At 36.6% G+C, this 144179-nt stretch overlaps 1 protein-coding gene across 1 annotated transcript; it reads left to right on the top strand.

Moving 5' to 3' along the window:
• The first annotated feature begins 24688 nt into the window (after positions 1-24688).
• On the top strand, positions 24689-139631 carry SLC9C1 (solute carrier family 9 member C1). The gene is given in 29 exon segments (XM_038002620.2): positions 24689-24721; positions 26365-26394; positions 26396-26459; positions 32473-32573; positions 34402-34530; positions 35439-35604; positions 38275-38403; positions 43226-43387; positions 46961-47060; positions 48943-49086; positions 50185-50359; positions 69730-69811; positions 74097-74263; positions 76673-76798; positions 85990-86087; positions 89661-89780; positions 93044-93239; positions 102205-102390; positions 104215-104364; positions 105860-105911; positions 107147-107295; positions 118264-118389; positions 119869-119967; positions 120824-120994; positions 127851-127982; positions 128116-128301; positions 129779-129905; positions 139189-139247; positions 139518-139631. Coding segments are annotated over 29 exon segments (3573 nt in total).
• The last annotated feature ends 4548 nt before the right edge of the window (positions 139632-144179 follow it).

The following is a 144179-nucleotide window of genomic DNA, read 5'->3' as shown; positions in this document are numbered from 1 at the left end:
GATGATGACTCCTCAAGCTTCGGCCATGCGTAGACTAGTCAACTTCCGGTTGCATGACTAGAGCAGGGCTTACAGTTTTCCTCCAGCTTCCGCCGTGTGTAGACTGGCCAGCTTCTAGAGTGGCCAGAGCAGGGCTGCTGTAATTTCTACTGGTTACATGGTCTTGTCGCAGGATCAGCCTGTTGGATGGTCTGGGTCTCATTGACTGATCCACTGATCCTAGGCCGCTGGTTTTAGCTGACTGTGGTGAATCCAAGGCATGATACCTGAAACTTTAACAGCAGTGGGAGTAGACAAGATTATTATAGAATGGGGCCTATCCTATATGAGTCCTAGAGTGGTTAGATTTTCTTTTTTAACTTAACTAAAGTTCCTAGGTTTGAAAGGGTGTATTGAGGGGGTCTGTCAGACTTATAGGCATTTTTTCTATATCTAGCCATGCACTTTTTGCATGGCCATACTTAAAGACTGCATTTGCCTTTTTAAAGTTAGTTTTCCTAGTTTACAGAGATCACTTTTAATCTGACTTATGATGGGGGTGGCTGGCGGAACAAAATCTCATAGGGCGAATACCTACTTTGTTTGGTGGGGGTGCACCTGACTCGGAGGAGGACCACAGGCAAGACCTGATCTTACCTTAGATGAGTTTCTTGGCAAAATTTCTTCAGCAGGGGCCGGGCGCGGTGGCTCATGCCTGTAATCCCAGCACTTTGGGAGGCCGAGACGGGCGGATCACGAGGTCAGGAGACTGAGACCATCCTGGCTAACACGGTGAAACCCCGTCTCTACTAAAAAATACAAAAAGTTAGCCGGGTGTGGTGGTGCGCGCCTGTAGTCCCAGCTACTCGGAGGCTGAGGCAGGAGAATGGCGTGAACCCGGGAGGCGGAGCTTGCACCGAGATCGCGCCACTGCACTCCAGCCTGGGCGACAAAAGCGAGACTCCGTCTCAAAAAACAAAACAAAACAAAACAAAAAAACATTTCTTCAGCAGCTGTTTGAGTGTCCGGTTCGTGTACTCCACTTTACCTGAGCTCCGCGGCCTGTAGGCTGTATATGATTTCCACTTTATTTTTAATAGTCGAGATAAGTTCTGAACTATTTCAGCCACAAATGTTGGTCCATTGTCTGATTCTAGAGTTAGAAGCAGTCCAAATCTGGGAATAATGGTTCTTAGCAACACATTGGTCACCTCTAGTGCCTTCTCTGTCTGGGTGGGGAAGGCCTTGACCTATCCTGAAAAGGTGCAAATGAACACCAACATGTATTGATAACACCCCTCTTCAGGGCAATTCGGTGAAGTCTGTAAGCAGTTTTCCACAGGGCATGGCTCCTGTTTCCTGAACTCCCAGGGACTGAGTAGGCCCTTGTCGTGGATTGTTCTGAACACAAGTTAAACACTGTTTGTTTATAAATGGCTTGAGTAATAGCAATGAGCCATGGCACATAGAAAATAATGCTCTAATAATGTCTTTAGTGTATTTTTTTTTTTATGTGAGTTCCTTGGTGCAATTATTTTACAAATCTGGGGGCCACCATTTCCAGTATGGTTAGCCTCACATTGGAGATTTTTTACCATTCTCCTTCAGTGTAGTTTCTATTTTCCTGGGCAAAACAAGTAGTGTATTTGTAGTGTAACTTGGGATCTCTGGGAGGGGAATCTCTAGGAAGAGAGGCATAGCCAAGGCTTCCTCTTTACAAGGTGGAGTTGTCACGGCAGACTGCTTTACCTCTTTGTCTGCCTTTCTGTTTTATTTAGCCTTCAGTGTTCTTGCTTTTTGGTGCCCTTTGCAGTGCATTACTGCCACCTTTTTGGGGGGCCTATACAGCATTTAAGAGCTGTAGAATTTCTTCCTTGTACTTTATTTCTTTACTTCCAGCAGTTAAAAGTCTTTTTTTTTTTTTTCTTTTTAAATAGCCTCACAAACATGCAAAGTGGCAGAAGCATATTTGGAATCTGTTTAAATATTTACCTTCTTGTCCTTTGCTAGCCAGAGAGCTCTTGTCAGAGCTATTAGCTCTGCTTTCTAAGCAGAAGTTCCTGTAGGCAAGGACTGCACCTCTACTACCGAGTTCAAAGTTACCACCGCATATCTAGCTCCACGGACTTCCTTTAGTATGAAACTGATTCGATTAGTAAAATATTCAATGTCCGGGTTCCTGAGGGGCTGATCTGTCAAATCTCTCCAGCTTGAGAACACCTCATCTACCACATCCATACAGCAATAAAGGGGGCCTCCTGGCACTGACTTGATGAGGAAGGAGCAAGGTAGTTGGGTTTAGGGTATTCACAGTCTCTAAAGTCAGTTTATTAGCTTCCTGCCCCAGTAGGGCAGCAGCAGCTAGTGCTTTAAAACAAGAAGGTCATCCAAGTGCCACAGAATCTAATTGCCTGGATAAGTACGTCACTGGGTGATGCCATGACCTTATGGCTTGAGTTAGAACCTTTATAGCCTGCCTTTTACTTGTGGACATACAAGAAGAAAAGTTTAGTTAGTTAGATCTGGTAGTCCTAAAACTGGGGCCTGAGTCAAGGCTTTTTTTGATTTCCCTAAAAGCCTTTTCCTGGTCGGCCTTCCAGAGGAGGGGCTCCTTCTTTCCTCCCCTTTGTGGCTTGGTATAATGGCTTAGCCATGAGCAAGAAATTTGGGATGGAAATGCGGCAGAACCTTGCTGCCCTTAGGAACTTTTAAATCTGACGCCTGGTGGTTGGGAGTAGGAAGTGCACAAACAGCCTGCTTTTGTTCACTACTAAGCCATCTTTCCTCTTGGCTTATATAAAAGCTTAAATACTGGACACCTTTAGAGCAGATTTGAGCCTTTTTTCCTGACACTTTATATCCTGCCTTTTACAGCAGGTACAGGAGGTCTTGGGTTCCTCCTCGGTGCAGTAGCCCTTGGCTGGTGATTTTCTTATACCACAGCCCTGACCATTTTCCTTATTCTTTTGACATTCATCTTTTCAGTGCCCTTTCCTTTTGCACCGTGCACATTAATCTCTCTTTAGCCTCTGCAGGCTTTCAAATTCTTCTCCAGAATAGCCTCTATTCTTGCGTTCATGCCCACGTCCAAGCCTCCTTGCAAAGTCAGCTTCTCTTCCGGTAACGGCTGCTGCTAGCAAATTAGCCTTTCTTAGGCCTCTGATCAGCCTCCTTTTTTGCCTGCTGATCTCGGTTAATGTACACCTTGGTAGCCACTTTAATAAGCTGTGTAGTATTCACGCCTGCGGAGCTTTTAACTTCTGCGATTTTTGCCTGATATCTCCTTGGGCTTGCCTTACAAACGCTGTATTCACCATGCGCTGATCTGCGGCAGCCTCAGGGTTAAATGGAGTGTACCACCAAATTGCGTCACAAAGTCTTTTATAAAACTGGCTGGTGCTTTTATCTGTACCCTGCAGCACCTCTGAGATTTTTTTCTATATTGATTGCCTTTTTCTTCTACCATCTTTCAGCCTTTGCAGAAGTGCTTCTCGGCATCTTTGCAGGCACTGAAGCTGGACTGCATCATCTGGGTCCTAGTGGGGGTCCACTTGTCTTCTTAAGAGGTGTAAACATAACTTGGGCACGGACAGACCTGAGACAGCCTGCTCGACTTTTCGAGCATTTCACTTTAACTTCCTGGAGTTCTGATTTCTCCTTCTCGGGTGAGACTGGGAGCGTGTATCCATTTGAACTTAACTACTTAGGGGCAGTTAGACTTGGTAAAGGGGGGTAGATTGTCCCGCGATTCTTGCAAAACCAGTTTTTTTTTTTTTTTTTTTTTTTTTTTTTTTGCCTTTCCTGAGACTTTTCTTTTGTCTCCATAGCTGCCAGGGCAGCTGATTTTTACTTTCACTTTTGACCTGGCAGTGCTACAAGCCCTTGTGACTTTCCTTTTAACTCTGTAGCTGCCGGCGCAGCTGATTTTTCTTGGCGTGAGCTGCGAGCATTCTGCAATTAATTGCTAGGCAGGGCTGCATCTATTTAGCCATTAGTCAATATGAAGCCTTTGTCTGAATGTCCTGGCTGTCCTCCGACCCTAGTCACCACCTTAAAACACACGATCAATTTCTTTATCTACAGTGCCTTCAGTCAGCCAACCACACTAAAAGAGGGCTATTTTAATTCACAGAGAGTTTTCAGCATCTGAGGGGTTAACCTGACTCCTTAATCTCCTGGAAAGCCTTTTGTAAAGTTCTTTAGCATGCATTCCAAGGCGGTGGGTTTAGAGGATTTTCCTCCTATTTCCTCCCAGTAACCATACAGCACATTCACCCTTCCTTTTCTCCCTTCAAGGCTCAGCACACTCCCTCCTCCTTTCCTTTTAGGCTGATTGGACCCAGTTGGTCCTATATGTTGCTCGGAGTATACAGCCTCTACTAAGAGACCTGCAGCTCCCTGCATGTCACTCCTCAAGTTGGTTTATCCTGGAACCGTCTCTTTCACACACTTTCACAAACTTCCCCTGCCCCAGGACTCCTCATCAGATGAAACTGGAGCAGGAGGAGCCACAGACAAAACCCCTCAGACACCAAATTAGAGAAGGAAGAGGTTTATTTGACTGGGGGCATCGGCAAGACTCCTGTCTCAAGAGCCGAGCTCCCGGAGTAAGCAATTCCTGTCCCTTTTAAAAGCTCACAACTCTAAGGGGGTGCATGTGAGAGGGTCGTGATTGATTGAGCAAGCAGGGAGTATATGACTGGGGGCTGCATGCACCGGTAATTAGATCGGGACAAAACAAGATAGGGATTTTCACAGTGCATGTCTATACAATGTCTGTAATCTATAGATAAGAGAACCAATTAGGTCAGGGGTCAATCTTTAACTACCAGGCCCAGGGTGCAGCACCAGGCTGTCTGCCTGTGGATTTCATTTCTGCCTTTTAGTCTTTACTTCTTCTTTCTTTGGAGGCAGAAATTGGGCATAAGATGATATGAGGGGTGGTCTCCTCCCTTATTCCCCCCTTTTGAGACTCTCACTCATTTTATTAGTGGGAGGTCTCACTTTCATTTTCACTACGCATGTCTTCTTGAAAGACAGATTGATAGTAATTCATATAGTACACTTGTGCTGAAGCATTTTGGTGAACTAAGGTAGCAATGAAGCTTTTTATCATTCGAAGAAGTACAGGTAGCAAACAAGGGAGCAGTAAGTAGGTTCTTATTACTATTATAACTCTTGTTGTAAGGATTTTAATCCTCCTAATGCTGGGAACCATTTTCTAAACATGGCCCCAGGATCAAATCCATGCCACACTTGCACAGTCACATGTGCCAGTTTTGTCATATCTCTAACTATGTCTTCAACTACTTGCCCTTGATTATCTATGTGTAGGCAGCAACTAGTAAGGTTAAATTTCCTACAGACCTCTCCTTCAGCTGCTAGCAAGTAGTCGAGAGTCAATCTATTTTGATAGATAGCATTTCTCATCTGAGTTTCTTGCCAGGCCAGAATAGTCAAGGCTATGCCAGTTTTATAGTGATTATTTTTAAGACAGCTTGTAATCATATGATTCGGTTGATCATGTAAATGGGGGTCCGGTATTCCCACGAGCCATCTTGCACCTAAGAAGCAGGCCTATAATATTGTATGATTCTCTCAGAGGGCCATTTATCATTTTTTCAATTTCTTATAGCTATACTTCTTTTTTCACGGGAAGCATAGACAAGGAAGCCCAGGAGTTCACCTGTTTTTATGGGCAGTAGGAAGAAAGATGGTTTAATGGTGCCAATAACACAACTACCTGCCCACTGGTCAGGTACTTTGGTGTAAGTTCTATGACCACATATCCAGTATAATCCAGTGGGGACTGTCTAGTCCCGGTGGGATTCCAGGTGGGTCCACATGGTTTGCAACTTTGGGAATTTACTAAACGGATTTCTCTCTGTGTGATTTGAACTCCACCACGTGACTGTTTTTGTGGTACGATTATACAGTTTTTGTGGTACCATTATACAGTTTTTGTCTCAGACAACTAAGTCATCCTACGGGGTGAGTGAATTCTTTTCCTTCTCTAGCTATGCAATGTTGTCCAATAATTGAGGCTTTTAGGACCCAGAAATTATCAGGGTGATTCTTTTGAGCTGGGAATTCATCAGGAACTGGGTCTGTAGGTACTAATTCTCGGGCTTCCTATGGCCATTGATCTCTTATTACAGTTCCTCCACATACATAACATGAAGTGACATTGAGAGACTGTGCTACATGCTCGGCTAATTGCAAAAACAAATTTCTTGTTTTTCCTGGAATTTCTGGTACTGGCACTTTTAGTTTATCATGGAAGATTTGAAATGCTGGCTCAGGAGAGCATTTATAAACTTTTTCTCAAACCACGATATTTACTTGAAGATTCAGTCTAGCTCCCTCAATTTTTAGGGTTACACGTTCCCTTTTTTTTCCAGCGAGGATCAAGGGGATTGGTTATTACTGGCTCTAAGGGGTTACATTGTCCCTTAGTACAGGAAGGGCCATTTTTTCCTTTCTGAAGGTGGACTGGATCCTTTTCATTTTTTATTTTTTTAATGTGCAGATGGAATATTTGATCCATTTTAACCAGGCATTTGCATCTTGGTATCCTGTCTTGATTGCTAAAGTTTGTTTTAAGTCTTTAACTTCTATGATCCCCTAGTAAAATGAATGTATGGTTTGAGGGAAATTACAAAAACTGGTTGGGGCAGTCCATCCTTGTTTTTCAATGGTCCACAGAACATTGGACCAACTACGGCATGAAAGCTTCATCATCAGGAGGCAAGTCTTTATCAAAATCTCCCTGGATTAAATGGTCCTAGTTTACTAATGCCTAGTCTGAGGACAGTCAGGAGGGACAGAAGTACTTTTCTGAAGTAGAAAGCTGTCTTTAACTTGGCAATTCCCCACAGTGTATAACAAGGCAGGCATTAGATGCAATAGTTTCAGGTGAAATTGACTTGGTTATATTAATAACTAGATGGTCAGCAATAGAATGAGGAAAGAAGAAAGAGTAATACAATAGATTAAAAGAGTTACATTTTTCTTAGCTTTAGTTTGGTAGGATTTTCCCCTGGGACTATGGCCCACCACTCTGGAGGGAGTGGCACTTTCTTAACTCGGGTGTGATGAGTCCATCCTTTTTTTTTTTTTTTTTTGCTGTACGAACAGCAGTCTCAGTGGTTAGCAGCACAAGGTAGGGTCCTTCCCAGACTGGCTCGAGTTTTTCTTCTTTCCACCCTTTGATGAGAACGTGATCTTCAGGCTGGTGCTGGTTTACCAGAAATTCTAGGGATGGTACATGTGCTAAAAGACTTTTAGCTGGTTTTTTGTTTTGTTTTGTTTTTTTCAAGAAAGGAAAGTGGAAGATAAACCAAGTATATAATTTTTAAGAAACTGACCTTTTGTTTTAAATGGGGGGACCTTGGCAGTGGACTTTATAGTCCTTAGTGCCTTTTTACTGAGAAATTTCCTTTAGCGCCTATTTTTATTAGTTTTTTAACCAAAGAAAGCCAAATACCATTTTACATTTAACAATGCTTCTCATATGATTTTTATACCAGATAAGCTAAATTTTATCTTTATATTAGTGTGTTATTAATGTTAAACCTAATTTTAATAAAACGTTATAGAAATATGTATCTAATTTTTAATGTTTGACCATAAGGTAAGATTTTATAGACTCTTTTTATAATTTTATAATTTTTGCTAAAGAGCAGGTTGGTGCTTTAAGAAAAACCTGTTATGCTTTTACTTTAATGTCCAGTTCACAGAAAAACTGGATGATACTTCTTTAATTTTAGCTAATATGTTTACACACAGAATTTTCTTTACAATTAACGTTTTAAAACTTGCTTAAACCTTCAAAACAATATATTTTTTTAACTTTTTAATGTAGGTAAAAATGTGCATTCTTATGCCTCCTTATAATCCTTTTACCAAAGGTATATTTTACTTTTCATATACACCTTGCATGTACACTTTTTTAAAAATTGTTTTACATTCAGGAGACCTAGTTACTTTTAAATTATACAACAGTTTTTTGCACAAATTCTTTTTTTAACACACATTTTTTTATAACCTTTTTTTTCTTTCACAACCTTTACAGGCCATTTTTTGACATGCCTTAACTTTCTGACTTATTACAAACATTTCTTTCTTTAAACAACCAGTTAATTTATTTCAGGACAAGAATTTACCATATAACACTCTTTTTATATCAGTTCGGCCCCTCCCTTTTTTTTCTTAACTACTGTATATCTCTCTCTTTCTTTCTCTCTTTGACATTCCGTCCCCCCACTTTTTTTTCTTAACTACTTGTCTTTCTGTCTCTCTTTGACTTTCCTTTTGCCTCTGTCTCTTCCTCTCTCTCTCTCTCTGCCTCTCTCTCTCTCTCTCTCCTTGATTACCTCTTTGTATCTTCCTCTCCATCTCTTCCTCTCTCTCTTTGCCTCTTTTCCTCTCTGTCTCCTTTCTCTCTCTCTGCTGGTCTTTCCTTGCCTCTGCCAGTCGCTTATGTTGCTGTTCTCTCAATCACTGTGTGTTGGAGGCAGGGGGTCTAAAACCAGCTGTAACCAAGTGTCTATGTACAAGAACTGGTCTGGGTTCCCTGGCTTACGTGTTACCTTGTGTCATACCTTTGAAACAAGGGACCTGTCCAGGCTTCCTTCTAATGGCCAACCTACTTCTAAAGCTGGACAGTCTATCTTACACACAGTTTTAAGTTTTCCTGGTGTCATGGTACGCCATAGACTCCCTTAAATTCTTTTTTGAAATTTTTCATTGCAGTGCCTAGTAGGGTGGACTTATTTGTGCCTGACCTACACTTCTTCAAGACAAAACACCACGCTCACACCACATGCACACCACAAAACAAAGAATGGGTAAAAAGGGCACACAAACGCTTTTGCAGTTTGCACCAAACCACAATCAAAACCAGAATCAGAGTATCCAGAAATCCAAGCCAGGTCAAATCCAAAACCAAAGTATCAAGCAACCAAGTCAAAAACAAAAACAAAAGTGCCGGTACAGGCACACCGTGGGTGATCAGGCCACGCTTCCACTCAAATGGAGTAGGCAAGTTCCCAAGACCCATCCTGTCAAGCAATTCAAACCAAGTCAAAACCAAAACCAAAACCAAAGTGCCAATAAAGGCATGCTGTGGGTGATCAGGCCACGCTTCCTCTCAAATGGAGTGGGCAAGTTTAAAACACTAGTTCTACCAAGTTTTAGATGTCCAGACTCCAAGTGCCTGTTCCTTCCCGGTGTTCAGCCACTGCGTTGATCCTCCATGGGGGCCTGCCACACGCTGCTGTGGCGAGGCGTCCCACTGGGGCAAATGCCTACCAGGGAGCGCTCTCAGGATCTGCATCGCTTGGGCTGGTCGGAGTCCCCAGCAGGGATGTTCCATAGGGCAGGCTTAAGCTGCCTAAGGAGTCGCCTCAACCATCCGCCATTCACCTCACTTCCCAGTCAGTGAACCAAGAAATGTTGACAAAACTCAGACACCAAGGTAAAGAAGGAAGGGGTTTATTCAGCTGGGGGCATCAGCAAGACTCCTGTCTCAAGAGCTGAGCTCCCCGAGTGAGCAATTCCTGTCCCTTTTAAGGGCTCACAACTCTAAGGGGGTACGTGTGAGAGGGTCGTGATCGATTGAGCAAGCAGGGGGTACGTGACTGGGGGCTGCATGCACTGGTAATTAAATCAGAACAAAACAAGGTAGGGATTTTCACAGTGCATTTCTATACAGTGTCTGTAATCTATAGATAACATAACGGATTAGGTCGGGGTCGATCTTTAACTACCAGGCCCAGGGTGCAGTGCCGGGCTGTCTGCCTGTGGATTTCATTTTTTCCTGTTAGTTTTTATTTCTTCTTTTTTTGGAGGCAGAAATTTGGCATAAAATGATATGAGGAGTGGTCTCCCTTATTACAAGCCTCTCTCGTGTCCTGGGTAGGTTCACACGCACCCACACACTCCCAGTTGCGGTGGCAAGCCACTCTTGCCACCCTGCCAGCTCTACCTTGCTGCACTTGCTGCTCTATTGGCCCATTTCCTCCCTTTTTCCAGTTCCTGTCTCCAGATCCAGTGAACCACTTTCACTTTGTTAGTGGGGACAAGAGGCTCATCCAAATCAGTAAACCTCTCCTGCCGCCCCCAGCCACTCTGGGTTGGATTAGTGGTCATTCCCCGGGAAGTGATCATGCTCCCCTTCGTCTTTAGGGGATGGACTTCCCTGCCTTGGGTCCCAAAACTTACCCCAGTTCAGATGTCTGCGTGCAGCTCTTGAGATTGTCCTGCAACCCTCCAGGTTCTGATGCACTGTCCGGGGAAGGGCGCTGGGAGGTGGAGAGCTGCTTTCATCTCTGGACTCCGGGCTTAAGTTCTCCCAGTGGTGCCTGAAGTTATAGGTCTCCCACTGCTGGGGCCCCAGATCACCTACAGGCAAAGGACACAGCCAACCTGTCCTCTCCATGGGCCTACTGGCTCGCTTGCCAGAAATGTTGCGAGATTCAGGAAGACGAAGAGAGATCTCTGGTTGAAACAGGAGAGTCTTTACTGAGTTCACTCAGGCCCAGCTGCCTCACGTCCAAAAGAGTGGGCCCAGAAAAAAGACAGCACCTGACTTTCATACACACTTCACGAAACGGGGCGGGCTAGCTTGAAGCAAGCTTACTGTGGCATGAAAGGAGGGATCCAGAGGCAGGACAAAGACAGGGTTGCATATAACGGTTGCCAAGCAACCCAGATGTTTGTTATTTAGGTTTGTCTGTGCACAGGCTTGTCCTATAACCTTCGCTATGGTGCCCAGGCAGCTGTAGTTCAGGCCTACTCAGGCTTCTCATGACTTTTGTTGTACTTCTTAGATAAAAGCATACTTGAAGTAACTAGTTAAGAGAACAAGGATCTATAAACTCATTCCATAAAACAAAAGAAAATTTGTTTTTCTTCTCACTGTGTTGAGGGAGTGCTGGGAGAGTCTTCAGAGCACATTAGATAATATTATCAAGACTTTTCCCGGGTCTGGGCTGTGCCTGTTGCTGCCTCTGGGACAAGTTAACCTAAAACAGGAAAACTTTTTTCTCTGTCTTTTAAATTTTATTTTTCTTTAATTTCCTGCCTAAAGACAAGATCATTTCAGAATAACCAGCAGTTTCCTTGACCTTTTGCTTGCTTTTCTGAACATTCTGAATATAGCATATTTCTTTCTATTTTATTCCAGAGTATGCAAATGTGAAAGACATGAAACATCACTGTACTGGAAGAATTAATATATTACTTTTAGTAATGTACCTGAGCTAAATGACTGAAGCCTTAGGGTTCATAGAAGTGACAACAATTTGTATGACATTTTGAAGTGAATTAAATATTTTCAAACATGCTTATTTGACAGCCAGTGTTATATTTTTTATATTTTTTAGATCAACACAAAGGACAACTCCAAACCCAATATTTTCAAATTCACATATTTAAAGTCAGGGAAGCTACAACTTCTTTGTCAAAATTACAGGCTGCCTTACTTATGCCTATTTCTTCATCTCTATTATTTTGATACTCAGAATTTTTAAATTTCTTTAATTTCTGATTTTGTAGACTGTAATGTGTTCATTGCATTTGTGAAGTGATATGTAATTGTACAGTTTCTGTGAGTAAATGGAATGCTTGGGCTTTCAATACAGTATTCATATAAAGCAATAAATATTAGTGTTATAAAAATGTTTAAAAGAAAGTATATGATGGAATGTGTGTAGGTCATAAACAAATACTACACCATTTTATATAAGCGGCTTGAGCACTCATCTCTACAGTAATGTAGAGTACTGGGGAGGAGGCAGCCAATCTCGCATGGACACCAAAGGATGACTGTATATGAAGACACAGACAAGTTTAAAGTAAAGGAGCCAAACAAACAAACAAACAAACAAAAAACCACGTGAACGCTAATCAAAAGAGAGTTGCAGTAGCTATATTAATTTTAGACAAAGCAGATTTCAGAACAAGAAAAATTTTCAGGGATAGAAGGGGGCATCATATAACAATGAAGGGGTTAATTCTCTAAAAAGACAATAATTTTCAATATGTATGTGCCTAACAATAGATGTTAAAATATGTGAGGCAAAAACTGATAGAACCACAAGGAAAAATAGACAAATCTATTATAGCCAGAGACTTCAACATCCCTTAATAGATCAAGCTGCCAAGAGATCAGGAAGGATATAATTGACCTGAAAACACTATCAATCAACTTTATAATATTAAGAGCGCTTTATCCAAAAACACCAGAATGTTTGTTTTTCTCAAATTCACATAGGACATTAATCAATCTAGAACCCATTCTGGGAGTTAAAACAACAGTTTAACATTCAAAATATGTTATCAGACCACAATGGGATTAACCTAGAAATAACAAAAAGATAAATGGAAAATCCCCAAATATTTGGATATTAAACAATATATTTCTTTTATTTATTTATTTATTTATTTATTTATTTTTGAGACGGAGTCTCGCTGTGTCTCCCAGACTGGAGTGCAGTGGCACGATCTCGGCTCACTGCAAGCTCCACCTCCCGGGTTCACGCCATTCTCCTGCCTCAGCCTCCCGAGTAGCTGGGATTACAGGCGCCCGCCACCATGCCCGGCTAATTTTTTGTATTTTTAGTAGAGACAGGGTTTCACCGTGTTAGCCAGGATGGTCTCGATCTCCTGACCTCGTGATCCACCTGCCTCGGCCTCCCAAAGTGCTGGGATTACAGGCATGAGCCACCATGCCCGGCCAAACAATATATTTCTAAATAACATATGGGTTAAATAGGAAATCTAAAAAAAATTTAAAAATACTTTAAATGAAAATAAAAATACTACTTATCAAAATTTGTAAGATGCAGTAAAAGCAGTGTTCAGAGGAAAAATCTATAGCACTAAATGCCTATATTAGAAAAGATGAAAGATTTAAATCAATAAGCTTCTACCTTAAGATACCAGAAAAAGAAATTTAGGAATTCCAAGGAGTGCAGACTGTAACCTGAAAATTAACTGTATTATAAGTGTATCTATGCAAACATAAGAATTGACAGTGCACACACTTGATAAGATGTGATGCAAATGGCACCTTACCTCTGGGAGCTTTCTGCCAATAACCCCAGTCTAATAATGAGAAAACCATCACACAGGCTCTGAGAGAGGGTAATTCTACAAAATGCTTGATGCCTCAAAGTAGTCTAAAAGTTATAAAAAACAAGGTAATTCTGATAAATTATCACAGCCAAGGGAAGCCTAAGTAGACATCACAAGTAAATGCAGTATGATATTCTGGTAGGCACCCTGGTATAGAAAAATACATTAGGTAAAAACTAAGGAAATCAAAATGAACTGTGAACTTTAGTTATGAAAAGTGTATTGAATTTGGTCTATTAATTTTAAGAAATGTATTATGTTAATGTATGATGTTAATAATAGAAAAAAAATAAAAACTAGAGAAGGAAGTACCTAAGAACTCTGTACTGTCCTTTCCATTTTTCTGTAAACCTAAAACTGTTCTAAAAAATAGTATCTTTAAAAAAAGTGGTTTTTCTATATATCTTCAATAAACTCATAAAAGAGAAACACTTGAATATAGCATTTACAACGGCTCATCTCCCCATTAAAAAGGAAGAAAAGTATATGTAGAAATAAATACATTAAAAGGTTTATAAGACCTCTCCACTAAAACCTGCAAATATTTCTGAGAAAATTAAAGACTTAAATAAAAGGAAAGATATAACATACTCATACACAGGGAAAGGCATAAAGATGTCAGTTCTCTCCAAGCTAATTTTTAGATTCAGCACAAACCTAGTCAAAATTCAACCAGTTTTAAAAGAATTTTTAATTGTGAAAATTGACAAGCTGATTCTGAAAAAAGTCAAGATAATGAACAGAAGACTTACCTAAGTTCCAGTTGTAAAGCTAAAGTAATACGATGTGATATCGATTTAAGGATAAGAATATACAATAAAATAGTGATTCAGAAAAAGACACAAATACAGTCATCTGATATATATATATATAAATATACAAATAAAACAGACAGTGCATAAGATTAGAGAAACATGATCTTTCCAACAAAAGATGCTGTGTCAATTGGATATCCATGTGGAAAAATTATATATTGTATGTTGACCCCTACCTAAGACTGGAGACAAAAACCTATTTCAAATGCATTGAAGATTTAAATGTGAAAGATAAAATACAGCAAAACACAGTTTTGTTTTTTTTGTTTTTGTTTTCTGAGACAGGCTCTCACTCTGTCACCCAGCCTGGAGTGCAGTGGTGCAAACTCAGCTCACTGCAACCTCTGCCTCCTGGGCTCATGTGATTCTCCCACCTCAGGTTCCTGAGTAGCTGAGACTATAGATATGTACCACTACGCTTGTCTAATTTTTTTTTTTCTTTTTTTGAGACGGAGTTTCGCTTTTGTTGCCCAGGCTGGAGTGCAATGGCGAGATCTTGGTTCACCGCAACTTCTGTCTCCCAGGTTCAAGCGATTCTCTTGCCTCAGCCTCCAGAGTAGTTGGGATTAGAGGCATGCACCACCACCCCGGCTAATTTTGTATTTTTAGTAGAGACGGGGTTTCTCCGTGTTGGTCAGGCTGGTCTTGAACTCCCCACCTCAAGGTGATCCATCTGCCTTGGCCTTCCAAAGTGCTGGGATTACAGGCGTGAGCCAACGTGCCCAGCCCATGCTTGTCTAATTTTTAAATTTTGTGTAGAAATGAAGTCTCACCATATTGCCACAGTTGGCCTCAAACTCCAGGACTCAAGCAATCCTCCCACCTTGGTCTCCCAAAGTGTAAAATACAGCTTTTAAAAGAAAATATTGTAGAACATCTAAATGACTTTAGTAACCATATAAAAAAGCTTTAAGAGTTCACCCACCACTACACCTGCCTTACATGTAATGATAAAGGGAATTATTCCAGTTAAAACAAAAGAATGCTAATAACATGAAAACATGAAAGTACAAAACTCACTATAAAGGTAAGAATATAGTTAAATTTAGGATATACTAAATACTATAAAGGTGGCACATAAATTAGACTTAATCCAGTGTAAAATTTTTTTTTAAGTATTAAAAATTAATATAACTTCAAAAATTTGGTCATGGAAATAATATGTAAAAGATGTAAACTGTTATATCAATAGCATTATATGTGGAGGGGGTAGAGAAATGAAAATGTAGAGATTAGAATGGTGCTTACTAGGAGATTGAGGATGGAGGAAAAAGGAAATATAGTGATGTTGGTCAAAGGGTACAAACTTTCAGCTGAAAGGGAGCAATAAGTTCTGTAGATCTATTGTGCAACATAGTGACTATAGTTAATAATATAGTGTATATTTGAAAATTCCTAGGAGAATAGATTTTTAAGTGTGTCACCACACAGACAAAAAATAATAAATGCGTGAAGGGATATATATGTTAATTAGCTTTATTTAATTATTCCACAATATATATACATATCAAAACACCACATTGCACACCATAAATATATATATATTTATGGTCAATAAAAAGAATCTCAAACCAATAACCTAATCTTCCACCTTATGAAACTAGAGAAAGAAAAACAAACTGAATTCAAAAAAGCAAAGGAAGGAAACAATAAAGATTACAGCAGATATGGAAGGAGAAATAGAAAATAGAAACAAGCAAGACTGACTAAAAATAGATAATGTGAATATAACTATAACAAGTAAAGAAATTGAGTTAGTAATAAAAAAATTTGTTACAAAAAAGAAGCCACCAGATGGTTTCACTGGTGAATTCTACCAAATGCTTAAAGAGGTAACACAAATTCTTCACAAATCCTAACAATAACAATAAGTAGAAGAGAAGGAAACACTTCTTAGCTCATTTTTTGAGGTCAGTATTAACCTGGATACTGAAGCCAGACAAAAAATTCACAAGAAAATACTATTGATCAATATCTCTTGTGACTATAGATGCAAAAATCCTCAGTAAAATACTAGTAAACTAAACCCAGCAGCATATAAAAAAGAAATTTATACGTCGATCAAGTGGGATTTATCTCAGGAATGTAGATTTGGTTCAACAAATGAAAGTCAAGGTAATGCACCATAAGGGAGAAAAGCTTTTGATAATCTCAACACATGCAGACAAAGCAACTGACAAAATCTAACACCTTTATATGAAACATATATTAAAAACACACACACACACACAAAAAAAAAACCACCCTAGTAATAGAAGGAAACTACTTTGAATTAACAAAGGACATATATGAAAAACCCATAGCTAACAGCATACTTAATGGTGAAAACGAAGTTTTTCCCTAAGATCAGGAACAAGACAAGAATGTCTGTTCTCCTACTTCTATTAGACAATGTATTCTAAATTCTAGCCAGGCCAATCAGGCAAGATTTTTTAAAAGGTGAGGGATGGAGTGGTATACTGTTTGGAAAACAAGAAGTGAAGTATATCTATTTGCAGATGACATGACCCTATATACAGAAACCCCTAAAAATCTACAAAAGGCCTATTAGAGCTAATATTAGGTTGGTGCAAGAGTAGTTGTGGTTTTTGCCATTACTTTTGCACTGACCTATAAATGAGTTCACCAAGGTTATAGGATACAAGATCAATACAGAAAAATCAGTTCTACTTCTTTCTATATACTAGCAACGAATAATGCAAACATAAAATTAAAAAACCAGTTCCATTGCCATTGCAAAAAAAAAAAAAAAAAAAAAAAAAAAGAATTACATGACCAGGATTAAGTTTAACAAGAGAAGTGCAAGGCAGTCCATTTGCTGTTTTTTTGTTTTGTTTTGTTTTGTTTTTGCATCTGTAATTGTCATTTGGCTTCTCTTTATATAACCTATTTTTTTCCCTGGAACTTTACTTCTTTGCCCAGAGTTTCTATTTTTTCATCTATTTTAATAGTGTTCGTAATTATTAGTATTTGCTGAAATATTTTTATGATGGCTATGTTAAAATCCTTTTTAGATAATTCTAACATCTGTGTAATTTTGAGGTTGGTGTCTTTTATTGTCCGTTCTTATTCAAGTTGGGATCACCTTGGTTCTTGGTATGATGAGTGATTTTCAATTTCTATGTGGGCATTGCAGATATTATAAGATACTGGATCTTATTTAAATGCCAGGTTTTACCAGGCATCCTCTGACACTGCTCTGGCAGGAGAAGTGGGGTCACCTCTTGTAGGCAAGGTGGAATAAAAGCTCAAGTTCTCTACTTAGTCTTCACTGACACACAGCCGAAGAAGGGGTGTCTTCTTAGTGCTTAGGTAGGAGTGGGGCTTCAGGTTCATCACTAGGTCTCTGATGATACCCCCTGGATAGGAAAGAGAAGGGTGTCCCATTAGTGCTCCCTGCATGGTCTCCACTGATACCATGGGAGGTGGCTTATGTCTATAATCTCAGGACTTTGGGAGGCTGAGGAGAGGATGGCTTGAGGCCAGGATTTTGAGACCAGCCTGGGCAACATAACAAGACTCCATCTCTACAAAAAGAATTTAAAAATTAGTCAGGTGTGGTGACATGCCTGTAGAAGTATTCACCCAAATATTTGGGAGGTTCAGGTGTGAGGATTGCTTGAGCCCAGAAGTTTAAGGTAGCAGTGAGCTATGATCACACCACTACATTCCAGCCTGAGTGACAGAGTGAGATCCCATCTGTTAGACAAAAAAAGGAGAATGATTTTGGATTACAAGGATGTCCAGTGTGTGGTCATTGGAGTGTACTGCTAAAGAGAAATATTAGACAACATTTAAATTTCCTGTTTGATATATATATATCTCAATAATATATATATCAAGTATATATATCAAGTATATATACACATATATACTTAAGACATATGTATATAAACAAATACATAATGTGGCAAATATTAAGTTTGCAACTTAATTAATTTTTAAATATATATCCACCTATGAACCATAACCCACACACAGATATGTGGTATTTCCAACAATGAGAATCTTTTTTTTTTTTTGAAACAGTATCTCATTCTGTCTCCCAGGATGGAGTGCAGTGGTGCAATCTCGGCTCACTGCAACCTCCACCTCCTGGGTTCAAGTGATTCTCCTTTCTTAGCCTCCCAGAGCTAGGACTATAGGGCCTGCCACCATACTCGGCTAATTTTTGTATTGTCAGTAGAGACGAGGTTTCACCTTGTTGGTCAGGCTGGTCTCAAACTCCCCACCTCAGGTGATCCACCCTCCTCAGCCTCCCAAAGTGCTGGGATTACAGGCATGAGCCACTGCAACTGGCTGAGAATAGATTTTTTAAAGACCCAAGAAAAGGGGCAGCCCAGCAAGACAGAAACTTTTTCCAATAACTGCTCTACTTTAACCAAGCACCACAGTAAAATGTTCACCCTCTCCCCTTACCCACATACCAGCCAAGACTGAGTAGGAAGTTTAAACTTCAACCGAACCATACAAGATGCCAAAACCCTGCCTGTTCCTCCAACCCAACCAGAGCAGTATCAGAAAAGGCCTAGTGGGAGCTGGAACTTTCATAACAACCAGGTCATAAAGAGGCACCCCATGCCTCAGTGGAGACCTTGTAGGGAGCCCGAACTTCTACTCCCATCCAGTCAAACAAATTACCTCATGCCTTCTTAGTCAGGGTAGTATCAGAGGAGACCAAATGAAGAGCTGGGAACTTTACCACCATTCACTTATAAACGTGTGGGTCGGGAGAAAGAGATGAAACACAGAGAACAGAACATTAAATACAATTTAAAATAACATTAAGATATTTTATGAGAGTAGGAATATGAAAAGTTGGCTTTATAGTAATAACTAAGTAATTTCAATTAAAATATTTTTACATATTATGTTTAGAAAAAAGGAATGAGTATATCATTATTCCTAAAAATTTCCTCACATATATCCCAGAGTGAAAGTTCACCTTGTCATCTTGATTTCATTCTCTTACATGCCCAGAATATCCATTTACGTTTTTCCTAACCCAGCAACCTGCGTCTTCATATCTCTACCACACTATCTTATCCAGGAAACTTCCTTCTAGAATTCTGAGAAAGCGGTGTCCAACAGCTCTTTGTCAGAAATCCACCGTCCCAAAGCCTTAAATTAACATAATGGTGCAATTTCTGTAGGTTCATTTTCACCCTCTATTTATTTTTTTTAAAAAAATAAACAAAACAAAACCTTAAGCCCTCAAATGCCTGAGGTATACGGGAGCAATGACGTTGTATTTCATCAGCCAATCAAGTCAGAGATTATGGGCCTGAAGCTAACGGGTGCAGACTAGGGGCGAGCTTGGAGCAAGTAACTGTCAGTGAGGTTGCAGTTGGTCTGGGCTGTTTGGCTGTGAGCGAAATAGCTGCCCCCCACTTCTCACTTGCACACCACGGGATACTCCTCCTGAGGCTCCGGATGGTGAGCTCTCCAGTCTCTAGTTTCCTTTTCTGGAAGTTGACCTTTCCTACTGGTACTTTCTGTCTCAGTCTCGCCTCCTAGAGGAACAAAGGCTCCCACAGTTTTCCAGCTGCAGATTCAGCCACTCCCTCTTGGAGCTTCCGCCTTTTTTGTGGCAGACTATGAAACGCTTTCCCAAAGTTCAGCTAGCCTCTCGGTTTGAACTTCTACCCCCTAGCCGCTTGCCCTCCTCCATTATGCTTTTTACATCAACTCTTTGTGAACTATCCAGTAGCATGTGTTCCCTTTGCGTTACTGAAACTGAAAAGTCCAGCCCCAGGGGAAAGCTCACTGGTTCAGGGAATCGCCTCAGGTGTGTGGAGCTGATCCTGAGCCGGATAAAGGGCTCATTCTGAGTGGAGGGGCATTAGGAGGGCAATAACCCACCCACCTTCAGAGTTAGTAAGATGTCTGCGTTGTGTGGTGCGAGAGTTTACTAAGGAGACAGTCCAGCCCCAGGTAATTTAATGCTAAATTAAACCAGTAAGCATGAGCTTTGTAGTTGTGAAGATTACTGAGACCTCACAGTGCCCTCTTCAGGATGCTTTCTTCAACGAATTCTTGCAAACCCTTCCATTGTGAAGGAAGAAAGACTGTTTCCATGTTCAGGAACACGGTAAATTAATATGACTTCCGGTTCATGAGACAACATTTCTCAATGCTGGCTGACTGACAAGGACAAATTCACGTCATTTTTGAGAGGGCAGTCATTAGTTTCCTCCACACACAAAGAGAATTAAGATTTTAGCTAACATATTTATATATATTTGTGTGTGTGTGTACATATATATGTAATTTTTTTACATATATATAATTTTTTTAATGGAGTCTCACTTTGTCACCCAGGCTGGAGTGCAGTGGCGCAATCTTGGCTCACTACAATCTCCGCCTCTTCAATCAATTCTCCTGCCTCAGCCTCCCACGTAGCTGGGATTACAGGCACGTGCCACCACATCTGGCTAATTTTTTTTTTTTTTTGTATTTTTAGTAGAGACAGTTTCACCATTTTGTCCAGACTCGTCTTGAACTCCTGATCTCAAGTGATCCATCCGCCTAGGCCTCCCAAAGTGCTGGAATTACAGGCATGAGCCACTGTGCCCAGTCAGCTAACTTACTGATAAATTAATGCAGAGGACCTTTGTGATAAACCAGTATTTTTTTTCCTTAATGAGATTTGGACTCACAGACTTTTACAAAGCTGTCAAAATCAGCTTAAGATGAAGAGTTTTAATTACATTGAAAACCTGTTTATTCTCATCGCTATTTCTTTACCCACACATTTAACATATTAAGCTACAGTAATGCTAGTATTTTAAAAACTATTTTAAAATGACATCTATTCTGAAATACAGATTTCTTATGAGATTTTGGAGTAGGGGTTGGGGAAGCCAAATGGTGTTTATCACATATGCATAGCCAGCGAGATAAATTGTGTTGAATTTGGTCATCTATATCTCTGAATTTAAGAGTAAACAGGATTTGTGGTAATTTTATTATTATTAATGTGATTATAATTTAATTTTTATGTTCTAGGGTACATGCGCAGGTTTGTTATGGAGATTTGTTGTGCAAATTATTTAATCACCCAGCTATTAAGCCTGGTACCCATTAGTTAATTTTCCTGATCCTTTCTCCTCCCACTATCCACCCTTAAGTAGGCCCCAGTGTGTTCCCCTCTATGTGTCCACGTGTTCTCAATATTTAGCTCCCACTTATAAGTGAGAACATGCAGTATTTGGTTTTCTGTTCCTGCATTAGTTTGCTAAGAATAATGGCTTCCAGCTCCATCCATGTTCCTACAAAGGACATGATCTTATTCTTTTTTATGGCTGCATAATATTTCATGGTGTATATGTGCCACATTTACTTTATCTAGTCTACCATTGATGGTCATTTGGGTTGATTTCATGACTTTGCTTTTGTGAATAGTGCTGCAATGAATGTACACGTGCATGTGTCTTTATGATAGAATAGTTTACATTTCTTTGTGTTTATACCCTGTAATGGGATTGCTGGGTCAAATGGTAGATCTGTTTTTAGGTCTTTGAGGAATCACCACACTGTTTTCCACAATGGTTGAACTGATTTATATTCCCACCAACAGTGTATAGGCGTTCCTTTTTCTCCACAACCTTACCAGCATCTGTTATTTTTTGACTTTTTAATAGTAGCCATTTTGACTGGTGTGAAATGCCACCTTCCTTGTGGTTTTGGTTTGCATTTCTCTAACGATCAGTGATGTTAAACTTTTTTTCATATGCTTGTTGGCAGCATTTATGTCTTCCTTTTAGAAGTGTCTTGTCCTTTGTCTACTTTTTAATGGGGTTGTTTGTTTTTTCTTGTAGATTATTTTAAGTTCCTTATAGATGCTGGATATTAGACCTTTGTCAGAAGCATAGTTTGCAAAAATTTTCTCCCATTCTGTAGGTTATCTGTTTACTCTGTTGATAGTTTGTTTTGCTGTGCAGTAACTCTTTAGTTTAATTAGATTCCCATTTGTTAATTTTTGCTTTTGTTGTGATTGCTTTTGATGTTTTTGTCATGAAACCTTAGCCCACTCCTATGTTGAGAATAATGTTACCATTACCAGTCCCTACAAAAACACACTTAAGTACACAGACCAGTGACACTATAAAGTAAGCACACAGTCAAGTCTGCATAATAACCAGCTAACATCATGCTGGCAAGTTCGAATCCACGTATATCAATACTAACCTTGAAAGTAAATGGGTTAACTACCCCAATTAAAAGGCACAGAGTAGCAGGATGAATAAAGAACCCAGACCCTATCGTAGGCTGTCTTCAAGACACTCATCTTACATGCAGGATCAAAAGAAATGGATAGAGGAAAATCTACCGAGCAAATGTAAAACAGAAAAAAGCAAGGGTTGCAATCCTAATTTCAGACAAAACAGACTTTAAACCAGTAAAGATTTAAAAACAAAAAAAAAAGAAAAGAAGGGAATAACATAATGGTAAAGAGTTCAATTCAACAATACCTAACTATTCTAAATATATATCCACTCAACATAGGAGCACCCAGATTCATAAAGCAAGTTCTTAGAGACTTTCAAAGAGACTGACACTCCCACACAACAATAGTGGGAGACTTCAACATTCTACTACAGTTTTAGACAGATCATCAAGGCAGAAAATTAACAAAAACATATTCAGGACCTAAACTCAGCACTGGCTCAAATGAACCTGATAGACATCTACAGAACTCTTCACTCAAAAACAAAAGAGAATACATTCTTCTGATCGCTGCATGACACATACTCTAAAATCAACCATATGGTCAAACAAAGAACACTCATCAGCAAATGCAAAAGAATTGAAATCACAATAACCACTCTATCAGACCACAGCACAATTTTATTATTTTCTGAAAAAAATTTATTATAATTGAATGCGTAAACACTTATTAAAATTTTTAAATAATTTTAGAAATGATAAAAATGCTCATGGGAACATGTATTCCTAATTTGGAAAACAATAGACTTCTTAACTATATTAAATTCAGAAAGCATGCAGGAATGTATAACTGTGGTACAGAAAACAGTTTTCCTTATTTCGTCTAGCCTGTATACTCGAGGATGGTTAGTCTTGGCATAAGAGTGGGCAAGTTAGGAGGTGACATTGCCAATATTTTTCTCAATAGTTTGATGTTAAGAGCAAATATTACCAATTGACCAAAATGTTCTTTCCTAAAGGCAGGGGCTTCCCCTGGAGCAGTGTTTCTAAACACTGTTTGCTCATTAGAATCACTGGAAAGCTTTTAGAGTTCCCAATACTTAGGCTGCACCCCAGATGAATTAAATTAACCTTGGAGGGTGGGCACCAAGGCATCAGTATTTTCTAAAACTTGCCACATGATTCCATGTGTGGCCAAGGTTGAGAATCTCTGTTAAGAGACATAGCTGAGCTCACTCTTCTCTGTCACTTATATTACATTCGAGATCTTCAGGTCTACCTACAGTTCTTGATATGTTTAGGTAATGTTAAAGAATTTAGAAATCCTTTGAGGAAAAGAACCAAACACAAAACCCAAAACAGCCCCCAAATCCAGGAAGTGATCTGATACTGAGACAGGACTCAGTATATTGCTCCAAGTTGGCCTTAGGCTCATAGCTGGGCCAATGTTGTTCTCTTCTTTGACATAAATGATCCCACAGAACATCAACATCAGACAAAGTCACTCCAAACCTTAGCAAAATAAGACACAAAGGTTGTTGTGCAATCTATACAACACCAACCACCTTCACTCTCAGCTAAAATGAGTGACTGCTGCCTCTGTGCCCATTACAGCTTTATCTTAGCTCTAGTCCACCCTCTTTATAGTAAAGTTTTATTGAAATACTCAATCACAGAATTGTCCTCACCCTCTGACAGCACCCTATCAAAACTGAACCATCACTTCCATAGACCTTTTCCAAAATTACCCAAAGTGCAGATGCTCTAATAGGTTATTTCTAACACTCTTTTGCTGATATACCCCATGGTTTCCCATGGTGAGTCATCTCCTTCACTGCAGCAAATAAATAATAAACAAAACTTGTTGACTACAGATGTATTTCTGGTAGCATTTGGCTGAAGGACATTGACAGCTTTTCTCACAAAACCTCACCAAGAATACTGAAAAGAAGCTGGCTTTGAGACTAAATATTGAGCAATGTTGTCTTTGAATTGAGTGAATCACAGTGGTTGCTAACCTTGGCTGGGTTAAATTAAAATTACCTAAAGAGCCCAGACTGCAAACCAGACTGAATTAAATCAGAATCTCTGAAGATAGGATGTAGGCACCAGTATCATTATAGCTCCTTAGGTAGTTCCAAAAAATAATAAATATAGGGAGAGAAATTACATAGACTAGAAAATTATACAGATTTGAAAACTGAGGCCAGTGGTGTTGAAGTAAGTTACCCTGAGTCTTTCAACCTACAAGCAGAAGCCCATCAGACCTATGAATGCAAGCAGTCTGACTGCAGATTCTGAAATTTCTTTTAGAGACAAAGTATTGCTGTGTCACCCAGGTTGGAATGCAGTGGCATGATCATAGTTCACTGCAGCCTTGAATGCCTGGGCTCAAAACAGTGTCCCCCACCCCCTCAGCCTCCTGAGTAGCTAGGACATAGGTGAACACCACACTGAGCAAAGTTTTTTATTTTTTGTGGTAATGGAGGCTTGCTGTGTTGCCCAGTCTGGTCTTGAATTCCTGGCCTCAAGGGATCCTCCCATCTTAGCCTCCCAAAATGTTGGGATTATAGGCATGGGCCACTATGCCAGCCAAAGAATGCACTTTTACCTTGGTGGTAATACGTTACCACCTTTGTGAATGTTACCTATAAGGCTTTTGATGCTGGTGATATAGTAATAAAAACAGCACAAAATATAATCATAAAAGGATGAGCCCAACAATCCTAATAAAACCTGTAAGAGCCACTAGATGATATGATTCTGGGTCATTTCTTTTCTGCTTTTGAAATACTTGTTTACATATTTATTTCAAGAAGTGTTCACAATAAAAGTGTATTTATTTATTTTCCCCTTCAAAATATTGTTTTATAATTAAAAACAACATATAAGGAAACGTATATATATCCCATATATATGTATATGATGTGTGTGTGTGCATGTGTGTATGAAACTGAAAAACAAATTGCCAGATTATGAGATGAATTATTATTTATTTATTTATTTATTTTTGAGATGGAGTCTTGCTCTGTCACCCAGGCTAGACTGCTGTGGCGTGATCTTGGCTCACTGCAAGCTCTGCCTCCCAGGTTCACGCCATTCTCCTGCCTCAGCCTCCCAGGTAGCTGGGACTACAGGCACCTGCCACCACACCCAGCTAATTTTTTGTATTTTTAGTAGAGACTGAGTTTCACTGTAGTCAGGATGGTCTCGATCTCCTGACCTCGTGATCTGCCTGTCTCGGCCTCCCAAAGTGTTGGGATTACAGACGTGAGCCACTGCGCCCGGCCAGGAATTATAATTTCTTATCAAGGCAGCCACATGATATGCTGATAGAAGGCACTAAAAAATGTCAAGCTACCATTATGAGAGATAGAATCATAATATCCTGTGTGAAATGTAAGACCTTGATGTAAAACTTTCCTTTCCCTGGGAAGCAGACGAGATTACCTGACTGTGGTTAACTGTCTATTGCTTCAAACTCTTATCAAGGCCCCTCTTGTTCCTCTTCCAAGAAGTAACAAAGAAATAGAACATACAACAATTTCCCTGATTTAAGAAAGTTTTTTTGGTTTTAATATTTTTCTTACATTCTTGGTTGCTATATACACATATAAATTTAGAGAACACCTGGCCTGTCAGTGTCCCAAATGAAATTAAAGGAGGCTGTGATTGGACATCATCATGATTTATTAATTTCTGTCTGGATAAAACAACAAAAGAGATCCAAATATTCTTCCTGGGTTTCCCTCCTACTTTGAAATAGCTGTCAGAACATGCTTCCAGGGGCTTAGATAATCTGAGGACAAAACCCTTTGTTGTCCCTCCACAGAACTAAGTAACCTGCACCAGCTTGTGGTTCCAACGACCACATTGGTGAGTGTGAATGGTTAGATGGAAAGTCCTTCTTTCAGACGGTTGGATGGATTCAGGGTGGGTAACAACTGAGTAGTGCTTGGCATTATAAGTAAACATAAGGTAACACTGGTAGTCTCTATCACTTGAGGTTCTGACTTTTTTATTACATTAACTTGAAAGCATCATATAAGGGAGAGGCATCTCTAAATTTGGCAGACCATGAGAAATCACTAGACATAATTAAAAGAGAATAGGGCTTTTTTTCTTTTTTAGAAAATTATTACAAGGCCACCAAGAAGGCAAATCTTATGTTTCTTAGATTCAGATGGACTGTGAAAAACGACAAGATGGATGATGATACAGACATTGTTTCTAACATCAATCTTCAGAAAAATGTTTCTAGCACGTGGCTGGAATATTTAAGGAGTTTACTTTTCAGTGCTCCTGAGGACCTCCCTGAAATCATTCTAACATTGTCTTTGATCAGCACCATTGGAGGTAAGTATCACTCTCTCTTTATCTGAGTTTATTCTTCAGGTACATCTTATAAATGCTACCATATAGAATTAAGGAAAGTAGAAGTAATAGGATATACTTTTGTCCTCAAACTTATATCTTTATATCAATATTTTCGATCAAATGAATCCAATAATAATTTGCTCCTATGGAGAGACATGTAGAATCTGATTTTCATAACATTCACCCTATTGGGTTCAAAGTGTTCATTCATACCTTCTTACTTGCTATGTCAGGGTTAGATTTCAGTGAAGGAGACAATTGAAGAAAACGGGTAGAAAATCACGGGTTCGGGCAGGGTGTTCCATAGGTTTTGTTCAAATTATAAATTATGCCTGCTATTTTGAGAAGAAAAGAACATGGTATAAACAAAAAGAAAACACTTTTTGCACTTTCTTTGACCTGGTTAGGGACTGTATTACAAAGAAACAGAAAAAAATTAAATGAAAGCAAATGTTATGATATTACTTATTGCACTTTTATAACAATAATACACAAAGTTAAATATTTGTTATGGGCTTTTTAATGTGTAATAAGAAACTAGTTTTTTTTCACAGTATTATAATATTTTATTTCAAAGCTTTTGATATAGCAACGCATAAAAGCAATATGAAAACTAAATGTCAGGCCAGGTGCAGTGGTTCACACCTGTAATACTAACGCTTTGGGAGGCTGAGATGGGCAGATCACTTGAGTCCAGTAGATCAAGACCAGTCCCACGAACATGGCAAAACTTGGTCTAAACAACAGCCAAAAATTGGCTGCATGTGTTAGCAGGCACCAGCAGTCCCACCTACTCAGGAGGCTGAGGTAGGAGGACTGCCTGAGCCAGGAGGTGGATATTGCAGGGAGCCAAGATCATGCCACTGCACTCCAGCCTGGGTGACAGAGCGAGATCCTATCTCAAAAAAAAAAAAAAAGTAAATGTTAAATTATAACTGAATGCCAGAAGGCTGTTTGTAGACTTGATGTGCATATTTACATCTGGTTAAATATGCAGGCTCCCTAGCTTGTTTTACACGCAAGGAGTCCTGGCTTTGAGCATGCAAGCTGAAATTATGCAATATAATCTTAATCTTTGCAAAAATTTATGGTTGTTCTGTGACTTTTAAGTTTGCTAGATTAAAAACTCTCCTGGCTGGGCACGGCGGCTGATGCCTGTAATCCCAGCACTGTAGGAGACGGAGGCGGGCAGATTGCTTGAGCTCAGGAGCTCAGGACTGCCCTGGGCAACATGGCAAAATCCTGTCTCTACTAAAAACACACAAAAAAATTAGCCTGGAGTGGTGGTGCACACCTATGGTCCCAGCTACTTGGGGGGCTGAGGTGGGAGGATGGGTCCAGCCCCGGAGGCAAAGGTTGCAGTGAGCAGAGGTCAGACCTCTGCTCTCCAGCCTTGGTGATATAGCAGCACACTCTCTCAAAACAAAAGAAACCTCTCCTGCTGTTGTCTATAAATATTTTTCAGGAGATCGACACCATCCTGGCTAACACGGTGAAACCCTGTCTATACTAAAAATACAAAAAATTAGCCGGACGTGGTGGCAGGCGCCTGTAGTCCCAGCTGCTCCGGAGGCTGAGGCAGGAGAATGGCGTGAACCTGGGAGGCGGAGCTTGCAGTGAGCCGAGATCGCGCCACTGCACTCCAGCCTGGGCGACAGAGCGAGACTTCATCTAAAATAAATAAATAAATAAATAAATAAATAAATAAATAAATAAATAAAAATTTAAAAATTGTATTTTTTTCTAATAATGTAAAACTAATATTTATATAGTATACTAAATTTTAGTAATTTAAAATATTAGAAACATTGAAACACTAAAACATTTCTTTATACTTTTATCAAGAGTAGTTTGAACAGTGATTGTCTTATATAACTTAACTGGTGAGCATCTTTTCTATGCCTTGGCAAATTGTCTCACTCCTTCTTAGTTTTGGGTCAGCTTCCAAAAGTTTATCCTTTGCATTTTCAATGTAATGAAGTATCCAAGAGCTCCTTTAATGTGAAGTTTTTTGCTGGCATCGCTTCCTGAGACATGGTCGTTCTTTAAGTCACAACCACTTTCTTAATTTATGTCTATGCATTTGACTTTGCTAAATTCTCCTGGCTACATATGGGGTAAAACTGCCTCTTGAACAGCAGCAGCGTTAACATTCCCGTAGTCAGCTATATCTTCTGTAACATTCCATCTGAAGCTTTGCAGCTTCACGAGATAGCTTAACGTCAATTCATGCCGACTTCTGAAATGATGAACCCAGCTTTTACTGGTAGTAACATATTCTCTTTCAGTCTTCTTGTCATTAGCATTTTCTTTCAATGCAGTAACTAAGGTTATCACTTTGACCTGAATGCTAGTCAAACTGATTGGGATTTGTTTTTGATTAATCTTCAATCAAAACAAGTAAATGTTCCATTTCAACCACAAGCAGCTTTCTGTTCCCAGTGCAATTAAAACTGAAAGACATTGAAGCAACTTAACCTTTTTACGTTTATCAGACTTTTAAAATAGGTTTGTATTACAGTTTCATGCAGGTCTGAGTCTCAACATATCTTTGCTTTGCTGTCACCACTTTCAAATCTAATCACATCCAATTTCACTTCCAGCATTATCACTTTTCTTTGCTGCCCTATTCTTTGCTAACCAATTACCTCTTCTGATTATCCATTTTTGTAAATGGTCACAAGTTTAATCTTTGGGGTCCAGGAGGCAACACTACTATCCACTTTGTGCTTTGTTATCTGTGCATGAACTGATGATCAGTAATGAATCACCAACAAACTTTGAAAGAAGTAATGTAATTGAAGACTGATCATGATGCACACCTTTTTTTTTTTTTTTTTTTTTTTTTTTTTTTTTTTTTTTGCACAATGGTTTATGGAATAAAGAGCTAGCAGCAAAATTTATGCAAGTTTTCCCAATACTGTGGTCATGGAAATATTAACCACATTGTTGGACTGGTTTTATTTAACTTAACTGTGGTAACTGATATTTATGCATATTGGAACTATGCAAAGCAAGGACTGCCTGTATCTAAAAAAAGAAAAACTCCTTATTAGTTCACAAAACAGTTAACTTTTAATCCAATTTAGTTAACTACTATCCAAGCCTAATCCTGAATCAAATAAAAACCGAACTGCTCATGGGAGTTAGAAAAATGTTTGGAGAGAATTTAATGCAGAATTCTTCAAATTATGATTTGCATAGCACAAAGACATTCTAGTTTCTTTTTAGAGATAGGGTTTTGCTCTGTTGCCCAGTGTGGTGGCAATAATCACAGATCACTGCAGCTTCAACACGTGGGATGCAAGTGATCCTCCCATCTCAGCCTTCCAAGCAGCTAGGACCACAGGTACACACCACCATGCCTTGTTAATTATTTTATTTTTTTGTAGAGACAGAGTCTCATTTTGTTGCCAAGACTCATCTGGAACTCCTGGCCTCAAGGTATCCTTCTGCTTTGGCCACCCAAAGTGCAAGGATCACAGGCATGAGCCTCCATGGCCAGTCGACATTCCTTTGGGGATTCAGATCCCCTCCCCTCATTTCAACAGTCTTGAGGTCTGCCAAGAGTAAAGCTGTAGACAAAACAATCATCACAAGGCACATGACTGTAACTTTTTCCATAGCATCCAGTACCATGCTTACGCCTCAGTAAAACAGTATCATCCATTCCATTAATGTTGTTTTAGTTTGTTTCTGAATGCATTTATTTCACAAATCTGTTTGTTAAGGGCTATAAACAAAATTTATATCAACTTTTATGTTTATGTATATTTACAAAATACAAAATTAAGTCAGCATTAATTTAAGTTAACATGAATGGTCACAAGAATTTTTCCCTTCTATAAGGGGTGGATATTCAAGGAGACTTCAAATAGTTTGTGGAAAAATTGAGTTAAAAGTATAAACTATATTTCTAAACATTAGCTTGAAAAGATAAAAGTATAAGCTATATTTCTAAACATTAGCTTGATCGAGTTCAAGATACTTTTGTAAGGGATGATACCAGCTATTTAGTCCATCGTAAAGAACAGAGAGTTCTGGGAATTTAACCACATCAATGCAGCTTTTTTTTTTTTTTTTTTTTTTTTTTTCATTATTAACTGAAGAAAAATGTACTGCCTTTAGAAAAAATATTAAGATTCGGAAACAAAAAGTCCAAAGGTGCCAAACCGGGACTATAGGGTGGATGCCTAGTGATTTCCATCAAAACGCTCACAAAATTGTCCTTGTTTGATGAGAGGGATGAGCAGGAGCTTTGTGGTGGTGAAGAACTCTCTGGTGAAGCTTTCTCCAGCATTTTTCTGCTAAAGCCTTGGCTAAATTTCTCAAAACACTCTCATAATAAGGAGTTGTTACCATTCTTGGGCACTACAGAAAGTCAACAAGCAAAATGCTTTGAGCATCCAAAAGCTGTTGCCATGACCTTTGCTCTCAACCAGTCCACTTGTAGTTTGAACTGCTTCTGCATCTTGGTAACCATTGCTTTACTTGCACTTTGTCTTCCAGATCACACTGGTAAAGCCATGTTTCCTCTCCTGTTACAAGTTTTCAATGAAATGCTTCAAGATCATGATCCCATTTATTTAAAATTTCCATTGAAAGGTCTGCTCTTGTCTGTAGCTGATCTGGGTGCAATGGTTTTTGTACCTCTCAGGTGTAAAGTTTGCTGAACTTTTCCAGTCAGAATTGTGTAAGGTGAACCAACTGAGATGTCTATGGTGTTGGCTATCATTTCCGCTGTTAATTGTTGGTTTTCTTCAATTAGGCCATCAACTAGATTAATTTTTTTCTCACAAACTGATGTGGATGATCTGCCACTGTGGGCTTCTTCTTCAACATTACCTTATCCCTTCTTAAAACTAATTATCCATTTGTAAACTGATCTCTTTGGAGCATTGTCTCCATAAACTTTTCATAAAGCATCAATTAAGTCACCTTTCTTCCACCCAAGTGTCAACATAAATTTGATGTTTGTTCTTGCTTCAATTTTAGCAGAATTCATATTCCTCTTTTCAAACCGATGTCTTATTCTTCTTAGTGCTTAAAACTGTATCCTTATGATAAAAATCTTCAACGTCTTGATCAAATAAATATGACAAATGATGTTCTGTAAGAAAAACGCTCTTCACTTGTATCCCTTCCCTGCATATTTTGAGTAATTATCTTCCAAGACCCATGCATCTTTTCCCAAAATCTCTGAGAGTATAGTTCCTTATTTCCTTCACTGTGGTAAAGTGTTTCAGAAAAGGGTTCCTTGAATTAAAAGTCGGCATATCCTATTTGACTCCTGCTGCTCCGGTATCACATACCTACAGCCAACCATGCCAAGAGCTTCCCCGTTATCTCCACATTGGAGAGCCCTTTCTCCGGATATCCTCCAGTTTCAGAGACTGCACCCAGAGACCCATTGGCAGGTTCCCGGATTCGCCTCAATTTTGGTCCTGTCTCTCTGCTTTGCATTTTCAGGCTTGGCCTTACAAGAAGGACGATGGTGCTGATTGTGCCAGAATGAGTGAAAAGAGGAGGAAAATGAACCAGTTACAGCAAAACCCACTATTTCACAACTAGTTTTTAAAATTGGGCTAGTTTCTCATTGTTCTGAACCAGAAGATTACGTGAAAGTTTACTTATTAACCTTTTATTGCAGGATTGCTGAAGAAATTAATCTCTGATTTATGATGTGTATAAAACTACTATAAATATTTCAGTAGTAACCCAAGAGACAATAATTGCTAATAATGTTTGTTAAGTTTCTAAGGAGATGAGAATGAGATACATCATAGGAGAGGTAAAACAGTAACCCAGTAGATTAACAGTTACACTATTTCTCTGTGCTGCTAAGTGTAAGGGATGATTTTAAACTCATGAAAAAAGAAAACAAGTAGTGAAACTGTAAGATACTGTTCACAATTTTAAGAAATCCTGTCACATTAAAGTTCTATAAATGAGATACCTCATTGCCTTTCACTAACAACATGTTTTTTTGCAGCGTTTTTGAACCTGCACTTGAAAGACTTTCCAATTCCTCTCCCTGTGATGTTATTTTTACTTGGATGCGGTTTTGAAGTATTAAGCTTTACATCTTTGCGGGTGTGTATTGTAAATGAGTTTTTTATGCTATTTATTTGAGAATCATATAAATGCTGAGATGCCATTTAAAAATGTTCAGAAATTATTCATCTGCTCACTGTTCTGCCAGTTGATAGATGATTGTGATGTGGATAGCATCAGATCAGGTGTGTAGAAAAAGGAGCCAGGCCTGCAAAAGCTGAGGTCTAGCTGAGATCTGCAAAAACTGAGTACATACAACTACTGAGTACATACAGCTACTGAGTACATACAGCTACTGAAAGTATTAGTGGCCAAGGAATGTTAAACAGATTTAGAAAACTTGGGGAAAAAAATGGCTAATGACTTAGGAGCTCAGGAAGACTTTGTATTGCTGGTGCAGGACTTGAGTAACAAAAATATTGTAATATTGAACTAATCTATTTCCTCAATGAAGACTGTTTTAAAGGGTTTCTGTTAGAAGAGAAACTAGTCTCTTAAGCATGCAGATTTGGCCAAGGGGCCATAATTTGCCAGTCTGCCCTAGTCAATCAGAATGGATGTGAGAACTTGTCTGAAATGATTTTTTCCCAAACAAATTTAGTGAATGATGTTAAAAATATTATACAAAACATGTATTCATGTAAGAACTAGAAGCAGTTTACTACTTTACATGTCATAAACAGGTTTTATAATCATATGATTTTGACACAGATGCAATTTGAAGTACTTCTATAAGCTTTATTATTTGTCAGCAACTCCTTCAAAGGAAGAGACCAATGTTAAGACCCATGAAGTGTCTAAGATTTTTCTCTACTTGCCAGCTAATAAGGTAGCTTGCCAGTTTCATGATCCCAGAAAAAGACATGGGACTCCTGGACCAGAGAAAAAGGGTTTTCTTATCCACAGCAATAGCAATAACCAGAGTTAACACTTTCTTGTGCCTGTTTCCTGAACCATAATCCCAAAGAAGAAAAGAGGGCCAGGTGAAATCTGTACCTACATTGGGTTATATATCTGGCCACAGAAGAAGAAATGTAAGCTTAGAGAACCTGAATCCTCTATAATGGGTAGTAAGCTCATTTGCTCCCTTGCCTAGTCTTCCACACACATCTTCTATATAAGCCATGGCCAGTTATTTGTAGTTTTTAGAATTTGATACAATCACTTACTCCTTTGTGAATTTTGTGCTTGATTATCCACCTACCTGAAACTTCTTTCTTCATCTTGATTGCCTGAAAATCTGCTGCATATTCTTTAGTACCCATGTCAATGTACTTCCTATACCTGTTCTTTAAATATAATAAATGTCTCTGAGGGAGATATTATCTTTATTACACTGGACACTAAAGTAAACCTGTCATTTGCTCTGGAGGAAGACACTTGCTCTGCCTTCTAAACCATACCAACATTCATGAAAAGATAGTCTGGAAGAAAAACAATCAATGCCTGTATTCATAAGCCATGGACAACACAAGAGATGCATGGAGAATTATCTCCCAAATGCAAGGATATTACCTAACAGAGTAGGTACTCAGAGTTTCCCTAATAAGTGAATGTTGAGTGGATACCTATAATAGGATTTACACATTTCAACTAAATATCTCATGTTAAACATTGTTAATTAGTTATTGCATGAATTGCATTAACGTTCCAGTCTCTATCCCTTCTATTCTTCCACACACATCTTCTACATAAGCCATGGCCAATTATTTGTAGTTTCTAGAATTTGATACGATCACTTACTCCTTTGTGTGATATGTCTTTTAAAAATTGTCTTTCTCTACTGTTAGATTTAGGAGTGCCTAGCATGTATTCTATTCTAATAGTGATGAATAAATGAGAAGATGATATATTTGTATAATATTAGGTCCAAAGATATGCAAACGCCATACAATGGATGAGTCCAGACTTACTTTTTTGTATATTTGCACCAGTAATTTTCTTTACTACTGCATTTGACATGGATACATACATGCTTCAAAAGTTGTTTTGGCAGGTAAGCTTTCTTTTTTGGTAATGTCATTCATTCATGAACCACATGTTATCTATGTTCAAATTTTTAGAATATTTTTTTCCAAAATAGGGAACAAAGAAGAAATAAAAGGGCATGGGAGTAATAAATTCAGCTTCATAATTTAGTGAATAAATCATATCTTGGCAATAGTCTGGCATATCAAAAACCCAGGGGAAAAATTATGAAAGAAAACAGTAATTCTGAGACTCAGACTCGCATAACTTCATACCAGATATAATATTAACTCTGAAATACTACAAGAGTGCTATAAGAAAGTGTATTAGCTCCAGTAAAAGGAAATTGTTAAGAAAAGTCATGTTTTAAATACCTATGTTCTAAAGCTTCCCACGTTCATATCTAAGAGAATAAAAGCAGAAAAGAAAACACAGAAGCAGCTAAACTCTAATTCAAAAACCATAAGAAATTTTTTAACATGCAAGATTTGAACTGTATCAGGGAAAGACCTCAAGAGAAAACACTCCAAATCATAAGTAAGGTGTACATTTCTTTCAAAGTAATCAAAACAGTTTTATAAATACAGGCCATTACCTAAATTGCATTAGAGGCAAATAATTTATTAGAATAATTTATACTTTTAAACCAAACGCAGACACATGGAGTTCAGACAAATGACAAAAAGATGAAATCAGAAAGAACAGACATAAAAGGGGTTTGGGTTGTCTCAGCTGAGCTCTGCCAAGCCATCTCCTGCATCTTTGGTCAAGTAGAAGTCAGCTGAAGCAGAGTGAGCTAGATGGCCCCACTCCTGTGTCTGCTGGTGGGTACTATTGGTGTTGGTTGATTTTGTATCTCCAATAATCCTGATTATCTTCTTCTTAAAATGGACTACAAAAGCAGTCTGATTTTTCTAATTGTAAATTTCTTTGCAGATACTTTTAATTACAATTCCCGGCTTTTTGGTTAATTATATCTTAGTTCTTTGGTATCTGGCAGCTGTAAATAAATTACATTTGAAGCCCACCCCATGGTTATTATTTTCAGCTATCCTTGTGAGTTCGGATCCCATGCTAACTGCAGCTGCTGTAAGAGACCTTGGTAGGTATATTGCTCTCTTTTTCTATATTCATAATATCATATTTCATAATGAACTTGCATTTGTTTTAAAATCTTTTGTTTTTGGTAGCTTTCCAGTATGAGAAGTCAGGTAGTGAGGGATTGGGGGTTGGGGATTAAGCAGAGATTTTGGAGGTCATGCTTAGGGCAGAAGAAATGCCAGTGACGGGCTTATTTAGTGTCAAAAAAAGTATTCTACCCAATTGTGCAATGAGGGAGGGAATTCATTTAGAATCCTTGACTTTATGCGTACTTCTACCTTGAGCCAACAGAATAATTCTGGGACATTACAATATTGCATATACACTGTCATGACATTTCTGTTGCCCAATATTTCTTTTCCTTTGTAAAGAATCATTAGGACAATTCCATTTAAAAAGTATTTTGCCTTTGGCATCATTGTCATCATCAAGACTGAAAGCCTAAAAAGTCAAAAACTGGTAAAAATCATCAGTCATACAGTGTTTTGAGTGTATACTATTTTAAGAAAAATCAGTCTATATTTAAAAGTAAAATATCAACTCAATTTAGCCCAGAAAAACAAAAACAAAAAAAGCCTCATGCAAGAAAAACAATAATTTTATTGTCTCTTTTCATCACTTTTTAATAATGAGAACTAGAAAAATTGCTTTAAAATAGAATATTAATATGGCACACACAGGCATACATTTGCACACACACAACACACACACTCTTTTCAATTTTAATTTCACTTTGCAACCAGTTAAAGGGGAAATAGCTATCTGAGGCAAGTAGAAATAGAGTAGGGGAGATACATCAAGTGTAAATATATGAATAAATGAGAACTGAGCCTTCAAGACAAAGGACATTAAGAGAGTGAGATGACACTTTAGAAGAAGATACCAACATCCACCACCCAACCCTGAATTCCTGTCTTCCTCCCCACACTCTCAGCCCACATCCCTGCCTCCTTGTGACTGTCAATGCCAACCCTTTTCTCCTCTATATTTGAGAGACTCTTATGATACCTGAGAGTTGATTTCATTCTTGTCTAACTTTCTTATCTTGTAATCTAGTATTCCACTGATTTTCTACCCTGCCACAATTGAATTTAATTTACTCAGAGTACCTTGCAAGGTTATTTTCATAAATTTTGTCCATCTTGCCATTACTTTCAGAATTTTGTTTCTCTCCCCCCTGTATCTTTCCAGAAGACATTTTTAAAAGTAATTTCTTCTTGGCAGCATTGTTCCTGAATTTACAAAACAAGATTTATAAGATTTAGAAAGACGTATATATGTGTATGTGTGTGTGCGTGTGTATGTGCACATATATATATATATTTTCATATATATATATATGAAAAATTTGCCCAAGACTATCAGAATACATAAGTACATTCACATTGGCTTGAGCTTCTCATGGTCCTTTGACTCCTCCTATGCCCTTATATTATCTACTATGTATTTCTGAATATTTACATTTTGCCATAGTTCCATTTATACAATAATATCAGTTAGGTTCTGCTGAGTAATAAACAACTCCAAATGTGGTGGCTTAAAACAACAATTATTTATTATTTCTCACGAATCCAGCAGTTCTGATGATATGGGCTGGGTCCTGCTGATCTTGCTAGGTTCACTAAGGAATCTATCATCAGCTGGTGGACACTGGGGGTGCTAAGTGATCCAGGATGGCCTCAGTTGGGAAGATCTACCTTTCCTTCATGTATCTCTTATATTCCTACAGAGGAATGCTGCCGTGGCGGTGGCAGGAGTCAGAGAGGAGGCAGAACTTTTCTGCTCTCATTGAGTCTCATAACAAAACAAACTAGATCTTTTTGGTGAGAAACACTAAAGTCTTACAGCGAAGGGCTTAGATACAGGCAGAGGTGAAGTATGGGATGGCCAAGGCAATCGAGCCACACAGGAACAGCCTGGGTGTTTCTTCTCTTCTATCAGTGATTGTAGTGTAATACTGATTGTAGTTAGGTTGTGATTGTGGTTATAGACTGGTTGATTCACAGAAAGGATTTTTACTGTATAATAACATTTCCTCCTATGAGTTTTAGAAAATCACTATAGATGCTCAAAGTTGTAGCTTTACCACTACATGCCCATTTAAGGGCAGAGGAAAAGGAGAACTGATAGACATTTAAACTTAGAATGCCATCATAAATAGAGGAAAATTTGGATGGAAGTGCATAATATCAGGAACTCTCCATTCATGGAGACTGATTTCTAAAACCATTGGGAAGAATGAATGAGAAAGTCAGATAATCTCTAAGCCTAGCTAGATTATGTGAACAATTGCCTTAATACTTACGTTATGTTCTAAAGCTTTGGTTTGTAACTTTATTTTATTCCTCAATCATCATTTTCTGTCTTGCCTTAAATATATCTGATTTGTCATGCATGTATTTATATAGAACAACTCACTGAATTAAAAATAATAAATTTCATGTTTTCCTCTGTACTTTGAAGCAAGGAATGAGAACTTTAATTATCTCACTTACATAAACATAATGGACCCTAATTAGTTTAGTGCCAATTATGATGGTCTAAACTTAACTTGCAGTAAATCCATAGCTAAGACCATCCTTATAGTTGCTAAGAAAATTTTATTCTTTAACATTTAATATTTAATGTTTTTCTCACGTTATAAAACATCTTTCCCCCTCAACATATGTAGGGCTTTCTAGAAGCCTCATCAGTTTAATTAATGGAGAAAGTCTGATGACCTCTGTTATATCGTTAATTATATTTACTAGTATTATGGATTTTGACAAAGAACAACAAAATAAAAGGAACCATACCATAGGTAAGGATCTTTTTTTTAAAATGTTTTTTTCTTAACATCAGACTCCTGTATTTTCTGAAAGCTGATGTGTATTTTGTAATATCCTACCATAAGTTATATTTGTAAGAATGTAATAGTGAGTATTGGTTTAGTGACTTACTCTTTACAAAGCACTATTACCCATTACTTATTTAATGTTAGTTACATATTTGTTGTGAGACTGGGTTGAGACTCTTCATGAAGATGCTTATGGGAGAGGCCTGGGATGAACCAGAATGCCAGACAACCAGAATGAGAGATGTTCTTTTTTATGTGCTAAAGATGAGCTTAGAAGATAAACCAAATAGTGCATCCACTAGTAGTGAGAGGAGGCAGCTTCTCTTCTGTTTGCCCTGGGACTATATCTCATGCAGGCAACATAAAAAGCTGTCAAATAAGAGAGGAAGTATGCGTTATTAGTCATCTACAGGGTCAGAGAATAGTGCTTGTAAGCAGAGGGATTGCAAAGTGCCCATGAGCTGTTTCATTTACCGTTTTCAGATAGCCCTAAACCATAAGTACTTTTCTCCCCTTTATCATGTGTGTGTGTGTGTATAAAATAAATGACATATGTATAATATAATAGTGATTATAAAGTATACAGCTATATAACTATTAATCAGGAGAAGAAATTTCATGTTACCAGCATCCCTAGAAGCATCTTATGTGCTCTTCTCTGGTCAAAGCCCTGTATCTTCCTCCTAGAAAAGTCATTTTCAACTTTGAGTCTCTGAATCCCTGGCTAGTGGAGGAGAGGGGTTCATAGGATCTTTTCAAGGTGTCTATGAAATCAAAGCATTTTCATAATATTACTAAGAAGTTATTTAGCTTTTTATTGTGGTGCACTTGCACTGGTTTTGGAAAAGCAATGATTATAGTCTCCTTGAGAAACTGACGACGTACTCTTCTACGCACTGGGTGTCTTCTTTGTTCTAAGGTCTTATGCAGCATTGTCTCATGCTGCCACTACCCCCATTCCTGTTGAAAAGGTGTGCTTAAGAGGTGCCTCCACAACATATTCTAATCCATTGATCTGTATGGTATCAAACAATTCACTCTGCTGCGGTGGGATTCTTCTACTCCCCGCCTCCCCTCAGCAATGAAGAATATCTTAAATTACTTCTGCTACTACTCAGGAAGAGGAGATTTTTAGCTGTGATTGTTTTCCCTGCCCCTAGAGAGTGCTTCATGGTTGTGCAACTAGGGACCCTGTATACCTCTGTTCTTTCCTATTCCTGCCTTATCCTAAAACTCAGAAGTGAAGAATATTCTTTCCCAAGAAGAATCATCCTGAGGACCACCACTCCTCTCACCCCTTCCTCAAAGGAGCTGATCCAGGTGGTGGACAGTTACCCTAATTGGGCATAGGAGGTATTTACTTTCAGCCTTTGAGGCTTGTGGGCAACAGATGGGTGAAGCTCTGTGTATGGTGTTAGTTTGCCTAGCCCACGGAAGCTTGGAGCATCTGTGGTGAACCTGGAACCTCAGATTAGCTCAGAAAGGTACATTGTCTTTAGGTACTTCCAATTCACCATCTGTGGTGTGTGTGAAAGCCAAACAACCATAAATACAACCTCTACTAAAATCCAGGGTGCAAAGGGAGGTGACGCAATATGGCACTCAGAGAGCGCTCACCCTAAAACCTCCTATAGCTACGACCTTCCTGAAGTTGACTAAGTTGAGCAACAAAGAAATTTCTATATTCAGAAGCATTTTAAAAACTCAAGGGCCACCCTTGGGGGAACTAAAAAACCTTAAAGAAGTACAATCTTGCATGCCATTGGGGAGGATCCATGTTCACCTACTAAACCTGGTTCAGTGTTCTACCAGGCTTTGTTTAAGATATTATATACTGACCACGGAATTTCAGAGAAACTTATATCAGAAATAACATCTACAGGCTAATCAGGGGAACTTTTTTGGTGCTCCTTGGGAGCAGGGAAAGGAAAAGGAAGAATAAAGGTTCTGATCTGGAAGTTCATTCATTCACTGATTCAACAATGATTTATTAATATGTACTATGTGAGAATTTTTATTCTAGGACCTGAGGATTTAACCATACACACAATAGGCAAAGTCCCATTGCCTCCACAGAGCTTGCCTTGTAATTTTGATAATAATCAATGGAATGGAACTTTATTTTTTTATGTTTCAGAAGAAGAAAAACTGTAAGTAATCACTGTAAAAGAATAAGAGTAATAACTTCAACAATAAAAGCTCTGCTGTAGGAGAAAGAGAACGATGAACTTACTTTCTTAGACATTAGGACTTTCTCTGAACTTCAACACCTTTGAAATACAAATTTTCTTTAAGAAATAAAGATGCTTAATAAGCTTTACTGCTATTTCATTTGACAATTGTGAATCAATAATTTTCAGAGTAACCATTGTTTTTATAACTTCCGTAATGATTTAAACAGTGTTACTAATCTTTGAAGTTAGCACATATTTTATAATAGGGAAAAATTAAGAAAGATTATTTCACTCAGAGTTCTTACTCTTTCCAGTTTGAGTGCTAGAAATTTTAAAACAGTATAAGCAGTAATGGCTTTGCTTTGAGACTTTTCCTGGCTTAACAAATCTAGTCAGCAAATATGTTACTTATTAAAATGTATTTTCCTTTCTTAAAGGAAAAAGCAGCTTTCAAACTGGGGTCTTCTAACTCCAGATTCCTGTATGCTTCTGCCACTAGAGTTGGCCTCCATCTTATATTTCAGTGACAGGAGATGCTGGACTCAAAATTATTGCCATGACCAGCTCTGTGTCTAGAGCTCACGTGACCTGGAGGCATGTGTAGTTCCAGAAAATGAGCCTATGATGGCCTCCAGCTCCCTGTTTTCCTGGGAAGGGCATCATGACATTGCTCTGTGGAAAGCAATTAGGCAAAACATAAAAGTAACAACACCAAAAAGCAAATATATTTTGGCGCATTAATTTTACTTTTGGAACCTAAAAAGTACTCAGAGAAGCCCAAGAGAGAAAAATGTATGTACAGAAATATACATTGCAACATTGTTTATCAGGGTGAAAAGGTAAAACATATGAAATGCCGAAAAAGAAGGAAGCCATCAGTCACTTTGGCAGGCCAACATAATGCAGGAGATTCACCCAGCTGAGGCCTAGAGACGTTCCTCTTTCTGTATTTCTTGTATGTATTACATTAGATCTAGATTATCACTTCCATGAGTTTAGGGACTTCCCACTTGTTCCTTCATATATCTCTAAAATCTATTACATGTTTGACACATTAAAGGCACTGAATAAATTCCTCAGTGGAGACCGAAAGGAGATCTTAAACTAAACTGACCAAATTTTCCAAACTTAAGTGTGGCTTTTAGCAGTTGAAAATAAACTCTTTCAACACAGAAACAAGAAAATATTGTCCATCTACCCCAAAGGCAATGAGCTATTTTTATTAATATTAGTTTTAGTGGACAAATCATAATGTATACATTTGCGGGGTACAATGTGAGGCTTTGATATATGTATACAATGTAGAATGATTGAATCAAGCTAATTAACATCACCTCATTTAACTATAATTTTTTATGATGAGAGATTTGAAATTTACTCTCTTAGTTATTTTGAAATACCAATATATTATTATTGACTATAGTCACTTTGCTGTGGAATAGATCTGAAAACTTAGTACTGCTTTCTCTTGGAAACTTTGCACTTCATAATCAACAGTTCCCTATTCTCTTCCTCCCTACATCCCCAGCCTCTGGTAATAATTATTCTACTCTCTAGTTCAACTTTTTTAGTTTCTACATATAAGTAAGATCATGTGGTATTTTTCTTTCTGTGCCTGTCTTACTTCACTTAGCATAATGTCCTCTAGGTTCATCCATCTTGTTGTAAATAACAAGACTTCCTTCTTTTTTAAGGATGAATACTATTTCATTGTGTATGTATACCGTATTTTCTTTATTCATTCATTGATGGACACTTAGGGTGACCCCATATATGGGACATAAATAATCCAATTTAAAAAATAGGCTAAGAACAGACAGACATCAAAAGAAGACATACAAATGGTCAACAGGTGCTTTTTTTTTTTTTTTCCCCGAGACAGAGTCTTGCTCTGTTGCCCAGGCTGGAGTGCAGTGGTGTGATCTCGGCTCACTACAACCTCCACCTCCTGGGTTCAAGCTGTTCTCATGCCTCAGCCTCCCAAGTAGCTGGGATTACAGGCATGTGGCACCACACCCAGCTAATTTTTGTATTTTTAATGAATATGGGATTTCGCCATGTTGGCCAGGTTGGTCTCAAACTCCTGGCCTCAAATGATCTGCCCACCTCAGCCTCCCAAGAGATTATAGGTGCTGGGATTGTAGTCATGAGCTACAGCACCCGGCAGTCAACAGGTACATTAAGAAATGTTCAGCCTCACTAATCATTAGGGAAAAGCAAATGAAAACCATAATGAGATATTGCTTCACATCTGTTAGAATGTCTTTTATCAAAAAGGTAAAAGAGAAGTGTTAGTAAGATTGCAGAGAAAAGGAAACTCTTGTACACTGTTGGTGGGAATGTAAATTAGTACAGCTATTATGGAAAACTATGTGGAAGTTCCTCAAAAAACTAAAAGTAGAACTCTACCATATGATCCAGTAATCCTACTTCTGGGAATATATCCAAAGGAATTGAAATCAATATGTCACAGGGATATCTGCGCTCTCATGTTCATTGTGGTAATTAGCTAATTTTAAAGATAATAGCAAAAAGGAAAATTAACCCAGAATATCAATTAAAATTAAGGGCAAGTTCTATTAATTACTTCTTATTTACTCCCCTTTCTTTAGCTCGATACATCGTGGGTGAATTTTTTTCAAATATTATAGCAAGTTTCTTGTTTGGAATTCTAAGTTCAAAACTGATTCAATTTTGGATGTCAACTGTTTTTGGCGATGATGTCAATCATATAAGTCTCATCTTTTCAATTCTGTATCTCATCTTTTATATTTGTAAGTGAGGGGTCTATGCCTATAATAAAATAACATAGAAAACTTCAAAATAAAAATATATGAAAAGTGTATACCAGGCAAAAGCTAGTAAAAACATTCAACTGATCTAGACAGAATATTTTTACTAAAATAATCTATCAAAAGAGATTAAAAATGTGACTATCTATACAACAGAAAACAATGTACCAATTATTATTAAATACTATTATAAAAGAAAGAAGAATTTGACAAAATTATCATTACAGAAATTATGCTTTTCCCAGAGAATTTCATGACTAATTGAACAAAAAATAATTATGGCTATAAAAATATTTAAATATCTTAGAAGTTTGGTTTATAAGATATATAGTTTTACCTCCCAAAACAGAATGCATATCCTTTACATATACATGTAGACAATTTGCAGAAATTAACTAGAAAAACATTTCAATAAAATTTCAAACATTGTTCAACCATGATGCAATTAAATTAAATATGAACTACAAAAAGAGGGTTCCTACCAGGCATAGTGGCTTATGCCTATAATCCTAGCACCTTGGGAGGCTGAGGTAGGAGGATCACTTGAGCCCAGGATTTTGAAACCAGTCTGGGTAAGATAGTGGGACCCCATGTCTACAAAAATTTTTAAAACTAGCTAGATGTGGTGGCACATGTCTATAGTCCCAGCTCCTCAGGAGGCTGAGGCGGGAGGATCACTTGAGCCCAGGAATTTGAGGCTGCAGTGAGCTATGATCGCACTCCAGCCTGGGCAACAAAGAGAGAAGCTGTCTCTCTAACGAAAGGGCAGAGGGGGGCAGTTTCAACCTGTAAATTAGATATTTTGTCTTGGTAACTCTTAGATCAGAAAGGCAGTCAAAATAGAAGTTACATATCAAGTAAAGCTAAATGTTGGAAAATCTATCAATATTATTAATCCATGTCCCACAATCACCTCCTCACAAAAATATGGTAGCTATTGATAATTAGTCATACCATTGCTTCCTGACACAGCCTCAGAATAACATTTAATTCAGCTCTTCAGACAGCCCTTCTTATGATTCGGAATTGACATGCACGATAATACCTAGTTACCTCACCTGCACTATGTCCCTGTTACATTTAGGAATAAGACAATGGTGTATATTCTCACATCCATGATTAAAAATAATTCTGAAAGCTCTAGCTAATGTGATAAGGAGAAACATTTATACATATTTTAAAAGAAAAAAATGGGTAGATTAATCACAACATTTTATATCATATAGAAAATTCAACAGAATTAATTGGTAAACAAAGTCAGCAAGACCCTTTAATAGCTGGTTGATGATATTTTTATCAGCCAGCAATAACTAACTAGAAAATAAGAAAATTAGATTCTTTCTATACTGGTAAAAAGTTGTAAAATAGCAGTGAATAAACTTAACAAATAGTTTGGATCTAAACATAGAAAATTATAGAAGTTATTAGGAAATATAAAATTTGAATAAATTTAAGCATAGAAAAACTTCTCTTCAGAAGTGCTAGAGTAATGGGAATTTATTATTTTCCCTCTGAAGAGGAAAAGGCAGACCAGAGGATCTTGAGGCTTTCCAATGAATTAATCAATGGATTAAATTCAATTATAATATACTGAGGATTACAGAATAAAGCTAATGAATTAACAGACAGTGAGAGAATGATCAGTTAATTTAGGTAGGTTCCTCATGTACTAGTATTCGTGTGTATACTTAAATTCCTAAAAGAAAATCCAACAAATATAATTTCATCTAATATTATTTTTAATAAGTAACCCTAATTTCAAGATTAAAGGTTATGCCCAAGGAAATAATTTAAAACTTTTAGAGTCAAGATGTCTCAATAAACATTTTAGGAAGAAACCTGCCAGGACAGAATTTCATTAAAACAAGGTACAGAGTAAATATAAATTTAATGTAAAAAGACTTTCCCTGTGACCTGGCTTTGTGTTTATATTTAGTACCTTTAAGACAGTCATTATAAATATTTTCCTGACTTCACCATCACCTAACAAGTTATAATACCTAATCCAGGGCTTGATTATTTCAAAGAACCTATGTCCGTGATTTCTTCTTCTTTCATGATTCAACAGTGACTCTGCCTTTGCTACCATTTTCAGCCAGGATTAAAATAAAAAATAGAAAACTTGTAATTTTCCATCTTTAGAAGGGAAAACTCAATAATGTAACAATGGCATTAATTTCACTAAATTAAACTTTATTACAATCCAAATCAAACAATGATAGAAATTTTTTTGGTTTTAAAATTTCCTTCTCTCTCTCTCTCTTTTTCTTTTACTTTACCTTTTTTTTTTTTTTTTTTTTTTTGATGGAGTCTCCTTCTGTCGCCCAGGCTACAGTGCAGTGGCTCAGTCTCTGCTCACTGCAAGCTCCGCCTCCCGGGTTCATGCCATTCTCTTGCCTCAGACTCCCAAGTAGCTGGGACTACAAGCACCTACCACCAAGCCTGGCTAATTTTTGTATTTTTAGTAGAGATGGGATTTCACCCTGTTAGCCAGGATGGTCTCGATCTCCTGACCTCGTGATCCACCCGCCTCGGCCTCCCAAAGTGGTGGGATTACAGGTGTGAGCTACCGCGCCCAGCCCTCTCTCTCTCCTAGAAACAAGAGTCTTGCTCTGTTGCCCAGGCTCTGGAGTACAGTGGCATGATCATGGCTCACTGCAGCCTCAACCTCCTGGGTTTAAGCAATCCTCCCACCTCAGCCTCCTAAGTAGCTGGTACTACAGGCATGTGCCACCAAGCCAAGTCAATTTTTAAAATTTTTTGTAGAGACAGGGTCACATTATGTTGCCTAGGCCAGTCTCAAACCCCTGGGTTGAAGCAATCATCCCACATCAGCCTCCCAAAGTGCTAGAATTATAGGTATGAGCCACTGTGCCTATCCAAAATTTCACGACAATTTCAAAAGTTCATCTAGAGAAATTAATGTGTGAGAATAGGCAAAACAATTTTTTTAAGTGGTGAACTTTCTCTACCAGATAGGTATTAAAACATTTAATAGGTCTACAGTAATTAAAATACAACTGTTGTAACACAGGAATACAAAGTAAGTCAAAGAAACATAAAGGGCACAGAACTAGTCGAAGTATGAATGGCAATTTAATATATGATAAAAGTAGAATATCCACAATATTCTTTAGTATTAAAAACACATATTTCAATTTTTACTTATTAACTAGAACTATGTCTGCTAAGAAAGAGGTATAAGTTGTGGGCAAGTTCACAAAGAAATCATCAGCTGATTTTCATTTCAACCCTCCAGAACCCATCTGAAACAACCAGACCTCTAAAGTGTGCTCTAGCCTCAATGGGGTATGTGAAGCCGTGCAAAGATGTCCACAGTAGGCTTTACAATACAATTGGATATAAGTTGGAGGAAGAAAAAGGACATGGGGTGGTGGTAATAATTTGCAATATTTTTCAGCTGAAATCAGGTGAAGTTGCCTCTCTATAAAAGTCATGGTACTGTCACAATATCTGATACTTCTAACTCGGGTAAAATTTGTGCTGCTGCTGATGCTAAATTAATACTTTATATTTATTTCTTTTTAAAAATAGGTGAGTTACTTGGAATGTCAGGAATATTTACTCTGGCCATTGTGGGACTTCTTTTAAATTCTACAAGTTTTAAAGCAGGAGCTGAAGCACTTCTTCTTGAGTAAGTGGCTAGCATATTTTCACTTTATTTCATACACTGGAATGTATAATATCATAATAGTAACAATATCTACATCTACATGGCCAAAGTAAGATTTTCAAAGACTTGAAAACTACCCAACTAAAAACTTTTACTAGATTTTATTTTTTCTTGCCAGTATCTTTGAATCCTCCAATTTAAAGCAAATTCGTAACCTTACCTTGAGTCCATGTTGGTTCTCTTTCCCCACTAATTCCTCAAGTCTCTGATTATCTCCTCAATAATTTCCCATGTAAAATCTTGTACCCACTAGTAAGAGGGTTCCAAAAGTGCAGTAATCGAGAAGTAATATTTTAATATTTTAATGCAATATTTTAAAATTAAGTTGAACCTAATGCAAAAAAAAAATAAAAATCAGTATTTTAAGGACAATGAGGTGCTGTGTAAAGCAAATCAGAAGAGTAAGCTGGGGCATTCGAAGAGGATTAGCAGTGTTATAAAAGAAAGTATGACCAAACTAAATGTAAGCAAGACTAAGGGTGGAAAAGTGCAAATTGTGCCTTGCTCAAGGGCACTCAGCTGAGGGGTGAGTAGTTATCAGCCAAAAGGAAGAGCACTTTCTGTAATGCTTCGATACGTAGAGTGGAAACTTGACCTGAACCACATAATGACAACATATGTGTTAACAAAGACCCTGAAAGTAAACCATGATTTTTAGAGTTTTGGGACAATGTTATAGAAGATAGAATTAATTCTGATGTAAGAAGCTTAAAAGATATAGGGTCTTATAGGATTCTGGAGCACTTCAATAAAATTCCATGCCAATTACAATGGAAGTCAATTGTACTTACACTTAGGCAAAATTAAATGGACCACAGTTGAGGGAAGAATTTAAAATGCTACACAAGTATTAGCTATATATATGGGGAATTATTCTGAAGGTTTTCCTCTCCTTCTTGATCCAACTGTAAGCTGGATCTTCAAATATATTACTTATCTTTATTCTTCATTCCTTGTAAGTTGTGATGTCTTTCTTGCCTGCATTCCTAGTACTATTGAGCCTATAATTGAAGTAGGTGATCTCTCTGTACCTCATATTGATTTCTAAATCATTCTATCTCCCACTTCCTTAAAAGAATCCAATTTAGAAGCTAGTGCCATAGAATATACCATCTGCCTCTTGGTTGTGGTTATCTATAGAATTCTAACTCACATTCTCCATTTTGTGAAGATTTTAGTTCCTGTCTCACTGTGACTCTCCAATATTACTCTATCACCATTCTTAGTGATGTCAATATTCATACAGTTAATCCTTTACTCCGTCACCTTCCAATTCGTGTATCTTCTCTCCTTGTATAAGTATGTCCACCACTCCTCTTTAACCACCCACTCCCACAGTTGTACAAATAACTACTTCATAAACACAGTTGCAAGAATCTTACTGTCTAAAATATGGCACGTACCAATTTCTACTCTTGAAGATAGTGGAAATCTAAGATAATGGTGTTAAATTCTACTAACATCTCAAAACAACCTGTAACAGGTCCATGTTAACTCTTAAACAGAGAAGGTGTACCATCTCCCATCTTTTCACTGTGTGCCCTCTAGTACCTAAATTCTAACAATTCTGCAACCATACTGAGACTAAAATCCATTGATTGTATCATCTTTTACTGACCCTCACCCATCTCATATTTTCAATTCTTCTTTATCCAGGTCATTTCTTTTGTGTAAAATAATTTAATAACTTTTCATCATTTTCAGCTAAAAGTCAAAGTTGTTTGTAAATGTTTTATTCATTTTTTGATCATCATTAGCGCAATGATTCACATAGATAAACCTTGTAATCAAGATGTCAAATTAATCAATTATAAATATTTTTAATTTTTTCTGAATAATGCAGATTCTGGGATTTTCTATCACGTGTTGCTTTTCTCATGGTGTTTACTTTCTTTGGACTTCTAATTCCTGCACATACATATTTGTATGTAAAATTTGCTGATATATACTATTCATTAAATATCTACTTCACACTGATTGTTTTAAGGTAAGAACATCATTAAAATTTTTCTATCTATAGATAATTGAGTAAGTTTAAAGATCATCTTTTAAATAACACAAAGATTTCATACCTTAGATTGAAAAATTGACTCAAACTTTCCAAGGATCATCAGCAAATAAATGCTTAGTAATATTTTTCTTGGCTTTTAACTAAATTTCAAAGCAATGCAAGCTCTGTTTTTTTTTTAATTAGAAACAAACACAATTAACATTTAACATATTTTGTCCAATGTTTTTGTAATGACATTTCATGATGTTAAGTACCTCTTATAAATAAAAATCTTGTTTTTGCTCAATATTATACAGCAAACAATTTTCTATTAATTAAAAACTACAGTTAGAAATTGCTTTTTAAAAATCATAGGGAAGCCCTCTTTGTAAACGTCTTTTTTTCTCAAATAATTTTTGTAGTTTCTTTTTCCACTGTTAAGAGGTAGAAAAAAGTCTGTTCATGTAGCTGAAAAGGAGATAGCATAGAGTGAGAAAAACCATCATAACTAGAGTCTCCTAGTTCTTTAATCTCCATCACTCAAATGGTTAACATTCTGCTTCCATCTAGTTGAATTGTTGAAGTCAAGGCAGCTAGTCCCAACTAAAACAAAATTATTTCCCAAATTATCAGATCAAATTAGTGTAAAACATAGGAATGATATATGACTGAGGGAAAAAAATCTGGCAAATATTGGACCAATTCAGCAAGATTAAAATCTATAAACAAAAAGACAGCGTTTTCTCACTTTTTATTCATTAGATTTGTTTTTATTTGGGGTGGGGATTCAGAATTTATGCACAACACATCCTGAACTTTTTTTTTTCCTCCTGAAGGAGCGTCACTCAAGGATGATGTAAAGTTACTATGCTACTCACCTAATAGAAAGAAACAAAGAATAATACCATTCTCTTGGCATGTTTCTCTATGGAATACCTGCCGCCTTTCTTTGGTGTCATGTCAACAGTGTGTGAAAGATGTCTCATTTGTTTGAGAGTTACGAATTCTACAGGGAGTAGATTAGAGTAGAGTAGAAAGAAATGGAAAGAAACTCCTATGAAAGAATAACTTTCTAAAAATTGTTTTGTCTTTTAGACTTGTGACCCTTCTGTTAATGAGCCCTGCTTTGTCTCGAGTTGGTCATGAGTTCAGCTGGCGCTGGGTATTCACAATGATCTGGAGTGAAACGAAAGGGATGCCTAATATAAACATGGCCCTTCTGCTTGCCTACTCTGATCTTTATTTTGGATCTGACAAAGAAAAATCTCAAGTAAAGAAAGCTGTATTTTCTTATTTGAATATTGTATACAACTATTGCTGTGTATATAAAATATATTTTTTTGTAGTGAGGTAGCTCAACTTCACTTGGGATGTAGGAGTGATTTAGCTATGATGGCAAGACTGGGGAGAGGAGGAACAACTGGCAACTTTCCTTCACCCCATTCTAGCTTAGGAATTCCTAAGTTTCTTCATACCCTAAAAATAGGTTTATTACAAAGCTCAAAGTAATTCAAACTTATCAATCATTTAAAATAGTATCTGAGGCCGGGCGCGGTGGCTCAAGCCTGTAATCCCAGCACTTTGGGAGGCCAAGACGGGTGGATCACGAGGTCAGGAGATCGAGACCATCCTGGCTAATACGGCGAAACCCCGTCTCTACTAAAAATACAAAAAACTAGCCGGGTGAGTTGGCGGGCGCCTGTAGTCCCAGCTACTCGGGAGGCTGAGGCAGGAGAATGGCGTGAACCCGGGAGGCGGAGCTTGCAGTGAGCTGAGATCCGGCCACTGCACTCCAGCCTGGGCGACAAAGCGAGACTCCATCTCAAAAAAATAAAATAAAATAAAATAAAATAAAATAAAATAGTATCTGATACAAAATGTACACTCAATAATGTTTTAATTATTTATTGCACTCAAGAGAAGTGGAAACTTTCTTATGATTGGCCCTGTTGCCTTCTGTAACTTTCTGAGGCCTCATTTAGTAATGCTATGAGCCAAAACATTTTAATTGTCAGGTAAAGCACTCTAAACAGTACCCTCAAACTTTGCTTAGCAGAAAATACTGGGCATAATTCTTCTACCATGTGCCTGGGCAAGATAATTACAAGGATCTCTATAAGAAAATTTCTATGCAGATATCACAGAGCATCTGATGCTTTTATTATCTGAATTTTTTAAAACAAAAATTCCAAGTGTATAAAGAGAAGTGGCAAGATAATCATTATGTGTCTACTTAAATAATATTCAGTCCAAATATTTAAAAAACTCATCTTTAAACTGCCTTTAAAATCAAAATTATCCAATATTGTATGACCTCTCCCTTCTATCTATTTCTACATACCCAAATAATCAAGATCAATGTCATCACCATACACCTGATCAGTGTGATGGCTACCCTTGTGCACAGATCTAGGTTCTGAAATTTTTAGCTTAGCTGCTATTTGCTGCGTGGACATCAGCAAGTTTTTAATTCCCACCTCACCTCAAGTATCAGTTTCCTTACTCCAAAACAGACTTAATAGTATCAATGGTTTGCTGGTAAATATTTAACAAGTAACTTAAGTGTTGAGGTGAGAGGAAGCCCTAATTTGCAGTATTTGTCCATTTCTGTTGTGTAATCACTTCCACCAACAGAACATCAGTCAGCTCACAAACTTCCTGAAATTGAATGATTAGCTCTCATGAGCTAGTGAGAGCCAGCCTAGCACACTACCATCACAAAGCATTATTATGAGAAACAAAAAATGTACATAAAATGCTTGGCACATTGTTTCGCATATAGCAATTGTACAATAAATACAAGCTCTGATGATGAAATTATAGTGATGATATACTCTGCAGTAGTGTTTTGAAATAAAATTTTTAGTAAATAAAATCATTTAGTAAAATATCCTCACTAGAAGGAACTCCTTGAGAAGAAAGTAGCACTCCTTTTCTCAATTTAATCTAGCAGAACCCTACAGTTAACCTAATACTTACCCAGAGACATTACAATAAAGGGTTAAAAATACTAACATCAAAGACCTATTGCTTTTTTAATTCTGTCTCTACTATTCACAAGTTATGTTATATTGGGAATGTCACAGTGCCCCAGCCTCCCATCTGTGTGATTGTACAGTATTGGTAATTACCTCACAAAATTGCAGTGAAGATTAAATAAGCCTGGTATATTGTATTATATGACTATTATATGTGTTAGCTCTTATTAATTTTAAACTATTTATCTAATTGAGTGGTCTTTTACCTAGAATGCAATGCGCTTTAGATTGATTTAGGAACTTTTAGAAAAAATATCAATGTCTGTGGAATTCTAGTCTTTACTGTGATGAATAGTGGATATCAGACTTACTTTCCATAGTAAACAACTACAAAAATGTTTAAAATATGTGAAGCAACTGATTTGGGGTATTGGATAAGGGACATTGCCTGGTTAGATCCTTCAGAGAAGCAGAATACATAAGGAGAATTCACATTCACTCTGATCTTTCTTCAAAAATGTGGCACAGAGACGTGAGGGCCAAACAGGGTGCAGTAAATTTACTGGGTGGAAAACACGTGTATGAGAGGTTAGGGCTACTTAAGTAGCTAGAATTTGGGGAGGCAGAATATCATGGAGGGAAGAATTGTATGGAAAAAGGAGCACCAGAAATTTAAATGTCCTTGGATCATTATTTCAATACTAATCATAATAAGCAGAGATTTTGGAGGAGGAGCAGCAGATAAGAGCTGCTTGGGAGCTTTTGGCTGAATGGATATTGTAAAGGCCACACAGCTCTGGCAGATACTGGAGTTCTGACTAGCCATAGTGTATAAACCTCACTGAAAATCACATAGGTTAAGTTGTGAATCCAGAAAGACCATGTCTTAGAAATAAGAATTATGTCTAGGCCAGGCACAGTGGCTCACACCTGTAATCCCAGCACTTTGGGAGGCCGAGGCGGGTGGATCATGAGGTCAAGAGATCGAGACCATCCTGGCCAACATGGTGAAACCCCGTCTCTACTAAAAATACAAAAAAATAGCAGGGCGTGGTGGCGGGCGCCTGTAGTCTCAGCTACTCAGGAGGCTGAGGCAGGAGAATGGCGTGAACCCAGGAGTCAGAGCTTGCAGTGAGCAGAGATTGCGCCACTGCACTCCAGCCTGGACGACAGAGCGAGACTCCATCTCAAAAAAAAAAAAAAAAAAAAAAAGAATTATGCCCTAAAGAAATGTGTATTTTAGACCTATTTGAAGAAAGACTAGGATCATACCTTAGTGGGATAATGTGATCTGCCAGTAAATTAACTGCCTGACACAAAACTTGAAACTCTTTACAGGAAGACAATGTAATCAAGACTCTCAACAATGTAACATCCATAATACATAGCCTAAAATCAAATACTACTGTGCATGTGAAGAAGCAGGAAAATGTGGTCTATTACTAAGAGAAAAAGTTATTCAATAGAAATAGCCACCCAAAGATGACACAGATGTTGGAACTAGCAAAACTTTTAAAAATATACTCAAGAATCTAAAGAAAAAATGGACATAAGAAATGAAGATATGGGGTATTTCAGTGAAGGCGGTGGCTCAAGCCTGTAATCCCAGCACTTTGGGAGGCCGAGACGGGCGGATCACGAGGTCAGGAGATCGAGACCATCCTGGCTAACACGGTGAAACCCCGTCTCTACTAAAAATACAAAAAACTAGCCGGGCGAGGTGGCGGGCGCCTGTAGTCCCAGCTACTCCGGAGGCTGAGGCAGGAGAATGGCGTAAACCCGGGAGGCAGAGCTTGCAGTGAGCTGAGATCCGGCCACTGCAGTCCAGCCCGGGCTACAGAGCAAGACTCCGTCTCAAAAAAAAAAAAAAAAAAAATCTAAAGAAAAATTCTAGCAATAGGAAATATCCAAACTAAAAATTTTTGTTATCAGCTTAATGGCAGATTAGACTGTGCAGAAGAAAAAAAAATAAGTTCTAAGTTAATATGTTCTACAAGAGTGAGAAAATATATGAAGCAAAAACTGATAAACCTAAAGGGAGAAATAGATAAATTATAATTGGACATTTTAATACCTCTCTATATAACTCAACAAATTATAGAACAACTAGACAGAAAATCAGCAAAGATATGAAAGAATTGAAATCATCATCGACCAATAGGATCCAATTTTTATGGAAATTATATCAATTGATGCAGAAAAAGTATTTTACAAAATGTAAAATTCATTCATGATAAAAACTTCAAAACATTTGAATAGAAGGGAATTTTCTAATGTTGATAGAGAGCATCTGTAAAAAGTCTATAGGTAACAACATAATTAATAGTGAAAGACTATTTTCCCTTTAAGATTTGGAACAATGTGAAAGTGTCTGCTTTTTCTTTTTTTAAAACTTTTATTTTAGGTTCAGGGGTACATGTGCAGGTTTGTTATATGGGTAAACTGCGTGTCATGGAAGTTTGGTGTACAGATTATTTCACCCAGGAAATAAACATAGTACCTGATAGATATTTTTTCCATTCTCACCCTCCTCCCAGCCTCCACTCTCAAGTAAGCCCAGTGTCTGTTGTTTTCTTCCTTGTGTCCATATGTACTCAACGTTTAGCTCCCACTTATAAATGTGATATATGGTATTTGGCTTTCTGTTCTTGTGTTAGTTCACTTAGGATAATGACCTCCACCTCCATCCATGTTGCTGCAAAGGACACGAGGACATGGTCTTGGTTTTTTTTTTTTTGCTTTTGTTTTTTTGTTTTGGTTTTTGTTGTTGTTGTTGTTTTGTTTGTTTTTGTGTTTTTAGAAAACCTTTTATTTTAGGTTCAGGGGAACATGTGCAGATTTGCTACATAGGTAAACTCACGTCACAGGGGTTTGTTGTACAGAATATTTCATCACCCAGGTACTAAGCCTAGTACTCAATAGTTATTTTTTTCCGATCCTCTCCCTTCTTCCATCCTCCATCTTCAAGTAGTCTCCACTATCTGTTGTTCCCTTCTTTGTATCCATATATTCTCATCATTTAGCTCCCACTTATAAGTCAGAACACCCAGTATTTGGTTTTCTGTTCCTGCGTTAGTTTACTAAAGATAATGGCCTCCAGCTCTGTTCGTGCTCCTGCAAAGGACATGATCTCATTCTTTTATGTGGCTGCATAATATTATGATATGGTTTGGCTCTGTGTCCCCAGCCAAATCTCATGTTGAATTGTAATTCCCAGTGTTAGGGGAGGAACCTGGTGACTGGATCATGGGGATGGATTTCCCCCATACTGCTCTCATGGTAGTGAGTGAGTTCTCATGAGATCTGGTTGTTTAAAAATGTGTAGCACTTCCCCTTTCACTCTCTCTCTCTCCTGCTCTGCCATGTGAAGATTTTGCCTGCTTTTCCCCTTTGCCTTCTGCCATGATTGTAAGTTTCCTGAGTCCTCTCCAGCCATGCTTCCTGTATACCCTGCAGAACCATGAACCAATTAAACCTTTCTTCTTTATAAATTACCCAGTCTAGCCGGGTGTGGTGGCTCATGACTGTAATCTCAGCACTTCAGGAGGCTGAAGTGGGTGGATCACTTGAGGTTAGGAGTTTGAGACCAGCCCGGCCAACCTGGTGAAACCCTGTCTCTACCGAAAATACAAAAATTAGCCTGTGTGGTGGTGTGCACCTGTAATCCCAGATACACAGCAGGCTGATACATGAGAATCTCTTGAACCCTGAAGGCGGAGGTTGCAGTGAGCCGAGATTGCACTGTTGCACTCCAGTCTGGGCGACAGAGTGAAACTCCATCTCAAAAACAAAAACAAAACAAAACAAAAAACCCAAACAAACAAAAAACACCCAATTTCAGGTAGTTCTTGATAGCAATGTGAGAATGGACTAATACATATTCTGTGGTGTATATGTACATTTTCTTTATCCAATCTGCCATGGTGGGCATTTAGGTTAATTCCATATCTTTACTATTTGTGAACAGTGCTGCAATGAGCATAGGCATGCATGTGTCTTTATGGTAGAACAATTTATATTCCTTTGGGTATATACACAGGAATGGGATTGCTGGGTCAAATGGTAATTCTGATTTTAGCTCTTTGAAGAATTGCCACACTGCTTTCCAAAACGATGGTACTAACTTACACTCCCACTAACTGTATAAGTGTTCAATTTTCTCTGCAGTCTTGCCAGCATTTGTTATTTCTTCACTTTTTAGTAAGAGCTATTCTGACTGGTGTGAGATGGTATCTCATTACGGTTTTGATTTGCATGACTCTAATGATCAATGATACTGAGCTTTTTAAAATATGCTTGTTAGCTTCATGTATGTCTTCTTTTGAAAAGTGTCTGCTCATGTCCTTTACCCACTTTTAATGAGGTTGTTTGTTTTCTTGTAAATTTGTTTAAGTTCTTTATAAATGCTGCATATTAGACTTTTGTCAGATGGATAGTTGGCAAATATTTTCTCCCATTCTGTAGGTTTTATATTTACTCTGTTGATAGTTTCTTTTGCTGTGCAGAAGCTCTCACGTTTAATGAGATCAATTTATCAAGTTTTGCTTTTGTTGTGATTGCTTTTGGCATCTTTGTATGAAATCTTTGTCAGTATGTCCAGCATGGTATTGCCTAGGTTGTCTTCCAGAATTTTTATAGTTTTGAGTCTTACATTTAAGTTTTTAATCTATCTTGAGTTGATTTTTTTTAAGTAATGTAAGGAAGGGGTCCAGTTTCAACCTTCTGTATATGGCTAGCTAGTTATTCCAAAACCATTTATTGAATAGGGAGTCCTTTCCCTATTGCTTCTTTTTGACAGCCTTGTCAAAGATAATATGGTTATAGGTGTGCAGCCTTATTTCTGGACCCTCTCTTCTACTCTCTTGGTATACATGTCTGTTTTTGTACCAGCACCCATGCAGTTTTGATTACTGTAGCCTTGTTGGACATTTTGAAGTCGGGTAATGTGATGCCTCCAACTTTGTTCTTTCTGCTTAGTATACCTTGGCTATTTGAGCTCTTTTTGTTTCCATATGAATTTTAAAATAGATTTTTCTAGTTCTATGAATGTCATTGTTAGTTTGATAGGAATAGCATTGAATTTGTAAATTCTTTGAGGCAGTATGGCCATTTTAATTATATTGATTCTTCCTATCCATGAACATGGATTATTTTCCATTTGTTTGTGTCATCTCTGATTTCACTGGGCAGTATTTTGTAATTCTCATTGTAGAGATTTTTTACCACACTGGTTAGCTATATTCTTAGGTATTATTTGGGCAATTATGAATGGGACTGCATTCCTGATTTAGCTCTTGGCTTGATTGTTGTTGGTGCATAAGAATGCTGATGAATTTTGTATGATGATTTTATATCCTGAAACTTTGCTGAAGCTGTTTACCAGTTGATGGAGCCTTTGGCCCAACTATGAGGTTTTCTAGATACAGAATCATGTCTTCTGCAAATAAGGATAATTTGACTTCTTCTTTTTCTATTTGGATGCACTTTATTTCTTTCTCTTGACTGATTGATCTGGCCAGGACTTCCAATACTATAATGAGTAGGACTGGTGAGAGAGGGCATCCTTGTCTTGTGCCAGTATTCAAAAAGAATGCATCCAGCCTTCGCCTACTCAGTATGATACTGGCTGTGGGTTTGTCATAAAGGGCTCTTATTATTTTGAGGTATGGTCCTTTGATACCTAGTATATTGAGAGTTTTTAACAGAAAGAATTGTTGAATTTTATTGAAGTCTTTTCTGCATATATGGAGATCTTCATATAATTTGTCTTAACTTCTGATCAATCATATTTATTTACTTGCATATATTGAAACAACCTTGCATCCCAATCAAGACTACTTGATTGTGGTGGATTAGCTTTTTCATGTGCTGCTGGATTTCGGTTTACTAGTATTTTGTTGAGGATTTTTGCATCAATGTTCATCAAGGCTATTGGCCTCAAGTTTTCTTTTTTGTTGTTTCTCTGCCAGGTTTTGATATTAGGATGATGCTAGCCTTATAGAATGATTTGGGGAGGAGTTTTTCCTCCTTCGTTTTTTGGAATAGTTTAAGTAGAAATGGTACCAACTCTTCTTTGTGTATCTGGTAGAGTTAGGTTGTGAATTTGTCTGGTCCATGGCTTTTTTTGGTTGGTCTATTTGTTACTGATTCAATTTGGAAACTCATTACTGGCCTGTTCAGGGAAACACTTTCTTCTTGGTTGAGGCTTGGAAAGATGTATGTGTCTAGGAACTTATCCATCTCTTCTAGGTTTTCTAGTTTGTGTGCATAGGGGTGTTCATAGTAGTCTGTGATGGTTATTTGTATTTTTGTGGGGTCAGTGGTAGTGTACCCTTTGCCATTTCTAATTTGTGCTTGTTTGAATGTTCTCTTTTCTTCCTTATTAGTCGAGCTAGCAGCTTATCTGTCTTAGTAATTTTTTCAAAAATAAAAAGAACTACTCGATTCATTGATCTTTTGAACAATTTTTTTTGTGTGTTTTGATCTTCTCAGTTCAGCTCTCATTTTGCTTATTTCTTATCTTCTGCTAGCTTTGGGGTTAGTTTACTCTTGCTTCTCTAGTTCTTTTGGTTGTGATTGTAGGTTGTTAACTTGAGATCTTTCTTTTTGATGCAGGCATTTAGTGATATAAATTTCTTTCTTGACATTGCCTTAGCTGTGTCCCAGAAATTCTGGTATGTTGTCTTTTTGTTCCTATTAGTTTTGAAGAACTTCTTGATTTCTGCCTTTATTTTATTATTTATTATGAGTTTTATTTACCCAAAAACTCATTAAGAAGCAGGTTGTTTAATTTCCATATAATTGGGTGGTTGTGAGTAATTTTTTAGCCTTAATTTCTGTTTTTATTGTGTTGTGATCTTAAAGTGTTTACAGTATGATTTTGCTCTGTTGCATTTGCTGAGGATTGTTTTATGTTTGATTGTGTAGTTGATTTTAGACTATTTACCATGTGGTGATGAGAAGAATGTATATTCTGTTGTTTTTTGATGGAGAGTTCTATAGAGGTCCATAAGATCCATTTGGTCCAATGCTGAGTTCAGATCCTGAATATCTTTGTTCATTTTCTGCCTTAATGATATGTTTACTACTGTCCGTGGAGTGTGGAAGTCTCCCACTATTATTGTGTGGGAGTATAAGTCTCTTTGTAGGTCTCTAAGAACTTGCTTTATGAATCTCAGTGCTCCTCTGTTTGGTGCATTACTATTTAGTATAGTTAGGTCTTCTTATTGAATTGAACCCTTTACCATTGTGTAATACCCTTCTTTGTGTTTTTAAAAACTTTGTTGTTTTAAAGTCTGTTTTGTCTGCAAATATGATTGTTTAACTCCTGCTTTTTTTTTGTTTTCCATTTGCTTGGAAAATATTTTATTTTGAGCTTATGGGTGTCACTGCAGATGAGAAGGGTCTCTTAAAGACAGCACACCATTGGCTCTTGGTTCTTTATCCAGCTTGTTACTCTCCATCTTTTAAATGGGACATTTAGCCCATTTACAGTCAAGGTTATCATTGATATGTGTGGATTTGTTCGTGCCATTGTGGTGTTAACTGGTTATTATGTCAGTTTGTTTGTATAGTTGCTTTATTATGTCACTAGTCTGTGTATTTATTTGTGTTTTTGTGTAGGCTGGCAGTGATCTTTCCTTTCTATATTTAGTGCTTCTTTCCAGATCTCTTCTGAGGCAGATCTGTTGGTAACCAACTCCTTCAGTATTTGCTTATCTGAAATAAAAAAATCTTATTTGATGTTCACTTAGGAAGCTTAGTTTGGCTGGATATGAAATTATTGGTTGAAGATTTTTTGTTTAAGAATGTTGAATATAAGCCCCCAGTCACTTCTGGCTTGTAGGGTTTCTACTGAGAGATCCACTGTTAGCCTGATGGGGTTCCTTTTGTAGGTGACCTGCCCTTTCTCTCTAGCTGCCTTTAATTTTCTTTTCTTCATTTTGACATTGCAAAATCTGATGATTGTGTGTCTTGGGGATGATCTTCTTGCATAGAATCTTGCAAGGGTTCTCTGTATTTCCTGAATTTGACTGTTGGCCTCTCTAGCAAGTTTGGAGAAGTTTCATGAACAATTTGCTGAAATATGTCTTTTAAGTTGTTTGCTTTCTCCTCATTCCTTGCAGGGATGCCAATATTTTGTAGTTTTACCTCTTTACATAATCCCATATTTTTCAGAAGTTTTGTTTAACCTTTTTCATTTTTTTTCATTTTTGTCTGACAGTCTTATTTCATGGATCAAGTCTTCAAGTTCCAAGTTCCTCATCCTGATTTATTCTGCTGCTAATACTGGAGATCACCTGTGGAATTTTTGTAGTGTGTTTTTCAGCTCTATCAGATTAGATCTGTGTATCATTTATTGTGATTCTTAGCTTCCTTGGATTGGTTTTGCCATTCTTCTGAATCTTGATGATATTCATTACTATCCATATTCTGAATTCTATTTCTGTTATCTCAGCCAACTCACCCTGGTTAAGAACCCATGTTGGAGAACTAGTGTGGTCATTTGGAGGACATAAGACACTCTAGCCATTTGAGTGGACAGAGTTGCTACATTGGTTCTTTCTCATCTCTGTGTTTGGGTGTCCCTTTAACTGTGGTGCAGATTGAGTGCAGTCAGTAGACTTCTTTTCTGAATGTTTTCACTGGGCCAAGGCTTTGTGCAGAGTCTTTATTTGTAAATGACTTCTTGTCTTTGGTTTCACAGTGGGTATATGTTAGTGAGGTATTTTTGGTGTTGAAACTTTGGACTGTGAACCAGCAGGCGGTGGTTAGGTATTGTGGTCAGTTGGTGGGCTCTTGCTCAGTCACATGGCTCCCCTATATTTCCTCACAGTTGCAGCCATGCTCTCTGTCAATGACCTGAACATGTTGGCTCCTCTCCTACTTGAGTGCTGGCTGTAGATCATGAACTGGCACTCCAAGGCTGCCTACCACAGCTCTTGTGTGATCTCAGGTTTTATGTTTCTTCCCCAACTTGGAGGCAACAGTGGAAGGGACCTTAGCAGTGGTTGTGGATGAAGGTCTTTTGCCTGTCTGCTGGGCACTGCACCCCAGAGAGATGCAGGTGAGCAATCATTCAGTGCAATTGTCCAGAATAGGGGGTCTGTGCTGTGGGCCCAAGCTTAGTGAGGAGATACGGGCTTAGAGGCCCACATAAGAGTCTAGTTACTTTTTCATAAGGATTCTGTGGTATACTGGCAGTCATCTCCAGTCCCTAGTCTGCTCAGATTTTCCAGGACCTGAAGGTATCACTAGTGATGACTGTGAAACAGAAAAATGGTGTCCTGCCCCTCCCCATCCCTTTTGGAGCTCCAGCCAAGGGAGGTACAGACATTTTGCCAGCCTGAACACACCAGCAGGAGGTGGCTGGAGTCTCTAGTTGGTGGATCCCACCTAGTGAGGAGGAATGGGATCATGGACCCACTTAAAAAAGCAGTCTGGCCTCTTTTCCCAGGGGCAGCAGTGCTTTGCTGGCAGTTCACTCCAGTCCTTGGTCACCCTTGACTCTCTAAATCCTGAAGGCAACAATGGGCTAAGCCTACTAAACAGCAAAGATGGCCGTCCACTCCACCTTCTGAGAGCTCTGTCCCAGAGAGTTTTGAAATTGCTGCTGGCCAGAAAACACCAGCAGTGGTGGCTGGACACCACAGTCAGGGTGTCCCACCCAGTGAGAAGGATCAGATCAGGAACCTGCATAAAAAGGCATTCTGGCTGCTTTTTCATAGAGCAGTTGTGCTGTTCTGGGAGTCTGCTTGAAGACTCTCCAAAGCCTAAAGGCCACAGTGGCTTAGGGTGAGAAGCAGCAAAGATGGTCTACCTCTCCTTCTAGGTAGCACCATCCCAGGGAGGCTGGAAACTGCTGCTGACCAGAAAACACTGGTGAGGGTGGTCATAGACTGTGGTCAGGAAATTCTGCCCAGTGAAGAGAACCAGGACCTGGGACCCATGTGAAAATGCAGTCTGGCTGTTCATCCATAGAGCTGCTGCACTGTGCTCCCCAGAACAGGGAGGACTTTTCCAGTCCCTAGTCACCTCAGAATCCCTGGAGCTCAAAGGCAACAATGGCTAAGCCTGTGTAACAGCAAAGATGGTGGCCCATCCCTCCCACAGGGACCTCCATCCCATGGAAGCCAGGAACCACTTCTAGGGTGACTGGGGAGCCCAGTCTGCAGTCTGACATGCAGAGCTACATGAAATATTCACAGAGCAGCCACTCAGGCACATATGGAGTCCTGGGCACTTCAGATACCTGGGCTTCCCAGCAAAAATGGCAACAATTTGAGCAAAGTTGGGAGTTAGACCCCTGTTTATACCTCTAGGAAAGGAGATGATTCAGGGGGCTGACCCAAGAGTTGCAAAGTTCCATGGGAGAAGCATGCATACCCAGAATCACTCATTCACTCACCCACCTGGAGAGGACAAGCAGGATCAGGGACCTGCATAGGAAAGCAAGCTGGCTACTCTTCCATAGGGCAACTACACTAAAGGCAACAATGGCAAAGGCTGTGAAACAGCAAAGATGGTGGCTCGCACCTCCCTCTCAGAGCTTGGTCTCAGGGAGGTGTAATGCTGCTATTGGTGGATGACTGAAGTTTCAAGCAGTGGGTCTTATCCCGGGAGGTGCCATGGCAGCGATGCCTGTAGACCATTGCTACTTATCCCCTCTGGATCACCCCCTTTCATAGAGTATGTACAGGAGTCTAATCTCTGATTTTGCTGAAGTTGCAGCCACTTTTGCTGGGAACCCCAAGTATCTGAAGCACCTAGGGCTCCACCTGTGCCTGGATGGCTGCTCTGCTAAGACTCCATGTTAGACTGAAGGTCCTGATGGAGTGGGTTCATGAGGGGATCTCCTGACCTGAGGGTTGCAAAGATCCATGGGAGAAGAATGGGTACCCGGGATCACCCACTCACACATCACTTCCCTGGGGTAGGGGAGGCTCCGCTGACTCTGTGTCACTCCAAGGTGGGTGGTCATCCTGCCTTGATTTTCCTTGTTTTCTGTGGGTCAAGTTTTTGTTTGACGAATCCCAATGTGTGTACCTGGATGTTTCAGCTGAAAGTGCTGTATTTACTCACCCCTTCTATTTCTCTCCATGATAGAGGTGCATACTAGCTGCTTCTAGCCAGCCATCTTGGTCAGTTTCCCAATCTTGTTCTTTTTATGACTGCAGAGTATTCCATGGTGTATAGGTACCGCATTTTTAAAATCCAGTCTACAATTGATGGCCATTTTGCTTGATTTCATGTATGTGCTCTTGTGAATAGTGCTGTGATGAACATACACATGCACATGTCTTTATGGTAGAACAATTTATATTCTCTTAGATATATACCCAATGATGGGATTGCTGGGTCAAATGGCAGTTCTAAGTTCTTTGAGAAGTCACCAAACTGCTTTCCACTATGGCTGCCCTAATTTACATTTCCACCAGCAGTATTTAAGTGTTCCTTTTTCTCTACAAACTTGCCAGCACCTGTTATTTTTTGACTTTTTAGTAATAGCCAGTCTGACTGGCGTGAGGTGGTATCTCATTGTGGTTTGGATTTGCACTTCTCTGGTGATAGCAATTTTCACATGTTTCACATGTGTGTTGGCCGTCTGTATGTCTACTTTCTTCTTTTGTGAGTTGTGAAAAACCATAGAAAACACCAATGAAGCCAGAAGTTGTTTATTTGAAACAATAAACAAGATTGATAGGTTGCTAGCTAGACTAATAAAGAATAAAAGAGACTATCCAAATAAACACAATCAGAAATGACTTACAGGACTTTACCACCAACTCCACAGAAATACAAAATCCCTCAGAAACTGTTGTGAACACCTCTGCACACAAACTGGAAAACCTACAAGAAATAGATAAATTATTGGAAACATACACACTCCTGAGATTAAACCAGGAATAAATTGAAACCCTGAACAGACCAATAATGAGTTCCAAACTTAATTCTGCAGCTAATAACCTACCAACCAAAAAAGCCCAAACAAATTCATAGCTGAATTGTACTACATAGATAAAGAGCTGGTACCATTTCTACTGAAACTATTCCAAAAAATTGAGAATAGACTCCTCTCTAATTTATACTATGAGGCCAGCATCATCCTAATACCAAAACCTGGCAGAGGCACAGCAGAAAAAAAACTTCGGGTCAATATCCTTAAAGAATATAGATGCGAAATCCTCAAAAAAATTCTTTGGATGCCAGGTAGATTCAATACATACAAATAAGTAAATGTGATTCATCACATAAACAACTTAAAACTAAAACCATGTGTTTACTTCAATAGGTGCAAAAAAGGCCTTTGATAAAATCCAACATTCTTTCATGTTCAAAACCCTTAAAAAACTAGGTATTGAAGGAAGATACCTCAAAATAAGAAGAGCCCTCTGTGACAAGCCCACAGTCAACATCATACAAAATCAGCAAAAGCTGGAAGCATTCCCCTTGAGAGCTGGAACAAAACAAGGATGCCCATTTTCACCATTCCTATTCAACACAGTTCTAAGAGTCCTAGTCAGAGCAATCAGGCAAGAAAAAGAAATAAAAGGCATCTAAATAAGAAGAGATTAAGTAAAACTATCTCTGTGTGCAGAAGATATGATTTTATACATAGAAAACTTTTTGTGAAATAGAATTTGAAGAAAACTACTTTAATCTTATAGAAGGGATTTATTTAAAAATAAAAACTTAAAAACTTAAAGATAAGTGACACTTAATGGTAGAATACTGAATACTTTCCCTTAAGTTTCAAATAAGGGCAAATACATCTGCTTTCTTCATTTTTATGAAACATTATACACAATGTGCTACCTCAGGCACTAGGGAGAAAAAAGGCACACAAATTGGTAGATACTAAATAACCAGTAGATTTAATAAGTGAATTTAGCAAAATCATGAAATTCATGTTCAGTATACAAAACTAAATTATATTTTTATATACTAGCAACAAACAAACAGAAAAATGAAATAAAGAACATAACAATAGCATCAAAAACATGACACAGTAACCAAAATAATGAAATACGTATGTGTCAGTTATCATTATCTATGGCTATGTAAAAAATTGTCCCAAAATTCAGTGGCTTGAAACAAGAAACATTTATTATCTCAGTTTCTGTGAGTCAGGAATCTGGGTATAAATTAAGTGGGTGCCTCTGATTGTTTCTCTCATAAACTTGCATTTAAGCATAAACTGGTTCCATCAAAAGGTTCAACTGGGGCTACAGAATCTGCTTCTAAGGTGACTTGTGTGGTTTTGTTGACAAGATTCAGTTGTTTGCAGGCAGTGAACTAAGGGCTTTAGTTTCTTGTTGACTCTTGGCCAGAAGCCTCCTTGTCATTTGGACCTCTTCATAGGTCAGCTCGCAATATGGTAGCTGGCTTCTCTCAGAATGACTATGCAAGAGAGCTAGAGAGAGCAAACCCTCAAGACAGAAGCCACGGTCTTTCTTTAACCTAATTTTGAAAGTCACTTCCCATTACTTCTTCATATTCTATTTATTAGAAGTGAGTCAATAAGTCTAGTCCATATTTAAGATGACTAAGTATCTAATATCAACAGTATATTTCAGTATATTTCAGTGTGTGAAATATACACACACACACACACACTCAGTGTAAACTGAGTACTACTTTACATTTTCTCTTCCAGAGTGAGTTGTATGCAGTATGTGGCCATGTTTGCTAACATATTCATTCTTGACAAAATTCTGAGATTATAAAATGTATATGGTTAATATTTGGGCTTGTGACCTGACTTCTAAGAGCTGCTTCTATCACAGAGTTAGGTATTCAATTAACAAAGTAGAAATTTGAGCACCACCTTGTCCACAAGACATTTTAAATAAACACGTAGCCCGGTGTAGTTAGTAGGTGGATGGACACCACTTTCATAAGTTGAGCTTGAGTTCACTACTCACTTGTGCAGCTTGATATGCTAGGTGGGGACACTCCCCTATGGGTTGTCTTTATATCACCATCTTTCTAAGCCCAGAGATGTCATAAGTGACAAGAAAAGTGATAGGATTGAGAAATGGGTGTCACTGCTTCATTTGGAACACGTTGTTAACGATGGTTGAAAGATCAAATAAAATAGTAGTTTTACATTTCAACACAAGCATAAGCAGTCCTTGATGTTTTTTTGATGGTATCAGCTGGAAAGCCTCAAATCTAAGAGGGCTTCCCACCCCAGATATAAAATAGATGTTGCCTGTTGCTGTGCTTATAAATGAAAAAGGAAGTTGAGGACACTTTTGCAAATGCCAGAATGTAAGATTCATTCAGTGTGCTCCCTGGGCCTCTAAAGAATGCATTGACAGGATTTGCTTATTTTCTAAAATTAGCTTCATTCAATATTGATTATTCTCCTTTTCCTCTCTGAGAATGAACTCTGTATAAAATAAGCTTCTGCCTATTTGCATTTATCCTCCAAACCCAATCTAACAGGATGTTTTCAATTTAAAAACAAGAGAGGAAAAGACCAGAGATTTTCAGGAGAAAAACTGGAGGAAAATGGGGACGAAACCTCAGAAAGCAGCTATTCCTAGCAGCTTCCTAGTTAAGAACCTCGATGCGGCCTCTAGTCTCTGTCTGTATTCTTCTGTATTTAACCTTCAGATCGTAAGCCTTTTCTGGCAAGCTCTTCTTTTTCCTCTTCTTCTCCTTCTTCTCCTTCTTCTCCTTCTTCTCCTTCTTCTCCTCCTCCTCCTCCTCCTCCCCCTTCTTCCTCCTCTTCCTCCTCTTCTTCTTCTTCTTCTTCTTCTTCTTCTTCTTCTTCTTCTTCTTCTTCTTCTTCTTCTTCTTCTTCTTCTTCTTCTTCTTCTTCTTCTTCTTCTTCTTCTTCTTCCTCTTCTCCTTCTTCTTCTTCTCCTCCTCCTCCTCCTCCTCCTCCTCGTCCTCCTCCTCCTCTCTTTTCCTGAAACTTTCTATGAATGGCTATGGCATCATTAATGCTGCTGAATATCTTTAAACTCTTTGCACAAGCAAGTGTGTAGCTTAAGGCCACTACTGGTGAGGAAACCAAGTGTCCTCTGTGCCTTTTTACTTTCTGTGAAGTAATTTAAGAACATCTAAAAAATTAGATTTTAAAAAGTTATCTTGGTACAACACCGTGTGCATATACACTTGGGAGCTTAAAAAGGTGTTTTGTCTGGAACTTAGAAGCAGCTCTAAATCTAGTAAGGCAGACTTTCTAACATACCTAGTTTTATTTATTGACTTTACTGGAGTATGATAGGAAAATGAAGACTCTTTACTCAGTTCTGGTGTTGCTCATAACTTACCGAGAGGCTAATACTAAACTTGGAAAATTGTTTAAGTACGTTTTATCAAGCAGTCTGGGTTTTGTTTTTTAATACAGTTTTTAATGGATATCTGAAAACTGAAGGAAACTTTAAAGGTATTTTAGTGGTGCAGGTGAAGGTGCCAGTTGCTATTTGGTATCACACTCTACAAAAGCTTCATTACTTTACTTGATGCTGGTTGCTAAGCAGCAATTGCACAGAGCATTAGTCTACTGGGTGCCTTTACAAGCCAGAGGCTGATGCTACACTCTTGATGTCATGTGAGGAAATAATGCACATGCTCTAATTGCTCACCAGGAAATAAACCTAGAAACAGAAAATGAAGAACAAAAATGTTGCTTGAAATAAGACATGATCAACATGACCATATTTTGAAACATTTCAGGAAGGTTGCTTCTTGTCAAACTTGCCTGGCAGAGTTTGTTCAAAACTTGTATTTAATAAATGAACACCCGACTTACAAAAAAAAAAAAAAAAAAAAGGTGACTAAGTATCAACAGATAGATACCTTTGAAAGCCAACTTAGAGGCTTCTTTCCAAAATATGCAAGACTTGTGCACTGAAAACAACATGGCATTGTTGACAGAAATTTAACAAAACCTACATAAAATATATGTTCCAATCATGGATTTGAAGACTTGGAATTATTAAGATGTCACTATACTTGATGCAATTCCAATCCCAGAAGATTTTAGAAATAGATACACAAAATCTGAATTCCATATAGAAGTATAGAAGACTGAGAATAGCCCTAATAATATTGAAAAGGAAGAACCAAATTTAAGGACTTACACTATCTGATATCAGGACTTACTGTAAAAATACAGTAGTTAAATCAGTAGCATCCTGGCATAAGAATAAAAAAATAGATGAATGGAGTATAATAAAGAATTCAAAAAAGACTCACATTTATGTGGTGAATCGGTTTTTGACAGATTCTGAAACAGTTCAATGAGAGAAAAAATATTTTTTTCAATAAATGATGCTGAACTACTGTATTCACTTAGAAAACAAGAAAAGAAAAACTCTATTTTTACCTCACACCATACCTAAAAGTGATTTAAGATGGACCATAGACTTAAATATAAAATTAAAAACTCTAAAATTTTTTGAAGAAAATACAATGGTAACCCAATTTTTAAAAAATGTACAAAATATTTGAACAGACACTTCTTCAAAAAGAAAGATGTGTACTAATATGCATGTTAAAAATATTCAACATTATTACTCTAAGGAAACGCAAATTAAAATCACAATGAGACACGCCATATGCTATTTAATTTATATGAAGATTTTGGAATTGGCAATTCTTATCTACAGAAGTAGAAATCAAAATACTTGCTGCCTCTCATTGGTGAAGGACTGATTAGGAAGGAGCATTAGAGAAGTGTTGGGGATGTGAGAATATTTTGCGTCTTGACAGGACTGAGAGTTACATGAGTAGATATACACTGTCAAAATTGACAAAATGGTACTTGAGTACATTTCAATGTATGTACATTATACCTCAGATTTCCTTATTACCAATGCTTGGGCTGCACCCTTGAAGAATTAGATCAGAAGATTCACTGGGGATCTCCTGGGCACCAATATTTTAAAGTTTCTCTTATGATTCTAATGTTCAACTTTGGGAGCCTCTCGTGTGGTTTCATGCTCTATCCCTGATTGCATCTGTGGATATAGAACAGAAGAGTAGCTAGGGTTAAACATAAATTCTGGAAGTTAGAATTCCATAAATCCCCAAAAATGTGTAGCCTCAGACTGAAAAGTGTTAGTTCACTTGTCTATCAAGACTGACTTGGGATACAAGAAGATAAAATATCAAGTGGCACCAAAGACACTTATTGCTCCTTCTTCCTGACGATGAAAGGGTACCAATGAGGCAAAGTGTGAGATGGAGAACACATATCAAGGGCCTTGAGTTGTTCTCCTTTCCCAGGTGAGGAGAAGTTTTTGATGCAGATATGCTGGTAATGTTGAACAGAGAACGATGTGGCTATGCACAGCCAGGTGTGTATAGTGGATAAGGACTGATAAGTATAAGTGTATTCTCAGCTACCAGGAAGTGCAACAGTGGAAGTCAAAGATAAATATTCCTTCCCAACGTCTGTATAAGTGTTGATTTACTTGTCAAAACTCATGTCTTAATTTTGGTTTGGTAATAAATCATGGATGAATTATGAGCAGGAAGATGGAGAATACCCAGAGTGCTTTCATCATGTCTCAGATTAATTCCTCCCCTGCCATGAGCATCTATTAACACAGTACAACGTAGCTTAATTTATATTGTTAAATATAGGCTATATTATGTGAAATTGTAATGAATACTTACTTTGTATTTTCTTCAATTCTAGATATTATTTCATGGAGTGTTAGTATGCCTAATAACCCTCATTGTCAATAGATTCGTTTTGCCAACTGCAGTTACTATACTAGGTAAGCCCTAAAAATTACTATTCCTGTGGAGAGAAAAACATTCTAAATGTGGTCAAAAAGTGATAATAATAAAGAAAGAATCCATAGGCAGCATAGTGAGACTCCCATCTCTACAAAAAGTTTGAAAATTAGCCCGGTGTGGTGGTGTATATCTATAGTCCTAGCTATTCAGAAGGCTGATAGGGGAAGATTGCTGGAACCCAGGAGGCTGATGCTGCAGTGAGCCAAGATCACACCACTGCACTCCACCCTGGGCAAGACAGCAAGACCCTGTCTCAAAAAAAAAAAACCATATAAATTATATAAATATGAGTCAGTGGTGCCTAATTTTTTTCAAATTTTATTTTACATATGCAGGTTTGTTACATGGGTATGGGTATATTGTGTGATGCTGAGGTTTGAGATACAGATCTCATCACCAAGGCAGTGACCACAGTACCCAAAAGGTAGCTTTTCAACTCACATCCCATTTCTCTTTCCCCACTCTAGTACTCCCTGGTGTCCACTGTTCCCATCTCTATGTTCATGTGTACTCAATGTTTAGTTCCCACAAAAGGTATTGGATTTTCTGCTCCTGCATTAATTCACTTAGGATAGTGGCCTCTGGCTTTATTCATGTTGCGGCAAAGGGCATAATCTTGTTCTTTTTTATGGCTGTGTAGTATTCAGTGGTGTATCTGTACCACATTTTCTTTATCCATTCCACCAATGATGGACACCTAGGTTGATTCCATCTCTTTGCTGTTGTGAATAGTGCTGTGATGAACATACAAGTGAATGGGTCTTTTTTGTAGAATGATTTATTTTCCTTTGGCTATCTTGGGGTGGCTAGCTTGAATGGTAGTTCTGTTTATAGCTATTTGAGAAATCTCCAAACTGCTTTCCACAATGACTGAACTAATTTATATTCTCCTTTCTCACCAGGAGTACATAAGTGTTCCCTTTGCCCCACAGCTTTGCCAGCATCTGTTATTTTTTTGACTTTTTAATAATAACATTCTGACTGGTGTGAGATGGTATCTTATTGTGATTTTGATTTGCGTTTCTTTGATGATTAGTGATGATGAACATTTTTTTCAGGTGTTTTTTGGCCACTTGTATGCCTTCTTTTGAGAAGTGTCTATTCATCTTCTTTGCCCATTAAGATTTTTTTTAGTTTTAATTTTTGTGGATACATAGTAGTTGTATATATTTATGGGGTACATGAGATATTTTGATACAAGTATAAAATGTGTAATAATCAATTAAGGTAAATGGAGTATCCATCACCTCAAGTGCTTATCCTTTGTGTTACAAACAATTCAGTTATACTTTTTTGTTATTTTTAAATGCACAATTATTTATTCTTGACTATAGTCACCCTATCGTGCTATCAAATGACAGATGCTTTTCATTTTTTCTATTTTTTGAACACATTAATCATCCAAATTTCCCCTTAGCTCCCCACTACTCTTCACAGGCTCTGGCTAACCATCATTCTACTCTCTATCTCTGTAAGTTCAATTGTTTTAATTTTTAGCTCCCACAAATAAGTGAGAACATGCAAAGTTTTTCTTTCTGTGCCTGGCTTATTTCACTTAACATGACCTCCAGTTCCATTGATGCTGTTGCAAATGACAGGATCTCATTTTTTTTAATAGCTTAATGGTATGCCATTATGTATATGTATAATATTTTCTTTATCCATTCATCTGTTGATGGACACTTAACCTTTGCCAATTTTTAAATGGGGTTATTGGTTTTTGCCTGTTGCTTTAAGTTCTTTGTAGATTCTGGATATAAGATCTTTGTTAGATGTATAGGTTGCTAATATATTCTCCCATTTTGTAGTGGTCTGTATACTCTATTAATAATTTCTTTTGCTTTGCAGAAACTCTCTAGTTTAATTAGGTCTCACTTGTCAATTTTTGTTTTGTTACAATTGTTTTGGGGACTTAGCCAAAAATTATTTCTCAAGACTGATGTGGAAAAAGTTATTTCCTAGGTTTTCTTCTAGGGCTTTGAGGTCCTACATTTAAATATTTAATCCATCTTGAGTTAATTTTTGTATATAGTGAAAGGTAGGGGTCCAGTTTCATTGTCCTGCACACAGCTAGCCAGTTATTGCAGCACCATTTATTGAATAGGGAATCCATCCCCCATTGTCTGTTTTGTCATCTTTGTCAAACATCAGATGGCTGTAAGCGTGCAGCTTTACTTTTGGGTTCTCTATTCTGTCCCATTGAGCTATGTATTTGTTTTGTACCAACACCATGCTGTTTTGGTTACTGTAGACTAGTAGTGTAGTTTGAAGTCAGGTAGTGTGATGCTTCTGGCTTTGTTCTGTTTGCTTAGGATTGTATTGGCTATTTGGGCTCTCTTTTGGTTCCAAATAAATTTTAGAACTGTTTTTCTCTAATCCTGTGAAAAATGACATTAGTAGTTCAATAGAAAGTGTGTTGAATCTGTACATTGCTTTGGATAATGTGGCCATTTTAATGGTATTGATTCTTTCAATCGATGAGCATGGAATGTTTTTCCATTTATTTGTGTCATCTCTGATTACTTTTGCAGTGTTTTATAGATCTCCTTGTAGAGATCTTACACCTCCTTGGTTAGCCATATTCTTAGATATTTCTCTTTGTTGTGGCGATTTTCTTCTTCTTCTTTTTTTTTTTTTTTTTTTTGGAGACAAAGTCTCTTTTTTTTTTTGGAGACAGAGTCTCTGTCGCTCGGGCTGGAGTGTGGTGGCGCGATCTCGGCTCACTGCAAGCTCCGCCTCCCGGGTTCACGCCATTCTCCTGCCTCAGCCTCCGGAGAAGCTGGGACTACAGGCGCCCGCCACCTCGCCCGGCTAGTTTTTTGTATTTTTAGTAGAGACGGGGTTTCACCGTGTTAGCCAGGATGGTCTCGATCTCCTGACCTCGTGATCCGCCTGCCTTGGCCTCCCAAAGTGCTGGGATTACAGGCGTGAGCCACCGCGCCCTGCGGATTTTCTTCTTTTTTATTTTTAAAATGTTTGTGGGTACATACTGGGTGTATATGTTTGCGGGGTACCTGAGATGTTTTGGTACAGGCATGCAATGTGAAATAAGCACTTCGCAGGGAATAGGATATCCATCCCCTCAGGCATTTATCCTTTGAATTACAAACAATTAAATTGCTCTTTAAATTATTTTTAAAATTTAAAATGTAACTCTTTAAATTATTCTTAAAATGTAAAAGTATTATTGACTATAGTCACCTTATTGTGTTGTCAAATAGTAAGTCTTATTTATTCTTTCTATATTTTTGTGCCCATTAACCATCCCCACCTGCCCCCATTCCCCACCACCTTTCCCAGCCTCTGTTAACCATCATTCTACCCTCCATGTCCATGAGTTAAGTTGTTTTTATTTTTAGATCCCACAAATAAGTGAGAATATGTGATGTCTGTCTTTCTATGTGTGGCTTATTTCACTTAACATAATGATCTTCAGAAAACACAACAGGTGCTAAATTTCTTAGGAAGCTAGAAACTGTATGTATTCTAAAACAAAAAGATAGTTTGAGAGATTGGAGTCTTAAAAGATAATGCAGATAATTTATGATATGTGCTTAACTGGCTCATGCAATTATAGAAGCTAAGTCCCAAAGTATGCATTCCAAAGGCCTGAGAACCAAAAGAACCAATGGTACAAGTTCCAGTTAAAGTCTGAAGGTAGGAGAAGACTGAAGTGCCTTCTCAAAGCCCATCAGGCAGAGACAACAAATTCTCTCTTGTTCAGACTTCTGTTTCATTGAGGCCTCCAACAGATTGGATGAGCCACACCCACACTGGGAAAGGCAATGTACTTTACTCAGTCTACCAATTTAACTGTCACCCTCATCCAAAAACACTCTCACAGACACACCCAGAATGTTTAGCTGAATATATGGGTACCCTGTGGCCCAGTCAAGTTGACACATGAAACTAACCATTATACCTCTGTTTCTTTGTTTCCTCATATATCAAACTGGGAAAAAGGACTCACCTCAAAAGGTGGCCAGATAACCAAAAACTTAATGCATGCAAAGTGCTGAAATATGCTTTTGCAGAATATAGTAAGCACTCAATAAACATTAGCTGTTACTATTACATGCCTCACTTTTTGCGAGAAGAAATAAGAAAGCAGAAAATTTTTAACTCTTTAGTATTCCCATTATTAAACAATTTATGTTGAAATTTTACTTAAAGATTAGTGACAATAAGATAAAAGGAAGCTTTCTAACCCATATCAAAATGGTGGTGTTTCTACTATGTATCAAATGTGTGTTTGTATCAAAGGTCTTCGTGATGCCACGTCAACAAAATATAAATCAGTTTGTTGCACATTTCAACACTTTCAAGAGCTAACCAAGTCTGTAGCCTCTGTCCTTAAATTTGACAAAGATCTTGCTAATGCTGATTGGAACATGATTGAGAAAGCAATTATACTTGAAAACCCATACATGGTAAGCAAGTAATATCTTTTTTATTGCTTTAATGCAGATTTGATTACACTGAAGTATAAATCAGATCATAAATATTAATTCATAATTTTTAACATTTGTAATTGACAGAGAAGTCGTGTTGATAACTCTATTTAACCAAGTAGTAAGGGGGGGTGTTAAGGAATTTCATGGTAACTGTGGGGCAAAGTAGAAGTCATAACCCCTTTGAATACATATGTTTAAAATACATGTTTTATGTTTATGTTTAAAATACATATGTTTAAATTCAAAAGAGGAAGCTGTGTATTGGAGATCCTTTTAAAAGACATCATAGGTCAGCACAGTGGCTCATGCCTGTAATCTTAGCACTTTGGGAGGCCAAAGCAGGTGGATTGCTTGAGCCAAGGAGTTTGAGACCAGCCTGGCAACATGCCAAAACCATGCCTCTATAAAATATACAAAAATTAATTGGGTGATGGTGTGCACCTGTAGTCCCCGCTACCCGGGAGACTGAGGTGGGAGGATCACTCAAGCCTGGGAGGTTGAGGCTATGGTGAACCATGATTGTGCCACTGCACTCCAGCCTGGCCAGCAGAGAGAAACCCTTTCTTAAAAAGAAAAATTATATATATGTGTGTGTGTGTATGAAAGTGAACCTTAGAAAATGGCTAGTTTTTGACCAAATTGGGAGGGGTCAGGGGCCTTTGTTTATTTATTTAGGCTATTGTATATCTAAGCATTTGCTAGACCTTAATTTATGGTTAAAAATATTTTTAATATAAAATAGAATTCAAAGCCAATACCATAAGTTTAGCTGTGCGAGATGTCACCTTCTGCTTCTGAGATATGCTTTAAGATATCTGTAGTCACACTTATTCTTTTAAGAACACTCAGCACACTAATCTGTCACGATTTCCCTCAAGAGAAATAGTAAAAGTTGTCCTGGGGTCCTCAGAGCTGCTGCACTTTTCCATGTCCTACATCATGTCCAATTTTCAATGGTTTTTACAATGTTTTTGTTTTTGTTTTTTTGCATCACACAATATGAGGGGCCGAGTTCTAGGAGTGCTTAGGTGAGATAATTCGTCTCTATGAAGTAGAGTTCTGAAAAAATCCATTTCCTATCCACTGAAACAGTGCTTAAAGCTCCAGATAGGAATTTAGAACTAACCATTGTACCTGCAGGAATACTGCCAGGATTTCTGGATGGAACAAGTACTGTGTCATACCCAAGGATTTCTCTAGTAGCTTCCAATACCTGATTGTGAACTTTTGCTGACTTGTCTGCATCAGAATTATCTAGAAAGCTTATTCAAAATAATGATAGCGTTTTCACCTGCTCTCTGAAGATTTTTATGCAGGTGGTCTGAGCAGGGCCCCAGGAATATTTTAAATCCACTATCCAGCTAATTCTAAAGTAGAAGCCAGTGATCAAGCCACCACTCTGGTACTTGATCTGTTTCAGAAGGCAGAGGATCAAATGACTACATTCTCCTTTCTGTGATGCAAACATGAGGGATATTATGGTATTAAAGATAGAACACTGACCTTGGAATCAGAAAATCTGACTTTATAGCCTGGCTTTCTCACTTAATAGCTTTGTAATTTTGGGCATATCATCAATTTTCTCTAAGCTTCAGTTTCTCATCTGTAGATTATTCATACTCCCATTTCCTTTATGCGTGTTCACTTTCTATTTTATATTAAGTGATCATTTTAAAGCAGTGGTTGTCAAGTTTTAGCTGCAGCAAAATTTTCAAATGGGGTTTTAGAAACACAGATTGCTGCCCACTCCTCCAATTATGATTCAGTAGGTCTAAGGTGGGATCTGAGAATGCACGTTTCTAGCAATTCCCAGGTGATTCTGATGCTGCTGGGAAACCACACTTTGAAAACCGCTAGTGTAAAGCATGATCATATATGTGATAGCTTTTTAAACTGTTAATAATGCCATGTAAAAGTAAAGATATGATATAACTCCCCCCACAAAACTGACAATTATTTTACCTTCTATAACTGAGCAAATGATTAGACATCTAAGCAAATGATGAGGATCTGAGCACTTTTCTGTATTTATTTCTGTAAGAAATATATGTCTAATTTCTATAAGAAATTCACTCACATTGCATTCTAGCTGGGAAAATATAATATCTCATGATGGTTTTGATTTTCATTTCGCTATTGACTAGTGATGTTAAATTTTTTAATGTATTTGTTGACCATTGTGTGTCTTTGAGAAATGTCTGTTCAGATCCTTTGCTCATTTTCAAATCATACTATTTGTTTGTTTGTTTGTTTGTTTGTTTTTGCTGTTGAGTAGATTTGCTACCATTTTTCAAAGCAAACTGGTACAAAAACTGCTTGTGGATTATGCTAAACAATGTGTTAATATTCATGTGTTTTTTGTTCTTTTATTTATGTTTTATTTAGTTAAACCAAGAAGAAACAACAGAACAGCAGAAGGTGAAATGTCCACACTGTAACCAGGAAATAGATGAGATCCTTAGCATTGAAGCAATGGAGCTGGCCAACAGGCGTCTCTTGTCGGCACAAATGGTACTGTGTTATTCTCTTTTGAAATTATTTTTGGCTAAAAATTATACTGGAAAATCCCTCCTTTATAAAGACATCGTGATCATGCTCACTTAATAGATTGTTTACAAAAAGCAAAGGGAAGTTTGAAATTGTCTTAGGAGTCTGCTTGATCGCAAAAAAAAAAAAAAAATGAAAGAAAGAAAGAGAGAGAAAGAAAGAAAAAGAAAGAGAAAGAAAGAAAGAAAGAAAGGGAGGGAGGGAGGGAGGGAGGGAGGAAGGAAGGAAGGAAGGAAGGAAGGAAGGAAGGAAGGAAGGAAGGAAGGAAGGAAGGAAGGAAGGAAGGAAGGAAGGAAAGAAATTCACTCACATTAGCTTAAGTAGAGTGGTTTATTTATGAAGAAAATGGCAATTTCACAGATCCCAATGGCAGAAATTGCAACTGGGGTTAAACTTCAGATGTGTTAGGCAATCAGTTCTGTGACATTGCCCATCTCTGGATCCAAGCCAGTTTTTCATGTAATGATATAGCCAAATCCTCTAATAACTGACAGAAGAGGGTATTATGTTTTCATTCAAATCTTGGCTAAAAATTAGAGAAATTCTGTAACACAGCAGCATACAAACTGTTGGAAATTTTACCTTTTCAAACTAATATTTTATTCCAATATGAAATGTAAATTTAGGGCCAAGAGGGTAATTTTTATTGCTGTTGTTTTAATTGACATTTAATTATACATATTTGTGAGGCACAATGTAATATTCCAATACATGTATACATGTGTCATGATCAAATAAGGGTAATAAGCATATAGATCACTTCAAACCTTTATTCTTTCTTTAGGTTGAGAAGGTTCAAAATCTTGTCTTCTAACAATATGAAAAAATACAATAGATTATGGTTTGCTGTAATCACCCTACAGTGCTGTAGAACACTAGAATTTATTCCTCCTATCTAACTGCAAGTTTGTATCTGTTAACCAACCTACTCCTGCTAGCTCCCCTGTCCCCCTACCCTTCCCAGCGTCTTGGAGCCACTATTCTACTCTACTTCTATGAGGTCAACTTTTATAGCTTCCATGTATGAGTGAGAACAAGCAGTATTTATTTTTCTGCGCCTGACTTCTTTCACTTAACATAATGTCCTCTAGTCTTATCCATGTTGCCACAAATGAAAGCATTTTATTCATTTTTATGGCTCAATAGTATTCTGTTGTGTAAATATATGACATTTTCTGTATGCATTCATTTATTGATGGGCACTTAGGTTGATTGCTTATTTTGGCTATTGTGAATTGTGCTGCCATAAACATTCCCCATATATAAACATTGTATTCTAGCTGGGAAAAGATAATATCTCATTATGGTTTTGATTTTCATTTTCCATTGACTAGCGATGTTAAATTTTGTATGTACTTGTCGACCATTTGTGTGTCTTTGAGAAATGTCTATTCAGATCCTTTGTTCATTTTTAAATCATACTATTTGTTTGTTGGTTGGTTGGTTTTTGCTGTTGGGTAGTTTGAGTTCTTTGCCTATTCTGGATATTAATGCCTTAATAGAAGAATACTTTGCAAATATCTCTTTTCATTCTGCAGGTTGTCTCATTATTCTATTGATTGCTTCCTTTGCTGTGCAGTCATATTTTAGTTTGATATAATCTCATGTGTCCATTTTTTCTTTTGTTTCCTGTGCTTTTGAGATTGTAGCCATGGAATCCTTGCCCAGTCCAATGACCTGAAGGGTTTCTCCTCTGTTTTCTTCTAGTCATTTCATAGTTATGAGTCTTACATTTAAGTCTTTAATTCATTTTGAGTTTATTTTCATATAAAGGAGAGACAAGGGTTTAGTTTCATTCATCTGCAAGTGACTATTAATCCCAACACTATTTATTGAAGAGACTCTTCTTTCCCCAGTGTACGTTCCTCATGACTTTGTTGAAAATCAGTTGGCTATAAATAGGTAATATATTTCTGGGTTTTCTATTATGTTCTATTGGTCTGTGTGCCTGTTTTTATGCAAGTACCATACTGTGTTGGTTGCTATAGCTTGTTGGTTGTATTATATTTTGAAGTAAGGTATTATAATGTCTCCAGCTGTGTTCCTTGCACTCAAAATTGCTTTGGCTACTCGAGGTCTTTTGAGGTTCCATACAAATTTTAGGAAGGTTTTCTCTATCACTGGTATTTTGCTAGGGATTGCATTGAATCTGTAGGATTCTTAGGGAGTATGGTCATTTTGACAAGATTTGTTTTTCCAATATATGAACATGGAATGTCTTTCCATTTTTTTGTGTTCTCTTCAATTCCTTCATAAATCTTTTGTAGTTTTCATTGTAGAGGTCTTTCACTTTCATGGTTAAATGTATTCTCATGTATTTTTGGTAGCTATTATAAATGGGATGTATGCTTTGATTTCTTTTCACATAGTTAGCTGTTAGTCTGTAGAAATGCTACTAATTTTGTTTGTTAATATTGTATCTTGCAACTTCATTAAATTGGTTTATCAGTTCTAGGAGTTGTTTTGTGGAGTCTTTAGCTTTCCTAAATATAAGATTTTAACTTACCCTCATTCAGCATGATGTTGGCTATGGATCTGTCATATATGGTTTTATTGTATTTAGGTACATTCCTTGTATATCTACTTTGTTGGGAGTTTTTATCATGAAACAATACTGAATTTTATCAAATGTTTTTGAGTCTATTGAGATGATCAAATGGCTTTGGTCTTTCTGTTAATGTGATGTCTCATGTGTGTTGATTTGTGTATGTTTAAATATCCTTGCATTCCTGGGATAAAACCCACTTGATCATAGTGTATAATATTTTTGACTTGCTGTTAGATTTTGTTTGCTAGTATTTTGTTGAGGATTTTTGCATCTGTGTTCATCAGGGATATTAGCCTATAGTTTTCTTTTTTGTTGTGTTCTTTGCTTTTGGTATTAGGGTAATGCTAGCCTCAAAAAAATGAGTTTGGAAGAATTCTTCCCTTTCAAAAGTATTTTTTTCTTGGGAGACTTTATATTACTGCTGCAATCTTGTAAGTCTTCATTGGTCTATTCGGACTTCCTATGTCTTCCTGGCTCAATTTCAGTAGGTTTATGTGCCCAGGAATTTATCCATTCCCTCTAGGTTTTCCAATTTGTTGGAGTATAGTTGTTCATAATAGTCTGTGATGATCCTTTGAATTTCTGTGGTCTCAGTTGTTGTGTCTAGTTTTTCACTTCTGATTTAATTTACTTGTATCTTCTCTCCTTATTTTCTTAGTCTAGTGGTTTGTTAATTTTTTCTTATTTAAAAAACAATATTTTGTTTTTCTGATCTTTTATATTATTTTTGGTGTCAATTTCACTTATTTTACTTCTGATTTTTATTACTTCTTTCCTTGACCTAATTTGGAGTTTGGTTTGTTCTTGCTTTTTTAGTTCCTTGGGGTGCATAATTAAGTTGTTTTTGGAACTTTTTGTGTGTGTGGGGAGGAGAGGGGATGGAGTCTTACTCTGTCACCCAGGCTGGATTGCAATGGTACAATCTTGGCTCACTGCAACATCCACCTCCTGGATTCCAGCAATTCTACCTGAGCCTACTGAGTAGCTGTGATTACAGGCGCTTGCCACCACACCTGGCTATCTTTTGTAATTTTAGTAGATATGGGGTTTCACCATGTTGGGCCAGGCTAGTCTCAAACTCCTGACCTCAAGTGATCTGCACACCTCAGCCTCCCAAAGTGCTGAGATTACAGGCATGAGCCACCACACCTGGCCCTCTATTTTTTTAATGCAGAAGTTTATTACTATAAATTTCCCTCTTAGTGCAGCTTTTGCTATATCCCATAGGTTTTGGTATGTTGTGTTTCTATTTTTGTTTCAAAATAAAGAATTACCTTCTTAATTTTTTTCCTTGATCTATCAGTGGTTGAGGAACATGATTAATTTCCATGTGGTTGTACAGTTTCCAATGTTCCTCTTGTTACCAATTTCCAGTTTTATTCCATTGTGGTCAGAAAAGATACTTGATATGATTTTAATTTTTTAAAAATTTTGGGGGCTTGTTTTGTGACCTACCGTATGCTCTATCCTGGAGAATGATCTATGTGCTGATGAGAAGAATATGTATTCTGCTGTTCTTGAATGAAATGTTCTGTCTATAGTGCAGTTTAAATCCAATGTTTCTTTGTTGATTTTCTGTCTAGATAGTCCTTCCAATGCTGTGAGTAGGATTTTAAAGACCCAATTATTATTGTATTGGAGTCTTTCTCTCCCTTCAGATCTAACAATTTTTGCCTTATGTGTCTGAGTGCCCTGGTTTTTGGTATTTATATGTCCTCTTGCTGATTTGATCTCTTTATCATTATATAGTAAACTTCTTTGTCTCTCTTACAGTGTTTTACTTAAAGTCTATTTTATCAGTTATAAGTATAGCTATATAACTACTCCTAATCATTTTTGGGTTCTGTTTGCCAGAAATATCTTTTTTCACCCCTTCACTTTCAGTCTGTGGGTGTCATTACAGATGAAGTGACTTAGTTGGGTGTCACTTCAGTGTGTAGTTGGGTCTTATTTTTTAATCAATTCAGCCAGTCTATATCTTTTACATGGAAATTTTAATTAGTTTACATTCAGGGTTATTATTAAAAGGTGAAGACTTATTCTTGTCATTTTATTAGTTGGTTTTTTGAGGGGGAGTTGGTGTGTATTTCTTTTTGTTTGTTTATCTTTGAAGTTTGGTGTTTTTCTGTAATAATAAGATTTGATTCCTTTTTCTTTAAGATTTGTGTATCTGCTCAATCATTGGCTTTTACATGTTTTTACAATCTTAGTTATTGTTGTTTTGCTTCCAGATATTGGACTTTTAAACATTTCTTGTGAGTCCAGTCTAGTGATGGTGAATTCTCTCAGGTTTTATTTGTCAGGGAAACACTTGATTTCTGTAGGATAGCTTTTCTGGATATAGTATTCTTGGTTGAAAGTGTTTTTTGGTCTTTTATCACTTCAACCATATTATCTTATTCTCTTCTGGCCTATAAAGTTTCTGCTGAGAAATATGCTGATATTCTAATGGAGATTCCTTCATATGTGACTTGACACTTTTTGTATTTTTAAAATTCTGTCTTTGTCTTTGACTTTTGACAGTTTAACTATAATGTGCCTCAGAGAATAATTTTTTAGGTTGAAACTTTTGGGGGATATTTGACCTTCCTGGATCTAGATGTCTATATCTTTTCAAAAACTTGGAAGTTTTCTGTTATTACTTTATTAAATATATTTTCTATGCCTTTTCCCATATCTTCTTCTTAGATTCCCTTAATGACAACATGTGTTTGTGTAATGATGTCCCATAAGTCCTATGAGCTCTCTTGGGTTCTTTGGCTCGCTCGCTTTCTTTCTTTCTTTCTTTCTTTCTTTCTTTCTTTCTTTCTTTCTTTCTTTCTTTCTTTCTTTCTTTCTTTCTTCTCTTGTTTTCTTTCTCTCTCTCTCTTCTTTCTTTTCTTTCTTTCTTATCTATGTATCTTTCTCTTTTTCTCTTTGTTCTTTCTCTTTTGTCTGACATGGTTGTTTGAAAATATCTGCCTTCGAGTTTACAGATTTTTTCTTTCTGTTTGATCTAGTTTGTTATCAAAGCTCTCAATTGTATTTTTTTTTTCATTCCTTGAATTAGCTCCAATGTTTCTGTTCAGTTATTTTGCTTACAATATCTATCTTTTTGTTGAATTTTTCATTCACATAATGAATTGCTTTTCTGATTTTATTGTGTGTGCTGAGTTTGCTTAGTATCATTATTGTAAATTCCTTTTCAGGGAGTTTCTACATTTCCATTTCTTTGGGACCAGTTGTTGGTGAACTATTGTGTTCCTTTAACAGTGAAATATTTTCTTGCTTTTTCATGTTTTTTGTGTCCTTGTATTGATGTCTTTAGATCTCGTGAAACACTTGCCTCTTTCAATTTTGTATAGTGGCTTTCATGGGGAAAGACTCACCTGCAGATATGTCCCAAGGTATCAGTTGGGTAGGGTGCATTAGCTTTATACTGGGTGGATACAATAGCATAGCCTCAATACAGTTTCTTCAGTTACAGTCAATGTCATTGATGCCTGTGAGTGCCTCAGTTGCTTAGGCTGCAGAAGTTTGTGTGGCTGGTATACCTATGTGGGGTCTGCTCCCTTGTGAATGAGGGAGCTGGCTATGCTACCATGGGTAGAGAACCAGGATCATCTGTGATCTGGGGGAAGTGCAGGGACTGGTCAGTCAGCATCTCTTCTCAGGTGCTACTCCCTTGAGGGCAGTGTTCCAGGCTGATCTTCACTCTGGGGAAGCAAGGGGCTGGTTAGCCAGCAGCTCAGCTCATATGCTGCTATCCTTGAAATTTTGCTTTTTAGTATAGTTAATTTTCCTTGTAGGCAAATCTAGTAAACCTAGGTAATATTTTTTAGGCTAAAGACTGTGATTTATTCATCTGAATGTCTTCAGTGAATCCCACAATGTGTAGTACATAGTAGGCGCTCAATTAATGTTCACTCAATGAATTAATCTGAACGTCTTTGGAGTATTTCAGGTTTATTATAGGATCTAATAGCTCTTCTATTTTGATATCTCAATTCTTCTCTTCTTTCACTCCTCTCTTGCTGTTTAATTTCCTTTCTTTTTCTTTCTTTTTTTCTTTTCCTTTGCCTGCCTGCTTTCCTTTCTTTGTTTCTTTTGTATTGAGTTATATATCATTCTTCGTTTATTTCTGTCTGATTAACTTCAAAAAGTATATAATTTTGCCTTACAAATGATATAAATGTCAATAATACTCTCTTTCTAACTAAAATGTTAACTATAGATGTACTTTTAGATGTACTTTTAGAGTAGCCACATGTTTTCATTTCCCTTTTCTCAATCTACCTCTATGTTCATTTAAAAAAAAAAATTCTTACTAGGCCTTGTACCCATGGCTGGAACATGAATTTAGTTCAATGTTCTGAAACATCTTTGTGCTCCTCTTCTATTTTTTGAAAAAAGGTTTCTCTGTGTTGCTCAGACTGATCTGAAATTTCTGACCTCAAAGAATCCTCCTGCCTTAGTCTCCTAGAGTAGTTCCCTTCCTTTTTTTTTTTTTTTTATTATTATTATACTTTAAGTTCTAGGGTACATGTGCATAACATGCAGGTTTGTTACATATGTATACTTGTGCCATGTTGATGTGCTGCACCCATCAACTCGTCAGCACCCATCAACTCGTCATTTACAGCAAGGAAGGAGTTCCCTTCTTTTCACTTTTATACTTTAAGTTTTGTTTTAACGATTATGCTTATTATTCTTATAAACAAGAAGCCGTTTATAGATATGTTTTATTACATATTTCATTCTTTAATATATTGATATTATAATTTTCACTGATTATTTCCAATAATATTCCCAGTTGAGAATATCTTTGAAATGTATTTTTCAATGGTTTGGCTAGTGTCTCTAGTGTAATTTTATAGAAAAAAAATTGATTAGTAAATATTTAAAGATGTTTCAGATAAAAAAATAGGAGTTTTATCCAAGTAATGATACATTTATATGAAGACAAATAGATGATTTTTATGCAATTAATAAATTAATATTTATGAAATTAAATACAGCTTTCTTTTTTGTTTGGATACCTGTAGAGTTATTTTTATTTCCTTGTAACTTAAAAATGTTATGAGGCCATGTCTTTTAGTCACTTTCCAATTTTAATTTATTTCAGGAAAATATGGTGTTCAAGAACCCACAAAATAAATGAAGGAGGCTTCACTTTGAGTCTTGTTTTTATTATTAATATGATATGTGACTAAAGACTTATCTATTTAGTTTTTATTCTCCCGATCTATAAAAGGGGAAACTTATGGTGACTGAATAACCTCTTTTTCACTTGTGATATTCTGTTTTCTGCAATGTACACTCCATGTAACTTTTTGATTTATTGCCTCAAATGTTTGGGTTCTACTATTATATTTCGATCATTGATTTTGTGCTATTGTTATGTCTTAATCAAGAAATCCCACTTTTCAAAGTAGATTGGATTTCTCTGCTCTGTTCTCTAGATCCTCATTTCACTTAATATCTTCCGAGTTCTTCTTAATTTTAGATATATTTTCATGCTTATCTTGATTTGTTGATTTGGTTTCTGCATTCCCATTGGGAAAGATAATTTAACAATTAACATCTTCTGGTATCTAATTGCTTTGGTATTTGTACTGCTAAGCTTTCACAAGATCCATATAATCTTCAGCTTCCTCATTTTTTCACAAACTACTATTCTTATCTTGAGGACACTAAGAATATTTTGATTTAATATTGTTTTAAACATATTTTAATGATATTTAAGAAGAAGAGTGCTACTCTATTGAATTCCTGTAATTATGGGAAAAGTTTTTTCATCCCACATCCTCAAATGTCATTGCTGTTTCTTTCTAGTATTTCCCCAAAACAAAGCAGTGTTTAATATTCAAAACTGATCATGCGGAGAGAATCCCTGCTGCAGAACCTAGAAATCTTTGATCATATAATAAATTTCAGTTAAGGAAGTTGGTCTACACAGTGATTCTCAATAGTGTTCAGCACATGGATGCCAGGAACAGTGTCAGATACTGGTTTCCACATCATCAGACATAGTCCCTGAAGCTCAGTAGGCTCTTTACATATGTATTGAATGAAGAAGTGACTGCATTCTCCCAAACAGTAGCAGTCTCTTATTATAATATTCCTTATAAATTATAAAATTTTCTATAAATAATTATATAAGTTACAAAGCTATAATAATTTTAATCCTTATCACAGATGAGGCAGCAGAGCCTTGTTGCAGAAATATTTGAGAAAATTCAATTAAATAAAGATGTATAGTAGGATTTTTTTTTTTACTGTAGGGTTTCTCAGAGCCTTTAATATTCGTTATTAACTTCTGAGATGTGGATATAGCTTGCAGCAGTTCCCAGACTCATTTGCCAGCAAGTTCAATTTATTTTTTGAAAACCTAATTCCATGTCTAGAAGACCTCTAGCTTCCTTCAGAACCAGTGTGGCTCCACCCAAAGCCAAGACCTACCTTATCCACTAATCTTATAATCTGAACTCCATAGAAAGATTCTTTTTACAAACATATTAGACTGAGTGTTTTTACCTCTTTATCACACATTTTTTCCCATCAAGATTGTAATAAGTAGTCATTGCTATTCATGCTATATAATGACTTGAATTAATATTTCTTTTAGGCGAGCTACCAGAGACAATACAGGAATGAGATTCTGTCCCAGAGTGCTGTCCAGGTGTTGGTAGGTGCAGCGGGAAGTTTTGGTGAGAAGAAGGGAAAGTAAGTATGTTCTCAAGAGATGGCTTCCATTCTAAGCCACAGCATTTAGGAAATTACCCAAGTGAGTTTTCTTGTTTTTATCTGGTAACTGGGCTCCCTCTACTATTAACATTAATACTCTAGTATTACAGAAGAGGTGCCTGCTCTGTATCCCACCCTCGGGCCAAACTATCTATTTTCAGTTTCCCAAATTTGCTGCATTCATTCATACCTCTATGATTTTGAACAAGCTGTTCCTTCTGACTGAAACTTTCTTTGGTTCTTTGTCCTCCCACTGCCAAAAGGTAAGCTAGGGTAAAGAACTCTTCCTTTTAGACAATTTGAATGCCAGACTAAGTAAGGGTGAAGCCTTCCTTAATCCCTCCAGGCACATCTTCCCCAATACATAGGTATTACTTCAACATCATCTCTTAATACTCAGCACACATTTGTAATCTTATAGTGATTTCTTTAGATATAGGTCTCCAAAATAAGCTTGAGTACCTCAAAATTAGTGTTTTGGGAAGTACCCTCAGATCATCCCCTGTGGAGGAATGCTAGATCTATGATTGGGCAAAGAGAGGGGTTAAACTGCAATGCAATTGTAACAATGTCCACCCAGACATACCTTCTTGTTCTAGACAACAGTCCTGAAGACACCAAAATTCCCTGCTTAAATTATCCTAAGCTTATTTCCAGAGTCTATTTGGGTCTCTACTCCTGGTCCATCATCCCATGAGCAAACCAGGTCTTTGGTGTGCATACCCCTAAACCTGAAGGATGTGCCAACCTTGTGTTAAGTCACACTTATAACATTGTGGTACACTGAAGGATAAAGTTAGATGTTAGAAAAGAAGCAGGCAGAAATTAAGGCATATTTGCATTTCATTTCAAGTACAGACTTTCAAAGTAACTAAGGGTTTTCATTTTAAACCTAGTCATACAAATCATTATGACATTGTATGTGTCATGATAGGAAGATGAAATATATCTTATTTAAAATTTTGTTTCCTTGATTTATAATGCTTGAATATTTTCATCTATGGTACCAGGGTCTCCATTTGTCCTTTTGATCCAGGTCCTTCTAATGCTTTAGGTGACCTAGTAAAGTTGCGGGAGTTGAAAGAGAGGGCTGGGCAAATGTGATCAATTCAAAACAATATCATGCATATTTTAAAGAAGAAAGGTACACATTGTACAGTGGAAGTTTTTAATAAATGACACAATAAAAAGCATCATTAATATATTTTCCAGGAGATGTTAATATAAAAATAAAACAACAGGCTGGGCATGGTGACTCATGTTTGTAATCCCAGCACTTTAGGAGGTCAAGGTAGGTGGATCGCCTGAGGTTAGGAGTTCGAGACTAGCCTGACCAATATGGTGAAACCCCATCTCTACTAAAAATACAAAAAAATTAGCCAGGCATGGTGGCATGCGCCTGTAGTCTCAGCTATTCAGGAGGCTGAGACAGGAGAATTGCTTGAACCCGGAAGGCAGAGGTTGCAGTGAACTGAGATCGCGCCACTGCACACCAGCCTGGGCGACAGAGCAAGGCTCTGTCTCAAAAATAAAAATAAAAATAAAACAACATAGAGCAATTCAGCCCACTGCCTTGATTTTTTTCTCTTTAAATGTTCCACAAAGGCAGAAGCAACATATGACTATGAAGGCAAACTTTGGAATGTATTACATTTTTTATGCATACATGTAAGAGATATACATTAAATACCAATATGTGCAAAGCTATATACTATCAATATATGCCAGTCACTGTAGGGAATATTAATATTAGCAAAATGGTATTCCAGCCCCTAGAGAACTTTCTATTGATTATGCTTATATTCAGTTCTTGCTTCTTTGCTGAGCTGCCTTGGAGTTGATTTTACCATTTGCTAATTATTCCTATCAGTGCCTCATGTGTCAGGGTGACCCGTGGCAAGAAAAACAAGTCTAAGAAAAGAAAGAGTGGAGGTTTTACACAGGAGCACCAGGACCTATGCTAAGTGCTTGTATAATTGCCTAAAAAATAATATTTTGAGCACATAGTTTATTTTTATTGAGTGCCATACTGGGTACAGTTTTAAACACTTTACATGTATTAACCTATTTTACCTCAGAAGAATCTTATGAGATAGATGCTGTTATTATATTCACGATGAAGATTAGGGAAGAAAAGCAAAGAGAAATTAAATAATTTATGCAAGGTCATTTGACTTATAAATTACGGAGTTGGGATTCAAATCCAAGCTGCCTCACTGTCTAGTTAAATAGATCATACTGTTCCCCTAAATCAGGACTAAACAGTGAACACGTTGATAGGAATTCAAGAGCCTGAATTACTTAGTAATTTGTGCTGTAAAGTGTCACACATAGATATCACAATAAGACTATATTAAATGCTTATGTTTGTGGGTCCAGGGGGCCCTCTCGTTTATTATCTCTGTGGCAACACTTACCACATTTTACTGCAATTGGTATTTACATGTTTCATCCCACTAGTCTGCTGGAGCCTTGAGGGTAGACCAGTATTTCTTTGTGGTTTATCTTTAGCATTTAACAACCATAGCAGATGTTGAATAAATATTTTTTCAATTATAAATGAAGCAAGTCATGTACACATTCAACATTTTCCATTTATTTACCACATATTATATTGAATTACAGATAATTGAATGACTTCATTCTTTTCGATTACATTAGTATCCCTGTAGTAAGATAGATAGATAGATAGATAGATAGATAGATAGATAGATAGACAAGTTTTAAAGTAAGAACATTATAATTCATGGAAAGGGCAAAGTTTACCTTTGAACTTAGGTTTCCAATGCCCTTCCATTAAGCCACATTATAAGGTAGGGCCTCAGACCCAAGGGCAGAGCCTTATTCTCCTTCTGATCATGATAATGAAAGTATCTGGTCAGCAGAAGGTAAATTCCTTGAAAAGCCAAGGAGATTGGCTAAACAAGACACAATCATATACATGGATCTGAGCTGTCTCAGTTAAAAAAAAAGTCAGCAGAAAGCTACAGAAAACTTGGGACAAGGGCTACCAAAATTACACTGAGCTCTTATAACCAGTGACTTATCTAAGTTACCATTTAAACTCATTTTTAGTCATTCTAAACCTTACTACCTGCTTTGAAGGTGAAGACAAAGAGATGGGAAGATGTGTGATATGAGTTGGATGCCTTATACATGTTTTCCCATTTAATTATCCCAGCCTAACATTGGTATATTTATCCTTACTTTGCAGATTAGCAAGAAGTAAATGAGGTAATGTGTCCATTGCCATACAGACAATGGCGAGTCTAACATGAAAACCCAGGTGTCTGAATCCCAAATATTTGAAACACAGTATGTTTTCTCTCCCTGAACCTTGAAATCTCCATTATTTTCAACCATATATCTCCAATTTTTAATACTCTCTGTTTAACAAGTGAGCCTTACAATCTAACTTCATGAACTATGCCCATGAAAATGTCTTAATCCAGCCATCATGGCACAAAATAGTCTTCCTGCTTTCTGACAGTACAACATTAAACTTATTTCAAAATGTTTAAAGCATGTTTGAAGATTTCTTTCTTTTTTTAGATGTATGCGTCTTGAGACAATAAAGAATTATTCTGAAAGCCAAAAAACAATTACCTTTACTAGAAAACTACTTCTCAATTGGGTGTATAATACCAGAAAGGAAAAAGTGGGCCCATCAAAGTAAGAGCTTTTCAACCTTATAAGAAATGCTATTATATTCACTTGAAATTCTCTGTTTATTTCTTTTAAAATTGTATCCTGAATATTTTGCAAAATATTTTGAGTAATTTTACAATGAAATTTCTTTTTAAAAATGTTTGCATATTTTATTATTTGAAAAATGGCCTTATTTACAGTCACAGAAAATGCTCACAAACATACCTAAAGTAAGAAAACAAAAATAATTTGTATGAACAAATTCACTTTTTATACCTGTTACTAAATCAGCCTTGAAACTCACCACAAGTTTTGGTACCACCATAAGTTGTTAGAGTTTTCATAAAAAATCATAGGAGAGTATGGCATAATCTAAGAGAAAAATGATCTGGCCAACATCCACTGTAAACCTTAGCTACATCTTTTTAATTTTTTATTTTAAAAAAAAAAAGGGTTTTTTTCCTATCTTTACAGTTGATTTAAAGCCTTGAATTGGGTGGTAGCCACCTCAGAGGAGACTGATGAGTATCCTAGGGCATAAAGAGCTACAGAATGTTTATTAGAAATGTGAGGGTCAGTCACCACCCTAAATTTCTTATGTACATTTATAAAGTTACTTGAAGAATAAAAAAGACAGGAATAGTATTCTCTTTTTAATTGAGGTAAATTTCACATACATAAGTTAGCCATTAACCATTTTAAAGTGTACAATGTAGTGTTATCTATTAGTCCAAAAATAAACTGCGTATTCATTAAGCAGTCATTTCCCATTTCCCCTTTCCACCCTTCTCCTGGAAAGCACCAGTCTGTTTTCTGTCCCTGTGAATGCATTTATTTCAAATGTTTCATATAAATGAAATCATCACTATGTAGCCTTGTGTTTCTGACTTCTTTCACTTAGCATAATGTTTTCATCCACATAGCAGAATGTGTTAGTAGTGTAAGGGTCATCCTCTTTCTAGCATGTATCAATATATGATTCCTATTGAAGGTTGAATGGTAAATATACCACATTTTATTTACCCATTCATCAGTTGATGGACATTTGAGTTGTTTCTGCCTTTTGGCTATTATGAATAGTGCTGCCATGAACATTCATGTGCAAGTTTTTATTTGAATACCTGCTTTCTATTCTTTTAGGTATATCCCAGGGGTAAAATTGCAGGACCGTGTGGTAATTCTATATTTAGTTTCTTGAGTAATCACCAAATTGTTTTCCACAGCTGGTATATAATTTTGTTATCAGGAAATAAAAGTCCTTCAACTTTTCTTTTTCAAGATTGTTGTAACTAGTTAAGGTCCCTTACAATTCCATATAAATTTTAGATTGTCTTGCTTGTTTCTGCAAAATAAAGAAAAAGGTTGAGATTTTTATAGGATTTAATTTAATCTGTAGATTGCTTTGGGTAGTGTTGTCATATTATCAATATTAAGCCAATATTAATCTAAACCATGAACATGGGATGTCTTACCGTTTATTTAAATCTTTAACTTATTTTGGTAATGTTTTGTTGTTTTGAGCATGCAAGTTTTAGGTTAACATTAATCCTAACTATTTTGTTCTTTTTGGTGCTATTTTAAATAGAATTGTTTTCATAATTTCATTTCAGATCAGTCGTTTCTAGTGTATGGAAATACAACTGATTTTTATATATCAATTTTGTTTCCTGAAACTTTGCTATTTTGTTTATTAGCTCTAGTTGATTTTTGCAGATTCTCTAGGATTTTCAGTGTATAGGATTATGTCATCCACAAATAGAGATTTTACTTCTTCCTTTTCAATTTGAATTCCTTTTTTTTTTTTCCTTAGATTCAAAGGAAAGAAATATAGCTAGGGACAAAATGAATGAGATCAGTGACTGCAAATTTAACCATAAACTTAAGCAAAGGTAACCTCCAGTGCCATGCTTTGCCAAACATGGTTTTGCTGCTGGGAGAGATCAAGAAAAGCAGCCTGGAGTGAGGACAGAGAAGGGCAGAGGGGTTACCACAAAGTTAACAAGGCTTAAACTCTGTAGCTCCCATCACAGAGGAACTGCTAGAGGCCTTGGAGGGCCCTGGCAATGTGAGCACAGATTATATATTACTGCACTCATAATTTCATCATCTTTTTTTCAAAGGGGATCCAAAATTGTAAAAGCTTCTGGGCTATGGCATAGATGTACCTTTGAGAATGAGAAAATGATCTGGTACTTACCCAGTCTTCAATCAGCAGTTAATTAATCATTATTATGCAAATTTTAACAACAATAGTGTATTATTATACTACTTGAACAATTAAAATATAATTAAAATATTAAAAGTAAATCTTTTTTGTACATTTCTACTCTCCATCATATTGAGTATGGAAGCTATTTTTCAAAGCATATACATTAATTTAAATTTTGTGATAAAATCTGGATCCATATATTCCACCACCATCCATCCTAGGCTTTGATCCCAGTTTTACACCTTGACAAGAGAAGATGATCATGATACATTTTGAAGAGGGAAAAATGCAGGTTACAGAAAAATATGTGTCATATAACTTCTTTTATGTTTATAGATAATCATTTTATAAACATAAAAAGTTGGAAGAATATTCAAAATAATAGTATTCATCTCTGAAAATAGGAATTCTCAAAAGTTAGAAAGTATTCTCTCTATTTAAAAAAAAATTCCAGTTTGAATTTTTCCTGTGTTATATCAAAAATATTTCTATTAAAAGTAAAAAGAAAAAGTGAATGAGATTTACGGAGGGAGAGAAAGAAAAAGGAGAAACCAGACTCAAGACAGAGGAGGATCAGTGGAAGAAATTAAAAGGAAAATTTCTGAAGCAGAATGCCAGAACGTGTTAGCTAGTGGTGGCTGCTTTCAGAATTAAGGAGGGCTGGCCGGGCATGGTGGCTGAAGCCTGTAATCCCAGCACTTTGGGAGGCCGAGACGGGTGGATCACGAGGTCAGGAGATCGAGACCATCCTGGCTAACACGGTGAAACCCCGTCTCTACTAAAAAAAATGCAAAAAGCTAGCCGGGCAAGGTGGCAGGTGCCTGTAGTCCCAGCTACTCGGGAGGTTGAGGCAGGAGAATGGCCTAAACCCGGGAGGCGGAGCTTGCAGTGAGCTGAGATCTGGCCACTGCACTCCAGTCTGGGCGACAGAGCAAGACTCCGTTTCAAAAAAAAAAAAAAAAAAAAAAAGAATTAAGAAGGGCTCTGTGGCTGTTGATAAGCAGAACAGAAATGAGTGTATATGAAAATCATTTAATGTAAACCTTTTATCAGATAAAACTGTCTTTTTATTTTACAGATACTTCTTTTTTCATTTATGCCATACAATAGTATTTACTGAGGAATTTGAATATGTTGGATACCTTGTGATATTAATGAATATATTTCCTTTTGTAATCTCTTGGATATCCCGGTTAAATGTAATCTACCGCAGAGAATTAAAACACACTAACTACTGTTTTCTCACACTTTATGTTCTAGAGGCACTACTTAAGGTAATCTAAAATTTATGTGTGTATGGAAGTGTGATATGTCTGACAGGGAGATTTCCTAGCCTTGTTTTTCAACACTAGCAACAGACAATTTTCTGAAGGAGTGTGTGAATTTCTTCCTCACATCTCCAAACTTTAATTTTTGAAAGTGATTTTTATAGTAACTCAATAGATAATATATATACTTGAAACACTGATTTCGTATTTCTGAAATAAATTTTAAAATGGTGTGTGTCAAAGGGACGCAAAGTGAGTTTAAAAGGTATTGGCAATGTTCTCAGTCTTAGCAGTGTGGTGAGTACTTGAATGTTCGTTTTATTATTTTTACACTGGATAGATATTTTTATATCTATCTAGTATGATAGAGTAATACACAGAGTACCATGGGAACAGACAGAAGGAGCTTCTTATGCGGAATAGTAGGGTCAGAGAAGGAAGATATTCAAGGGAAAGTGACACTTCAGTTGAATTTTGAATAATGTATAGGAGTCAAAAAAGAGAATAAGCATGAATACATTGCATAATGAACAAGAACAAGGGAAAACATAGAAGCAACACTATGACACGTGTGAGGAATACCACTCCCAATGACTGAAGCTTAGGAATGAGCTGGTCAGAGTGGAGATTGGAGAGATGTTAAATGTGTTTTCAAGATATGGAAAATGAAGGAAGAGACATAGATGTGAATTAAATAATAAAGGGCAGGCCATGCTGTCTCATCTACTTTCGTGACATCAACTGTCATTCGTAGTCTAATGACTCCCAAATTCATGTCTATAGCTCAAATTTTATCCAGAGCTTTAGATTATATAGGTAACTGCTGACTAGATCCTTTGGACAAAGTACTGTGCAAACATTACAAGCAGCATACTGAGAAGAAATGTGTCTTCTCTAATCCCACTCTCCCTTCAGAATTTCAATGAAGACCCAATTTCCCAAGCTGAAATCTACAATCATCTTTGAAACCTGCCACTTTCTTAGCTATAGTAGGTTTCAAGAAACCATTTTTTGAAATATACAGAAGGACTGACTGTATGAAGTATCACAAGATAGTAGGAATTTTGACTATTTTTTCCCTTGGAATAGATGCTTCAGTATTTTAGCTATTTGATTTCAAATTAGTATGATCATTTACTAGTATAAATATATATTTTAACATGTCTAAATTCAAATTCTTCTTCTTATTATTATTATACTTTAAGTTCTAGGGTACATGTGCACAACGTGCAGGTTTGTTACATATGTACACATGTGCCACGTTGGTTTGCTGCATCCATTAACTTGTCATTTCCATTAGGTATTTCTCCTAATGCTATCCCTCCCCCATTCCCCCACCCCACAACAGGCCCTGGTGTGTGATGTTCCCCACCCTGTGTCCAGGTGTTCTCATTGTTCAGTTCCCACCTATGAGTGAGAACATGCAGTGTTTGGTTTTCTGTCCTTGTGATACTTTGCTGAGAATGATGGTTTCCAGTTTCATCCAAGTCCCTGCAAAGGACATGAACTCATCCTTTTTTATGGCTGCAGAGTATTCCATGGTATCTATGTGCCACATTTTCTTAATCCAGTCTATCATTCATGGACATTTGAGTTGGTTCCAAGTCTTTGCTATTGTGAATAGTGCCACAGTAAACATATATGTGCATGTGCCTTTATAGTAGCATGATTTATAATCCTTAGGGTATATACCCAGTAATGGGATTGCTGGGTCAAATGGTATTTCTAGTTCTAGATCCTTGAGGAATTGCACTGTCTTCCACAATGGTTGAACTAGTTTACACTCCCACCAACAGTGTAAAAGTGTTCCTATTTCTCCACATCCTCTACAGCATCTGTTGTTTCCTTTTTAATGATTGCCATTCTAACTGGTGTGAGATGGCATCTCATTGTGGTTTTGATTTGCATTTCTCTGATGACCAGTGATGAAGAGCATTTTTTCATGTGTCTATTGGTTGCACAAATGTCTTCTTTTGAGAAGTGTCTGTTCATATCCTTTTGAGAAGTATCTGTTCATATCCACTTTTTGATGGAGTTGCCTTTTTTTTTTTTTTTTAATCTGTTTAAGTTCTTTGTAGATTCTGAAGATTAGCCCTTTGTCAGATGGGTAGATTGCAAACATTTTCTCCCATTCTGTAGGTTGCCTGTTCACTCTGATGGTAGTTTCTTTTGCCATGCAGAAGCTCTTTAGTTTAATTACATCCCTTTTGTCTATTTTGGCTTTTGTTGCCATTGCTTTTGTGTTTTAGTCATGAAGTCCTTGTCCATGCTTACGTCCCGAAGGATATTGCCTAGGTTTTCTTCTAGAGTTTTTATGGTTTTAGGTCTAACATTTAAGTCTTTAATTCATCTGGAATTAATTTTTGCATAAGGTGGAAGGAAGGGATCCAGTTTCAGCTTTCTGCATATGGCTAGCCAGTTTCCCCAGCACCACTTATTAAATAGGGATCCTTTCTCTGTTTCTTATTTTTGTTAGGTTTGTCAAAGATCAGATGGTTGTAGATGTGTAGTGTTATTTCTGAGGCCTCCATTCTGTTCCATTGGTCTATCTCTCTGTTTTGGTATGAGTACCATGCTGTTTTGGTTACTGTAGCCTTGTAGTATACTTTGAAGTCAGGTAGCATGATGCCTCCAGCTCTGTTCTTTTTGCTTAGGATTGTGCTGGCAACGCAGGTGCTTTTTTTGGTTCCATATGAACTTTAAAGTAGTTTTTTCCAATTCTGTGAAGAAAGTCATTGGTAGCTTGAAGCAGATGGCATTGAATCAATAAATTACCTTAGGCAGTATGGCCATTTTCATAATATTGATTCTTCCTATCCATGAGCATGGAGTGTTCTTCCATTTGTTTGTGTCCTCCTTTATCTCGTTGAGCAGTGGTTTGTAGTTCTCCTTGAAGAGGTCCTTCACATCCCTTGTAAGTTGGATTCCCAGGTATTTTTGTAGCAATTGTGAATGCGAGTTCACTCATGATTTGGCTCTCTGTTTGTCTGTTCTTGGTGTATAGGAATGCTTATGATTTTTGCACATTGATTTTGTATCCTGAGACTTTGCTGAAGTTGCTTATCAGCTTAAGGAGATTTTGGGCTGAGATGATGGGGTTTTCTAAATATACAATCATGTTATCTGCAAACAGGGACAATTCGAGTTCCTCTTTTCCTAATTGAATACCCTTTATTTCTTTCTCTGCCTGATTGCCTTGGCCAGAACTTCCCACACTATGTTGAATAGGAGTGCTGAGAGAGGGCATCCCTGTCTTGTGCCAGTTTTCAAAGGAAATATTTCCAGTTTTCGTCCATTCAGTATGATATTGGCTGTGGGTTTGTTATAAGTAGCTCTTATTATTTTGAGATACATTCCATCAATAACTAGTTTGTTGAGAGTTTTTAGCATGAAGGGCTGTTGAATTTTGTCAAAGGCCTTTTCTGCATCTACTGAGATAATCATGCGGTTTTTGTCATTGGTTCTGTTTATGTGATGGATTATGTTTACTGATTTGCATATATTGAACCAGTTTTGCATCCAGGGATGAAGCTGACTTGATCATGGTGGATAAGCTTTTTGATGTGCTGCTGGATTTGGTTTGCCAGTATTTTATTGAGGATTTTTGCATCGATGTTGATAAGGGATATTAGTCTAAAATTCTCCTTTTTTGTGGTGTCTCTGCCAGGCTTTGTTGTCAGTATGATGCTGGCCTCATAAAATGAGTTAGGGAGGATTCCTTCTTTTTCTATTGATTGGAATAGTTTCAGAAGGAATGGTACCAGCTTCTCTTTGTACCTCTGGCAGAATTCGGCTGTGAATCCCTCTTGTCCTGGACTTTCTTTGGTTGGTAGGCTATTGATTATTGCCTAAATTTCAGAGCCTGTTATTGCTCTATTCAGAGATTTAGCTTCTTCCTGGTTTAGTCTTGGGAGGGTGTATGTGTCCGGGAATTTATTCATTTCTTCTAGATTTTCTATTTTACTTGCATAGAGATGTTTATAGTATTCTCTGATGGTAGTTTGTATTTCTGTGGGATCGGTGGTGATATCCCCTTTATCATTTTTTATTGCGTCTGTTTGATTCTTCTCTCTTTTATTTATTAGTCTTGTTAGTAGTCTATCAATTTTGTTGATCTTTTCAAAAAACAAGCTCCTGGATTCATTGATTTTTTTCGAAGGGTTTTTTGTTCTCTATCTCCTTCAGTTCCGCTCTGATCTTAGTTATTTCTTGCCTTCTGCTAACTTTTGAATGTGTTTGCTCTTGCTTCTCTGGTTCTTTTAATTGTGATGTTAGGGTGTTGATTTTAGATCTTTCCTGCCTTCTCTTGTGATCATTTAGTACTAAAAATTTCCCTCTACACACTGCTATAAATGTGTCCCAGAGATTCTGGTACGTTGTGTCTTTGTTCTCATTAGTTTCAAAGAACATCTTTATTTCTGCCTTCATTTCCTTATTTACCCAGTAGTCATTCAGGAGCAGGTTGTTCAGTTTCCATGTAGTTGTGCGTTTCTGAGTGAGTTTCTTAATCCTGAGTTCTAATTTGATTGCACTGTGGTCTGAGAGAGAGTTTGCTGTGATTTCTGTTATTTTACATTTGCTGAGGAGTGCTTTACTTCCAACTATGTGGTCAATTTTGGAATAAGTGTGATGTGGTGCTGAGAAGAATGTATATTCTGTTGATTTGGGGTGGGAAGTTCTGTAGATGTTTATTAGGTCTGCTTGGTGCAGAGCTGAGTCAAGTCCTGTATATCCTTATTAATCTTCTGTCTCATTGATCTGTCTAATATTGACAGTGGGGTGTTAAAGTCTCCCATTATTATTGAGTAGGAGTCTAAATCTCTTTGTAGGTCTCTAAGGACTTGCTTTATGAATCTGGGTGCTCCTGTATTGGGTGCATATATATTTAGGATAGTTAACTCTTCTTGTTGAATTGATCCCTTTACCATTATGTAATGGCCCTCTTTGTCTCTTCTGATCTTTCTTGGTTTAAAGTCTGTTTTATCAGAGACTAGAATTGCAACTCCTGCTTTTTTTTTTTTTTTTTTTTTTTTTTTTTTTTTTTTTGCTTTCCATTTGTTTGGTAAATCTTCCTCCATTGCTGTATTTTGAGCCTATGTGTGTCTCTGCACATGAGATGGGTCTCCTGAATGCAGTACACTGATGAGTCTTGACTCTTTATCCAATTTGCCAGTCTCTGTCTTTTAATTGGATCATTTAGTCCATTTACCTTTAAGGTTAATATTGTTATGTGTGAATTTGATCCTGTCATTATGATGTTAGCTGGTTATTTTGCCCATTAGTTGATGCGGTTTCTTCCTAGCATCGATGGTCTTTACAATTTGGCTTGTTTTTGCAGTAGCTGGTACCAGTTGTTCCTTTCCATGTTTAGTGCTTCCTTCAGGAGCTCTTGTAAGGCAGGCCTGGTGGTGACAAAATCTCTCAGCATTTTGCTTGTCTGTAAAGGATTTTATTTCTCCCTCACTTATGAAGCTTAGTTTGGCTGGATATGAAATTCTGGGTTTAAAATTCTTTTCTTTAAGAATGTTGAATATTGGCCCCCACTCTCTTCTGGCTTGTAGAGTTTCTGCTGAGAGATCCGCTGTTATTCTGATGAGCTTCCCTTTGTGGGTAACCTGACCTTTCTCTCTAGCTGCCCTTTACATTTTTTCCTTCATTTCAACCTTGGTGAATCTGAAAATTATATGTCTTGGGGTTGCGCTTCTTGAAAAGTATCTTTGTGGTGTTCTCTGTATTTCCTGAATTTGAATGTTGGCCTGCCTCGCTAGGTTGGGGAAGTTCTCCTGTATAATATCCTGCAGATTGTTTTCCAACTTGGTTCCATTCTCCCTGTCACTTTCAGGTACACCAATCAAATGTAGATTTGGTCTTTTCACATAGTCCCATATTTCTTGGAGGCTTTGTTTGTTTCTTTTTACTCTTTTCTTCTCTAAGTTTCTTTTCTTGCTTTATTTCATTAATTTGATTTTCAGTCACTGATACCCTTTTTTCCACTTGATCAAATCAGCTACTGGAGCTTTTGCATGTGTCACATAGTTCTTGTGCCATGGTTTTCAGCTCCATCAGGTCATTTAAGATCTTCTCTACAGTGTTTATTCTAGTTAACTATTCATCTAATCTTTTTTCAAGGTTTTTACCTTCCTTGCGATGGGTTCAAACATGCTCCTTTAGCTTGGAGAAGTTTGTTATTACTGACCTGCTGAAGCCTACTTCTGTCAACTTGTGAAAGTCATTCTCCATCCAGCTTTGTTCCATTGCTGGCAAGGAGCTGCGATCCTTTGGAGGAGAAGAGATGCTCTGGTTTTTAGAATTTTCAGCTTTTCGGCTCTGGTTTCTCACCATCTCTGTGGTTTTATCTACCTTTGGTCTTTGATGTTGGTGACCTACAGATGGGGTTTTGGTGTGGATGTCCTTTTTGTTGATGTTGATACTATTCCTTTCTGTTTGTTAGTTTTCCTTCTAACAGTCAGGTCCCTCAGCTGCAGGTCTGTTGGAGTTTGCTGGAGGTCCACTCCAGACCCTGTTTGCCTGGGTATCACCAGCGGAGGCTGCAGAACAGCAAATATTGCAGAGCAGCAAATAGTGCTGCCTGATCCTTCCTCTGGAGGCTTCATCCCAGAGGGGCACCCACTTGTATGAGGTGTCAGTCAGCCCTTACTGGGAGGTGTCTCCCAGTTAGGCTATACGGGGTTCAGAGACCCACTTGAGGAGGCAGTTTGTCCATTCTTAGAGCTCAAACACCATGCTGGGAGAACCACTGCTCTCTTCAGAGCTGTCAGACTGGGACATTTAAGTCGCAAAAGTTTCTGCTGCCTTTTGTTCAGCTATGCCCTGCCCCCAGAGGTGGAGTCAACAGAATCAGCAGGCCTTGCAGAGTTGCAGTGGGCTCCACCCAGTTGGAGCTTCCCAGGCTGCTTTGTTCACCTACTCAAGCCTCAGCAATGGCGGACCCCTCCCCTCCACCTACCATGTTGCTGCCTCACACGTCAATCTCAGACTGCTGCACTAACAGTGAGCAAGATTCTCTGGGCATGGGACCCACCGAGCCAAGCGTGGGATATAATCTCTTGGTGTGCCATTCGCTAAGACCATTGGAAAAGCACAGTATTTAGGTGGGAGTGTCCCGTTTTTCCAGGTACAGTCTGTCACAGCTTCCCTTGGCTAGGAAAGGGAAATCCCCTGATCCCTTGTGCTTCCCAGGTGAGGTAATGCCCTGCCCTGCTTTGGCTTGCCCTCTGTGGGCTGCACCCACTGTCCAACCAGTCCCAGTGAGATGAACCAGGTGCCTCAGTTGGAAATGCAGAAATCTCTCATCTTCTGCATCAATCACACTGGGAGATGTGGACCAGAGCTGTTCTTATTCAGTCTTCTTGTAATGAACCCCCTCAAATAATTATTTTTAACAAGAAAGATGTTATTACATTAAACCACTATAGACCCCACAGTTGTGACTATTGGTCACAATTCTGTAAAATTTAAAAATTATTTGTTCCAGTATTATAAATTTAGCAGATCAATTAATCATTAGATAACAGCTAAGTGAGATAAAATATGCAGGTACAGATACTGGATCTAAAATATTCACATTAACTTTAACTAATTCAAATTTCACTTTAACTAATAAAATGAACTCCTTCCATATTTGTATTCTATTAGAAATGTCATATTTAACTAGAAACCTACTTTAACTCTCTTCAGTTGGCATTCAGCTAGCCCTGGACAAAATTGCCAGAAAATCTTTTTCAATTGTGGATTCAAGGCAATGAAATCTTTGTTTCCAGAATTCAGACTAAGTTATGGTACTAATGCCTGCAAATTAATATAGGGAACACAAGGAAAGGGAAGGAACTATGTATTCTAACTTGATTTTATGCCTAGCAGTAGGAGATCTGTAAGTGCTTCCATTTTATTATTTTCTTTTGAGTTGCTTCTAAAAAGTCACCCTTTTTAGGGATCCTTAAAAAATGTTGTCTGAATCAAGAAATATTCTAGTTGTCCTTGCTGGATCTCTAGATGTGTGAGGGAGAAAATAGGAAACAAACAAACAAACAAACAAACAAAAGTAATATGCTTTTTAAAAAAACAGCAAAAACAATTTCTCAACTGGCAACTATCTGATTTGAAAGACTGTCAAATTAGTGGACCTATTTAGAATCACCCTAATAAGCTATTCTACCTCTAAGGTAGGAATACATGATTATGGAGTAAAACATGCACATAGAAAGCCTCTGATATGTATTTATCTCAATGTTTATGTGTTGATGAAACCTTATGTTAGCTCTGCAAATATATTCACTGAGATAAAGAAAAGGGTTGGTGGAATTGCTAAGGTAATTCTGACAAAATATTTACTTCTACTTAGATTTTCTTACGAATTTTTTTGAGAAATTAAAACTAACTTATTCTGCGTTATCCCAGAATGAAATTACACAAGTAAATTTAGTGAAGAGAGCATAATCTTTTAATAAATACATTTTTAAATCTTGAACTACTTTAATAAAAACTTTGCCCACATGTATCACAACAAACGTAAACTAATTTTTCTTGACTACTCAAGATCATCATTTTGTATATAAATTATAAAATAATAAAAAATGGACACAACCCCCAGGATTTTTATGGCATTTAGGGCAATTTGTTTTAAATTTAAAAACCCTGGCATGCTATATTTTTGTCTGAATTTGCCTTTCCATTGTTGCTACTTTTTACTAGTGTCGTTATATAAATCTGTTTGTTTTCATTATACCTGTCCTTTAAACCCAATCCTAAATTAATAGTCCTAGGAGTATTCCTTTACCACAGGATAAATTTGATGAACTTGTTTGTTTGTTTGATTTTGGTTTCCTGAGGATATTTCATACATGTGGAGTAGATAAGAGAAAAGCCTAACATGATGTTTAAATTATTGTGGAAAATGGTGTAGTAAAAGCAGAAACAAACATGATAATGTAATTTCCTTTTAAATCAACAGATAGCAGCAATGAGGAAGGACTTTTTTTCACATGCCTGGAACCTATTCGAGTTAGTAATTACATTAACTGGCATATTATATGCAATACTTATTGAAATAGACGACATTAAGTATATTTTTGCTGTGACTGAAGTAATAATCTTTATAAAACTTGTTCAATTTATTCGTATACTACGCATTTTCAAGGTAAAGAACCAGTCAATCATGCAGTTTCCAATTCCTACTGATTGTTTCATAAAACATAGAGTAAAATCAGTTTACTAGTTTTATGGTTACCATTTTCTGTTGGGTTAATGTTTATATTTTAAATTTTAGCTCCCTTTGACAAATTAAGTTTTATAACATTTCATATTATAAACATCCAAATTATATTAGGAATTCGTTGAGCATATGAAAGTATAGAAATACTCATCACAACTTTTCCTTTAAATAGACAGCACATGAGAAATTCTATATTAATGTAAGTATAAGTTAACCTCCAAGTAATGTTTATTTTTATAGAAACTTGGGAAATAAAAGATGGAAGTTAACAAAACAACCATGCAAACTATTTATAGGGAGAAAGAAAATAGCCTACATTTGTACAAATCAAGAAAAAAATACATATAGTATTATAGAAATATGGTTTCAAAAATAACCTTTGATTGTCTAGTAACATGTTTCTATAACAAATATTATGGGTAGTTATTTTCTGTGTGATTATTTCAATGACATGAAACTCACTCCTTCACAAATAAGTATATATATGAATGTAGATATACTCTATCTTTCCTATCTTTTTCACTATTCATACACAAGCAAGATACATACATATATAAGCACTGTGAGAAATACAGTTAAATAAAACATAGTTCGTATGGAGATAAAACTAATAGAATCTTTACATTTAGATCTTTCTTACACATGTAAGGAATATAATTTAAAACATTTTTGCTACTGAGAGGCATAAATCAACTAGGTCAAAGAGTACACAACCAGTAGCCCGCTTTTTCAGTATTCTAAGGGACCGTAAGTAGTGCTAGAGTGCAATTTACCTGAGGAAGGCAAGTCTAGTGTATTCCACTGATAAATTAATTCTTTCTGATAGGAAGGTGTACAGAGCCTAACAAATAGTTCAGATGAAGAAACTGATAAACCACTTAAGAAAAGTTTGTTGATATATTCAAAAAACTCTGAACTATGGTCTTATGTTAAATCATAGGCCCTTGGAATATGAAGATGAATTAGATATTGTCTCTTCCCCTGGAAAGCTTATTGTAGAAGAGAAATCACAAGTAATCTAGATATTGGAATGTTATATGGTAGGATAAGTACAAAACAGGAGTATGCACAGAATGAGAAAAGACTTCCTTTATTAGGTGATACTTGAGCTGAATCTTGAAAGATGAGTCTAAACCCTTTGGGGATTAGTGGCAGGTAGTTGCAGGGTACAGTATGGAGGTTGTGGAACATAGATAGAAAAACAAAGGGATCAATGAACCCTGCAGAAGCTAGGGGACTGCACAATGGTAGCTTATAACCTGGAGACTTCAACCCTCAGCAAAGAAACACAGAGAAGAGAAGTTAATTTTGGGGTCTAACAGGCAGTATGGTTGTGATGGTTTCTCACTTGACCAGACCATCTAGTAGGAGGTGTTATAGGAGATTTAGCATGCAAAAATGGCAGTAATTTACTCATTTTATGACCTAAGCACAGAAGATTAATTGCATTGTTTTCCAAGAATTTAAACCAGTTGAAAATAGCATCCAATTCTCTATAAGGAAAATAAGTGAAGAATAAAGTCATAAGTTTCACATAGGTACTCCCAAATTATTAGTTATAGGGAAATAGCTATAGTCATGAAGTTATAAAGATACCACTAAAAAAACAACGAAGAACCTTGACAGGTTATTGTAGTTATCTTTGAGGAATAATAATTTCTTATTATTAACTATTTTGATTAAACTAATCAACATATCATAAAATGATATTTGTGCAATTTATATTAATGGCAGTCCTGTTTAATTCAGCTCATAGCACCAAAGGTGCTGCAAATAATAGATAAAAGAGTGAGTCATCAGAAGACCTTTTGGTATGGAATACTAAAAGGATATGTCCAAGGTGAAGCAGACGTAATGACTATAATTGATCAGATTACAAGTTCTACACAGATTAAACAGGTAAGAAAACCTTAAACACTAAGAAAAGACTTCACTCAGCCCTCAGTTGCCCTCATCCATCATTTTTTTCTGTTCATATATGCAGATATCTTTGACTCCTGGTTTTCTAATTAATTTCTTTAAAAACTTAAACTAGGTTACATGTAAATTACTCAAATGCCTCCTTCTGAAATGACCTGTACCATATTAGCGAGTTACAAGGCTAGTATAAAGCACCTTTCTGTCTTTGTGGAGGCTATCACGAAATCCATGTGCAGTGGTTAGCTTTCTCCCAATGCAAGCTCTAAGATCTGTCAGGCTATGGGCGTGTAAAATATGAAGTACTGGAAGGTGAGAAGTGAAGGCAGGGTGGAGAAAACAGGGCTTCCTCATAATGCCCAAAAGCTTCTTTAATCTCTCTCTATCCTTCTTTTCTACACATTAAACAGTAAAGGAAATAAAAACAAGTGATTCAGCAAATAGAAAGAAGTAAAGAAAATAATAATTAAAATAGAGGGAAACCTAGTTTGATTTTGTCATTATGCAGATGAGAAAAAAGGAGGCCAAGAGAGGTTAAATGATTGTGCCCAAAGTTCCATAGTGAGTAAGCAGCAAAGATAATTCTAAGGCCTAAATTCCAGATATTATTTTTACTTTCTAGATTGAGACAGATTAGCACTGATATGTGCCCATGAGTTTGTCAGCTACATGGAATTCAATATTTACTTTACTTTTCAAGACGATTTAAAACATTTCAATGCTATATTTTATGTGCCCAAAAGTTTGTCGTTGAGAAATTGAACATTCAATATGTGGTAGAACACAAACAGTAGTATCTTCCTCTCTTCACCTCCTGCAACTTTAAAACTATTTTCTTATGTTTTTTATTACCTTTCCTAACCACTGATATTTAGCACTTGAATTTGGAGATACACAGGAGAAAACATGAAAAGACTTGAGTCCCTAAAATATTGTTTTATTATCCCTAATTTCTACTTTGATTCACCTTGGCCAAAACTTCTAGTCTCTTAAGATTGAAAGCCATCCTGGAATCGCAAATTTGGGGGCTCTCATAAAGCTGCATGGGGAAGTACCTACCTATGTTCATAAAACATAGACTAAAATCAGTTTACTAGTTTTACGGCTACAATTTTCTGTTGGGCTAATGTTTGTATTTTAAATTTTAGCTCCCTTTGACAAATTAAGTTTTATAACATTTCATATTACAAACATCCAAATTATATTAGGAATTAATACCATGCCTGCACTTTTCAGAATCATGACTCGCCTTCAGATGTCTCAAAATCGGGCTAGGTTATACCTCTTATCTTCTCTATCACTGTAGCTGAAGCAAAAAGTGCTGCAACACAAAATTCAATTCAAACCCCTGAAAACGTCTTCATCATACTTTTCTTAAAACTATTAACTTAGGTTAAAAGTCTATCAGTTGCAAATGTAAGGACATTTTGTAACAGTCTGTTTTTCCAATGGGGATAACATTTCTTTTGTTCCTTAGATATTATTAAAGCGAGTAATAAGGAATATGAAACATGCTACGAAAGAGCTAGGTAAGTAGCTCTCATCCTATTTAGCATGACCATCTCTTATCATCACCACTTCAGAAAATCAATGGTTTTCATAACTCGAGCTAATGTTTGAGGAAACTTACTCACTAATAATACTGAAGTAACTTCAACAATTAATGCAATCTTATTTTCTAGTTGAGATGGAAATAGTGTAATAGCTCTTCACACTTTCTCTCTCTGCTTCATACAACAATGAAGGCCTTTTGATTTCTCTTTAGACAAGTTGCCATGCTATGATTATGTATGCCATTATAGTCTTGTAAATTCCATTTTTTTCCAAACCAGAAATACATGTACCTTCCTGAGTGACACAAGAAAAGAAGTTACATTTTTCCTCTACTTGCTACAGAGCTGCCATTTAAGGATTTAGGTCTTAAATGAGTTGAAATTAGAATATAATCCTGCAGAATCCTATTATATCTGCTGGGAGGCCCAGTGCCAAACATGGCAATAGCCTATTCTCTGAGTCATGCCAAGTCATGCTCCTGGCACAGGACAAATCTTGAGAGTGGCACAGTCACAACCCTACAGTATAATGTTCATGTATAGGAGGACAAGAAAATTGTATACCATGTGGTGAGCTACAAAAGGACACAGCAAACCTGGAGATGAGGTCATTTGAGAGATCTTCTATGACAGATAGTTACCAAGCCAGATAAGAGGTTATGATCAAGGAAAAGCCCAAATGTAGACTCTAAGATGAAGTTTTCAGAGACTTCAGGAATCTAGATGAAATGGGCAGAAGAGCATAGATGTATGAGTCATCTAGATGCACTGGCAGGTTGAGTGGACAATGGCCTAAGATGAGTGAAAGGAAGTAATCAGAAGCTGTATTTAATCACATAATCTGTAGTTAAAAATTCGGATTCACACAGATTAAGAAAATGAGTCATGAACTCCAGACATATAGGCCTAAGCAGCTTCCCAGTGTCCAGTGCAGGTAGAAAAGTATACCTGTTAATGCTAGAAACGAGGCTACCCATCCTTCTCCATGGACTTAGGCACAAGTATGAGTGCTGCCAAGAAAACATCCAGCAGAACTCTGGCACTACTAGTGAATTATGATTGATCATAATGGCCCCTTCAGGAAGAGATACATTTCTCTGTGTTGAGGGTGGTATTCCATGGGTTTAGAGCAGAAACATTAGCTTATTGTCCACATAAAACATTTAAAATAATGTTCCTATTTAATCTAAAAATAGTTTGCTATTTTTTAGGCTACTTAGAGTATGATTACCCAGAAATTGCTGTCACTGTGAAAACAAAGGAGGAAATTAATGTTATGCTCAATATGGCTAGAGAAATTCTTAAGGCTTTCGGCTTGAAAGGAATTATTCATAAAATTGAAAGTGCTCAAATTAGTAAGGTAAGGCAAAATATTTTCAAAGCAAATATATTTACTTCATATGTAATCATTCATGACCTTGACCTTCAAGATTACATTTGACTTCTAATACAGGCCATTTCTAAGATAGGAAAATCTCACTTAAAATAATTGTCTAAAGACAAACTCCTACGATAGACAGTTTCCTTTCTGCAGCCCAGGTGGTTAGCCTCTCTTTTTATTTTTGCTACAGTAACAGACTACCTCTTTCTCTGCTTTGCTGCCAAACCAAAAGTCTGATGAATCTATTCTTCATCCTAGATTACAGTGGGTATTATTATGTTTGGGGAATTATCTGTGACACTGAAATAACATTTTTCATGTAAAACATGATTTGTGAGAACACTCAATTGTAGGGTTAGTGTTGACTATATTTCTTTTCTAAGTTACATAAATGGTACTATGACATATAAAGGATAGAAAGAATCCCAATTCATTCTGTAAGTACAAACTTGACACCAAAATTGGATATAACATAAGAAAAAAAGCATAAAGCTGTTATACTTGTAAATATACATTCAAAATTTGTTGGCATGATAGCAGTGAACTGAATTGGGTAGCATATTAAATGTGTAATATACTTTATCTTGGTAGGTTTTATCTCCCCAAACAGCTGTGTAACTCACATATTAAAAGATGAAGAAGAAAAACCATTTGATAAAATTTAACCCTCATTAAGAATGTTAATAAAAATCTTAGAAGACTAATAGTAGAAGGAACTTCCTTAACTTGATAAATAGGATCTATTAAAATTTTGTAGCAAACTTTGTGTTACATAGCAAAACATTAAGAGCATTCTTATTAAAGTTAGGAACAAAAGAAGAATGACAAGTGACATTCCAAGCATTGCATAACTATGCTGGAGGTCTTATCCAAGTCAAGAAAAAAAGAAAAAAATCGAGAGATGAAAATTTTGGAAAGAGGAGAAAACTGCTATTATTTGTTGACTGATTAATTTAAAATCTTAAGGAATTAACTTAAAAGCAATAGGATTAATAAAATAATTCAGTAGTGTCCGGAAATAAGAGTAATATATAAAATTATTCTCCAATGGAAACATTTAGAAAAATATTATTATATTTACAATTACAATTAGAAACTCTAAATTCTTATCTATGAACCTAACATAAAATACATAACACCTATGTGGCAAGAACCAAAAAATTCCAACTGAATACATGTTTCTGTAGAGTAGAGATTAACAATCATTTTCTATAAAGGAAAACATAGTAAATATTTTATATTATGTGGGCTGTATGGTTCCTACTACTGCTACTAAATTCTGCAATTGTAATACCAAAACAACTACACACAACATGTAAATAAATAGGCATGGCTGTGTTCCCCCGCCAAAAAAAAAAATCCTGTTTGCAAAAGCAGGTATTAAGCAGGAGCAGGCCTACAGGCAGTAGTTGCAACCCATATTGTAGAGAATCAATATCTAAGGCATGAATCATCCATAACATAATCAGTTAATTTAATAAAACTTAATTAAAATTCACACCATGTTAGGGAGCTTAAGGATTTTACTTGTACAATTTATTGCTCAGAAATTAATTTTTAAAAAAACAGTAAGAATTGAGAGAATTCTAGGAAGAAAACAGAGTTGGAAGTTTCAGAAATCTGTCTCTCCTTTTAGACAACAATTGCACTGGCAAAAACTGTCTGATGTAACTATTTTGGAAATCTGAATTCTATAAAGGTTTGCAACTTTCAGGGGAAGGCTTGGATGATAAATTTTGGTTAATTTCTGTCATATTTATCTCTTAGCACAGTAATCGCTACTTCTCACCCCTCAGCACCATGGCAGGCAGCTATGCGTGTGTCCTTGGAGCAACTTACAGCTTGCAAGAGCCAGATTGGCAACAAAAGACTCTGTTCTCTAAATATCTTGCATCTGTACTCTGATGATTGATTACTGCTTCTAATCAGAGGAAAAGGCAAAGAGGTGGAAACCATTGTGGTTGCACCTCCTCACATTATTGTAATCCCTCCCACTCTGGCTGAAGTGACTTCCAAAGGATTTAAAAGGCCAACACTCCCCATTTCAGGGAAAAGATAAGCAGAAGATTCCCACCGGCCCCCAATGCCATTGCAAGCACCTGCAGTCCTCCCTACAGAAGTATTGCACAGTCTTTCCAAAACCTGAACACTGTTTGGGGAGCTGCTGGGAATTTATGAAGCTGCTTTGCTCCAGATTAGGATCATAAGGTGTGCACCCCCCACTCCCTATCTATCCACTGTGAGCCAAACTGCTGCACCATTGCACCATCTTGACACCAGAGCCATTTGTGGAGTGTACCCTGCTCATGGGACCAGTTGCTACTGCACCCCTCCAGTCCTGGAGCTGTCTCTTCATTCCACCAAGGCCACATGAATAACTGAATGCCACAAACGCAGTTGCATGAAAACTGGGGCCTAGGATCAGCTGTGGCTCTGGTCCTGCACAGAAGGAAAACCAACCCCCACCACCCATAATTCCAGCCAGAGAAACAGTCTTGCAGCCCCATTCAGGACAAAACCTCTGTTGAAATGGCCTAACCACTGTGTCTCTCCTGCAACCAGGAGAGGCCCCCAAGCCAGCAAGTAGATAACACACCCCCAGGCTGGCAGAGCAACTACAAGTGATCCAGCCCCCAAGTTAGTTGGCAGGTCATGTGCATGCATGTGCCCCCAACTTGAGAGGCAGTCTGGCAAGTTTATACCTGGCAAAGTCATGGCACTACCACCACACACTCTCATAGCTTAGGCCACTGAAACACTTGCAAAATGCACTAGTATGGATTCCAGTTGGAGCAAAGTACATGGAGACTACACTACTGCATCCATCTAGATCCAAAGCCAATGCCTTATACCCAACCAACACCCCAAGACCTACTCATGCCAATGAGTCTTTCCTTACAAAACCTATTTCATAAAATTCAAAGAGGCAATGGTTCTGCCAGATGCATAGAAATTAGTGTAGTGACACATCAAACATGAAAAAGCAAGGAAATATGATACTTCCAGGGGAGCACAATAACTCTCTAGTAACAGATATGCAAAATACCAGAAAGAATTTTAAAATAATCATGTTAAGAAAACAGTAGGAGACAAGAGAATACAGATGGACAATACACCAAATCAGAAAAACAATTCATGATTCAAGTGAGAAGTTTAACAAAGAACAAAACAGAAATTCTAGAGCTGAGGAATTCAATCAATGAAATAAAAAAAATACAATTGAGAGTTTCAGCAAAGACTAAACCAAGCAGAAAAAATAATTTCTGGACTTGAAGACAGGTCTTCTGAAATAACTCAGGCAGACCAAAAAGAAAGAAAAAAACAAAAACAAAGAAAGAAGAGACATAATAAAAGGTAGACACCACCCAATTGTCCATTAATAGATGAATGGATGAGCAAAATGTGGTATATACATACAATGGAATTTTATTTAACCTGAAAAAGATAAATCCCGATACATACTACAATATAGATGAATCTTGATGACTTGTGCTAATTGAAACAAGCCAGTCACAAAAAGACAAATACTATGTGATTCCATTTATATAAGGTGTTCAGAGAATCAAAAGATAGAGAAATAGTGGAATGGTATTGCCAGGGGCTGGGAAAGTTGAAATGGGGAATTATTGTTTAATGGGTATAAAGTTTCAGTTGTGCAAGATGAAAAGAATTCTGGAGATGCATGGTGGTGATGGTTAAGCAACAGTATGAATGTACTTAATACCACTGAAAATGAAGGGAGCCTTCGTCATTTAAAATAATTAAAATAATAAATCTTTATGTTACATGTATTTTACCACAGTAAAAAAAAATGGGAAAAAACAGTGAGAGGGATGTTTGCTCTACTAAATATTATGACATGCTATAAATCCATAATAACCAAATAGTGAAGAATTAGAACAGAATAAAAAAATTCAAGGAAACAGACTTGAGTCCAATAGCAAACATAAATACACATGGTAGTCTAATATATAATATTAAGTGACACTGCATATTAGGAAGAAATGATAGATTATTCAACAAATAATTCTGAGATATTTGAAATTCATATGAAAAATATAACATTAGATCCATACCTCACACCATATAGAAAGAAAAACTTCCAGATGCAATAATGAGTTAAAATTGCCAAACTCCTCCAAAAAAGCAAAGAAGGAATACTTCCAAGCCCATTTTATGAGGCTATCATTATTCTGCTATCAAAGCCAGATAAGGGCACTGCAAGAAAATTATAGACCAATATTTCTGATGAACATACATGCAAATATTCTTAACAAAATATTAACAAACTGAATTCAAAAATACATTGAAAGAATCATTCACCACAATTGATCAAGTGGGATTTATTTCTGAGATGCAAGGACTGTTTGACATACACAAATCGATAAATGTGATATACCACATTAACAAAATTAAGGATAAAATAATATGATTGTCTCAATTGATACAGAAAAGGCATTTGACAAAATTAAGCATCCTATCATGATAAAATAGATTAGGCATAGAGAGAATGTATCTCAACACAATAAAGGCCAAATATGATAAAGCCATTGCTCACATTATCCTCAATGAGGAAAAGTTGAAAGATCAGAAAGAAGAAAAAAAAAGTCCACTCTCCCCACTTATTTTCAACATAGTACTGAAAGTCCTAACCATGGCAATTAGGCATGAGAAGAAATAAAAAGCATCCTCATAGGAAAGAAAAAAGTGAAACTGCCTCCATTTTCTGATGACATGATCTCTTATAGAGAAAACCATCAAAAACTTGTTAGAACTAATAATTGAATTTAGTAAAGTTGTAGGATACAAAGTCAACTATACAAATGTTATAATGAAATACAAAATATATCAATATTCTTGATGTGAGAAAAGCTTTTCTAACCCACTTACAAAGCCATATATATGTGTATATATATGTTTTAAAAAAGTAAAAATTACTGCATAAAATTTAAAACTTTATATATTGAAATATATTAAAATGAGGTTAAAAGCAAAGCATGGAAAATAACATTTGTAACACGTATTACACACAAAGTACTGATAGCAATAATTCCTAAAAAGTTTATAGAAATCAATTTAAAAAGGGCAAAAAGTCCTGGAGAAAGTGAAAAAAGGATATGAAAAAGTATTTCACAGATATATAAACAAAATTTACAATTAATGTTTGAAAAGATATTTGACATCCCTAATAATCAAAGAATAGAAGTATTTTCTTTAGTAAATAGAAACTAGAGAAATAGAAACTAAAGATACCAACCTTTTTGCCAATTAAATCAACAGTGATGGGCAAAAACTGTTACTGTTCAATGCTAATTAGGTTATGAGAAAATAGACATAAATATGGTAGACTAAAATGTAAGTCAGCACAACCATTCTGGAGGGCAATTTAAAAAATTCAATGGCCCTTCATGTTAAAAACTCTCAATAAACTAGGTATTGATGGAATGTATCTCGAAATAATAAGAGCTATTTATGACAAACCCACAGCCAATATCATACTGAATGGGCAAAAACTGGAAGCATTCCCTTTGAAAACTGGCACAAGACAGGACTCTCAGCACTGCTATTCAACATAGTGTTGGAAGTTCTGGCCAGGGCAATCAGGCAAGAAAAAGAAATAGAGGGTATTCGATTAGGAAAAGAGGAAGTCAAATTGTCCCTGTTTGCAGATGACATGATTGTATATTTAGAAAACTCCATCGTCTCAGCCCAAAATCTCCTTAAGCTGATAAGCAACTTCAGCAAAGTCTCAGGATACAAAATCAATGTGCAAAAATCACAAGAATTCCTATGCACCAATAACAGACAAACAGAGAGCCAAATCATGGGAGAACTCACATTCACAATTGCTACAAAGAGAATAAAATATCTAGGAATCCAACTTACAAGGGATGTGAAGGACCTCTTCAAAGAGAACTACAAACCACTGCTCAACGAAATAAAAGATGACATAAACAAATGGAAGAACATTGCATGCTCATAGATAGAACGAATCAATATCATGAAAATGGCCATACTGCCCAAGGTAATTAATAGATTCAATGCCATCCCCATCAAGCTGCCAATGAGTTTCTTCACAGAATTGGAAAAAACTACTGTAAAGTCCATATGGAACTAAAAAAAAGCCCGCATTGCTAAGACAATCCTAAGCCAAAATAACAAAGCTGGAGGCATCACTCTACCTGACTTCAAACTATACCACAAGGCTATAATAACCAAAACAGCATGGTACTGGTACCAAAACAGAGAGATAGGCCAATGGAACAGAACGGAGGCCTCAGAAATAACACTACACATGTACAACCATCTGATCTTTGACAAATCTGACAAAAACAACAAATGGAGAAAGGATTCCCTATTTAATAAATGGTTTTGGGAAAACTGGCTAGCCATACGTAGAAAGCTGAAACTGGATCCCTTCCTTACACCTTATATAACAGTTAATTCAAGATGGCTTAAAGACTTAAATGTTAGACCTAAAACCATACAAACCTTAGAAGAAAACCTAGGCAATACCATTCGGGACATAGGCATGGGCGAGGACTTCATGACTAAAACACCAAAAGCAATGGCAGCAAAAGCCAAAATAGACAGATGAGATCCAATTAAACTAAAGAGCTTCTGCACAGCAAAACAAACTACCATCAGAGTGAACAAGCAACCTACAGAATGGAAGAAAATTTTTGCAATCTACCCATCTGACAAAGGGCTAATCTCCAGAATCTACAAAGAACTCAAACAAATTTATACAAGAAAAAAACAAACAACCCCATCAAAAAGTGGGCAAAGGATATGAACAGACACTTCTCAAAAGAAGACATTTATGCAGGCAACAGATACATGAAAAAATGCTCATCATCACTGGTCATCAGAGAAATGCAAATCAAAACCACAATGAGATACCATCTCACACCAGTTAGAATGACCATAATTAAAAAGTCAGGAAACAACAGATGCTAGAGAGGATGTGGAGAAATAGCAACACTTTTACACTGTTGGTGGGAGTGTAAACTAGCTCAACCATTGTGGAAGACAGTGTGGTGATTCCTTAAGGATCTAGAATTAGAAATATCATTTGACCCAGCAATCCCATTACTGGGTATATACCCAAAGGAGTGTAAATTATGCTACTATAAAGACACATGCACACGTATGTTTATTGCAGCACTATTCACAATAGCAAAGACTTGGAACCAACCCACATTTCCATCAGTGATAGACTGGATTAGGAAAATATGGCCCATACACACCATGGAATACTATGCAGTCACAAAAAAGGATGTTCATGTCCTTTGCAGGGATATAGATGAAGCTGGAAACCATCATTCTCAGCAAACTATCACAAGGACAGAAAACCTAACACCGCTTGTTCTCACTCATAGGTGGGAATTGAACAATGAGAACACCTGGACACAGGGCAAGGAACATCACACACCAGGGCCTGTCGTGGGGTGGAGGACTGGGGGAGGGATAGCATTAGGAGAAATACCTAATGTAAATGTTAAGTTAATGGGTGCAGCAAACCAGCGTGGCACATGTATACCTATGTAACAAAACTGCACATTGTGCACATGTAACCTAGAACTTAAAGTATAATAATAAAAGAAAATTAAAACTTTAAAAATGCATACCTTTGAACCAGTAATTACACCTGTAGGAATCTACAGTTATTCAAGAATAAGCAAATATATGTGTTCAAACATATATTATAAACAGTCTATATGTCCATCAAGTTGGAGATGGTTATATAAACTGTAGTATGGCCATGCAAGTGTGGTATAACCATGCAAGTGCAACATGTATATAAATATATGCTTACATATAATGTAAATAAACATGTAAATAGATATGGAAACATATATGTAAACATAAATAACATTATATGTAAATAAACAAGAATTTTAAATATCTATACATACTGATACAAAAAATTCACCAAGATACACTATTAGTAGGAAAAAATAGTCTGTAAAATTATAAGATTATATATATATATAAGATGGTCATTTTAGATTTTTAAAAATTTCTGTAGATACATATATCTATGTAATACATTTAACAAATCTAGACAAATATATACAAAACTTTTCATATTGCCCCACGTGGAAGAAGAAATGAGAAGGAAAGAAGGGAAATGAAGGGAGCCTTAGCTATGTATTTTATTTATATTTTCATCGTGCTTGAAACCTTTGCTTGAAAGTGTTCTTATATATCACTTATATAATTAGTAAACTAATTAAAAAAAAAATCTGACTGGTTTCTCAAGTCCTCGGGTTGCCACAAGTTTTTTTGAAAGCAACCAGAATAGAATCCTGAAGACACAGTCTTGCTTGATCTTCTGTTGGTTACATCATTAACACACAAAGCCTGTGTGCCTTGTACAAATTGAAACAAACTCACCACATTCAATGAACTCACCACATTCAATGAAGGTTATTTTAGTTTAACGCTTATTATACAGAGTAATGGTCCAGTCTGTAATTTCATTTGACCATGGTGAGAAGACCTGTGAAAAGCAGTATCTCCACTGAAGAAGAAACGTAAACACCAGATAAAACTTACACAAGTTCATGGTAAAATAACAGAAGGGAGAATAGTGAAAGGTTAAAATAAATCTTTACCCACTTGATTCTCACAGCAACCTATGATGTGGATACTATTGTTGTTGAGAGAAAAAACTGAAGCACAGAGAGATTAAATAACTTGCACCAAGGTCAGATAGCTAGTAAGTATGGAGACGTTATTTTAATCCAGGCATTCTGATCCCAGAACCCAGGCTCTTAAACATAACACTATAAAAAGCCCAAAATAGAAAGAGATGTGTGTAGCCTTTTGAGCTTAGAAAGCAGAGTCAATATACCTGATTATTCTGCAAGATAAACTTTGCAGAAAATAGAAACAATGAACAGAAGCAATGCCATTTAGAATGCCTTATATAACAATGCTAGGTTGAAGTTAGCATTTTTTCTGTATGAATAATCAATTGATCCAGCATAATTTATGAAAAAGACCATCCTACTGCATTGCACTGTGCCTTTGTCATTATTTAAGCGACTCTGTAGGTGTGGATAAGTTTCTGGACTCTTTTTCTGTTCCACTGTATTATTTAACTATCATTAAACCAAATCATATTGTCTTGATTACTGAAACTTGTTAAGTTTTCACATATAATTGTGTGTGTCTTCCAGCTTTGTTATTTTCTTCAAGACTATTTTGACTAGTTTTGACATTTTGTATTTTCAAATAAATTTTAAAGGCAACTTAGAAATTTCTACTAAGTTGGCCTACTGAAATTTCCATTGAGATTCCATTAATCTTGTATATCAATCTAGGGAGAATTGATAACTTTGTGATATTGATTTGATCTACTCACATGATATATCTTCACTTAATTAGCTTTTAATTTTGTTTTAATTGTTTTTGTTTTTTTTCTGTCTAGAGTTCTTATACCATTAAATTCATAAATCTGAACCTTTGTCTTATACCATACACAAAAGATCAGTTCCAGATAAATTATATACATAACTGTTAAAGGTAAAACAATAAACTTCTAGAAGGTAACATAAGAGAATTTTCATGATATTGGCATAGGCAAAGATTTCTTAAATAGGATACCAAATTGGATTTAAATAACATTAAAATTAAGAATTTTTCTTCATTAAAAAATTAAGAGAGCTAAAAGACAGTCCACAAAAAGGTAGAGGATATTGCAAGACAAATATTTCCAATGAAGAACTCATATCCAGAATATACAAATCAATAAGAACAAAACAGAAAGTTCATTTTTTAATGGGCAAAAGATTTGAAAGTGCACTGTGCAGTGGAAGCTATTTAAATGGCTAATACACATAAAAAAAGGTGCTAAATATCATTGTCGTAAGCTTGATGCAAATTAAAACCCAAATGAAATACCAATACACAACCACCAGCATACCATTTTTTCTAAACTGACAATACCAAGTGTAGACAACAGTGTGGAACAACTGGAACATTAGAGTAGAAGTGTAAATTGATGTAAGTGCTTTGAAAAAATATTTCGCAGTACCTATTAAAATTGAACATATGCATACTTTATGATCCAGCAATCAGATTAGATAACCATAAACTTAACAGAAATATGTACACCTGTACACTATATTCGTAGCAGCGTTACTCATAAAAACCGCAACTGAAGCAATCTAAATGTCAATCAACAGTAGATAAATAAAGCTGTGGTATCCATACAACCTAATACTATACAACAATGAAAATAAAGTGAATAAATTTTTGCTTTCTGCAGCACCATAGATGAATCTCAGAAACATAATGTTGAGCAAATGAAATCAGACACAAGTACATTCTTTCATTTCATGTCAATAAAGCCGAAAACCCCAGAGAAAGCTAAACAATGATGATAGAAGTATAGAGGTTATCTTTGGATAGAAGTAATGATTACAGGAGAACATAAAGGAGGATTCTAGGGTGAAGCAAATGTTTTATTAATCTAGGTGTTGGTTACACAGATGTTTTTACTTTGTAATATTCTTTGAGTGAACATTTACGACTTTTACACTTTTTTTCACATCTGCTATACTTCAGTAAAATGGTTTACTTTAAGAGAAGCTTATCTGTGACTTCACAATAATGATCATAGGGAAAACTACCTAACAGGTACTATACTTATCACCAGGGTAACAAAATAATCTGTAAACAAAACCCCCATGACATGCAATTTACCCATGTAACAAATCTGCACGTGTCATCTGAACCTAAAATAAAAGTTGGAAAGAAATAAAAATAATGATACAGAAAGATAGAATCATGATATAAGGAGAGGCTGGAAATGTTCATGGAAGAAGAAAAATGTCAAATGATCAAGAATAGGAAATAGTACAAAGACCTATCTGCCTTAAACATTCTGGGAACAGCAGTTTGGCTCATCCCTTTCCTTAAATTTTATGGTTTTAGTTAATCACGGCCAAAAAGAAAGAGATGCTTGAGTCTAAATCTATTATCAGACCTCTTACTGTTGAAGAAGTCCTATATCATATTCCGTGGCTAGATAAAAACCAAGACCATATAAACTTCATTCAGGTAACATTTTTATTTCCTATTAATAATATTTTTAATGTACTAACAAATAATATCTTTAAAAATAAGAATTTAACCATGATACTCTCTAGTTTAATATTCTCTAAATGTTCCTTATTGCCAATGGGATAAAATCAAAATCGTTTTGAATAATATGCAAAATCTTTCTACAATCTGTTTCCTGCCTACTTCTCCACCTTCGTCTTCTGTTTTCCATTGTCACATATCCTCTATTCTCTATTTATACTGAACAAATCATGGTATTCCATGCACATTACATGTTTTTCTAATTCCGTTCATCTGTGGGTGCTATTTACTTTTCTTAAAATGCCCTTGTATTTCACTTTTTTTTTTTTTTCAAATTTTTCCTGCTTATTTCTTTTCTGGAAACATCCCCACCAGAGTACTCAGAGAAGTAGGCTTTGGGCCAAATGCCCCACCAATAGAAGATCATCCTGTGAACTATATTGTTTTCAGAGGACCAATATTGCTGCCATTGTACCCAATGTGTACCTTTATTATAGCATTAAGTACATTACATTACAATTATCTTTAGGCCTTCTCCTACTACATTTTTTATCTCATCTATCTTTTGAATACCCAGCCCCTAGCACTTTGCATAATGCATATTGGATGCTCAGTTAAGTGCTTGTGGAATGAACAAATAAACGGATCTAACTTGTTCTAATGTTCTTTTATATATATCTATTCGATGTCAAAAGACCAATTAAATTTTTCTATCTGATTAAAACATTTTGAATAAATGAATATTTTATTTACCTGATCAGCTGTTTAGAGCAGGAGTATGTATGACATATGCATGCTATTAGCCTACATCTGTTCCCATAACTTTTCATCCAGATGAAAGATTTTTATCCCCTAATTACATTCTCATTCCTAGAGTATTTCTTTTCTAATCCATGTATAAATACCCTATCTAAAATTGCATATATTCATAAAGATCCACCTTCCTCTTTACTCTTCATAATTTCTATTTTCTCTTACAAACTTATTACTAATATATTTCAGATATTATCAAATGATAGTAATTTTTTAAATGTAAAAACTTTTTTAAAAAATGCAAATTTTAGGCCAGGTGCGGTGGTTCACGCCTGTAATCCAAGCACTTTGGGAGGCCGATGTGGGGGGAAAACCTGAGGTCAGGAGTCTGAGACCAGTGTGGCCAATGTGGTGAAACCCCGTATCTACTAAAAATGCAAAAATTAGCTGGGCGTGGTGGTGGGCACCTGTAATCCCAGCTACTCAGGAGGCTGAGGTAGGATAATTGGTTCAAGCAATTCTCCTTGGCTTGAACCCAGGAGAGGGAGGTTGCAGTGAGCCGAGATCCCGCCACTGTACTCCAGTATGGGTGACAGAGTGAGACTCCATCTCAAAAAAAAAATAATAAAAATGCAAATTTTAACATTCCCAACCACTCCTAAAATGTTGTTTATAGCTTATATATTTGGTGGTATCTTTTAGGAAAAAGCCAAAGTTGTAACATTTGATTGTGGAAATGATATATTTGAAGAAGGTGATGAGCCCCAAGGAATCTATATCATTATTTCAGGCATGGTAAAGGTAAGACAGAGGTTTTTGTTTAGTTTTGTTTTTTGTTTTGAGGCAGAGTTTCTGTCTTGTTGCCCAAGCTGGAGTGCAATGGTGTGATCTTGGCTTACTGCAGCCTCTACCTCCTGGGTTCAAGTGGTTCTCCTGCCTCAGCCTCCCAAGTAGCTGGGACTACAGGCATGCACAACCACACCCTGCTAATTTTTTGTATTTTTAGTAGGAATGGAGTTTCACCACGTTAGCCAGGCTGATCTCGAACTCCTGACCTCAGATGATCTGCCCGCCTCAGCCTCCCAAACTACTGGGATTACAGGTGTGAGCCACGGCGCCTGACTGGGCAGAGTTATTATAAATGCACTTGTGATCATAAGTTTTTTAAGAAAACTTTATGAAATTGATAATTAGTAGCTTTCCAGGTTAAGAACTGCACAGTTTCTTTTTTAGGACAATGACTACCATCTAATGATAAATTTTCATGTTCAGACACAATGGATAACACTATTCATCATTTTAAAGACATACTTTCTCACAGATAACAGGAAACTTTCAAAATAATTCTTTTATGATGGAAAACTATGATATAAATTGTTATTCAACTTTGCTGATCTGAGTTAGAGATTTAGCCATTCTAAATGGCTATAGATTAACTGAGTAGGAGGAATCAGAAAGATCAGAGTATTTAAGAATGCTTTGTATCTAAATCATTGCTAATTTAATAATTTTACTTAAAAAGAAATAAAATATTTATTCTCAAGACAATATGTAAATATTAGAATTGTTCAAACCAAAGTGGAAAAAGCCATAAATTAGTTTTGGTGACACAAGTTAACTGGCATATGTATTTTTCTCTTTCTTTGTTCCTGAACAGCTTGAAAGATCAAAGCCAGGTTTGGGGATTGATCAAATGGTGGAGTCAAAGGAGAAAGATTTTCTGATAATTGACACAGACTATATGCTCAGTGGAGAAATAATAGGAGAGATAAACTGCTTAACTAATGAACCTATGAAATATTCTGCCACCTGCGAAACTGTAGTAGAGGTCAGAAAAACTTCATCTGTGACTTTTGTTGTGTTTTGTTAAATATCTAATACCAGATTTAAGGTTATTTTAGTATTTAGTATAAGTTTACAGTGTAGTTGATAATTTATTTTTAAAAACTAGGAATAATAAAGGAACAAAACTTGTCGAATTAAAAAGCCCTGGCAAAATAGCTTATGAATGTTAACCATAAAGAAAAGAATTCATCCAGAAAAACTGGCTACATAAGCTCTTTCATGGGGAAATTGGCTGGCATATGTTAATTGTCAACACCACAATCTGAAAGAGGAGAAAGGGGATAAAAATGGGGCTGGAATCTATTAATATAAAAGTTGGGCAAAGTATATGGAAGTTTCCCTACACATGATTGAGAAAAACATCCTCACAGTACCAAGGGCTCCCACTGGCTTAATTTGAACTCAAAAAGAATAATGACTGTAAATAATTAAACTCCATAAATATGTGAAAATCCATACATCGATAATGATGCTAATTTTTTAAATTTTTACTGAGGTTGCTAGGATATCATTTTATTACTCTGAAAATGGATTTTTTAAGAGAAAAAAGTAAACATTTATCTTGCCTTTCTTCTATGAACTCTTTCAAAGTAGCTTTTTAAATGAGGAAAAATTTTACGTAGAATTTCAACTAATAAACACAGAATGAGAGAATCAGAAAATCTCCATTGTGACATCGCTAATAATAGATCTAGGAAACAACCTTCAGTTGATGCTAAAACTACTGAGTGAATGTTAATAGAAAACTTTGTAATGAAGGAAACACTACCTAAGGACATTGGTCAATATTAGTGTCACTAAATGGGACAACTAGGCATAATGTACCTCGTGATGTGACACAGCGGAAGTGCTAGCACCGCCCACGAAGTCTCACAAAAGAAAAAATCTGAAGTTCTTCAAGTCTGTAGATTGAATCAGTTTACAGAAAATACAGGAAGGAGATAAACCAGTTCATTGACACCAAGAGGGAATAATCGCTACATTTAGAATGTGGAAGAGTCTGTAGACAAATAACCTGATCCTTTAACAAATCAATGGCATAAAAAGTGAATAGAGTAGCAGTTATGGTGGTTCATGCCTGTAATCCCAAAACTTTGGGAGGCTGAGGCAGGAGGATTGCTTGAGGCCAGGAGTTTGAGACTGTCCTGCAACATATCCGCAAAAAATAAAAAAAAAATTAGCCAGGCACAGTGACACATGCCTGTAGTTCCAGCTACTTGGGAGGCTGAGGAGGGAGGATTGCTTGAGCCCAGGAACCCAAGGTTCCAGTCAGCCATGATTGCACCACTGCACTCCAGAGCGGTAACAGAGACAGACTCTGTCTCTGTGTTAAAAAAAAAAAAAAAAAAAAAAAAAAAAAAGTGTGTAGTGGTAGAGGGAAAGAAGGCAAAGGAAAGTTATTAAAAATGGACTCAAGAGATATAATAACCAAATAAATACAATTGCTCTAATTTGAACAAACCAATTATAAAGAGACCTATTTGAGATAATTTAGGACATTTTAATGTGAACAGAATACTAAATGATATTTTTATTGTTGGCATATAATCACATATGTTATATACTTAAAATATCTCTATCATTAAAATGTTTGAAAATAAAATTATATATTTATGATACCAGGAATTTGCATAAAAACCCTCTAGCCTTCTGCTTCGGGCTATAATGAAGCTACTTGTAACAGAGCAGCACATCCTCTATTAAAAAACAACCTAAAACTTAATAAAATATATGAGGCAAACGTGATTTTTTTTCTATTTAAATTTTTTTTTGAAAATTATTTTCTTTTAATCCTTTTATTTTAGGTTCAGGGGTACATGTGCAGGTTTGTTATAAAGGTAAACTTATATCATCCAAAACTAAGAGATGAGAAACTCACAAGGTAAGCCCTACATTCACCCGATCCTCCGCTTCGGATCATTTCCTGACCATGATGCAATAAGAATCCAAGCAGAAGATGGCAATCCTGCTAAGCTGAGAAATGAGACATCAGAAGTTGTGGAAACTAACCTGGCTAGAATCTGCAGAGCGGGAAGTAAGAGAAAGTCTTAAACAGAGAAAGACCCAAGTAGTCTGTGTGGTGGTTCTCCACAAGTCCTTGGTTGAGAGACAGGCTGCAAATGCCCAGGATGAGACACAACTAGATTTACCAGATTGTTAAGAAAGGAAAAGAGATACCAAGAGTCAGGCAAGGCGCGGCGGGTCACGCCTGTAATCCCAGCACTTTGGGAGGCTGAGGCGGGTGGATCGCCTGAGGTCAGGAGTTTGAGACCAGCCTGGCCAACATGGCGAAACCCCAGCTCCAATAAAAATACAAAAATTAGCTGGACGCAGTGGCGCATGCCTGTAATCTCAACTACTCTGAAGGGTGAGGCAGGAGAATTGCTTGAACCCGGGCGGTGGAGATTGCGGTGAGCCGAGATCACGCCAGTGCACTCCAGCCTAGGTGACAGAGCAAGACTCTGTCACAAAAAAAAAAGAGAGAGAGAGAGAAAGATACCAGGAGTCAAGAAGTCAAGATACCTAACAGAAAGGAAAGATCTGTTAAAATCTCAGGCCCACAGCTGAGAGACCAGAAAGAATAGGCCTTAGGAGTAAGAATCATGACCTCGAAGAAGGCTTGCTCTTATTCTAAGACCTAACAAAGCCTTGGAGCAAGCCCTGACAGCATTCATGGTTGAGACAGAGTTTGGAGGTTAAGAACCACCAAGTTACACTGTCTTAGATACCTGAGGTTTTCTACTGATTCACTGAAGCAAATCGTAAAATCCAGATGTACAAGCTCAGTGTGATCAGATAGTAAATGAACTGCCTGCTATAACAAAAATCAATAATTTTCAGAGGAAGATAAAATAATCTAGAATCTCTGTAGTGTTATCATGAGCAACCACGAATTACAAAACAAGCAAAGAAGCATGCAATTGTGATCTATAGTATAAAAGGTGAGGAGTAAAGCATTGAGTAAAAACCATCATGGAGATTGTCCAGGCTGTAGATTGGTCAGACTTTAAACCAGTTGTTAAAAATGGATTCTGGAGAGAAGTGGCCAACATGACTGACTAGAAGCAGCTGGTGTGTGCGGCTCTCACAGAGAGGGATGGAAGGGGCAAGGAAACATAGCATTTTCAACTGAAACATCCAGGTCCACACGTTGCGACTAATCAAGGAAACATTTCAGCAAAAGAAAATTACAGGCCAATATCCCACATTAATGTGGATACAAAAAATCATTAATAAGATACTAGCAAGTTGAATCCAGGAATACATTAAAAGGATTAGACATCAAAACTAAATAAATAAGCTTTATTTTAGGAATATGAGATTGATTCGACATTTGAAAATCACCCATTGTGATTCAACACATTATAAGAAAAAACCAGAAAATTTATACAAGATATTTGATATAGAACAAAAAGAATTTACAAAATGTAACATTCTTTTAAAAAATCTCCAAAAACTCAGAATAGAATGACACTTCCTGAACTCAATAATGGGCATTTATTATAAATTTACAGCTAACATCACATCTAGTGATGAAAAACTAAGACAATAAGACTGAGAGCAAGACAAGAACGTTCACTCTCACTACTTCTATTCCGTATTCTACTGGAGTTGTTAGCTAGTAGAATAGGGCTAGAAAAAGAAATAAACTGACTTAAAAATTACAAAGAAAGCACTAAAATTGTCTCTGCAAGATGGCATGATATCTACATTTTTAAGATTCTACCAAAAATAACTAGAATCTATAATGAATTTAGTAAGGTGGCAAGATACAAGTCCAAATTCCAAAAATTAATTGTGTTTTCATATACTAGTAACAAACAACTGGAAATAAAATTTTTAACTCTTTTTACAAAAATAATCAAAATATAAAAGGGATACACATAAAGTTAATGAAATACATGGAATAACTCTACAATGAAAACTATGGAATATTTCCTAAATAACTGAAAAAAGATTAAAAAAATGGAGAAGTATGCTGTATTTGTGAATTAAAGCCCATAATATTATTAAGATATCCATTCTTCATAAATTGATCTATAGATTCAACACAACCTCAATCAAAATCTCCACAGACTCTTTTTGTAAAATATATATGAAAATGCAGAGGACCTACAATAGACAAAACAAATATAAAAAAGTTAGATGATTTACACTACCTGATCCAAAGACATACATCCCGTGTAATTAAGGCCACACGACGTTGGCTTTAGGTCAGGATGTAGAGATCAATGCAACAGAAAAGATAATCCATAAGTAAATCCACACATACATAGTCAATAGATTTTCGACAAAGGATCAAATTATCTCAATGGAAAAATTACAATATTTTCAACAAATAATCCTGAAAACACTGAATATCCATGCAGAAGCAATGAACCTTGATCCCCATGTACTAGGCCCAAAATGTAATGTGGCATGATCATACACTTTAACATGAATGATAGAACTATATAAATTATAGAAGAAAACATAGGAGAACTTAAGATAGGCAAAGATTTCTTAGCCAAGATTTTTTTTAAGTACTAACCATAAGAGGAAATATTGATAAATTGGATGTCACTAAAATTAAAAATGTTCTGCTCTTCAAAAGACATTACAAAAATTACGAGCAACAGGATCAGGGAAAAATATAAGTCATGGGCTTAGGGACTTTTCAAAAGTTCCCCAACAAAAGGATTTGATAAAAGAATCTATAAATAAGTCTTACAATTCAAAAATAAGAAGACAAACTACTGAATTAAAAACTGGGCAAAGAATGTGTAAAGAACAGACACTTTACAAAGAATATACAAATGGCCAATAAACACTTGAAGATGTTCGCCATCATTAGCTGCCAGAAACATGCAAATTAAACCCACAGTGGTATGTCAATACACACCTACTACATTGCCTAAAAATAAAAACACTAACAGGTATTGGCAAGGACATGGAGCAACTACAATTATCTTTTCTTTTTTTTTTTTTTTTGAGACAGAGTCTCACTCTGCCTCTCAGGCTGGAGTGCAGTGGCTCCTGATCTCAGCTCACTGCAACCTCTGCCTCCCAGGTTCAAGTGATTCTCCTGCCTCAGCCTCCCAAGTAGCTAGGATTACAGTCACACGCAACCACGCCCAGCTATTTTTTGTATTTTTAGTAGAGACGGTGTTTCGCCATGTTGGCCAGGATGGTCTCGAACCCCTGACCTCAGGTGCTCAGCCTGCCTGGCCTCCCAAAGTACTGAGATTACAGGCATGAGCCACCACTCCTGGCTGAAATTTTCATACGTGGCTGATGAGAGTGTAAAATGTTGAAACAACTTCTGAAACAGAGATTTTAATTTGAACAGTGGTTTTGGTCTGAAACAGTTTGTCAGTTGCTTACAAAAGTTAAATATACATGTCCTATACTACACAAAAAAAAGATACTGACCCAAGAGAAATAAAATTCAATGTACACAAAACTTGTTTTTGACTATTCATAGAAGTTTTATTCTTAGTAACCAATGGTCTGTTCACTTTTAACATAAGCATTTTATTTTTGCCTAAAAAGTTTGATCCCCTCAAATAACATATATTTATCTAAAAAGGTCAAATGATTTTTAGTAATTTGTTTTCTATTTTTTATCTTATCAAAAATAAAATATGTATAAATCATACATCTGATAATGGGTTTGTATCTAAAATATATAAGGAACTCAAAAGTTCAACAGCAAGAAAATAAATAATACAATTAAAAATAAGCAAAGGACCCGAATAAACATTTCTCAAAAGAAGACATACAAATGGGCAACAGGTATATAAACAATGTTCAAAATCATTAATCATCAGAAAAATGCTCATGAAAATCACAATGAGATATCATGTTACACTAGTCAGAAAGGCTATTTGAGTTCCTTGTAAATTCTGGACATTAGTCCATTGTCAGACACATAGTTTGCAAATATATTCTCCCATTCTGCAGGGTTTTTGTTTCTCACAGTGAATAGGTTACCTGTTCACTTGATTATTTATTTTTGTGGTACAGAAGCTATTTAGTTCAATTATGTTCTATTTGTCTATTTTTGTTCTTGTTGCATGTGCTTTTGGGGTTTTAGTCATTAATTATTTGCCTACATCAATGTCCAGAAGAGTTTTCTCAATGTCCAGCATGTTTATAGTTTGGGACCTAACGTTTAAGTCTTTAATTCATCTTGAGTTGATTTTTTAAAATGTGGTGAGAGATAAAGGGTCTAGTTTTATTGTTTTGCATAAAGCAATCAAATTTTCCCAATACCATTTATGGAGAGAAATTTTAGATGACACAAACAAATGAAAACATGCTATGCTCATGGATCAGAAGAATTAGTACTGTAAAAATGACCACACTACCCAAAGCAATCTATAGATCGAATGCAGTATCTATCAAAATGCCATGATTTTTCACAGAATTAGAAAAAAACTATCCTAAAATTCATATGGAACCAAAAAAGAGCTCAAATATCCAAAGCAATCCTAAGCAAAAAGAACAAAGCTGGGGGAATCACATCACCTAACTTCAAATTATACTATAAAGATATAGTAATCAAAACAGCGTGATACTGGTATAAAAATATACACATACATGGACGGAACCAAATTAAAAAACCCAGAAATAAAGCCACATTTTACAGCCAACTGATTTTGACAAAGTCAACAAGAACATAGGGAAAGAACATACCAATTTTCATTGATAGACAGATTTTATTAAGTTTCCAAGCTATTATGTGAATCTTACCTAATTAAATTATTAGCTTTAATAGTATACATAAACAAAAAAACTTTATTCCTTAAAACATAGTGCACAAAATAAAATACCAAATTTACATCCTTCTTTTCCAGACATATTTTATTCCCAAAACTCACTTGTATGATGCTTTTAAGCAATGCTCTCCTCTCATTGAACATAAAATGTGGCTAAAAATTGGACTCGCTATTACAGCCAGAAAAATCAGAGAACACTTGTCTTATGAGGTAGGAAGTGCTTGTATAAACTTGTCTTTCTTTCTTTGAATGGAATGGCATTAAAACATTATAATTGACTATTTATGAATATATATTAAACTTCATAAACTAATAATAGACTGAAATTGTGTTTTTAAAACAGGATTGGAACTACAAGATGCAACTAAAGCTCTCTAATATTTATATAGAAGATATACCAGTGACCACCAAAACTGATATCTATGATGAAAATGTAATCTATGTTATCCTCATACATGGAGCTGTAGAAGATTGTCAGTTACGAAAATCTTACAGAGCACCTTTCTTAATTCCTATAACATGCCATCAGGTAAAGAAATATTGATTCCTGTCTTCAGGTCAACATGCCATATGTCCAACAATGTATTAACATCAGGAAAACTGTCAGTATAATCTTAAGGTTTTCACTTTCCAATCTTCTCCCTTTTCCCACCACTCCATAAACACTCACTCATACCCACAACCACACCCACATATGCCCACACGCACCAAGTTCATTGACTGCTTTGGCACTTGCTAGCCCAAGCATAAGCTATTCCTATCCAATGCCTATGAAGGCCAAGCTGGACATTTTGGCTACAGTTAGATTTTGGTACAGTTATTCATTGCAAAAGAGGGTGCATTTATTTTACTCACAAGTTGCAGAAAAACTGTACCCACAATGCTCTAGAAAGGTTCTGCCAGACTGATGCTGAATTGAGTATTAGTAGTATTTCCACAGCTGCTTTGAAAGTGAACGTCTTCTCATATTTAAACTGTTAATTGAGTTCCCCTGCCAATCAAAATGAGAACCTGAGCCATGTAAAGAAGGAAAGAAGTATGTGTGTGTGTGTGTGTGTATTGTTTTGTGTTGGGGGAGAATCAGAGAGGCACATGTCAAAAGGAACATGAAAGACACAGCTACAAAAAGTAATTCAAAGAGGACTCAGAGTTATTTAAAATATGCTTGTGTATAGTGCTATATATTGAAATGATTAAAAAAAAAAAAAAGATACTTACAACTTATCCTCAAGAGATCTCTCAACCAAGTGGAAAGAAACAAGTAAATATATTAACAAAATGTTTTACAGCTAGGATGAAAGCACTTACAGGGTAGATTTTGGGCATAAGAAAAAAGTGTAACGGGGATGGGAGGGATCCCAAGGTGAGAAATGATCATAAGAAAATTTTCTAAGTGGACATCAGCAGCACTGACGTAATGCTTAATGACAGGAAGTGAAACGTTCTCCACTATGCTGCTCTCTACCTCTATCCTTGAACACATAACAGAAATTTAGTGTGGGTGCTTGTTGAGAATTTAGACAGTCAAGCAAGAGCCTGAAGCCTGGTAAACTTTCTCTACTTACTTCCGTAGACACAGAGCCCTACTCATTGTGGATTTGGGTACCAATGTGATTCAAACTATGTTGAAAACAACCACAGGATGGAAGAATATTTTGAAATATTTCTATATGGCAGAAAGAAAGTTTAATTCTTTTCATTAAACTTTCTTTCTGCCATGTAGAAAAAGTCTCTGGATGATTTTTAAAGGGCCATTGGTGATTCATTCTTAATCATTTTTTTCATATGGAATAGAAATATTTAAAAATCAATGAATGTATATGGAATATTGACTTTTGCAAAACCAACATACCCAAGTATTTTAAGATATCAATTTTATTTGTGTTGATTTAATATTTTCCATTTTTCCCAGATACTTAGAGAAAGTCAGAAATAGCAGCTTACTAGAGAATTTTTAATAGTAGGATATTTGCTCAGAAATTAACTTGCATTCTGTCAACTTTCAGATACAAGGTATTGAAGATTTCACAAAAGTAGTGATTATTCAAACTCCGACTAACATGAAAGCATTCAGATGGAATATTAGAAAGTTTATTCCTAAACATAAAAGTTCTCTTACACCAGGATTAATGCGTGAGTTAGATTTCTTTGAGCAATTGTAAGAACTTACTTTTCCTTTATAAAATAGTCCTATGTATATTTGGAAACTGTTGTTTGCATTCTGCCTAATGTATTGAGGAATCCTTTGAACTGCCAAAATTTGCTATTCAATGTATGAGTTCAGACAGACAAGTTGAAGTTATGTTTTTAAATTATTATATATTTCATCCATAAGAACAAAAGTGCATAATTATCAAAATGATACAAAAAAAGGTTAATGAGGGAATTACTAACTGTTCCCCCAAATTAAGATATGTTATATAGCAATAACATTAAAAATACCATTGTACTGTCTGAACAACAAACATAAATCACTGGAACTAGATGAATAATTTTAATATAAAGCCTATTCTTCATACAGATTTTAATAGATAAAACTTTAATCATAACATATATGATTATTTAATCACTACTATTAAGCCCTTGATTAAAATTTGAAAAATACTTTTGAGACAAATTTTAAAATTTAATTTAAATTTTCCATTATAAATCAAAAATTTTAAATTGAATTTTGAGATAAATTTTAAAAAATTTAAAAATTATTGAATAAGTAATAATAATAGAATTTAATTGATCAATTCACTAAAGGAGAAATAATGTTCAAAATTTAGAAATATAGAAATCGATTTTAAAACCCTGTGTGTATAAAAAATATTACCAATCAAGAGATAAACCAAAGACAATTCACAGGTGAAAACTTGCATTGAAAACACAACGTGGAAAATGTTCAATGCTGTTAATATTTACAGAAACAAATTATGTATTTGGTCTATTTAATTTGTGAAATTTTATAAGAATTATAATACCTCTCGACCAAACCAATGTAGTGAATCTGATACACATTCTTACTTTATTAATAGCAATGCAAACAATAAAGTAAATTAATCAGGAGATTCCAAAAGCCAAAAAAGAGTTTATATCCTTTGACTAAATAATATGTCTAAATATTTATCCTAAAGATACATAAAGCTAAAAAAGAAAATGATAATTGAGCATTATTTATAAAAATAAAATATAAGAAATAATAAAAATGTATAATGATAAATGAATGGTTAACTAAATCAGTACATCAGTCAATGTGATTGAATGTTATATAAGCATTAAAAACTTGATTTTCCATATTATAACTTTTGAAAAACCAGTGATACAAGGAAAGAAATAGCAGACACTGGGGTCTACTTGAAGGGGGAGGATGGGAGGGAGGAGAGGAGCAGAAAAGATAACTGTTGGGTACTAGGCTTAATACCGAGGTGATTAAATAATATATACAGCAAACTTCTGTGACAACCTGTTTACATATGTAACAAACCCTTCACATGTACCCCCAAACCTAAACTAAAAGTTAAAGAAAAACCAGTTATATACATCAAGTAAAAATACCAAGAATATAACATTGTTACTAATTTAAATGAATTTAATCTTTATTATGTACAATCATATAATTTTACATCTATGTGGACACAAAATATTGTCATTGTATGGGTCCCCACTGACCTTAAGATTAAGCATATACAGAGTGGCATAACCAAGATAATGGAATAGAAGGTAATCCATTCATATATCCCACAACAAAAAAAAAATTCTGTCCCCATACATGGCCCAAAACCTCTCTGCAGGAGCCTCAAAATTTAGGTAGGAGTTTGTGAAGTCTTCATGTAGCTCACAACCTAGGGGCATCATTTTGAGAATGCAGATTGACTCCAGGTAGCTGATACTACAAGGTTGCTTCCACATTCAAGTCCTGAAATTATCCTGTCCTCCAAGGGACTTGGCTCCTTCCTCATTTGGTCTTGAGCCTGAATCCAAAACCATCTGTCAAGGGATCCGGGAAGTATCATGCATACTTGTGCCTTGGCAGAGAAACTCACCTGCCAGCTGACATCTATCTCAGTGATGAATCTGAAAGTTTCCCTGGGGTTTGGCTTCAACAACTCTCAGCTGAGGTCCCAGCTCAGTGCTGCTCACACAAGGATCTAGAGAGAGAATCACCCATATCACACAACCAGGGAGTCTGAGCCCCCCTGACAGACTTGCCAACTTCCAACTCACAGCAGATCCTGATGGCACCAAGTCTCAGGTCTGGCTCCTCCCACTGCAACCAGTAAACTATCCCCTCTGTGCTGAAACCTGCCAGGCGTGCCCCTCTGAAGCAATAAGACAAGACTCTCCAGCCTGTGTCCCACAGCAGATCCCAAATCAACCCAGTCTCAGCCCCAGCCCTTCCTGCTGCAGTCAGGGAACTATCCCATCTGTTCAGGGACCTACTAGGAAACACATACCTATATGAGTTGATGTGACAGGTATACCAGCCTCCATCTCACAGCAGATCCCCAGAGGGCTCTGTCTCAGCTTTGTCCCCTCCTGCTGCATCAGGGAGCTATCCTGTCTGTGCTGGGTAATGTGCACTACTCTGAAGCAAGACTGACATCTCCAGCCTCTGTCCCACAGCAGATCCTGAGGGGACAGTCTCAGCTCTGGCTCCTCCAGCTACAGTCAAGGAACTGCCTTGCTTGTGCAGGGACCTGTTGGGTAATGCATGCCCAACTAAGCCAACAATACAGGCCCATCAACCTCCTTTCTCTGGCAGATCCCAAGGGGGCCCAGCCTCAACTTCAACCCCTCTCACTGAAATCAGGGACCCAACATATCCCTGCAGAGATGGGCAAAGAGTCACATCCATCTGGGCCATTGGGACCGTTTCCAGACCAGCACTCCCACACAACACCAGAACCCTCCTTGGGACTTCCCCAGGTCCATCTGGGCCTTAAAACTACATCAACCTTGAAATCCTTGTGAGAGTCTTGGTAAGCATCCTCTAGTGCTGAAAGGGCTCCAGTGATGACAGATTCAGGTAACTAAACAATCAGTCTGCCAGAATCCATGGAAGGCTATCCAAAGGCAGACAGGGACAGGCAAAGGCAAACTGTAGAGACTAAAATAAATACCTAATCCCTCAATGTACATGTCCACAAGCATCAAGAATATTTAGAGAAATGCGACTTCACCAAATGCACAAAATAACATGTCAGAGACCAACCCTAAAATGATGGAGGTGTGTGATCTCTCAAAGAATTCAAAAAAACGTTTTAAGGAAACTCTCTGAATTTCAAGAAAACACAGGATGAATTCAGAAGTTTATCAGTGAAATTTAACAGAGACCAAAATTTTAAAAAATCAAACAGAAGTCCTAAAGCTGAAAATAAAATTAATGAAATAGCATCAACAGCAGAATTGATCAAATAGAAGAAGGAATCAGTGAAGTTGAAGACAGTCTAGTTAAAAATACAGTCAGAGAAGAAAAAGAATAAAACAATTAATAAAGCTGTCTTACAAGGTCTAGGTGACAACATCAAAAGAACAAATATTTTGGTTTTTGAAGTTAAAAAGAGAACTGAGAAAGAAAGAGGTATATAAAGTTTGTCTTAATAAATAATAACAGAAAACTTTACAGACCTGGACAAAGAGATAAATATCTAGATACAAAAAGATTAAGTCATCAATCAGATTTAACTCAAATAAGAATACCCCAAAACATTATAATCAGGTACTCAAAAGCCAAAGATAAAGAAAGGAAAAGGGACTTTTGAGCAAAAGCAATGAGGAAAAAAAAGAAGGAAATAATATGTAAGGGAAATCCAATATGCCTGAAAGCAGACTTCTCAACAGAAACCTTACAGGCCAGGAGGAGTAGAAAGATACATTCAAAGTGCTGAAGAAAAAAAAAAAAAAAAAATCTGCCAAGCACAAATACTATACTCAGAAAAGCTAAACTTCAGAAAGAAAGTAGAAATAAGGACTTTCCCAGACAAAAAAAAATGTTGATGGGATTTATCACTACCAGACCTGTCCTATAAGAAATGCTAAAGGGAATTCTTCAAATGGAAAGAAAATATTATCAATGTGATTGTTACATTAATATGGTAATCATGGTGTGTGAATCACTTATATCCCTACTAAGAAGAATAAAAGACAGAATATTTAAAATATACTATGACAATTTTAAAGAGATAAGCAATATAAAATGCAAATTGTGAGATTAAAAATCAAAATGTGGGGTAAGGAGGGAATTGCTGCATACAGATGTTTTTGTTTGTGTGTTTGTTTCTTCTCTCTCTTTTTTGCAATCAAAGTTAAGTTGGTATTAGTTTTAAATAACTTATTTAAAACATACTACCAGAAAAAATGACTAACCACAATGGAAGATAGTAAGAAAGGAAGAAGAAAGGAGAATAGTTACAAAACAACTAGAAAACAAGTAAGACAATGGCAGTAGCAAGTCCTCACCTATTAGTAGTAACAATGAATGTAAATGGACTACAGTCTCCAATTAAAAGACAAAGCATGGCTTAATAAATTTTTTAAAAACCCAACTATATGCTGCCTATGAGAAGAACTCTTTGCCTATAAAGATACATGTACGCTGAAAATGAGGGGATAGAATAAAATATTCTATACAAACAGAAACCAAAAGGGGAAGAATAGCTATACTTACATCAGATAAAATGGACCTTAAATCAAAACCTTTACTAAAATAAAAAAAAAAGGTCATTATATAAAAAAAATGGTCAATTAAACAAGAGGATATAACAGTTGTCAATATACATATATGCTAAACATCAGAGTCCCCAGATATGTAAAGCAAATATTAAGAGATCTAAAGGGAGAGGTGGATTGCAATACAATAGTAGTAGGGAACTTCAACACCCCAGTTACAGCAATGGGCAGATTATCAAGACAAAAATTAACAAACACTGGAGTTAAACTAGACTCTACACCAAATGAGCCTAACAGACATTTACCGAGTATTTCATTCAACTGCTGCAGAATATACATTTTTCTTATCAGCATATGGAATATTCTCCAGGATAGGCCACATGTTAAGCCACAAAACAAGTCTCAACGATTTAAAAAAAGTCAAAACTATATCAAATGTCTTTTCTGACTGCAATGGGATAAAACTAGAAATCAATAAGAGAAGGAACTATGGAAACTGCGTAAATACATGAAATTTAAAAAGCATGCACCTAGATAACCAATGGGTCAATTTAGAAATTAAAGGAAATTTTTTTAAATTTATTGAAATAAATGAAAATGGAAACACAAAATTCCAGAACCTACGAGATACAGCAAAACCAGTACTAAGTGGGAAGTCTATAGCAATAAATGCCCATACCCCCAAAATAGAAACACTTAAAAAAAATCTAATGACAACCTCAGTGAACTTGAAAGCGAGAACAAACCAAACCCAAAATTAGTAGAAGGAAAGAAATAATAAATGAGCATAAATAAATAAAATTGGAAATAATAATGATTTTAAAATTTGGCAAAAAAAATTGTTTTTTAAAAAGATAATTAACAAAACCTTATCTAGACTAAGAAAAAGAGATAAACCCCAGATAAATAAAACCAGAAATTAAAAAATAAAGATTGCAATGGATACCACAGAAATACAAAGGATCATCATAGACTACTATGAAAAATTATACACCAACAAATTGAAAAACCTAGAAGAAATGGATAAATTCCTGGATACATACAACCTATCAAAATTTAAACATCAAGAAACAGAACACCAGTACAGACCAATAACACATAACAAGATCAAAGCCACAATAAAAAGTCTCCCATTAAAGAAAACCCCAAGATCTAATGGGTTCACTACTGAATTCTAATGAATATTTAAATAACAACTAATATCAATTCTACTTAAACTATATCAAAAAATTGAAGAGAAAGAAATACTTTTAAATTTATTCTACTAAGCCAGCATTATCCTGATACCAAAACCAGAAAAGGACACAGGAAAAATAGAAAACTATAAGCCAGTATCCTTGATCAACATAGATGCAAAAATCCTCAACAAAATACTAGCAAACTAAATTCAACAACACATTAAAAAGGTCATTCATCATGATCAAGTGGGATTCATCTCAAGGATGCAAGGATGGTTCAGCATATGAAAATCAATAAATATGATGTATTACATCAACAGAATCAAGGATGAAAACCCTATGATCATTTCAGTAAATGCAGAGTAAGTATTCAATAAAATTCAACATCGTTTCATAATAAAAATCATCAACAAATTGAATATAGAAGGAACATACCTCAACACAATAAATGTGACATATATGACAAACCCTCAACTAATAACATATTAAGCAGGGAAGAATTTTAAAAAGCTTTTCCACTAAGATCTGAAGCAAAAAAGGATGTCTACTTTTACTACTATTCAACATAGTACAGGTGGTCCAAGCCAGAGCAATTAGGTGAAGGAAAAAAATAAAGGTATTCAAAGTGGAAAGGAAGAAGTCAAAGTATTCTCGTTTGCAGATGACATGATAGCATACTTAGGTTTAAGGACTTCACACCAAAAACTCTTAAAACTGATAAACAAATCCAGTAAGGTTGCAGGATACAAAATCAACATACAAAAAATCAGTAGCATTTATATAGGCTAACAGTGATCAGTCTGAAAAAGAAATGAAGAAAACAATCCTATTTACAATAGCTACAAAAAAATAAAATATTTAGGAATAAATTTAACTTAAGAAGTGAAAGATCTCTACAAGAAAAACTATAAAACACTGTTGAAAGAAATCGAAGAAGGCACACAAAAAAATAAAAGATATTCCATGTTCATAGACTGGAATAATTATTATTGTTAAATTGGTCTATACTACCCAAAGCAATCTGTAAATTCAATGCAAACCCTATCAAAATATCAATGGCATTCTCCACAGACACAGAAAAAAAAATCCTAAAATCCACAGGGAACCACAAAAGACCCCGAATAGCCACAGCAGTCCTGAGCAAAAAGAACAAAACCAGAGGCATCACATTACCTGATTTCAAATTATACTACAAAGCTACAATTACCAAAACAGCATGGTACTGGCATAAAAACAGACACTTCGCTCAATGGAGCAGAATAAAGAATCCAGAAATAAATCCATGCACTGATAGCCAACTCATTTTCAACAAAGGCACCAAGAACATATATTGAGAAAAGGACAGTCTCTTTAATAATTGGTGCTAGAAAAACTGGATATCCATATGCAGAAGAATGAAACAAGGTTCCCATCTATTACCATATAGAAAAAAACAACTCAAAATAGATTAGAGACTTAAATTTAATACCTAAAACTGTAAAACCACACACACAAAAAAAAAGGTTGGGAAAATGCTATAGGACCTCACTCGGCCTGTCTGAAGATTTTTTTGCCTAAGGCCACAAAAGAACAGGCAACCAAAAGCCAAAATAAACAAGTGGGATTATATCAAGCTAAAAAGCTTCTGCACAACAAAGGAAACAGTCTACAAAGTGAAGAGACAACCTACAGAATAACGGAAAATATTTGCAAACTATTCATCTGATACGGGATTACTAACCAGAATATATTAGGAACATAACTCCATAGCAAAAACACAAGTACTCGATTTTTAAATGTGCAAAACATCTGAAGAGACATTTATCAAAAGAAGACATGCAAATGACCAACATATATACGAAAAAATGCTCAACATCACTAAAAATAGAGAAATGCAAATCAAAACCACAATGAGATATCATTTCACCTTAGAATGACTACTGTCAAAAAGACAAAAAATTTAAAATACTGGAAAATATACCAAGAAAGGGGAACACTTGTACACTACTGGTGGAAATGTAAAGTAGTACAGCCATTATGGAAAACTGTACAGTGTTTCTTTAAGAAAAAAACCCTAAAATTAGAATTACCATATGATTTAGCAATCCCACTGCTGGGCATATACTCAAAAGAAATAAAATCAGTATGTTGAAGCAATGTCTTCACTCCCATGTTTATCGCAGCACTGTTCAAACACCCAAAATATGAAATCAATATAAGTGTTCATCAACAAATGCATAAAGAAAATGCGGTGTGTGTATGTGTGTATGTGTGTATATACACAATGGAATATTATCTAGCCATAAAAAACAATAAAATTCTCTCATTTGCTGCAATGTGTTTGAGACTGGAGGTCATTATCTTAAGTTAAATAATCCAGGCACAGAAAGACAAGTGCAACATGTTCTCACTCATTATGTGGGCACTAAAAAAGTGGATCTCATAGAAGTATACAGTAGCATGATAGTTATCAAAGACTGAGAAGGAAAGGGAAAGGAGATGATGAAGAGAAGTTGACCAAAGGATACAAAAATACAATTAGAAGGGATAAGTTCTAGTATTCAATAGTACAGTAATTCTAGTTAATTATAGTAATTATAGTAATTTCCAAATAGCCAGAAGAAAAGAATTGTAATGTTCCCAACACAAAGAAAAGATAAATGTTTGAGATGATGAATATCCCAATTATTCTGATTTGATCATTACCCATTGTATATGGGCATCAAAGTATTATATGTACCCCCAAAATATGTACAACTAATATGTATCAATAAAATATTTAAATTGTCAGAAAAATTAAAATAAAATACCTTGATTCTCTGCTTTTAAAAATGATTAAGCATATACAGGGCATATTTTTGGGCCCTTCACCATCTGCTCTTTCACCTGCTACCTTCTCTCCCCACTCTTTAAAACCTAGCCATACCAAACTACAAATGGTTCACCTGATATAGAAGACCTGGTGGCCTCCCATTCCTGAGCCTTTCCCCATATTGTTCATTTTTCCTGAAATTCTCTATACATCCTCTTCCCCACATCTCCTCATTTCATGGAGCTAACTCCTTATCCTTGAAATCTCAGCTTTTTCTCCAAGCAGCCATCACTGATACATCCCAAATTCACAAAACTGCACTATGTGATTCTCCTGTGTGCTCCCATAGCCCAACATACACACAGTCCTGTTTTTACCATGTCATGTTTTTTTGTATGTTTGCTAGTCTGTTTTACTAAGTAAAAGTCCTAGAAGACATGAATCTTAACTCTTCTGCTTTCTTATGTATCCTCATTGCCAGCAACATGCCTGGCCCTCAATACATATTAATATAAAAGTATTTTGGGATATTGGAGTGATAGACGACTTTGTCGCTCTACTTTCCAAACTTTTTGCACGTTTATTATATAATCTCCATAATAAAAGACTTATAATCACTTTTTTAAATGTGACCTTTTTTTTTTTTTTTTAAACCAAATGAGATTACCACCAATTTCAGATCACAGATCCTGAGTGTGGGTGATTTGAATCTGATCTAATCTGATAATTGGACTAACAGAAATAGTCACTTGCCTCAGTGGTTGAATTAACACTTTTTTTTTTTTTTAATCAGGTTCAGCTGAAACATTGGAAGAAGGCATTCAAGAAGAAACAAAAACAAATGTTAAGGAGGTGAATTTAAAGCAGCCTTTCTAAAGGTTTTATTTTGGGTAAAAGAGAGTCTAGAGTTTATGGAAACTACCAATGTGTTTCTCTTATTCTGATAAAGTTCATCTGCTAGTCATTTTGTAGATTTTGGTGTAAAACACTTATTTTAGCACTGGGTACAGTGGAAATTATACTTATTTTTAGGGAAATATTAGAGAAATGACAAAGAGAAACAAAGTTCAAGGGATGCCAGAATATCTGTCTTGAATCACATTAGCAACAGGGCACTATCAGGATGGCTACAGTGCTAGCACACCCGAGCCCTTTCCATTCCCTCTTGGAGTGCCAAAATCTGGACTGACCTTAAGTCTTTCAGTGCTACCTCAGCTATGCGTCTGGGATCTTTAAGCCTGAAAGCAGTTTGCCCTGTGTTCACAGTGCATGACAGAAAGAAGCAGCTCAATAATAAATGCTCTAATAAAATATAACCCAGTTAACCTAAATTATTCAGAAAGTCCCACAAATATTGATCAATTTCATGTTCCTCTATGACCCTGGGGATCTTGAGATCCTCAAAATCTTGAGCCAACTTCACAATAGGATTCCAAGCTATGAAACACTATAGGACTCTGGAACTGAAACTGAGCAGAGAGAAATCTAATTAAAATAATCCACCAAATCTACACCATCCTGTCTGTGTCTGAATCACATGGACTCCAGATGCGATAGAGAGTTCATTTTTGGCTTTAGTCTCTGCCAGATTGGTTATATGGCTCCAGAAGATGCTGATTACAATATTCAGAATCTGATACATGTCTGCTATGAACACACAAGCCATAAAATTCTGTATTTAGTTGTTAAATACTTATTTTACATTGATTAAGCCTATTTGTTCTATTAGCACTAGACAAAAACCTCTGAGAACAGACATTCCTTTTGTCCCCAACATCTCCTCACAAATATATGTTGAATGAAAGATGATCATAGGCTCTGTGATAAGTTGAAGATGTTCCTCATCCAAGTGCCCTGGCTTTTCAGAGGACAACACACTTCTCCAGTACCCAAGTTTCCATCCCTCATGAAGGAAGGATGTTCACTCTCTCCAAAAAGTATTTTGGAGACTTCTTGGGAAAAAAGTTTCCTCAAACCTTTCCTATTTATTGCCTGTTGAATGGAATTCATGGCAGAATAGCATAAGGGTCAAGTATGAGACTTTCTGGATTTGACTCTAGATTCTACCACTTAATAGCCATGTGACCTTGGGCAAATTTTTTAACCTACATAAGCATCATTTTTTCGTCTACAAAAGAGTGATAATAGCAATACCCACCTCTGTAGAGATCAAAGAAGTGAAAAGTACACTGCACGGTCCTTGGCACAAAGAAGCAATTCCTATACACAGTTTCCATTATTTTCGGCTCATGTCTTCTCAAGACAGGAAACTACTTCTCCAAACATCTTTGACTCTTCCCATATTCTCTGAAAAACATGGATACATGCACCTATTCTAATTCTTCCAAACACAGTTGCTCCTGAAGGCTAGAGAATAGCAAAGGGAAATAACAATAGAAAAATAGATGAGGAGGACATTTAAAATAAAATATTAGATGACTTCTAGAGCCCATTGACAAGACCATCTTTTTTTTTTCTTTTTTCTTTTTTTTTTTTTTTTTTTTTAGCAATGCTACCTTAGCATATTTGGAGGGATCGAAGGAGGAAAACTAATGTTTTTCATGTACCTAGCCTCAAAGAGTGTTGTTTTTCCATCAATTAAAAAAAAATGATGGCATGATGGCTGTTAATGAAGCAGGAGTGTGAAAATAAAAGTTTGTTAAATGACACGAAAATTAGCTATTAAGACATGTAAAGAAAATCATCAAATTTCGTTGTTTAGTAGATGCTTTTTCTCCCTGAAGTTAGAACCTAGCTGTGTTAGAGTCAGCTCTCTTCCCAGGATCCCAAAACCTTTTCTCATCACTACCATTCCAGGATTGTGGCTTTCTCTTTACGTAATAAAAAGTCCATCAAAGTTGTGGGGGAAGGAAAGACAGATCAGACTGTTACTGTGTCTATGTAGAAAGAAGTAGACATAAGAAACTCCATTTTGATCTGTAATAAGAACAATTCTTCTGCCTTGAGATCCTGCTAATCTGTAACCCTAGCCTCAACCCTGTGCTCGCAAAAACATGTGCTGTATCGACTCAGGGTTTAATGGATTTAGAGCTGTGCAGGATGTGCTTTGTTAAAAATGTGTTTGCAGGCAGTATGCTTGGTAAAAGTCATCGCCATTCTCCAGTCTCGAGTACCCAAGGACAAAATGCACTGTGGAAGGCCACAGAGACTTCTGCCCAAGAAAGCTTGGGTGTCGTCCAAGATCTCTCCCCACTGAGACAGCCTGAGATATGGCCTCATGGGAAGCGAAAGACCTGAATGTCCCCCAGCCCGACACCCGTAAAGGGTCTGTGCTGAGGAGAATTAGTGAAAGAGGAAGGCCGCTTTGCAGTTGAGATAAGAGGAAGGCATCTGTCTCCTGCTCATCCCTGGGAATGGAATGTCTCAGTGTAAAACCCGATCACACATTCTATTTACAGAGATAGGAGAAAATCACCTTATGGCTGGAGGTGAGACATGCTGGTGGCAATACTGCTCTTTACTGCACTGAGATGTTTGTGTAAAGTCAAACATAAATCTGGCCTACATGCACATCGAGGCACAGCACCTTTCCTTAAACTTATTTATGACACAGAGTCCTTTGCTCACATATTTTCCTGCTGACCCTCAAGCCACCATTACCCTGTAGTCCTGCCGCATCCCCCTCACCGAGATGGTAGAGATAGTGATCAATCAATACTGAGGGAACTCCGAGACCAGTGCCGGCGCGGGTCCTCCATATGCTGAGCGCCGGTCCCCTGGGTCCACTTTTCTTCCTCTATACTTTGTCTCTGTGTCTTATTTCTTTTCTCAGTCTCTCGTCTCCACCTTGCGAGAAATACCCACAGGTGTGGAGGGGCAGGCCCTCTTCAAAAGGCCTGTCATCACATCAAGTAACAAAGTGTTTTGAATCCCAGGATGGAGCACACAGTGCTGCCACTGCCAGGAGTCCCCAGCCTTGCTCCCTGCTCTGTAGACTGAATTCTACCAGCCCTGCTTTATAAATCTGACCCTTATTAACAGTCTCAGAATTTGAGTCCTGTCTCCTGTCTCAATTTCTAGATGCAAGAGCCTGCACATTTTCTTAATGATCTCAATGACAAAGCTCAACTGTAAGAAGTCCCTTAGAATAAACCTAGGAAAGTCAGGTAAGCCACTCTGGTTTCCTCAGTAGGATCAGGGGCACACCCATCCCTGGAGATACAAACTGAAGCCAAAGTTACTTGCCCTTTATGTGACAGTGTGAATTATAGCTCTTTCCACTAGTCAGATGATTCTTCTAATTACAGTGTTTCTAAGCTGTGATTTAAAGAATTAACTTTAAAATAAGACTCCTTTATCTAGATTTCTGAAAACTTCATAGTATTCTGGTTTCCTCTCTATATACTGCTACTTAATCTCACAAATTGGCTGCTCTCAATTTAGCAGGTTATTTTTCAGGCTACCATGTACTGTTGGAAGATATAAAAAGATAAGTTATGACTTCACTTCTTAAGTGTTTATGTTCTAGTTAAGAAGACAAAACCTACCAGCAGGCAATTAAACAACCACAAAAGATACACTGTGGATAACATCAGCTGAAGTTAAAGGAATTCAGGAGAAAAATGGCTGGCTGTGGGAATGAGCAAAGTCTTTGTAAAGAAAGGAAGAGGATGTTCACGAGAGAGGATAAAGGAAAGCAAGACTTTTGGGGAACAATGAGGAGGACAGTCTGACAGTTAACTGTTCCAAATGTGTCTATGGGGAAATATTTGTGTGTATGCTTTATGTGATTTTATGTTACATAAATCATATCACTAAGTTAAAAAATAAAAGCCATCAGATAAATAGGTTTATCTCCATTTTAAAAATGTAATTCTTCAGGCTGGGCACGGTGGCTCATGCCTGTAATCCCAGCACTTTGGCAGTCCGAGGCGGGTGGATCATGAGGTCAGGAGTTCAAGACCAGCCTGACCAAGGCGGTGAAACACCATCTGTATTCAAAATACAAAAATTAGCCAGGCACGGTGGCAGATGCCTGTAATCCCAGCTACTCAGGAGGCTGAGGCAGAAAAATCACTTGAACCCGGTCAGTCAAGGTTATGGTGAGCTGAGATCATGCCATTACACTCCAGCCTGGGCAACAGAGTGAGACTTCATCTCAAAATATATATGTGTGTATATATATATAATGTATATATATTTCTTCCATGCCACCTCCATATTTTAAAATGTGGCCATATTTAAAAGTAGATTTAAAAGCTTAAAATACCCTTTGAAAAAGTATTTGCAAGATGAATTTAATGGCAGATTAGAGGCTTTCAGTGTGCCTCAGAAACTTGGAAATAGCAAGATAGTGCATAAAAATTATCTCCGTGAGCATAGAAGGAAATTCAAGAAGGAAAATGGGAATCCACTGGAATCATGAGGGACACCCCAGATCCCAGAGAGGAAAACACTGGCAAACACCCGCCCCATGATGGCATCTACCTCATAAAAGTGAGTGAAGCCCCAGTATATGAGATAAGTAGAGAGCTTCCCTTTGTGACTCATCTTTCTACTGGAGATCCAAGCAACCCAGGCCAAGGGAGACCACTTTGTTTCACCCTAGCCCTTGAGTTAACTTAGGAGAAAGGCACTGGAGAAAGTTGTAGACATTTTCCCAGACCTGGGATGAGAGCAGGATGCCATTTTTAATCCAGTCACATGAAAAGTCAGTCATTCTTGGGTGACTCAGCAGTGTGGCTATGCAGGCATTTTAGTCTCAAGCCAGAGACTGAACACACTGTTCTGGAGCAGAACACTGCCAGAATTGTGGAAAGTGCC

This window comes from Chlorocebus sabaeus, chromosome 22 (assembly GCF_047675955.1).
Source record: "Chlorocebus sabaeus isolate Y175 chromosome 22, mChlSab1.0.hap1, whole genome shotgun sequence".
In the NCBI taxonomy this organism is placed as follows: domain Eukaryota; kingdom Metazoa; phylum Chordata; class Mammalia; order Primates; family Cercopithecidae; genus Chlorocebus; species Chlorocebus sabaeus.
The sequence above is the reverse complement of the archived record's forward strand: the minus strand, read 5'-3'. Positions and strand labels throughout refer to the sequence as shown.